This window comes from Caretta caretta, chromosome 4 (genome assembly GCF_965140235.1).
Source record: "Caretta caretta isolate rCarCar2 chromosome 4, rCarCar1.hap1, whole genome shotgun sequence".
Classification (NCBI taxonomy): Eukaryota; Metazoa; Chordata; order Testudines; family Cheloniidae; genus Caretta; species Caretta caretta.
The window spans coordinates 117,928,977-118,073,155 of record NC_134209.1 but is presented as its reverse complement, the minus strand read 5'-3'; the positions used below and the strand labels follow the sequence as shown (position 1 = coordinate 118,073,155).

The 144,179-nt window shown below is 43.4% G+C and overlaps 2 protein-coding genes across 3 annotated transcripts; one reads left to right on the top strand and one right to left on the bottom strand.

Annotated features, from left to right (window-relative positions):
• The first annotated feature begins 43,069 nt into the window (after positions 1 to 43,069).
• SOD3 (superoxide dismutase 3) lies at positions 43,070 to 44,637 on the top strand. The gene is made up of 2 exons (XM_048848705.1): positions 43,070 to 43,219; positions 43,693 to 44,637. Exon 2 carries the CDS (start codon positions 43,709 to 43,711, stop codon positions 44,444 to 44,446), a length of 738 nt encoding a protein of 245 aa, XP_048704662.1. The 5' UTR covers positions 43,070 to 43,219; positions 43,693 to 43,708; the 3' UTR covers positions 44,447 to 44,637.
• A 2,792-nt stretch (positions 44,638 to 47,429) lies between these two features.
• CCDC149 (coiled-coil domain containing 149) lies at positions 47,430 to 110,097 on the bottom strand. 2 transcript variants are annotated; one of them, XM_048848702.2, is made up of 13 exons: positions 109,870 to 110,097; positions 99,440 to 99,601; positions 98,198 to 98,236; positions 86,751 to 86,858; positions 77,400 to 77,516; positions 75,440 to 75,612; positions 72,795 to 72,867; positions 71,348 to 71,432; positions 69,926 to 70,070; positions 58,439 to 58,515; positions 56,441 to 56,473; positions 51,979 to 52,095; positions 47,430 to 49,872 (listed from the first exon to the last, which is right to left on the bottom strand). In XM_048848702.2, exons 1-13 carry the CDS (start codon positions 109,915 to 109,917, stop codon positions 49,175 to 49,177), a joined length of 1,875 nt encoding a protein of 624 aa, XP_048704659.1. In that variant the 5' UTR covers positions 109,918 to 110,097; the 3' UTR covers positions 47,430 to 49,174. The 2 variants fall into 2 exon arrangements, with proteins under 2 accessions (XP_048704659.1, XP_048704660.1); XM_048848703.2 differs by lacking the exon at positions 56,441 to 56,473.
• Positions 110,098 to 144,179: the final 34,082 nt, after the last annotated feature.

The window sequence follows — 144,179 nt, the reverse complement described above, 5'->3', positions numbered from 1 at the left end:
TTCCAGAGGAAACTTCAACCTCTTCTAGCTCTGTGTGTGGAAAAATGTATTAACATACAAAAAACGCTTCTGGGCTGAAGCCAAATACAAACCATTGACCACCCCAATGTACAATTTTAGAAAGGCCTTATTGATATTTTTGTGGAGCCTGAAACCTGAGGCTTCTAAGTGGCTGAGATCAAGTTTTTCTCCCAACTTGCCCTGTCCCTTGGAGCAGCAGTAAGCTTTTAACTTTGCACATACCCTCCACATTATTCAAAAGCTCTGCGGATTCCATAGCTGTATACATCCTTTAATTAAAATCAGTTCCATCACATCCTCTGTGTACATTTCACATGGACCCAGCCCACAAGAGCTCCATTGACCTGGGGGTGTTGATTAGTTGGCTATGAAGCAACAGCAGCCCCACCCAAAAGATCCCAATAGCTTTGCCAGATGAAAACAGCCAAATTTGCTCTCCAGACCCATTTCTTGGCATCTTTTTGATATCATCTCTCTCTGATTTGAATATTGCCAGCTGCCTTCTGTTCAATGGCCATTGCCATTGACCAATTCCTCCTCCCCAAACCCAGCAAGGTAACCCAAATTAAGATGGACATCACAGCAGCCAAGATTTTGATAAAGACTATTGATCATCTGTTGGGGCATTCAGTAATATGTAATTCCATCCAGAGACATTGGCTATTTTGATGACACCTATCGAATAAGGGCCAAGACAGATTTGGGCCTTACAGCAAGGTCAGGCCCTCATTGCTCACTTTTGCAGCAATGTTTTATTTCACACAGTTTAGTTGCATTTCTAAATATTGCTTCTCCATAACGCTTTGCTTCAATCCGATCCCCCGTCCTATTCAATTTACATGGTATGCTCCTTCAGAGATCGAGACACAACAGACCTTAATGTCAGCACTACATAAAGGCATCCAACTCCACACTTCCTTCTCATCAAAGAAAATCAGTGGCATCATCCAATTTTCCCATTATCCAAAGGAAATTAGCCCCTGGATGTTTTGAAGAACTAACCAAAACCATAAACTGACTGTCAGTTTTGGGACATCTGCCCTCCGTCTATCAAGGTCTATCAAGTCTCAGTTGTCTTCACTGGTGTCTGTATACCCAAATAACTTCAGTAACCAGAAATACCCTGTATTGTCCTGGCTGGCTAGGAATCTGTGCCTCTGTGGTGAGCATAGACCTGACAGTCACATTCCTGTTGTTCTACTGATATAACCTAGAGTGGGGGTCAGCAGCAGGAACTCCGCACAGTGTGAAGCTGCAGGGACTCAAGATGCACATGGCTGGGGGCTGGCTGGTACAGCCTCGAAAAGTGGATAAGTCTAGAGGGGGCGGGGTAGAGCTAGCTTTGTGAATCATTCAGAAACCATTACTGTGTGAAGAATGCCAAATCTCTCTTCCATTGGTGGGGCTCCTATGGAAATTAATGTTGCCTCCACTAGTGGAAGATGGCAGTCGTGCGGCAGTCCTGCCCTCTCCTAGGGATGGATGATACCAGAAGTGCAGAAGAATGCAAACTGTAACTCCCAGTGCAGGATGAATCAAGACCAATGTCTTTCTTAAAGATGGCATCTCTCTCCCTCCCATCCCCGACTGTGCACGCTTTCTCAGCATATTTTGGGGCAGATTGATTGCTTTTGTATTTTGGTTGTGTTCAGATGCCAAGATGATGGTGGATACTTTCTACACAGACAGAATGTGATGTATATACCATCAGCCAGAAGCACATCCAGCCCTAGGTTCAGCCATGAATCAGTAATCTCCTTTTTAGTTAGCTCACCCTTTAATTTTTTTCTGTCTCCAAATTCACTTTCATGTAGTTTACTGTGACCCGAACCAGTTAATGCCAACTGACAAGGGAGTGCAGAGAGGTACAAGTATCTCCTGATTCTGGTATGAACATTCTTGTTCACTGACAAATGTCACATGATGTCTCAGAGGAAAGCCAGTGTCACACTGGCCATCAGTATCATTATGAAATGAATATAAGGAGCTACATGTCTGGAACAGAAAATTACATTCCTGGGCATGTACGTTAAAAGCAGGTCACCAAAAGGAGACATGGCTTAGACTGCTTCCTCCAGCCAGGAGGCAAGGAACTTCTCTCTCTGTGGGGGTGGAAATTAAGCATTGTAAGGTGACACAATGGATGCCTCTTTAAATATGAAGTTAAATGTTAACAAAGAGATGTTAAATGTTAACAAATGTGACATCTATGTGAAAGGAGCACAATGGAAAAAAACAAGCCATAGGGGGTTATCTGTCTATGAATAAAGACAATGAACTTTCGGGTTTTTTTCTAAAAGGCAAAGATGACACCCTTTTATCCTGCACATAAGAAGTAAAAGGATGGCACGTTTGCATTCATGAAATTGGGGTATCAGCCGTCCTTGGCTGAAAATGCTGAAGAGGACTGTGGATAGGATGCGATAAACTTTTTTAGACAGGAGGTTAACCTGATAGTTAAGTCTAGGCTCTAGAACACGTTATGAGTTTGTTTTCTATGTAACCATTTGTTTCCAATATCCTCATTGTCTTCTCCTGCTTCTCTAGTCTTTGATAATACACTTACTCTGGTTTTCACTATAATTATATCAACGTGCTGGTCCTGAGTTAAATTTTACAAGCTGGTGTGTATTGTCCCATTGGGGCTAGCAGGCCTGGTAATTCTGAGTGTTCAGCGGATAAGGGGCAGGAGACTGCAGGGAAAGCTCCAAGTATTTGGGGGCTGGTGTGTGCCTGTTGCTACCCATACAGAGGGAGTGCATGGCCTGTGGAGGCCTGGAAGGCAGGGCTTTGCTGCCAAAGGCTGATGGTTTCAGGGAGCTGATCCACAGACAAGGCTCCTTCATGCTCAGGGCCGGTGGTGGTTTTTGGGATGGTGCCAAATTATTGTGAATTACTGTGGCTGATATAAATGAATGTGGTAAGCATGAGTTTGGTATGGCATGGTACGTCTGAATTTGCTAGAGGATTCTGGGAGCAGGATTCTCTTAGCATTAAATAAACAGTGTGGAAATATACTGGAAGTGCTGAAATTGCACTTGAATGGTTAATAATGGCTCAATTTGCATGTATGTTTCAACATCGAACTTTGGACTATACCAGCTTACAAAATAAAGAAAACATAAAAACATGCGATCAGTGGGCTTGGTGCAAGCTGACCCGGGTCAAAATGACCCCTCTGGGTGGCATCATGCTAAGAGCTCAAGTGAATGATTGATTAGAGGGTAAAAGTTGATTGAGCTTTGGTCTGTGCCTGTTTTGCAGCCCCTTCCAAAATATTAATTAGAGAAAACCAGTAATGCAATGTCCACAGAGCATATTTCTGGGACATGTGACTCCTTTGAGAACAAAAGATATAAATGCTAAGCAAAGTAAATTAGTTAGTTAGTTCCCCAATTAACATCTGAAGAAGACTATGATGCTGTAAGACAGAAGGCCTCTGGCTAACCAAGACCCTGCTTTGGGGGAGATTTGACAGACCAAGTACATGAGAGGGGAGAAGAAGAGAAGAAAAGAAGTCTCCATCTGAACTGGTAGATATACCTGCTTTGTTGGCCAATCAGGATACTGTGTAAGACCAACATAGTTACTGAGGGTTTATGCTTGGGGAATTGAGGCTTATTAGGGAGATGTGTAATATATAATCTTTACTGCTTGTGTGACTCTGTCTCAAATAAATTACTAAGCATTAAGCATATTGTTTCTGAATTTTCATTCGTGCAGGTAACAATCGGCCCAGCTGTGGGCCATTAAAGATCCGTTTCAGTGGTGTGGTGCCTCACAATCATGTGTACCCCTGGGGAGTGTCACATTTACACATATCCAGACAGCTAATGACTTTGTTGGCATCTGTTAGATTTCAAACTGAGTAAAACGCTCTAAATTTTATGTTGATTGTCACGGGTGTCAGGAGCTGTGCGCCAAACCTAATTTTCATTCAATGGAAAAGATTGCGCCTGACCTCATCCTTCGGACAAGAGTGCGGCCTCAAGAGACTACAGGTCTGAGTATCTAATGCTCCCATCTTAATCTAAGTGATCTTCATGGAATTCTAAAATGCAGCGTGCACTTGGATAAAGACAGTACCGTAAGATACTAAGGTCAGCAGTCCCTCTGTGTTCAGCCTTAATAAGAAAGAAGAGTCTATTTCCAGAAAGCTTTAAAGATTCATATATACACACACACCCCATATGCTACATGCTGATAACATACTGACCAGTTTTGCTTTAGGTTTTCAGTTATTTGTGTTGGCAAATTGTGGAGGCATTAGGATATTACTGTCTTCTGAGAGTAGTCTTTAAAGACCTCACATATTACCCTATGCAAAGTGCCACACCCAATATCTCATTAAAAGAAACTATTAATACTGCAGGAAGTTCCCAAAGCTCTGATTACGCAGCAGAGAGACCAGAATCTGCATAGATGATTGTGCCTATATCAGAATTACAGGGCATGAGCAGAGCTGAATGACCTAATAAGCCCTGAGCGAGGAACTCTATTGTATTCATTTAAATTCTAATACTGTACCTTCCACTGTTAAGAATCAATAAGGAGACTAACATCTGTTGTGTGAGGGTCCCTCTCTGTTCCTCCCACACCAGGAAATGCTACAAGCATGTTTTTTCCTGGTGTGTTTCTTTTATTATGTAAGCTAACAGTATCTACTACTTAGGGAGGGAAGAGAGGCTGAAGAAGAGGGTTTGACATTTGGCCCAGACAGTTGGAAGGTTTGTTATTGTTCCAAGTTCCTGTCTCTTGCCCACTTAAGTTTTACCCTTGGTATGGACAGTGCCTCTGCTCCTGACAAGAGAAAGGTGGGCAAAGGAGGTTGAGGTGGTTCCTTCAGTATCCAGAGCCCAGACTATGAGGACTCTTGGAAATGCAGATCAAAGCCTTGTCCACTTGGGTTAATAGCCACCTGGTGTAGCAAAGGCTTAGGCCTGGTCTACAAAAGTTAGGCTGACATAGTTACAATACTCAGGGTGTGAAAAAAATACACTCCTGAGCACCACAGCTATGCTGACCTAGCCCCCAGCATAACTGCAGCTGTCAATGGAAGAATGCTTCCATCAATATATCCACCTTCACTCGGTGAGGTAGTGTTCCCATAGCAACAGAAAAACTTTTGCTGTCAGTGTAGGTTCCATATACTCTGGAGGGTTATGCTGGCATAGCTACAGCGACCTTGCTACACTCATATAGTCTCCATAGTGAAGACATATTCCTAATGTAGGATATGCTGCACCAGGTGTAAGTTCACTTTTTACAGCAGTGCAGTACACCTTTACTAGAGGGTATACATTGGTGCAGCTGTAGCCACACAGATTGGAAGGCATGAGATGCACTGTCCTAGGGTTGGGGGTTCCACGACCACCACTCCCGAGAGAAGGAGGCAGGTGGTGGTGGTCAGGGACTCTCTCCTCGGGGGCACTGAGTCATCTATCTGCCGCCCCGACCGGGAAAACCGAGAAGTCTGCTGCTTGCCAGGAGCTAGGATTCATGATGTGACGGAGAGACTGCCGAGACTCATCAAGCCCTCGGATCGCTACCCCTTCCTGCTTCTCCACGTGGCCACCAGTGATACTGCCAAGAATGACCTTCAGCAGATCACTGCAGACTACGTGGCTCTGGGAAAAAGGATAAAGGAGTTTGAGGCGCAAGTGGTGTTCTCATCCATCCTACCCGTGGAAGGAAAAGACCCGGGTAGAGACCGTCGAATCGTGGAAGTCAACAAATGGCTACACAGGTGGTGTTGGAGAGAAGGCTTTGGATTCTTTGACCATGGAATGGTGTTCCAAGAAGGAGGAGTGCTGGGCAGAGACGGGCTCCACCTAACGAAGAGAGGGAAGAGCATCTTCGCAAGCAGGCTGGCTAACCTAGTGAGGAGGTCTTTAAACTAAGTTCACCGGGGGAAGAAGACCAAAGCCCTGAGGTAAGTGGGAAGTGGGATACCGGGAGGAAGCACGAGCAGGAGCGCGTGAGAGGGGAGGGCTCCTGTCTCATACTAAGAAAGCAGGACAACAGTGAGTTATCTCAAGTGCCTATACACAAATGCAAGAAGCCTGGGAAACAAGCAGGGAGAACTCAAAGTCCTGGCACAGTCAAGGAATTGTGATGTGATTGGAATAACAGAGACTTGGTGGGACAACTCACATGACTGGAGCACTGTCATGGATGGATATAAACTGTTCAGGAAGGAGTTGCACTGTATGTAAGGGAGCAGTATGACTGCTCAGAGCTCAAGTATGAAACTGCAGAAAAACCTGAGAGTCTCTGGATTAAGTTTAGAAATGTGAGCAACAAGGGTGATGTTGTGGTGGGAGTCTGCTATAGACCACCAGACCAGGGGGATGAGGTGGATGAGGCTTTCTTCCGGCAACTCACAGAAGTTACTAGATCGCAGGCCCTGGTTCTCATGGGAGACTTCAGTCACCCTGATATCTGCTGGGAGAGCAATACGGCAGTGCACAGACAATCCAGGAAGTTTTTGGAAAGTGTAGGGGACAATTTCCTGGTGCAAGTGCTGGAGGAACCAACTAGGGGCAGAGCTCTTCTTGACCTGCTGCTCACAAACTGGGAAGAATTAGTAGGGGAAGCAAAAGTGGATGGGAACCTCGGAGGCAGTGACCATGAGATGGTCGAGTTCAGGATCCTGACACAGGGAAGAAAGGAGAGCAGCAGAATACAGACCCTGGACTTCAGAAAAGCGGACTTTGACTCCCTCAGGGAACTAATGGGCAGGATCCCCTGGGAGAATAACATGACGGGGAAAGGAGTCCAGGAGAGCTGGCTGTATTTTAAAGAATCCTTATTGAGGTTACAGGGACAAACCATCCTGATGTGTAGAAAGAATAGTAAATATGGCAGATGACCAGCTTGGCTTAACAGTGAAATCCTTGCTGATCTTAAACACAAAAAAGAAGCTTACAAGAAGTGGAAGATTGGACAAATGACCAGGGAAGAGTATAAAAATATTGCTCGGGCATGCAGGAGTGAAATCTGGAAGGCCAAATCTCACCTGGAGTTGCAGCTAGCAAGAGATGTAACAAGAAGTAACAAGAAGGGTTTCTTCAGGTATGTTAGCAACAAGAAGAAAGTCAAGGAAAGTGTGGGTCCCTTACTGAATGAGTGAGGCAACCTAGTGACAGAGGATGTGGAAAAAGCTAATGTACTCAATGCTTTTTTTGCCTCTGTCTTCACAAACAAGGTCAGCTCCCAGACTGCTGCACTGGGCAGCACAGCATGCGGAGGAGGTGACCAGCCCTCTGTGGAGAAAGAAGTGATTCGGGACTATTTAGAAAAGCTGGACGAGCACAAGTCCATGGGGCTGGATGCGCTGCATTCGAGAGTGCTAAAGGAGTTGGCGGATGTGATTGCAGAGCCATTGGCCATTATCTTTGAAAACTCATGGCGATCAAGGGAAGTCCCGGATGACTGGAAAAAGGCTAATGTAGTACCCATCTTTTAAAAAGGGAAGAAGGAGGATCCTGGGAACTACAGGCCAGTCAGCCTCAGCTCAGTCCCTGGAAAAATCATGGAGCAGTTCCTCAAAGAATCCATTCTGAAGCACTTAGAGGAGAGGAAAGTGATCAGGAACAGTCAGCATGGATTCACCAAGGGCAAGTCATGCCTGACTAATCTAATTGCCTTCTATGATGAGATAACTGGCTCTGTGGAGAGAGGAAAGCAGTGGACGTGTTGTTCCTTGACTTTAGCAAAGCTTTTGACATGGTCTCCCATCGTATTCTTGCCAGCAAGTTAGAGTATGGGCTGGACGAATGGACTATAAGGTGCATAGAAAGCTGGCTAGAATGTTGGGCTTAACGGGTAGTGATCAATGGCTCCATGTCTAGTTGGCAGCCGGTATCAAGTGGAGTGCCCCAAGGATCAGTCCTTGGGCCGGTTTTGTTCAGTAACTTCATAAATGATCTGGAGGATGGTGTGGATTGTACCCTCAGCAAGTTTGCAGATGACACTAAACTGGGAGGAGAGGTAGATACACTGGACGGTAGGGATAGGATACAGAGGGACTTAGACAAATTCGAGGATTGGACCAAAAGAAATCTGATGAGCTTCAACAAGAAAAAGTGCAGAGTCCTGCACTTAGGAAGGAAGAATCCCATGCACCGCTACAGACTAGGGACCGAATGGCTAGGCAGCAGTTCTGCAGAAAAGGACCTAGGGGTTACAGTGGACGAGAAGCTGGATATGAGTCAACAGTGTGCCATTGTTGCCAAGAAGGCCAATGGCATTTTGGGCTGTATATGTAGGGGCATTGCCAGCAGATTGAGGGACGTGATCGTTCCCCTTTATTCCACATTGGTTAGGCCTCATCTGGAGTACTGTGTCCAATTTTGGGCCCCACACTACAAGAAGGATGCGGAAAAATTGGAAAGCATCCAGTGGAGGGCAATAAAAATGATTAGGGGACTGTAACACATGACTTATGAGGAGAGGCTGAGGGAACTGGGATTGTTTAGTTTGCGGAAGAGAAGAACGACGGGGGATTTTATAGCTGCTTTCAACTACCTGAAAGGGGGTTCCAAAGAGGATGGATCTAGACTGTTCTCAGTGGTAGCTGATGACAGAACAAGGAATAATGGTCTCAAGTTGCAGTGGGGGAGGTTTAGGTTGGATATTAGGAAAAACTTTTTCACTAAGAGGGTGGTGAAACACTGGAATGCGTTACCTAGGGAGGTGGTGGAATCTCCTTCCTTAGAAGTTTTCAAGGTCAGGCTTGACAAAGCCCTGGCTGGGATGATTTAGTTGGTGTTGGTCCTGCTTTGAGCAGGGGGTTGGACTAGATGACCTCCTGAGGTCCCTTCCAACCCTGATATTCTATGATTCTATGATTCAAAAAACCCCAGTGTAGACATGGGCTAAGACTTGAAGCCTGCTGCACTATTGTACAGGGAGCCAGTGACTGTTCCTTGTGTATTATGCAGAAGAATAAAAATTGCCTTTTTCTTTTTTAACCTGTGAAGTCTGCCACCTCCAAATATTTACAATGCTGAACCTGTACGGGGAGACTTTGGCAAACCAATAAAGTGCCTGAAACCACTATGGCTTATTGCTAAAAGCAGCCAAGTCAGCAGGCTTAGCTTAACCAAGGCTGGAGGGGAGGGGGTTTTTTGGGTGCCACAGAGAGGGCAGCTTGACCCCGCATCCTTCCTGATATGAATTGTGTTGAAGTTGCTGATAATTGCATCTTAGAAGAGCAGGATGTGCCCCAGGAATGTCTATTGGCACCTCAAGGCTGCAAACTCTGGAAAAACCCACTCCTGGTTAACCGATAATCAGAAGGAGCCTCTTGCTTGCCCATTGGAACTGCTTGCTTAACAAGTTTTCTTTAAGGGACATGTCATTCCATTACTAATGTATAAATAAGGGGGAAAAGTTTGAGGTCGGGGGACTCTTCAGTTCTGGACTCTCTCCCTCTGGATGCATCTTGTGTTTCCCAGCGGCAGACTGCTGCGCCACTCGAGAGCCACACTCAGCTTTGGTAATTATCAAGGGTTGGGGTGTTTTACTAACCTCTTGCAGATGTGTGTATAAGTGCTTGAGACTAAGTCAAGTTTAGCTTTAAGTGAAAGAACTCTTGTGTTGTCCTGTTTGTGCCAGCCATCCAGACGGCCATGTCTCCCCTGATTTATTTCCTGATACCACCTTGCACAGAGTAAAAGTTACCAAGAGCTTTGGGTTGATTTACCCTTTGATCTTGTTTGCCAAGGGTTTGGTATCCTTGCCTGCATGGTGACGTATATAATAGGTCAGGGAAGGCAAAGCCTTCCCTGGCGCAGGCACCCACAAGAGACACCTGGGCCATGGTGGCCCCGCCTCTTCCCCGAGGCCCCTCCAGCCACTGTCTGGACTATCTGGCCTGCCTATCTGCACTCCACCTCCCGCCCCCCAGGTCCCTGCTGCTCGCCATGTCGTTTCTCCTCAGGGTGGGGAAGTGAGGAGGGACGCTGCAAGCAAGCGGTGGGCACGGGGGTTTGGCAGGGAAGTGTGGTGGATTGGCCGGGCACTGGGGCCACCGGCTCAGATGAGGGGAGGGCACCAGCTCTGCCCGTCACTCAAGCAGGGGGGAGTAGCTTGGCTTGGCACTCAGGCAGCTCGACTCAGCCCAGCACTGGGGCTGGCCTGGTCTGCTGGTTGCGGGGGGTTGGGGGAAGGGGAGAGACAAGTAGCTGCCTGGCCTGGTGCTGGGAGTGGCCTGGCATGGAGCTCGGCCTGGTCCTGGCGGGGATTGGCCTGGGGTGGCTGGGATGAGCGAGTCGAGGCTCCTCTGATTGCAAGGGGGGCCTCAGGGCTCCTGCTGTCATGGGGGGGCGTGTTTCGGGGCTCCAGCATGCAGGGGCAGGGCCTTGGGCAGAAGGGGCGGGGTCAGTTGGCTAGCCTCCCCAAAGTGGAGGTCCACCTGTCACCCATGCGTGCCTGGTTACAGGATGACCAAAAAGAAGCCTGGAACTGTGGTTCATAGAATCATAGCATTAGAAGGGACTGCAAGGGTCATCTAGTCTAACCCTGTCAGGGTTCCCTCCCCACTCTGAGGCACAGATGTGGGGGACCCGTATGAAAGACCCCCTAAGCTTATTTCTACCAGCTTAGGTTAAAAATTTCACCAAGACACAAATCCTTTCCTTGTCCTTGGACAGTATTGCTGCCACCACCGAGTGATTTAGACAAAAATTCAGGAAAAGGGCCACTTGGAGTCCCTGTTTCCCCAAAATATTCCCCCAAAGCCCTTCACCCCCTTTCCTGGGGAGGCTTGAGAATACTTTCCTAACCAATTAGTTGCAATGTGAGCACAGACCAAACCCCTTGGTTTTTAGGACACTGAAAATCAATCAGGTTCTTAAAAGAAGAATTTTATTTAAAAAAAGGTAAAAGAATCACACCTGCAAAAATCAGGATGGAAGGTACTTTTTACAGGGTAATAAAAAGATTTAAAACACAGAGGATTCCCCTCTAGGCTCAGCTTCAAAGTTACAAACAAACAAAAAACCCAGGAATAAAACTCACTCTTAGCATAGGGAAAATTCACAAGCTAAAACAAAAGATAATCTAATGCATTTCCTTGCCATTACTTACAGTTTTTGTAATCTTAGATTCTCATTTCAGGTATGTTTTCAGGAGATTTTTTCCAGCCTGGTCTCTCTCTCTCTCTCTCTCTCTGTCCAGAGAGGGAACAAACAAAGAGAGCACAAACAAAACTCCCCTCCCCAGATTTGAAAGTATCTTCTTTTCTCATTGGCCCTTTTGATCAGGTGCCAACTAGGTTATTTGAGCTTCTTACCCCTTACAGGTAAAGATTCAGTACAGCTACCCAGGAGGGATTTTATGCTACCCTTAGCTATATGTTTAAGACAAACCCCCAAGAGTTCTCTGTTTTATTCCCAGCTCTTTTTAAATTTTGAAATCAAGATCGGGTGTTTTCCTAAAACAGGGGTGGACAAACTTTTTGGCCAGAGGGCCACATCAGGGTTGCGAAACTGTATGGAGGGCTGGTTTGGGAAGGCCGTGCCTCCCCAAACAGCCTGGCCCCTGCCCCCTATCTGTCCCCTCCTACTTCCCGCCCCCTGACTACTCCCCTCAGAACTCCTGACCCATCCAACTCTCCCACTCCCTGCCCCTGACTGCCCCCCAGACCCTTATCCACACCCCCTATCCAACCCCCCCTTTTCCCCATCCCCTCACTTTCTCAACCCCTATCCACACCTCAGCCACCTGACAGGCCCCTCAGGACTCCCACATCCAATCCAACCATTCCTGCTCCCTGTCCCCTGACTGTCCCCACAGAACCTCCACCCCATCCAACCTCTCCCTGTCCCCTGACTGCCCCTGGGACCCTCTGCCCCTTATCCAACACCCCCCACCCCCTTACCATGCAGCTGAGAGCAGCAGGAGCTTGCAGCTCCACCATCTGGCTGGAGCCAGACGCACTGCTCACATGGTGGCGTGACTGCAGGGGAGGGGGAACAGCAGGGGAGGAGCCAGGGGCTAGCTTCCCCGGCTGGGAGCTCAAGGGCCAGGCAGGATGGTCCTGCGGGCTGTAGTTTTCCCACCTCTGTCCTAAAAGATATGCTCTAGGTCAAACTGGAATTACTTGAGGGGGAAGTCCTATGGGCTGTGCTATCCTGGTGGTCAGACCAGATGATCATAGTGGTCCCTTCTGGCCTTAGAATCTATAAACCTGTACTGCAGCTTTGCTCTGTGACTTTGCAGAAGTCCTATAACCTGTTGGTGCCTCATGGTACAGCCTGGATAACAATCACTCCTACTTCAAAGGAACATTATGAGATTTAGGCCTGATGAACACTTAAAAGTTAGCCCTGACTGAGCAGAGAGGTGGATTAACTACAGCGATGGAAAAAGCCCTTCTGTCGACACAGGAAGTGTCTACACTACTGCATTATGGTGGCGTTAGCTGCAGCTGGGCTGGTGTAGTGTAGACATAGCTGTAAATAATTCTTGCAGACTGATTTTTGCAATGCTTAGATGAAAGGTCACAGGAACAAAGTATTCGTGTCAATATAATTATTTGAAAAGGTCAGCTGATAATGTACCATAGCCTATATTATTCTTATACTCAGATTTAATTATTCATAATTTATTATGGTGGTACCTGGGGACCAACAAAAAAATGGGTCTCCATTATGCTAGGCCTGGAGCAAATGCATGGTAAAGATGCCCCATCAGCCATTTAGCAAAGAAACAAAAAGTTAGTTACAAAAAGACCACACTGTATATTCAGTTTTCAGGATGCAAACAACTGTTTGGAATAAGACCTTAAATTAGTTCAGTTTGAAGCAGTTAAGGCAAAAGTAAATTATTTCTATTCCTTGTCTGATATGGGAAAGTTTGGGGCAAGAGAGTGATACACAGGAGAGAGCGATGATAAATTATCCTTAGGTCTGTGCTCTCTCTCTGCACGCTGCCAGCCCTCAGGAGCATAAGTTAATGTTCTAGTCAGATGAGAAAGATATAGGTTGCACCAGCTCCCAAACTCTATCTACAGACTGAATATCAATGTCATTTATTTCACCTGACATGCGTACACAAATATGTTAAACTAGAGGAAAATTAGCTTTTCATCTTGCTCTGGGAAGCTGGATTCCAGCTTTGGAAAGAAATCACAGAGCAATTCTTCATTTGTTAGAAAGCAGTTAACAAAATAAAGTGCTTCTGAGAACAGATCCATTGATCAAAGCTGTTTTGATTCTGAGGCTGAGGGTTTTTTGGTTTGGTTTGTGTTTTGGTTTGTGTTTTGCTTGCTTCCCCTCACCCCCCCCCCCCTTTTCTTTAGGGCTGAAGAAAGGTCCCAGACTGATAATCCTGCAGAGCCTTGACATCCTCTCATTATCCAGCAAATATGAACTGAACAATCCCCCAAATACTTCCCCAAAACTGGAAAAACCACCAGGAGTTGCGTTTTCAAAGTCTATTCCGTCTTTTTGCTGATATAACCAATGAAGTTCTTAATTCCAGTGATGGACTTTGCGATGTCGCTACTTTAGCCCTGATCCTTAGTTATTCACTGCAATGGGAGCAGACTCAGACCCTTGGTTTTTTTGGAGCTGTACTGTCACTCCCAATCTTATATTATATAGCCCACAAACCTGTATGATGGTAAAAACTTTGCATCATTAGCAACCTAGGCAAGATTTGAACTGGTGACCTAAAGGGAAAGGTGCAGTAACCCCACCACCAGTCCCCTTCTAGTTGGTGTTTTTAAATTTAATCAATTCTGATCTCAGAAGCAGGTGAGATGCAAGATTAAATAATCATTGTACAACCACCTTTCAAATAACTGCCAGAGATTTCTTCAATTAACTTAATCCTCCTCTCTCTCTCACACAGAAACACTTTGTATGAAAGTAAATACTGTAATTAGTTGCCTAAATCCTCTAATCCCACCTGTCGTGCTTTGAATCCTGGCAGATGGCTCAAGACATACAGTATGGGCACATATCTCTATCATCTCATGTCCTTCCAATTGATGCTGGTTCTGGATAGCAGAATTCTGAAACAGGCCTTCAGAACTTCAGGAACCAGGCTGAATCCAATTCCTTGGCCGCTGCTACAGTACAGTTCACCTCAAGGCAGGTTTCCATAGAGGCACAGAATATACTGGAAAGCTGCCAGCTGGCTTTGCAAATACTGGTAAGGTTCTTTCCCACCCCCAACTTCTACACAAGAAGTTGTGCGAGCCTTTGAGAAAAATGCAGTTTGTTTCCTAGATTTAAATTCTGTCCAAAGAGGACTTCTCTGGTGTCAGACATAGAACGAAATGCCATCACTTGCAAAAGTCATTCATTACGTGCAGTTAGGCACAGTCCATGGGTCAGCTGGAACATGAAATGTCATGCAGAAAATTAAAATGGTTCTTGCCCTGGACATGCTGCAAGTATGTTAGCTGGATGTCTCTAGTCAGCCATGAAGTGGTTAACACATAAGTGTTCATAATGAGGCTTCATATTAACTTCCAATTAAGGTGAATAGGGAATGTTCATACCTCTCAATGCTATTATTTCAGTCATGCTGGCTGACAGACTCAACCAGACAGCAATGCATCCTTGTCATAGGTGCCAGCTGTCCCTGTTTAGGTGGAACAGTCCCTTTTTTGTCATTCTGGCCCATTAAAATAATCCATCAAATCCAGTATATTTCAGTAGGGGCTAATGGCACAACCCTGTCTTCCCTTCAAATGTCCCTATTAATTTCTTCTATATGTTGTCATCTGTGTTACATTGTGAAGTATCTTTGCAACTTTATTGATTTTTTTTTCCTTTTCTTTTTTAAGCCTTACAGACTGCCTTGCGGTACTCAGCTGAAAAAATAAACATCCCTGGACTCTGGGAGATAAGAACTTGCTGCAGGTCAGAGTTCAGGAGAATACTATCGTGGCGTAACAGCCAACCCTTTAGATTACTTTGCTTTTGTAAATTCCTGTAACAAATTGCTCTGCCCTCTTCTGGATAGAATCAGAACAGTTCAGTTCTGTATCATAGACCCTATACTACTAACCACACAAATGAATTAGTAATATACTAATAGTATATCATAGCGCCCTGAAGTAGCAGGGCCCTACGTTTTGGAGAAGGAATAGCCAAGTTCTGCATCCTTTTTCTTTTTCCCCCTTCTGTCCTCTGTGATGTCAGAAACGACTGTGAATATTTAGGTGACCACAGATTTGTTAAATATTTTCAGTGGAATCAAAAAGCCTTTAACATATTAAAAATATTCTCATCTTCCACCAAAGACACTAAAATGATCAGTGAAAGGCTATATTATGACAATAAACCACATCATATGAAAGATGTACATGAGCTGCAGGTCACTAATCCTACATAGACAAAGCTTTTAAAAGGACAGTAGCAGGCTAAAAATCGTGGCCTAGATTCTCCATTCTGTCCAAGGGTACATCCACATAGCTAATGAAGGTGTGATTGTAGCTCAGGTAAACATACGGGTGCTAGCTTTAATCTAACAAGCACAGGTAACCACAGTAGTGAAGTAGCCACCTCATACCCGTGGGAACACTGGGTATGTACTCTGGTTGCTAGCTTGCGCTGAAGTCTGTGTAGCAACCAGTACAACGGGTATTCTCCTGTGGCTATCTCACAGGGCTCACCCCAGCCCCTTCTTTAAGATACAAAACACCACTCTAGTGGAGAAGATGCAGAAGAAAACAGACATTGCAGAGTTTCCAGCTGACTTCTTCTCATCCTGTGTGTTTCTCTGCAGGAGGGAGCAATTGATCCCCTATTCAAAAACTGAATGATGCCCAGGTTCAATTAGTTCAAAATCATCATGAAAGGCCCTATGTTGCTTCTTGTCCCAAAGCGGCTCAATTCTGGCATGATTCTTCCACTGCTCACCCTCATACATGTTAAAGGATTTGTTTTCTCTCTTTTTGTTATTTTAAACTTAAGAAACAAGCAACTTCAGTCGAATAGCCACAAGATAATAGACTTACAACTGCAAGAGGAGTCAAAAGTTTACGTTTCACACAACCTGTTGTGCCGCAGTATTGCAAGAGTCTTGCATCAGTGTCTCATGCTAAGTAAATGCATATGGGTTTGACTCAAAATGAAGACTAACTGGAATCTCTCTCGTTGTTAAATCTCTTACATGATACTGAATTTATTGTCAGGGTTACACTAGATAAATTAAACTTGGGTAGGTATCTGTTTAGTCCTTTTTGTTAAACAAATCAAACCTCTTTATACCATGACTGTACATCCTTCGCTTCATATTAAAAATATATTTTCCATTTAACTCTGAACTCTTCTGCTGCTTTCAGTACCTGTTGCAAATATATATAGATTTGCTCTTCTCTCCCATGTTGTATTCTAATACTTACTTTGTTATTTCTGAAAAGAACTAAATACAGTAAAAGCTGTTTTACCCGGCCTGTTGGGGGAATGGGAGGTGCTGGTAAATGAAAAATGCTGTTTAACTAAGAGGGAGGGAGTTTGGGTGTGGTGGGGGGGAAGGGGAGCCCTCTGGGAGAGAGTTTGGGTGCCAGAGGGAACTCAGGGCAGCAGCTTGGAGTGTGGGGTGCCGGATCTGGGGGCTGCTCACCTCGAGCAGCTCCCCACAAATGGTGACCTGTCATGGCTGCTCCTAAGCAGAAGCGTGGCAGGAGGCTCTGTGCGCTGCCTCCACCTGCAGGCGCTGCTCCCGCAGCTCCCATTGGCTGCAGTTCCCAGCCAATGAGAGCAGCCGGGACATCACTTGCCCCTGGATCCAGCACCCCACACCCATCCCGCGCCCCCTCTTACACCCAAATTCTCTCCCAGATCCCACGCTCCACACCCCCTCCTGTACCTCCCCCTAACCCCCTGCCAGCCTTGTGCCAACTGGACTAGAAACCAGAATTTCAATTAAGATCAGAAATGTCAATTTATAGATAGAGCTTTCTGGTTGGTGAAGTGCCGGATAAAACAGCTTCTGCTGTAAAACTCTTTTTATGCATGCATGCGCACACATGAAACCGTGACCAAGCACTGCATGAAAAATTAAGTTTACAAGCTTGATTTTCGATCTGCTGAGCACTCAACTCCAAATGAAATCAATGGGAACGGCTGGGGCTTCTCTGAAAATCAGGCTACACTGAGTTGATACAGGTCAACCAGTGTACATAACTGGTGTGCACAGCATGCAAATCGTGTGCAGATCAGTACTGAGTGCCTCATTGGATAGGGCCTGATTGTGCAATCCTCTCTTACTGAAGTAGTCAATGAGTCTACCTGCAGGCATGAGGGTTGCACAACTGGGCTTTTACTCAAAACCAAGAGTCAGCTTCCAGTGCATAAAATGTAATCATCTGAATGTAAATTAATATAAGAAATTCTAATTTACACAACACTTCACTTACTGAGAAAGTGATTTTTCTCTCTTTGAAAAAATACAGAAGATCTGTATGTAAACCATGTATTCCATAATATTCCCATTTACATTCATGTACACACATATACATTCCATTTTTCATTCAATGAAGAGCCCTCATAACATAAAGCAACTTCTACATGCAGTTTAGTATAGTTTGATGGGAAACAGAGAAACTGAATGGAACTACATTGCATACTGTACATTGTACACTGTACCTATTACATTCCTGGGATCCCAAAGCACCTTCCAAGACAGAAACTGTTAGTATAGGGCCCTATCATGTTCCCACTGAAGTCAACAGGAGTTTTGCTATTGATTTCTATGGTAGCAGGACTAGGCCCATCATTCTTTTGTATAGGCCAAGTAGCAGCTATTTGGCACTTACCAAATGGTATTTAGTCCATGCACAGCTTTGGCTGTTCCCATCTGTTTTATCAAGAAAGGAAACATTGCCAGGACACTGGAGATTTTCCATACTCTGTAAAATACCCTGAAGTCATTAACTTCTACCTGGACCGCCACCAGAGACAAACAGAAAGGACCTTGGCTTTAATGTCTCATCCAAAGGATATTAGAATGCGCAGGCCTCATTATTCACAGCAGAGAAGGCCTCTGTCATGGTCAGATGCCTTTAATGTGTTTTGTATACTACATAAATTCAAACTTGATGGCTCATTTATTTGTGGGATTGCAGCTTTATTCAATCTAAATGAAGCCTTGGTATTTACTAATAACTTATGCTTTACCTTGTTTGTTTAAGAAAGCCACAAGTCAGGGCTATCCAGTCCACTGTGTCCTCTGTTTTCTGTATTAATGTTGGGCTCTGATATTTCAAGGACTGTTATCAAGGGGACAAGAAGAGAACAACATTTAGTGTGTGGATTTTTTTTTTATTTTTTTTTTTAATTCCAAGCCAGGAAAGCTCAGTCCTGAGATCTCACAAAGATTCTCTGCATTCAACAACTCCCGTTTCCAAGTCACAAAGAACTTCATAAACATTAAGGAAGCATCATAACATCCCCATAACACACCGTTCTACAGAAGGGAGAAACTGGAAGTACATGTAGTTTGTGTGACTTGCTCAAGGTCACAAGGAGATTGACTAAGCTGTGACCAGAACCCAGATCTTCAGTCTTGTGTTTAATCACAAGACCATCCTTCATCCCATTTCATGCTAATATTCTTTACTGAAACCACAAAAGGCAGCTATTAAACTACAGCAACATACCTACCGAACAATGAGCATTCAAAACAGACGTTTTGTTTGTCTGAAAGATAATATATTCCTATAAAAAGTGTAATAACTTGTCTAAAGTATAGAATAGCTATCTAATAGAAAATTGTGGGACATATAACAGACTAGAAAGCCCCTGTCAAATGTCCCCCAAAGTACTTCAAAAATTGCTTAAGATAGAGCAACCCTTCAATCCAAAAATTATCTGCTAAGTCAAAACAAAATTAAGAAGCATACTGCCTCAGTTGCTATCCAGCTGGAAGCATGAATAACCAGCCACAACCAAACCAGACTTCGATGGGGTATCCATCCGTCTGGTCAGGCTCAACTGGACCCTGACCGAACCGGTCAGCTTTAGGCATGGAGTGTGTCAGGGGTGTCCGGTGTCAGGCCAGCTGTATGCTCTGGTGATCAAGCCCTTCCTCTGTCTCCTCCGTCAGAGGTTGACAGGGTTGGCGCTCCGTGAGCCAGAGTTGTGGCTGGTCCTGTTGGTGTACGCTGATGTTGTGGTCCAGAACCTGGGCGACCTGGTATGGGTGGAGGCTTGCCAGGCCATCTATTCGGCGGCCTCCTCTGCCCGGGTCAACTGGGTCAAGAGCTCTGGCGGCGACAGGCGAGCTCCCTCCCACCTGCGCTTCAAGCCATCCAGTGGAGCGCGGGTCTGCTGCTCTATCTTGGCATTTACCTTTCTTTCATGCATCCCTCTGTGCTGTAGAACTGGCTGGGGTTGGAAGGCAGGGTGTCTGAGCGGAGGTGGACAGGACTACTCCGGTGCCTCTCCCTGCTGGGGAGGGCATTGGTGCTCAACCAACTAGTCCAGTCCATGCTCTGGCACTGGCTCAGCACCCTGGTCCCAGCCCCGGGTTTCCTGGCTGATATCCAGAACCTGGTTCTGGAATTCTTCTGGCCAGGACTGCCCTGGGTCTCTGCAGGGGTTCTCCAGCTCCCCCTGGAGGAGGGAGGACAGGGCCTGACATGCTTGCGCACTCAGGACCAGGTCTTCCGTCTCCGGGCCCTGCAGAGACTCCTCTATGGTGCAGGTAGTCCGGCATGGAGTGCACTGGCACATGCCTTCCTGCGCCACTTCCGAGGGCTCTGATACGACCGGCAGCTCCTTTATCTTCATCCGAGAGGTTTTCCGAGAGACCTCTCTGGGCTGCCGGTCTTCTGCCAGGACCTCCTCCGGACCTGGAAGCTGGTTTCGGTGACCAGGCCCATGGTGGCTACTGAGGGGGTAGATCTCCTTGCGGAGCCCCTGCTACACAATCCCCAACTTCGTGTGCAGGTGGCAGAGTCCCCGTCGGTACATCAAAGATTGGTCCTGCAGACGTCACCAGAGTCGGAGACCTCCTGGACTAAGACTGGAGAGACTGGCTGGATTCCCTGACACTGGCTCAGTGCAATGGGCTCTCCACCCTTCGTACTCCCTGGCGCGAACTTCAGAAGATGAGGGCAGCCTTACTGCCCACTGTTTGGATTTACCTCAAACGGGTCCTGCGGGAGGGTAATTCTCGCCCACCCTGCACCCTGGACCCTTTAGACTTTTTCATCAGGCCCCTGCCCCATGAGCGCCGCAACCATCCCACCCGTACACTGTGAGCCGGCTGTACGATTTGCAGCCAGTTCACTTCTGGACCACACCAAGGAAACATCTGTACATGCTCATGTTTCACATCCTTCATTTCCTCACCCTCATGTCCCGCCCCGATACAAAGTGGTGGGACCTATTGCCACCTGTTGACTGAGAGAAACCCCGGTGGGCCAGCCTATAGTCTACCCTAGTCCCAAGGTCTGCTGGGAATATTAGTTGGTGGCTCCTCCATGGAGCTGTGGGCATGGGTGTGTACTTGGCACGGGTCACCCCTGTCCCTGACTCCAGTTCTTGATGCCTGCCCCTTTTGCAGAGCGAGGGAGACCCTGGTGCACATATACCTGGAGTGCGCCAGGTTGCAGCCCCTGTTCCGGCTCCTCCTGACCATCCTTTTATGTTTCTGGCTGCACTTTTCCCCTCACCTTTTCATGTACTCACACCCTACCCATGGCCTCCCAAAGTTGTGGGACCTCCTAGTGCTGGCCAAAGTAGCCATCTATAAGACCAAGGAGAGGAGGTTGGGTGAGGGGGTTTCCTGCGACTGTGGGGCCTATTTCTGATCCTGCCTTTGCTCATGCATCCCGGCAGAGTTTGTCTGGGCAGCGACCCCTGGCTCCCTTGACACCTTCGAGGAGCAGTGTCCAGGGGTCTCTGCTCGGTGTCCTCTTCAGGTTCTCTTTGTTTGACCCTTTGACCTTCCCACCTGCCCCTGTTCCATTTTTGGTTGTAATTATTTGAGTTCCTGGACCTTGTGGATCCTCCCCTAAGGCTGGGGGAGAGTCCTTTAGCAATGGGTGGGCTTGCGTCCGCCCACTTCCCGGAACCCAAAAGGACAGGACTGGAAGGGGTTAAGATGCTCAGGTGGGCCTGTTAACTCCACAAGCTGCACCTGGAGGAAAAGCCAGGGAGCAGAGAATTGATTGCAAGGAGGTTCAGCTGTCCAAGAGTAGGCAGTGCCTATAAAGTCAGGAAGCTGGCAACAGACAGGAGCTGCTGCTGGGAAGGGGCAGTCACTCCCTGGGAAGTGGGAGAAGTGTTTGGAAGCTGCAGAGGCATGCAGGCTGCATTCAGTCCCTAAGAAGAAAGAAGGTTTGGAGCTGGTACAGCCAGAGAAAAAGGGGGAACCAGGAGTTGTAGGAAGCAGTCAAGGGAAGGAGCTCCCTTGGGAGAGTGTTCCATCACATCATCCAGTGGCAATGAGTTCCAAATGATGACAGTGCATTGTGTGAAGAAGTATTTCCTTATGTTGCCTATTAATTTCATTGGGTGACCCCTGGTTCTTGCGTTACGTGACAGGGATATTTCTGTTGTGTATATTTAAAGTGGGCTGTGTCATTCTACGTGAAGTATGGGTCAGTCTGTGTCATGGGGTGCTCCACTCACTGCTTGTCCGGTGCCCCCTCCTGGTCACTCAGGGGATTTAGCTCTCAAGGTTGACTCCCCCTGCGGCGGTTGGCATGCAGTTGCTCCGACTTTCTCTCTGGTCTGTAGCTTCTCTCTTGCCCCAGGAACCACAGCGTCCTCTTTGTGATTCATCCCACTGGTCCAGTCACTAAGCATTCCTCCCTTCTGGGGTATATCAAAGTCTTTCCTTCACCAGTCCCAGACAGTCTTCCCATTCACTGCCTCAGGTGCCACTCCTTCAACAGCTGGTAGGGGAACCTGGGCCTGCCCTCTACTCCAGTTTCCCATTCAAGGACTCTCAACCTGGCAGTTCTCTGGGCTTTCCTCTCTCTTCCCTCATTGCTCCTTCCCTGGACTGCTTCCTACAACTCCTGGTTCCCCTACTCTTTCTGGGTGTACCAGCTCCAACCCTCACCCCCTTTCCCAAGGAGCGACTGCCCTTTCCCAGCAACTGCTCCTGTCTGTTGGCACCTTCCTGCTTTAAAGGCCCTGCCTGTTCCTAAGCCTGAATAAGACTGTTAACCCTGCAAGTTGTTCTAGTTTATTGGAATTGGCTCTGGCCCACATGAGTATTAACATGTGGGCTAAATGAATGTGTTCATTGCTTGGGAGTGTGTATATAGGTCCTACTACTTTCCTGTTCCTGTCAGTACAAATGGTGGACACAGCTTAAAAAGTAGAAAATCATGATTCTGGCACTGAACATTGAATCACACAGTCAGTGCTCCCAATCTACTAATTTGGTTTCTTCTGTGAAACAGGGTAGGGATTCTGAAGTGAACAGGAAGACTAGGAAGGATCCTCAGTCTTTTTGTACTAGGTGACAATTTCTTCCTGGCATAATCAACAAACTTTTCCCATTTAAACCGTAAGAGACTATAGGGGTTGGCAGAGATCCAACTTTACACATCAAACATGTCCTTTCAATAGCACAGTGAGAGAATTGTACCTTCCTAAGGTGCAGTTTTATATCCTCAAGATCAAACATTTCATAACTTCTACAGTAAAGCTTCCAGTGGAATTAATTCAGACTCGCTTCTGTTGACAAAAATTTGGTAATCCTCTAATAAAAACATTCAATCTGTATCTGGCTTTTTCAAAGCACTTTATAACCTTATAATCCTCAGTTTTAATAAAATCTGCCGGCTTTGGGAATAAGTCTTGCAAGTGACAAATAGATGACAACTCATGGGAGGGAATTCTGGAACTTGAAGATGGAATGTCAATTTGTCCTTTCCTCATTTTGTTACAATTTCAAAGATGACAGATTTTTCATTATTTTTTCCAAAACTGTTTTATTATTTTTGATACATTCTAATGTGAGGCCTTCCCTTCTGAAAAACCACTATTGTATATTCTTGTATTTCTAGTCCTCTTTTCCCCCTGACATTCTCATTGCTGGCATCCAAATACCAAGCTTTGAGCCACAGGTGGTGCAAGGCTTTCCCCACATACCTGTAAGAACAGTTGTTTTGTCTTATTTAACTAGAATGCAAAGCCTCGCCTCATAGAACACCCCAGTAGGAGCCCAATTTTGTATAAATGTGTACACCCTCCGAGAAATGTTGCTCCTAGAAACGTTACTATATTTAATGGGATACTAATCAAGTCTCCATGTACTGAGGGTTTAAGGCTTTTCTGTAAGCAGGTGGCATTCCCACTCCTGCTGTTAAAAGTATAGACTGATCAGATCCAATTTAACCCCTTCTTGGGGTTGCCCTTATTGTTAACATAAACAAAACAAACCTCAGAAGAAGTTTTCTCCTCAGCTTGACTGTTCTTAATGGTCTATCTTTCCCAGTAGGACCCCTCTTTTTCTGTCCCTAATTCCCCCTTCCTCAGAGATACTCAAACTCTTCTTACTCCAAAGTTGGAGCTAGTGGGACTCACCTGATCTGACATCAGAGTGAGTCAGTAAAAGAACTCTGCATCTCTATGCAGTGTCCTAAAGCTTGACATTTTATTATGCACCTTCATAAATCCAAAATGAATCTTTTTTCAGAAAAAAAAATCAGAATATATGCAATGCAGAAAAATTCTTCAGATTGGAGTTTTCCTATTCCATTTTTGGTCATATAGTATAATTTCCTTAGATGGAAACTTTATCCATGATGTGATTTCACAGGAAAATACACGCCTCTAGGAGATTACTGTTGTTCACAGGGGCTTAAGAGTTGGCATACAACATTTAAAAAGTTAAAATCCTTTAAGGATTCGCTTAGAAATGAAAATATTTTTACTATCAATTTCCCCATCGAAGTCTTGGCCCCTTTGATGGTACAAGAAAAAAAGGCCTTAACTATTCACACTTCAATGTCAAAAACTAGTTAAATTGGGGTAAGAAAATTCTTTTCTTTATAACCCCTGTTCATCTGATCTTTAAAAAAAACATTCTCCATAGGGGAATTTAAATAAGTGTATATGCTTGCGAAAGCTGCATGTAACCAGGAGATGATGTTATGGTCAAGTAAGAGGCTTGGAACCTCTGGAATTTCAGATCATAACTAGGATCTAGGATATTGTATTTTAACTGAGAAAACAACAATGATCATTAACACATTGTTAAATGTCAGTCTCCCAGGCTTTAAATTATGCTTACAAAATCAATACATTAGTCTGAATACTGTTAAGAGGTGGGGACCCATTTTGTAATGAAAACTATTTTTCTTCTGCTGAGAAATAGATCTGTTTCTTTACATCTTTCTCCAGAATATACCCAGAAAGTAACATACCATTATTTAAGCTCTCCAAAGCTTCTACAGACAAATGTAGGGCCAGACACATCTTTACTCTTACTGAGTCTGTGTCCGTCTGAGTGATCCCACTGAAGTCAATGAGGCTATTTACTGCTCAGTACAAGTAAAGGGATCAGAATCTGACCCTTGGGAAATAGGCTTACTTTACTTGGCATTAATAATTCCGGCCTTTGTTTCAGTAACTGCCCAAAAGAATAAAAAAACAGTGGGCCAGATTATCAGCTGTAGCAGAGGAGTGCTCAGCATATCTGTGGGAGTGTGTAACACTGTCTTAAAGGCTTTTTACATTCCCCTGTTCTGTGCACAGGGTCTGGCTCTCCAGTTCAAATTAGAACAGCCTTTTATCTAGCTCTAGATGCCTATGGTATCAGGGGCCATTACAGCAACTGTGGATCACCAGGGTGCATGAAAGCCGCAGCCACACCCACTAGAAGAGTGGTGGTGTAGACACAGCTGTGGAGGCTCTATATACTTGAGGCTCCCTTAACATGGGAAGAATCTTTCAGTGGCTGGGTAAGCTGGTTTTGACTAGTAATAGTACAAAGCTATCGTAACACAGCCCAGGATCTAGCCCATCATGCTGATCAACAGTCTCATTGTTCCCTTAGTCTCATTGTACCCCATCAACCTGTCTGCATCCATCTGTTCTCTCTTGCCTTATACTTGACTTGTAAGCTCTTTGGAGGCAGGGACAATCTTTTTGTTCTGTTTGTACAGCACCTAGCACAATGGAGTCCTCGTCCATCACCAGGGCTCCTAGGTGCTAGGTAATACCAGTGACAAAGCTATACAAGTAATAGAGATGTACCTGTGCCCTGAGAGTTCCTACATGATTGATACTAATCAAGGGAGCATCCTCCATTGGCTCCAAACCCAGCTGAATTACCCTGCAGTAATGGTACCTATGCCACACCCTTTGTGAGCAGAGGGAATCCTGCTGACCTGAACCTACTGAACAGAAGTTTGCAGTAGAGTCTTGCAACCCAATGGCATCCAACGACAAGTGCTGAGTTAGCATCAGGTCAGGTCTGAAAACAACCTGACCCCCTCGGGCTCAGGTTATCTCTGATCACCTCCTCCTGCCTGTGGGGTCAGCCTGGGGATGGCTGCATGCCTTACTCCCACTGGCCATGTCCACCTTGCTGCAACGTGTGCGCTGAGGAGTGCGCGTGCTGACTAGTTGCAGTGCCTCTCACGCCACAGCAAGGCGGTGCTGGCTGGCAGGAGTGGGACACACAGCCACGGCGGCGCCAACTGACAGGCGGGAGGTGGCACATGGGGAATGGGAAGCCCCCGCCCCAAACTGAGCCCTAAACACAAGGCAATGGTGGTAACAGTGCCGACGCAGGTTCCTGAGGAAGTGCTGGGTTCAGGTTGTTTCTGTGTAACAGGATCCACTCACCACTGCAGCCGCTGCTGCTGGCAGTCACAGGGATTAGCTCTGCTAGCCGATGTGCTCGCTCCTGGTGGTGCCTCACCCATTGTCGTCACCACCTGCAGCCCTGCCTCAGTCCAAGTACTGCAGCGTCCGCCTCCTGACTTGGCCCTCGGGCTGTGTCACTGTTTGTGTTTTCCCCTTTCTGGTGACAGGGATATCTCAGTTCTAGAGTCCAGCCTCTTCCTCAGTGGTGGGGCCGGGTGGGGCCCGGCTCACCCACTACTCAGGGTCCAGCCCAGGGACCCTGTAGCTAGTAGCCTCCTGCTGCCACTCCTTAACTTCTCACCAGTGCTGCTTCAAATTCCCTGGGCCACTTCTCCGCATCACCAGCACCTTCTTCGCCCTCTTCCCAGAGCCTCCAGCTTGCAAGTCCGAGCAGTCACCCAAAAGCTAGCAGCTTCCCTGTCTGGGGTGCTACCCTCCTGCAGCCTTCTAGGGGTCCAGTCCTCTCCCTTGGGCTCCCTGCAGCAACTGACTGTCTCTGGCCCTGCAGCTCTTTTTATATGGACCTGCAGGGCCCTGATAGGCTGCTCCCTGCTCAGCCACCCTAGGCTGCTTTTAACCCCTTCTCTTTCACTGTGGGGTGGATGTTCCATCACAGTCTGGTCTGTGGACAATTCAATGCTCTTAGACTGGGCTTTAAAAGTAGGGCTGAGCAGGCCTCTAGTCTACAGCTTTGGGATTTGAAAATCCAGAGTGAATTAACTAAACTTAATCTTCACCCATGAGAGAACAATGCATATGAGAGAAAAGGATTAACTGAACTTCAGTTCTGTCCTAAGCTCTTCTCTGAAGGACATCGGCATTAAGTGTAAAAAAAAACAACCAACAAAAAACACCCTCTCTTACAAGAACAGGGAAGATCCAACAGGCCACCTGTGCTCCACACTTTCCTTTCCAAGACCTATCACAAGCACAGAACAAACTGCCACAGGTGGGCAGGACAATTCAATTGGTGCCTTTCCTTGAGACAATGTGTACTTCTTGGGGAGTCTTGTACTGAATGAAAGAGCAGTGACAGTTCTTAACCTTTATAAATAAGCTTTAAAAAAAAGATGGTCAGGTTAGAATGTTTTGTTAAAAACAAATGTCTCTATCTATATAAAACACAAACTAAAACAGAAAGAATTCCAGCATCTTCACTATGAGTACTATTTACTATGGACATTTTATTCAGTCCCCAAATGAAATTGGCTACTCTTTCATATTATAATGTTCCATCGGTTATCATTGGGATTACCATGAATACCACTAGACCAGAGGTTCCCAAGCTTTTCTTATTGTGTGCCCCCTTCCAGTTCTACCAGCTGCCCATGTGTTTCGACCCATCTCATCACTGAGACTTTGTATGTTCTTAACACTACCTGTCTTTAGCCATCTCTCCACATTTCACTGTTATGTACAGATATAATGTGATGTAGACAACCGAAAATTTTTTCCCTAAGTACTGAGCTCAGACTGGACAGTTGCTGGGCAACTGAACCCACACTGTACAGAGATTGGAAGTGAGGGCTCCGTATGTTAGAGTCTCTGCGTATCTGTGTTCTCACTGGTACATCTTGAAGTAAACTAACTACAGTATTTTATATAACAGATTCCCACAGAGTTTTAAAGCTTCATCTGAGTAGCCTATTATGAAAATGCAATAAATAAATAAATAAATAAATAAAATCCACCATTACACAATTTCTCCCACATACTCCTCAGAGATGTCTCACGTACCCCCAAGGGTACACGTACCATAATTTGGGAATCCCTGCACTAGACTATAGAGTGATCATAAATCTCAATCCGAAGGCAGTAAAATGTAACAACCCACTTTGCGTTACCAAATATTTAAAAAACAAAACGATAAATCTCAGCTGATTTATGGCAGGAGGAGGGAAGAAGGAAAACCGAAAAAGGGAAAAAGAAAACCAAAGGATACTTCTGTATACAAAAGTTTGTATGATCTTAAACTTTGTAGAAAGGGTTCAGAGAAGAGCCACGCAAATGAGTAAAGGATTAGAAAACACATCTAGTAATGGTGGACTCAAGAAGCTCAATCTGTTTAGTTTGTCACACTTTAACCTTCTCTTTGATTATCAGTCTATAAGTATCTACCTGGGGAATAGAAATTTGCAATAGAGGGATTTTTAATCTAGCAAACAAAGCTATAACATGCTCCAAAGGCTGGAAGCTGAAGCTAGACACATTACTTTGAGAAATAAGGCAATCTTTTTTTTTAGGGTAATTAACGATTTGAACAGTTTACCAAGGGTTATGGTGGATTCTCCATCACTAGACATTTTAAAATCAGAATTGGATGCTTTTCTAAGAGAGATGCTCTTGTTTAACCATACCTGTTGGACTTGAAGAAGAAATGAATACAGGAAAGTTTCTATGGCCTGAGTTACACAGCAGATCAGACAAAATAATCACAATGGTCCCTTCTGGTTTTTTTTTTTTTAAATGTATGGAGATAAAGCTTAAATCAAGATGACAACATATACACTGTCTGTCAATTTGCATAATGCCTTCTAGACCAAGGGAGAGAAACGATCAAGGCTTAAAGGATCATAAGCACTTTTAAGATGAGCTCTTTGGGGTCGGATTGGGATTGTTATGTTATGTCAAATCTGATTGGGACGTTTGGGCACAACTGATGTACCATTTATATGAGTATAACAACCAACCATCCAACTGGGGAGAGAAAAAAGGGAAGATGAGGCAAGCAGCAATAAAATCTTGCTTTTGCAGTGCGTGCATGTACTGCATGCCTCAGGGAGCTGGTTTCCATATTAATTTTTGTGCATGGACTCAGAGAGCCTCTAATAAGCACACTAAGTATTGAAGAAATGTAGCAAACTTCAAAAGAAGCAGAATGACTAGGTATGTGATGAAAGTAAGATAACAGAGTGAATTAGTTAGAGAAGCGCTCAGGAGCATCACAATCTGTTCACAGCCACCAATGAATCAACATGCTTGTGCAGTGACTATGTGTATAGTTAGACCTATACACAAGTGCAGGGGCGACTCCTCACAGAGAATAGCTATGCCAGAGACCTGGCTGTTAAGTAGTATGGTGAGCGCTCCCCCTGAATTCCTTAGGAATACACCTGGGTTCTGACAACACCAGTAACCAGACTTGAAGCCAAGACCACAGCCGAGAAGAAAGAGAGAATGATCCCACAGCTCAGCTGGATCCCTCAGTGTCTGGTGACCACAACTACCAAGTGACCAGCTTTTGAGACAGTACATATCGGAACACACACTCACCTCATTTAAGCAGGGTAAAGCGATGGGCTAATGAACTTAATGCCAGCTAAGAACAAAGAAGGGTAATACAATTCACTGAGAGAAGCTGAAACTAAGATCCCATCTACTCTGTACGCTATTACAGAGGGGAGAGAAATAACTCTAGATCAAACATGAAGTGAATACCGGGTTGGTGAGGTGAAATCGATATTAAATTCCAAGTATCTTCTTTGTCTAACTGTGCCCGTTTGAATGGTAAATGCCTGTAACAGAGGTCAAAAGTCCTATTCTCTTAGCCGTGTGACATAACTCATGGGAAAAGGCATTTGGGATTTGCAATGCACTCAGTGTTTGTTGGGATACTGAATCAATTCTGACAGATTTATCTTTTAAATATTTGTTGCCTGGTTACGCCTCATATTACTGAACTACTGGCCCAAATCTCCAGTGGCTCTTGGGTTTGGACCCATTGACAATAGTGCTGAGGTCCTTCCACTACAGCGGTCGACTACGAGGTGACCTTCAAGGCTGATATATTTCTTTGCTTTCCCTCACCATTAGAAAAATAATCAGTGTCTAACCCTCCAGTTTAATTTGATGCACGCATGATTTACAAGAGGCCATCAATATATTATCTAATAGTGAACGGACCCAAACACTATGTAATTGTATACAATAACTGTCCTCGTAATTGGGTTAATTCTCTATCTTGTACACACACACACAAAATTAAATTCTACTGACAGATCTGGTTCTAATTTTTAGATGGATTGTTTCCAGACTAGCTTATTGAAGGCCTCTCTCTCCCTCTTCCCACTTACAAAGTGATTTTATCCCAAGCTCTTAAAGTGCAGGAATTTCAAGAATTTGTTTTTGAACTGGCTGGCTGGCCTGCCAGCCAAGTCAGATGCTGATCAGTAAGACCAGCTTGGAAGGCATGTGAACCTCTCCTCTGTTTTAGCAGAAATTAGTTTCCTTTCAGAGCAGTATTTTTATTTAACTTCAGCTCTCACTGTGCTGCATTCCCTGGGAAGCTGGAAATGTGCACAGCTTCCTTCCAGTTGTATGTATTTATTTAAAAGTTTTAAAAGAAGGCTATTCCAGGCTCTCAGTGCCCCTTAATATTTATTGTATAAGCACAAATTGTAACAAAGACAAAATCAACAGCAAACTCCACTATACATCAGCAACGGCCAACTAACCTCCTTGATGCAAAAAGATTGCAGAATACCCCACTGTAACCTTTTGAGGATGCCTCAGACCAGATCTGGCACTGCCTTCTTGTAACTTTGGGTGCCTTAATACTGTTAGGGACACTGGGGCATGGCCACGAGGTAACTCGAGGGGATGGAAGCCCACGAGTGTCGATGAAGCCCCCTTGCACTAGGCTCAGGTGTCCTTGCCCCTCCCCCGCCTAGAGGCACTCACAGCAGTTATGCTGAGGATCTGCAACAATATGTTGCAGAGTCAGACTGCCTGAAACTAAACAAGGCCAAACAGGGCAGATATGGAAGAACAATGCTGAATAAAGCAGCTTTATGTATGGTTTAACAGATGGTACAGAGAACAAGAGAACTAGCTGGTAAGTGGATTGGCTGGCTATATGGATACTTAGGGCAGCTTGCTATTGGATAAGTATGCTGAAGAAAGGATGTATAAAAGCCTGTGTAACTTCCTGCTCTGTGTGCAGGATTTGAGATTCTATTCTCCCTGTACCTTGTTTGCAGCTGCAAATAAACTTTTCTGCTTCTCCACCCCATTGTGATTATTGGGTGACGCACACCGGGCAACGAACCTTGCTGTTGTTCGCCTCTGGCACTGGGTGCCGGCAACAGCTTTCAGCGTCCCTGGGTGGGCAACGAGGCTGCTATTTAGCCTTGCCCGGACCCCTCCTGGAGGTCGAGGATTGCGGCGAGAACCGACGCCCAGCGTGCACCGGTGAGTTCATCGGGGGCCTCGGAGCAGACGTGATTTGATCGAGCCCAGAGGGCACAACGGTGCAACACACTCATATAGTGAAGCAGCGTGGGCGATGGTGAGGAACCGGTCCCTTGGACATGGGGGAGGAGCAGCTGTGGGCGACGGTGGGGAACCGGTCCCTGGGGTAAGGTAGGAACCTTTTGAAATCCGGATTGTATACTCTGTTGGAACCTGGGGACGCCTAGAGTTACCCTGTAGGTATGGGACTGGGACAGAGCTTGGGGGTTAGGGCACAGTGTACGCCCCTAGAATGCATTCTAGCAAACTGGAAAGTGTTTGGATCAGATCCAATGACAAAAAGCAAATTGAAAAAGTTTTGTACAATAGAATGGCCTCAATATCGGCTAGAGGACCAGGAACGGTGACCACAGGGAGGGTCAATTAATTATAATACGATCCTTCAATTAGTTTTGTTTTGTCAGTGAATGGGTAAATGGAATGAACATCTGTATGCACAAGTGTTTATGGCTTTAAGAGATAGAACAGAGCTGTAATTTGACTCCAACTGGCTCGGTAGCAGCTAATGTTAGTCCCCAGAACCGCCGCCCCCCCCCCACTGTTGTAATGGCAGATTCGGTGTCCCCTTCAGCCCCCACACCCCCACCTTATAAGGGTAGAATGTCTCGGGTTACAGATGTAACCCTTCTGCCCGTCAGAGTTGGCAGCAACAAGGGCCGGGTTCAATATCTAGGGGATCCATTCCAATAACACAATGCAAACCGGCTCGAGCCCCCACCCAGTGACCTGGGACAAATATATACCACCCCCGCTGGGCGCCTCCAAGAGGCAATACTTCCCCTCTCGCAAGCACATAGTCTGAGTGTAGCAAAAGCCTTTTAATAACAGAGAGAAACAATGTGACATTATGTTTGGGAAACACCACCAACAGGATTCATAACAAAACCCATGAGCAAAAACCCACCCCAAGCAAATTGGGGCATGCCCTTTTCCCTTTGGTTCTTGAGTCCAGCAACCCCAAATCACCCAAAGTCCCAAAAGTCCAATGCCCCAAAAGTCTCTGTCCCTGGTCAGGGCAGCCCCAGAGTTCGAAAGTTTATCTGCGGAGCTTTACCTCCCAACCTGGGTGGAAATGGGACGGGGGTAAGAGGCACCTTACGTGATCTGAAGCTGACCGCCCCATAGCTCCATAGCGGCGCTCCGCTCCGCCAGCCGCCCCACAAACTCCTTCGCTCAGCTGCACTCCGCTCCGCCAGCCGCCCCACAAACTCCTTCGCTCAGCTGCGCTCCGCTCCGCCAGCCGCCCCACGAACTCCTTCGCTCAGCTCCACGGCCCACAAGCCGCTCCTGCCATCCACACACTGCTCCGCGTCGAAATGCTTCACCAGCCGTCCCGCAAACTGCTCCACAATATATCTTCAGGCTCCCCCACTACCTCTTAGGTGAATTCAGCTTGTAGTAGGGGAGCCCCAGTGCTGGTGCACTGTCAGCCCAAAATGAGCTCAGCAGCCTATAACTAGACTTCTAATGAAATCAAAATTAGCTCTGATATTCCACAGTGGAGAGAGGAGGAAGTGCAATTAGCATGTAAAGCCCTCACCAAGGGGCCCATGCCACCAAGTATTAGTACTTGTCCCCAGCCTCTCTCCATTCACACAGTTTTGGAACCCATGACCCTTGCCTAGCGAGTGCTACTTAGTTGATGGTGAATCCCTCCATCATAACAAAAGGCCACGTACAGTTCCAAGCACAGTTCCCATAATCAGGATAATAATTTATTCTTCCTGCCCCAATAACAGACACTGGGGATCCCACAGCAGCCAAAGTGACCATTTGGGCAGCTATGGTCTCATTCTAGGTGTGGTGGGTGTGCCTATGCAAATGAGATCGGCCCCTGAAGTTCTTTTCCACAACTTGCCACACCTCACCACCAGATGTCAGGGTGGAGCTCATCCTGACACTGCTTACACAGAGATTGTCCCCTCAGTGGGACTCTATCCTTTGATTACTGAGACTGTTGTGGCTCGCCCAGCAGCAGACGGATGTCAGGCTATCGCTATGCAAGTTTACACCCATGTGTCATTCAATCCCATAGACCTAGCAGCTTGTAAAACACTGGGAAATTCTCCATGAACCCAAGCTGGTTTATTTCAGTCTTTGAGGGGTGCCTCAGTTGTCACAAGCCGGATTGGGACAACTGTAATATCCTCCTGAGAACTCTGTTGTCTGAGGTGGAGCGGAATCAGGTTACAGCTAAGGCAAGGGAAGCGTTAGCTTCCTTTGTTTTGCTTGAAAGCTATCTGTCAAGTTCCTACCCCAAGTAATCGTAAGCGGCTCAGGGCATTTCTGGGTATGGCAGGCTTTTGCAAGATCTGGATCTCAGAGTTTGGACTATGGGCTAAACCCCTGTACGACTGTGTCAAGGGAGCGGATCACGACCCCTTCTATTGGACCCCAGAGGCTGTCAGGGCATTTAAAATCTTGAAAAGGAAGTTGATGGAAGCCCCAGCTCTGGGCCTGCTGGATCTCTCTAAGCTGTTTCAGTTGTATGTACATGAACGAAAGGGGGTGGCCCTAGGAGTGCTCACACAGCTGTTAGGAGCATGGAGACGTCCTGTGGCTTATTTTTCTAAGCAACTGGATCAGGTTGCAAAGGGTTGGCCGGCATGTTTATGGGAGGCCGCAGCTACTGCCCTAGTGCTTGAGAAAGCCGAGAAGCTAACATTGGGAGGGGATATGCAAATCTATACTCCCCATATGGTCCGAGCCCTGCTAGACCCCAAGGGCTCTGGCTCACCCAGGCTCGGGCTCCTCGGTATCAGGCTAAGCTGTTAGAGAACTCTGAAGTCACCTTACAGCCTTGCCCCTCCCTTAACCCAGCCACCCTCTTGCCAGAAACAGAGGAACAAGAATATGACTGTTTAGAGATCATAGATACCCAGTACTCCAGCCATCCAGATTTAAAGGATGTACTCCTCCCAAATGCAGATTATGAGTGGTACACTGATGGTAGCAGTACCATAATAGGTGGGCAAAGGAGGGCGGGTTATGCTGTTGTGACCCTCCATGACACTGTGGAAGCTGAAGGTTTGCCTGCTGGGACCTCTGCCCAGCTTGCCGAACTAATAGCCCTAACCCGTGCACTTGAACTGTCAAAAGGAAAGCGGGTCAACATTTTTACTGATTCAAAGTATGCTTTTGGTGCGCCGCATGCTCATGCTGGCCTATGGAAGCAAAGGGGAATGCTGACAGCCCAAGGCTCCCCAGTCAAGTATGGGCCCCAAATCCTCTGGCTTTTAGAAGCAGTACAACTTCCCACAGAAGTGGCGGTGATACACTGTACAGCCCATCACAGGGAAGATCAAGATCGTGGCCAGAGGTAACGCCCGGGCAGATAGAGAGGTTAAGCATGCTGCCACGCTGCCATCCCCTCAGACTGAGAACGCCCATATGCATGCCCTTATCCCATCAGTAGGGGAGCTTCCAACCCCTCAGTAGTCTGGGGAGGAGCTAACGGACAAACTCGGTCTCCGGGAAAAGGAGGGATGGCTAAATTCCCCGGAAAGGAAGGTCCTCCTACCAAAGGGCCTGATCCGGCCGGTGCTGCAGAAACTACATCAAACCACTCATGCTGGCAGGGAAGCACTTATCCAACTAATGGGAAAATACTTTATCACTTCCGGACTCCGACCCCTGGCTGCCCAGGTACAAGCGGACTGCTTAGTCTGCTAAAAGAATAACCCCCGACCGGGACATCCTGTGCCACCTGGAACTCACCAGGCCCTGGACAAGTGTGGCAAATAGACTTTACTGAGTTTCCCCAGACCCAAGGGTTCAAATATCTCCTCGTCCTAGTGGATCGGTTCAGCGGATGGCCAGAAGCCTTTCCATGCCGTAATTGCACTGCCAGAACAGTGGCCTTCAAGTTTCTTAAGGAGATCATTCCTCACTTTGGACTCCCCCAGTGGATGGAATCTGACAACGGGACACACTTCACATCAAAAATCATTCAAAGCATCTCACATGCCTTACAGATCCCCTGGAAACTCCATACGCCCTGGAGACCGCAAGCCAGTGGTGTAGTGGAGCATACCAATCAGACCCTTAAACGACATGTCTCAAAAGTGTGCCAAGAAGCCTCACTGCGATGGCCTGATCTTTGCCCCTCATCCTACTCTGTATCCGCGTTCTCCCAAAAGGTAGATTAGGGCTTAGTCCCTTTGAAATTATGTTTGGAAGGGCATAGCCTATGAATGGCACCCCAGTTCTGTCAAGGGAATGGGAGTTGGGTAATGTTTTTTTGTCTCAGTATATGTGTTCCCTGTCTGCTGTTCTCTTGTCTCTTCACAGGTATACCAAGGATTCCCAGCCTCTCCCCTTGGACTCTCCCGTCCACTCCTTACAGCCCGGTGACTCTGTGCTTGTTCGTACCTGGAAAGACGAGCCTCTCCAGGAAAAGTGGAGAGGACCCTACACCGTCCTGCTGATCTCCCATACAGCGCCAAAGATTGCGGGACACAAGAACTGGATCCATCACTCTCGTCTGAAGGCAGTACCCGCCCCCTCGTCAGCAGGACAGTGGGCCGTCCAACCTGCTGACTCCTCATCTAGTGACGATCTCGGGCTAAAGCTACTGTTTAAGAGACACAAATAGTGGGCACCTTAACGCCAAAATGGGCCCACCCAGGTGCTGGAGACCCTGGGTTGGGAAGACTCTGGTGATAATTAATTGGGTAACGTTGTTATTCTCTGTATTGTTATTTCCAAACTGTGCATATCGGGAGCATAACTCCTTTGTTTCGCTTGCGCACCATGCTGCTTCTTTAACAAACCAGACTGATTGCTGGGTATGTGCTCCAACTCCACTGTCCCCCAAAACGGGAATGCCCCTTGACATGCTGCCCCGACCCTAGCAGAATTAACCGCCACCAAAGAGCAGGAAAGAATGGACTTGCCGTTCTGGAACAAGACCTCTTTACAGCAAGCCACCTATCAGGACCAGGAGTATTCAGTTGCAGTACTCACTGAGGGAGTGTTATGTTTCACCCAAACTAATCTGATCACTATGGGCATCCTGTGGGAAAGAGCTCCTGTGTTATTACACAGGGGGCTGATGGGTATCGGATAAAGACCAAGAGGGGAGGCCAGCAGTGTGGGTGTAATGGTTCCTCCCCTTTTAGGGAAACTCTTACAAATAATCTTACCACAAAAGAAGGGTTTGGAAATATAACTTGCCGTCTGGTTAATATCTCCAATGTAGCAAGCCAATGGTGGGTTTGTACTGTCCCTATGGCGAGTGTAATTTGAACAGCACAATTAGAAACACTCCCACTTGTACCCAATCAGGAGGATGGGATGCCCCCTTAGGAGCATATGAACTGTTTGGAAAAGCAGCCAAAGCAGCCTTAAATATCCCAGGAATCCCCTTAAGAAACAGTCCTTACTGGGCCCTACGGGGTCACTATTTTGTATGTGGCCGAAAGGCTTACAAGGTGCTGCCAGCCAACTGGACAGGTAGCTGTTATATAGCTCATGGAGTTCCTCATCTGTCAATAACTGCCACACTGCCCAAAGTAAAGATACCTCTGCTGAGTCACGAAAAAAGACACTGCGGCAACTGACTACAGCATTGGAGGGCAATATAAAGAATCCCCTCACAACTGAGAAGCTTGTAGGGTGCTCTGTACTGGGAATAGAACCACTGTTTACCGGGCCAGCCATGGCGTGCATAGGCTGCCATACTGTAAGGCTTGAGAAAGTACTTGAGAAAGTTGCCTTAGAGTTAGAGGACTCGGTTAGTGATTTAGGGTCAGCAGTAAAAACATTAAATAAAGAGGTACAGCAGCTCAGGACCTTTTCCCTCCAAAACAGGCTGGCTTTGGATTATCTCTTGGCATCCCAAGGAGGGGTTTGTGCCCTCGTTGGGCCCCGATGTTGTGTATATGTAAATGATAGCAGTTATGAGATCTATGAAAAGGTGGTACAGACTGAGGCCCATGCCCGAGCACAGGTTGCCTATACTGCCCCGAGAGCGATTGGTTGCAAACCTTGTTTTCAGGCTGGGGTTTGTCGTTTTGGCTTGATGGTTTATTTAGCCTGTTATTGAAACTTCTGTTTCCTGTATTGCTTATATTAATGGTATTATGCTGTGCAGTCTCATGTGTCAGGACCCTTTTGCAAAAGTTAATAAGTCATTCTCTTCAGGGCTATCACAAAGTGCTTATGCAAAGTCCTATTGTAAAGAAATAAGTAGCCCAAGTGAGAAAACTCAGAGCCAAGGCTGTTGAGTGTTCTCAAAGGAGGGAGTTGTTGGGGACACTGGGGCATGGCCACTAGGTAACTCGAGGGGATGGAAGACCACGAGTGTCGATGAACCCCCCTCGCACTAGGCCCAAGTGTCCTTGGCCCCTCCTCCACCTGGAGGCACTCGCAGCAGTTATGCTGAGGGATCTGCAACAATATGTTGCAGAGTCAGACTGCCTGAAATTAAACAAGGCCAAACAGGGCAGATATGGAAGAACAATGCTGAATAAAGCAGCTTTATGTATGGTTTAACAGATGGTACAGAGAACCAGGGAACTAGCTGGTGCCTGGATTGGCTGGTTATATGGATACTTAAGGCAGCTTGCTATTGGATAAGTATGCTGAAGAAAGGATGTATAAAAGCCTGTGTAACTTCCTGCTCTGTGTGCAGGATTTGAGATTCTATTCTCCCTGTACCTTGTTTGCAGCTGCAAATAAACTTTTCTACTTCTCCACGCCGTTGTGATTATTGGGTGACGCACACCGGGCAACGAACCTTGCTGTTGTTCGCCTCTGGCACTGCGTGCCGGCAACAATACTATGCTGCTATGGCTCAGAGCTCTGACACCAGGAGCTAGCCCACAAGCATAAAGGTCTCACCCTGGCTTCCACCTGCCTAGTTACCCTCTGCAGGGTGACTCCAACAGCTCTTCTGGTCTCAAGTCTCCCTAAATCCATCCTCCACCCCCCTTCCCCCCGCAAGTTCTTAATTACCAGACAGAGCAGGGGAAACTCCCTCCTTCCTTAGTTTTCCAAGACTGGGGTTTTTCTTTTCAGTTTCAATGTCTTTCCATTAACTGTAATGATCCACTACTGGAGGTGTCCTTCCTGATTGCTTCCTGCACTGCTGAGAGGTGATGCTGTAGTTGCACCCTTGGTTACAATGACAATGTTCTACATGCATCCATTCATACCCATAGCTGTATACAGATCGCCTAAGAATCATCAGGTTTAGAACATTCCACGATTTCATAAAAGACCTTACTTGACACATTTACATATAACACTGTATACAACTAGTTGATTCAATGCTACTATCCAACAGTAACTTTGGATCTAACCAGATTCCCAAAGTGGGAACATAAGTAACAAAAGGCAGATACATGCCCTTAGACCAAAGGACCAGATTAAGCTTCAAAAGATCTTCAGTTTGCTTTCCTCACACAACTTCTATTGTAGCTGGATCGAAGCTCAACCCCTTGCTCTCATAATTGCTCCATTCTCAGCTAGAAACAGAGTAAAGCAGTCAGCTGCTGTATCCGGGGCAGAGAAGACAGAAGTAGACCTGGTGCTATCTGCTAATGCGAGCTCAGTAGCACTGTGGCCACATCTAGAGACATATTATAAAAAGCAAAATAAATAAATCATCCAATGCCATTTACACACTGCATCACGACCAGTGGCATTTACTCTCAGGGCACCACTCAGCATTTCTTACTCAGGCTAAATCCTACACTGACTTCAAGGGTCTCTTCACTGAATCAGGCTTTGCCCAAGTAAGAGTTAGGTCCTGGTTTTTGTTTGTTTGTTTGTTTTTTTAAATGGCAAGGATCATGGCAGAGCAGTGCAAGGTTAGGTCCTTCTGGTATTCCCTCCCATGCCTTGTTGACTAACCTAACTAAAGGTCATTAACAAGTTATATTACCTCAGCCCCTCTATTTAATAAAGAATATATCAGTCACCAGGTGAGCCAGCTCATCTGAGTAACTTATGACAATTTAATTATTGTGTTCTTCAGTGTCTCTCTTTAAAAATATATCTGATGGTAGCCCGGGGTAGGTATTTCTACTATATTCTCTGAAGTGAAGAACACTGGAAATACATCATTTAGAGTGCAGTGAAACAGTCTCTTTGATTTCCCCCCTTATGCCCTGCTGGCCTCCTGCATGCTTCCCATTTGTAAGGTACATCAAGAAAACTTCTTCCTCTTACTATTAGCTCTTTGAATTTCCTTTTACGGCCAGACCCTTAGCTGGTAGAAATCCATGTAGAAACAGTGAAGTCAAAGGAGCCATCCTGATTTACAGCGGCTAAGGATCTGACCCTAATTTCTTAACATTCACCTTAAAATGGTTTATAACTTACTCACCTCAAGTAAAGTGTCAGAACACGAAGTCTTGGATTAGGACTCCCTCTGCAAGGACATCAAACTTAATTATCACCACGGTTATTTAGCAGCTCAACCAACTCATGTGCATTCCTGAGTACACATGCCAAAAAACAGCCTCGGCCTCCTGTGTGTTCTAGAGCAAGCTTCCCCCAAAAGAAAATTATTTCTGATGTGGAGAAATACTTTCTTCAAACCCTATCTTGATGAGTGCGATGAGACGCACACAGAACTGGATGGGTAGTTAGGTCTATTAATGCCACAGGCTGCACCTGGAGGAAGGGCCAGGGAAACAGGGAATTAATTGCAAGCAGGTTTAATAGTGCAGGAACAGGCAGGGCCTATAAAGTCAGAAAGCTGGCAACAGACAGAGCTGTTGGGAAACAGCAGTCACTCTGGGCTGGTCTACACTACACCGTTAGTAAGGCAGCTTAAAAGTCGACCCAGTTATGTCAGTGTCTACACTACAGCCTTCCTCCTGGTGATTAAGTGCCCTTCTACACCATCGTAATAACTCCACCTCCACGAGAGGTGTAAGAAAGACTTATGTCTGTGTAGACACTGTTTCTTACATGGCTGTTGGCTGACTTACCAATTTCATGAAAGTCGGGCAACTAGAGCCCAGCTGCCTCCCATACCCAAAGTGGAAACCCAAGTTGCCAGACCCCACTCCCAGCTGGGAGCCAGGGAGAGAACGGGGGACAGTGTGCTGGGAGCCCTTGAGCACCCAGGCTCCTGGCAGGGAGCTGCCAGCGAAGCTGAGACACAGATGTTTGCTCCCCACACTGCCTCTTTGAGATCAGTGGAAGCACTCCTGGTGAGGATGCGCACCACCGGAAAGAGGGTAGTGTGGACATGCACTACTGCAGTAATTAGTGTAGTGGCTGTAAGTTGACCTAATACAGGTTGACTTATGTTTCTAGTGTAGACAAACCCTCCCTGGGAAGGAGGAGGAAGGTTTGGAGCTGGTACACCCAGCTAGAGGAGGGAAACCAGGAGATGTAGGAAGCAGTCCAGAGAAGGAGCAATGAGGGCTGGGAGAGGAAAGCCCAGAACTGCTGGGTGTAGGGTCCCTGAAGTTGAGGGCGGGCCCAGGTTCCCTACCACTAGCCACCAAGGGCATGACCTACACCAGAGGGGCAGTGAACAGGAAGACTACCTGTGTCACTGCTGGAGTGAGAGAATTTGGAGGACTATACCCTGGAAGAGGAGAAATGCTGAGTGACCTAGCCAGAGGGCTGAGTCATGAAGAGGACACTGGCCTCTGGGACAAGAGAGGAGCTGCAGACCTGAGAGAGACAGTGTGATGGCATGCGACCACAGAATGGGGATTAGCTCTTGAGGTCGACACCCCAGAGTGACCAGGAGGAGGTGCCAGACAAGCAGTGAGTGGCGCACCCCATCACAATGGGATGCTCAGTAACTTTATATATCTAAGTATCAGAGGGGTAGCCGTGTTTGCTGCTTTTACAGATCCAGACTAAGAGTCCTGTGGCACCTTATAGACTAACAGACATATTGGAGCATAAGTTTTCTGCATGTACATGCATCCGATGAAGTGGGTATTCACCCACGAAAGCTTATCCTCCAATATATCTGTTAGTCTATAAGGTGCCACAAAACTCTTTGCCGCTTTTATATATATCTAAGAAGTTGAAAATGCCCATTTTACAACATTACAACTGACCTCCCTCAACCTTTTGGATTTTTTGTCTTAAACAACTTGACTTTTCAGTGGAGCATTTCATCTCTTCAAAACATCTTAGAAACTATCTTCAGTTAGTTTCACTCCATCACTGTGCTGTAATTATATATTAATTCTTTGTTACAGATAGGAAACCATTGGATTAAGTGACTTGGACAAGGCTACTGAAGGAGGACGTGTCAGAACTAGGATCACAACTCAGGTATTCCTGTCTCAGTCCTGAGCTTGGACTGTGCCTACCTAAGATTATGAACCAATCATAACTTCCACCTAAGGCCACTGTGTAGCTCCCATCCCTGTATTACCCACGTACCTCACAACCTTTAATGTATTTATCCTCTCATCACTCCTGTGAGGCAGACAAGTTTTATTTTCCCCCAGTTCACAGATGGGAAACGAAGGCACAGGGAAATGAAATGACTTGCCCACAGTCATGCAGGGAGACTGTGGAAGAACAAAGATTTGAACCCAGACCTCGTAGCCCTAACTGATGGACCATCCCTCCTCTCTGATCTCCTTCCCCAGACAAAAATCAGCTCTCCAGTAAGCAGGTATGACTGTAAACTGCATCTAGAGTATGTTCCATGAGAATTAACTAACAGTGCTAACAATTCCAGAAGCTGGCAGTGCCATGCACACTCCAATTACCACCACTACTGAACTGGTAGGAGCTTTTTCCTCAACAATTTTCTAGCGTAGAGAAGGCAGAAGAGTTTTCCTTGCGTATCAGGAGCCACTCTATCTCTGCAGCAATTCCAGTTAGTTAGGCTCAGAGACTGGGATTCCTAATCCAAACCAACTCTCCTGTATGGCACTTCAAAATGCTACCAGTAACGCTACAGTCCTGCCAACAGCGGCACATTTCTTAATTCAAAAGCCAACTAAATGTGTGTGCATTATAGATTGATCTAGGCTCTTCAGTCAGCTTCTGGGCAACAATCGCACTCCGTGCTTACGTCTGACACCCCACTGCTGCAGAAATACTTACCCAAAACACACACTGTGGAAAGAATTAACCACTTCCACAATAACCCACTGCAACAGAACAAACAGCCTGGCAAGAATGGGTTTGCAGGGAGGGGATCCTCTTTGATAATTTTTATAGAGACGCAAAGTTGTTCTTAAAAGTTTTTCATAAGGCTTTAGAGCAGGGGTTCTCAACTCCCTCCACTCCCCCATGCTATAACAATTCCATGGCCCAACTGTGCCACAACAACTGTTTTTATACATACTCAGTAGATTAAAAGCCAGGGCCGGCATCAGGGGGTAGCAAGCAGGGCAATTGCTCAGGGCCGCACACGACAGGAGGTCCCCATGAAGCTAAGTTTCTCAGGCTTCAGCTTTCAGCTCCAGTCAGTGGGGCTCGGGCTTCAGTTTTCTGCCCTGGGCCCCAGCAAGTCTAACACGGGCCCTGCTCTCTGGTTTGTTTTGGCAGACCCCCCGGCAACCTGCTCTCGTCCTCCCACCCCCAGCCCGCCGGACCCCTGGTTGAGAACCGCTGCTTTAGAGCTCTTATTGTGCCTTTCAGATTCTGTAATCCCAGCAGCTCCATATGTGCTCATGTAAATCATGTCCTGATATTAAAGCAGCTGCTATCATTATTTCTAATGAAATAAACTGCAGCACCTAGCAAAATCTGTGAAACGATAGATTTAAGTGGAAGAACTGTCTAAACAAAGATGACTGTACCCTGATAAAATTCTCCTTCCCTCTGCCACTCATATGCCTTAAACACACAAATGAAATCATGAAAGGGAAGATGAATTTAAAAGCTTGGTAATCATTTGGGGGGGCGGGAGGGGGAGTCAGGGAGGTCTCAGAGCCAGTTTGCTGTATGGACTCAGGAAAAGGAGACAAACTGTTTATCCTTTCTAAAAAGTTCCTAGTTAAACTTTTTCCTCCTCTCTTCCCAGAGTTCTATTGGCCACTCCCATGAGTAGTGTTACCCAACTTTTACATAAACAGGCAGCTCTCATAAGTCTCAGCTGCAGAGAGGTCTGAAATTTGGGCTGATCACTGCTCCAAGTTCACAAAAGCAGAAACTGCAACCCACTGTGAAGAGCTTTTGGAAAAATCTTTGAAAAGGTAGGCAACATCAGGATTGTTTTTCATAATCAGTTGGCTGCAAATGTGTAGCCCACAATAAAGTCTCCTGGCAGATTTTCCTAGAGGGGTTTGATTTAGGGAAAAAATTCTTAATACTAATTCAAAAATTGAATAAAGTTTTAGATTTGATTTCTGCAAGAAGGAAGATATTGCAGACCTGCTCTGCGCTCTAGATTGCTGATATTTTTACATTCATAGTTGGTAGTTTATGTAGGTTTAAAAACTGCATGTGAAGAGAGCGTTCTAGGTTAGTCAGGTGATTAATCATTGTAGAGAGATTTAGAAATAAGCAGAGTGTGTCGTGACCACACAGTTCAGCTGTTTTGCTTGGTAATATTAAAAGCTAATGATGTGCCTGTCCCTTTCGCCATAATGGGTTACTCTTCCTTCCACACAATAAAAAATCATGGCACTTTTTCCCTTGCCTCTTTGTAGCCTTTTGTATTTTGCAGGTTGGGAATTGCAGACATGTTTCTGTTCCTTTACCTGGCCATCAGCCAGGGCCTCTCTGCATCTGGTGTTGTGAGGGGAGAAGGTGAGGTTGATTCCAATGGAGACAGCCCACTTCAAGACATACAGAAAAAAGTGAATGACCTGTGGCAGAATTTACTCTACCCACAGTTCATCAATGAGGAGACTGACCGGGCAGGTTATGCCACCTGTGAAGTGAAGCCCAGCTCCAACCTAGATGCTGACAAGCCACAGGTGACAGGCCAAGTCTTGTTCAGACAGTCCTACCCAAATGGAAAACTAGAGGCTCTCTTTGACTTGAATGGGTTTCCATCAGGAAGCAATCAGTCTGGCAGAGCTATTCACATCCATAAGCTCGGAGACCTCAGCAACAGCTGTGACTCTGCTGGGGGGCACTATAACCCTTTCAACGTGAACCACCCTCGCCATCCAGGGGATTTTGGCAACTTCTACTCTAAAGAAGGCAAAATTAGAAAATACAAGTCAAATCTGCTCGCCACTCTGTTTGGCCCCTACTCCATCATGGGGAGATCCATTGTGATCCATGAACAGGAAGATGACATGGGCAAGGGTAACAATAAAGCCAGTTTGGAGAATGGGAATGCTGGCAAACGTCTAGCTTGCTGTGTCATTGGGATATGCAACAAGAACTTATGGGAGAAAAAGCTTCCTGACATTACAGACAGGAGGAAGAAGAGGATCACAAATGAGCACAAAACAACCAGGCCTAACTAAAGGCCACCATACCATCCATTGCCTAGGCAGCACAGAATAGATATAGTCCATGTAGTTGATCAATGAGAGACATGCGAAAGGTTTCCGGTTTCCATTGGATCTCTGTCCTACTGCTCTCTGAGAAATGCATATTACTCTTTAGAGGTTTTTCCCTTCTGTAAGCAGATTAATAAAAAACAGCATCAACTCAACTTTGCAATGTAATTTTTTTTTAAACTTTAAACTCCCATTTATTCAGCTCAAAAGTTTAGTGCAACATGGTAAGACTAGCAAAATATTTAGTTTATGAAATCTGGAAAGAGCTTGTCCATTCTAACGGATCTCTTGAGCGATCACAAGCTGAGGTACAAAGAAAAAGACAAATTAATGAAAAACTGCTTTTGGCTAAGATGCTCTGCAGTATTTTTCTACATATCTGAAAAGTATAAAGATTTCTATAACTTCAACAGCTTTGTGTGGTATCCTAGTAAAGCTAGATAATAGCCTTCTCCTCAGATTCAGGAAGAGTATAGACATTATTTCTATTTTTAACTTCTGATCCATTATACTATTCTACTTATATTTGCTGGTTTTATTCTCCAACATGTGTAATCTTAACTGGTTTGAGTTATCCATTCGCCTGTACCCGAATCACATTGTTTACATTTGAAAGTAGACTTACAAGAACTGTTCTGGCTTTTTTTTTTTTTAAATAAGTAGCTTGGAAATGTTTGGAGAGCTTACTACTAGATAACACAGCTGGTAAAATTGTGTAATGCTGTTAACACAATGTAGATACATTAATTTAAAAAATATATATAATATTTTGAAGGCAAGGGTACATAGTGTGATCTTCCATACCCACACAAATATAGCAAATTAGTCTGTTCAGATTGCAAGGAATAAGTGACAGTAGAAGAGACTTTCAATTTAGATTTTTTTTATACAAACTGAAGAAAGTTATTGAATAAAATTTTACATTCCTTGTTTTATAAAAAGAAAGTATGACCACAATTTAATACATGACCCACTGATAAAACACTAAGGCATAATTAACGTCCCTCCCATATTAATAAGGGAGAAGATAAAGGACAAAACAAATCTGGAAATTTGTCTTTATTCCAGGAGCCAAAATATATATACTTATATATAGTTGTCATGTTACATGGTGACTGTAGATTGCAACAAAGGAAAGGCTTGCAAATAAATAAAAGGTATATCTTTCTTTAAATAAAACAGCAACTGGTAAAAAAAATCCCAATCTTTTAAAAATTAATCTCAGTTAAGATTCTAAAATACATTCTTGGGCTCATGTGGATGAAAGAAATTCTAATTTCTTTATTATACAAGTTGCCCTATGCATAAAAATAGTCTCACTTAGAAAGGAAGCAGTGCTTTAAAAGATCATCCTTAATCTGTCATTTTCACAAATTTACGTTTTAAAGATTCAGTGAACACCTTTTCTGTAATAGGTTTAATTTAAAGGGTCTGGGTCTTTTTTCCCCCTCTTTTCTCCCAGTTAAAACATGTATTTGCTGCTGGGCTCCAGCACAAGTTCACTGTCTTTCAAAAGGGTATAGAATAAGGGAAGTCATCTGGTCTGATTATGAAACAGCATGCTTAAAAATCAGTTTTTGAAATGTTGGATTTGAAGCTGCCACTCTGTCTCCCGCCCTCCCCCATCAGTGAGGAGGGTGGTTTATGGTTGGGTGTACCTGTCAGAGCATGGTTTAAAGTCCTACGGAGACAGCATGTAGGTCTCAACAGAGAAGGCCCGATTCTTCTCCTGGCTGGTGTAAATCAGAAGTAATTCCAGTAAAGACAACAGTTATACTAGTGTAACAGCAGCACCAGTAAAAGGAAAATAACCCTCCCTTCCCCCCCAACATTCAGCGTCAACTGTAATTTTATTGCAGCAAACAAATCTTACTTTAAGAGTGATTTGGTGCTGTATTGAAGCTTCATGTCTCAGTCTGTAAAGGCTCAAGTCCCAAGGATGAAGGCTGAAAACACAGCTGGGAGGATGCACAGTCCCCTGTGTGGAAAAGGGCACAAAATGCATTGCACCGGACTCCCTGTAGACAGGGAAATTATGTGGTACTGAAGTGAGGTCTGCAGGGAGCCTCCTAGCCAGAGTCTGTGCCAGCAAGTGGTTGCAAGGGTACAGAAGAGGAATTTAGGTGGGGAGGAATGGGGAGAGATTAATCCATAGAAGGATCTAATTTACTGGAGGTTTTTCAAAGAGCAGCCTGCCAGCCATATCAGAACAAAAACAACAGTTTTGTGTGTTAAAGATGCCTGTCAGCCTGAGTCTGCTCTGACTTGCGCCAGGTTTACACCATTACCATAATGATTTCAGTGGGATTACTCCTATTTTAATGACTGATCCAAAGCCTACAGTAGTCAAGGGAAAGACTCCCATTGACTTCAATGAGCTTTGCCTCAGGCCTCTACGCCAACGTATGGGAGAGGAGAATCAAGCATGCACATACCTTCAACATTTCAGAGTTAAGCTGTATAAACAAACACTGACATTTAGGGATTAAAAAAAGAAAAATCAAAGCCAGCCTCAATTCTGGCTGCATTTTTATTAAAACTTCTCTAGCATTTAACTTCAGACTGCCTCAGGCTGTGATGAAAGGTGGAAAGGAATACACTCCTTGGAACAAACATTACGGGGAGGGTTATATTTTAAACATTACAAAACCCTGTAAAAATCTCTTCAATTATTTCAGTGCATGTCTATTTTTCTTCATGCTTGCCAGTGGTGTCATATAAATAACTGAGTCAATAATGTAATCAGTTATTTTACCTTTAATAGCAACAGCCCCTCTTGGTCTTTGGGTTTTGAGGAACATAAATATAACTGGGGCCAGGGAAGAAAGCTTAAACTTTTCAGTGTAGCATGTTCCCAAGGCATCTGAATTTGGAACAAACTGGTTCAAAGGGGGCTGTTGATACCAGTGTGATGCAATGCCACAGTACTTTAAGTAGAAAGGAAGCATTTTAGAGGAGTGATACAAGTATTCCTTTATTGCCTGCACACAGCAAGAAAAGAGCAGACAGACAGCAGAGAAAGGGTTACATGCATGCCCCTCTTAGGGGAATGCACAAAAACAAGAGGCAGGTCACATTTTTCAGCCTCCCATCCATCGTTCATTATATTCAGATGTAACCATTACATATATTCTTTCTTCTGACAAGCCCAAACTGTTCATGGAATCAAAACACCTTTGATTATGGCAGCACCTGCTAGTTCAGTATCCATATAGAGACGAGTTTGTCAGTGCTGCTAATACAAACCTTGTTTTTCAGTAGCTGACAAGTGGGCTGTAAAAATCTGCAGCTGGCACATATTTGTCAAACAAAGGCTCAATCTGGGAGGGATTCTCCTTTTTATTAGTAGTAGTTTATTAAATTTGGTTTAATTCTCTCTGATTGGTTTCAAGTTCTAGGAGTGAGAAATGAACATTTACAGACAATTAGGTCCCAAACCAGCAGAAAAATTGCCTCCACGGCTGCTGGCCCATAGAAGCTCCACAGCTGCAGAGACTGTTCCCCATTCTAGAAAGAGGAGCGGAAGTGCCTCCCCAGCTCTCACAGCTGTGAACTCCAACATTAAGTATTCCCTTGCTGCTGCCTTCCTGGGGGCAGCGTGGCACAACTCCATCACTCGAGAGATGGGGACTTTCTCTGCACGCCCCCCACTCTAACACCAGAAGATTTTTCTTGCAGACTACGTGTCAGGTTAGGAAGAATTTTGAAGGGGCAACTGGGGCCCAAAGAATAACCCCACCACTATCCAAAAGACTGGTGAGCCGGGGGAGGAAAGGAAGAGTTTCACATTCACATTTTTGTTTTATACCTAACAAAAGTAGAGATAGGCTTAGATACACTCAATCTCCCACCAGGGGCCACACAGGCGACTCCAGGCCAAGGTGGAGGAACATAGTCCCATGAATTGGTACTAGCAGCACACAATAGGAAGCTGGCCTATATATATATATATACACACACACGTTTTCTTCCCCTAGGCAGTTCTGCTATGTCCCCTAGGATAATTTTTTACTTCCCTGGGGAACTTTCCCTCTACTAGAGCAGCTTTAAGAGCTTCAGTTGGAATGGGGCCTTAACACTTTGAGACATAAGTCCCCCCTGTTTTCTCGGGGAAAGGAAGGAAAACTTCAGAGGAATGTAGAGGAGATATGGAGGTTTAAGAGATGGAAACTTCATGCACAGGGGCTACTTTTCAAAACCACTTTGCTTTTCAGTAGGGACCAAATGCTGCTATTCTAAATATGCATTCTCAGCAAATATACACAGAGAGAATGCAAGTTTAGAAAAATAAACAAAAGCCTGTTACCTTTAGATCCTTTTTAGTTTATCATTTCAAGTTTTTCATCTGCTGAAAATAGCCATTTGAAACCCTTAAAATACATACCAGTAGGCATTGTGCACTGGACAAGAACATACATGCTATGAAGACCCAGCTAGGACTTGACAGGATAAAGGATAATGGTGAGTCTCCTGGCCCCATTTTTCTCAATTATGTCAGTCTCTCTAGAAACTTCAATCACTGTAAACACCAGAGCCATCATTAACCCTGCCCCTCATCATTTTCAAGTTCTATCCATTTTATATATTTACATTATTTTGGTTAAGCACAGTCAATGTTAATAGAAAAACATCTTTTTAATGGACAAATGCTGACAGACCAATGTAAAAAAAACAATTCTATAGCAGATTAATTCAGTGACTATCCGTATTCACGGCAGCACAGCTTCCACTGCAAGAGGATGACAGGGAGAAGCTTGAGATCTTGGATTTCATACCACAAGCCATGCTGTTATCCAAATATTCAGAGCATTCAGCAGGATCAAATGATTTGTCACACTCAGGTTCAAGGGGATTACTGGAGATGTTGTTTAAGTCAGATGTTGAAACAGTTACTTCTCCACATCCTTCTGTGTCTTTAGTGTCCAGTGTGTTGCCATTTCCACCCTCTCTCTTATTTACATTTTCATAATCATTCTCTGAGGTTTCCTCATGGTCTTTCAGGACCCAATTTTCAGCTGCATGCTCATTCTTGGAGTTTGATGTCTCCGCAGGGTCAAATAGGTCAGGGCTGGACAAGAGGCACTCTTCCTTGGATGAGCTGCTAAGGTCAGATTGGTCCATTGTACTCTGGCCCTCCAGTAGACTTTCTCTTCTGCTCCCTTCCAGTTCTGCAGCTGCCTGTTCTTCTGTCAATTTAATTATTTCACTTCCAAGACTGTTTATTTCTTCCTCCTCAGAAGGAAACTGGGCTAATGAGGGATGAAAAGGCTTATTTTGGTTACTGTTATTTATGTTTGCTTGGGAATTGTTGTAGACCTTAGCAGCTTCCTCTGGAACTGTCAACTCTGTTGAAACGGCATAAATTTCATCTGGTTTTCCCTTCTGTTTTGCTAAGAGAGAAATGGGACAGTGTCACACTAGTGTACGTTATATGAATTTATATGCATGGGGCAAAGACCAAGAAAGCCATGCAGAAGATGATCTAGCTAGTGAAATACCAGTGGCTCACCATCATGGTAAAAGACTGATCAGAGCACAACTTAACTATAGTATGTTGAATTCTACCCTGGCTCTTTACCCCATTCTGGACTCACTTCAAAGAACAGAACCAATCAGAACATTGGGAAGTTCATCGGGAAGTGAGCTGTAGCTCACAAAAGCTTATGCTCAAATAAACTGGTTAGTCTCTAAGGTGCCACAAGTACTCCTTTCCTTTTTGCGAATACAGACTAACACGGCTGTTACTCTGAAACCCATCCAATAATGAAGTTATATAATTAACCCTTCAACATTTCATCTGAATAACATGCTTTGATAGCAGCATAAGATAAGGCAGGGACAGAAAAAAAACAGCTTTTTTCCTTTTCTCTCTCCATATATTAAACATTTTAAGTGTATCATTACAACAAAATCCAAGCACTGGATACAACTATACAAAAAACAATTCAGAAAGAAGGGATTATGCAATTAAAGACAGCATCATAGTGCATCTGCACAAGGGGGCCAAACTAGGTTGTACCACATTGGCCTCTGTTACTTGAGCTAGCAGAGTAACTGACAGCAGTAGTAGATTGCCATCCTCACTGTGGACTACTAGAGGGGGATGTGTTTTGCAAGTGTTTGCCCACAGCAGAGGAGTGGTAATCTTTGTTCTCAGAAACAGCTCAACTGTTTTGGCTTAAATTTAAAAAACAAAACCAAAAAAACACCCCAAAAAACAATTCAGGCTGAGACAGTCACCCAGCATGGAAAATTTCAACTCAAATGGCTGGAGTTCAGCAAAATTACATGCAAGTGAACGCAAGGTCTTATAATGGGAAGTGTTGCGCAACCTTAATAGTAGGTAGTGCTACCAGCCCGGCACACAATGACAAATAAGGCAAAATCAATATAACAATATCAACTAAACACTTTCAGTGAGTGAAGATTTAATTAGAACCCAATGATTATTTAAAATGAAAATTAATATTTGTGAGTTATTCAATGAAGGAGTGATTAAATAGGTTTTCTATTTTTAGCACAGAAAAAATTAGCTGATCAAGACTAAAAGTGATCAATCCACTGCATGCATCCAATGAAGCGAGCTGTAGCTCACGAAAGCTCATGCTCAAATAAATGTGTTAGTCTCTAAGGTGCCACAAGTCCTCCTGTTCTTTTTGCGGATACAGACTAACACGGCTGCTACTCTGAAACCTGTCAATCATCTGATAACATGGATAATAAAGTCAAAATGAGGCCATGATCTATTTAATTTGAGAAATTAATATCAAAGCATTTACAGTGCTTCATGGTTGACTGAATAAGATCTGGGCATGTCAAAAATTTTATAGCCATTAAATAGCTTATCCAAATGTTGATAGGCAAGTCTCAAAATTTATTCCCTGTCCACCAACTAAAGAAAAGTAGTGCTTTCATTAAAATATTAGCCTGCTGTTTAGTATCAAATAGAGCTGAGCTGGACTTTTAAGGGAAGATCTTAGTGCTTGTGATTGGGAAAGGATTTTAACAAAATGCATGCATGACTATAAAAGAAGAATCAATTGCTCAACAGCAGGGGTTTATTTCAATTTGCCAGGCACAATCACGAAGCCTTTCATCTGTAGATCAGGTCTAATGCAGGAGAGTGCTAAGATAGTTCCATAGTCTACTTTCCTATCATGCGCTGTAAAGGGGGGGAGGAGAGGAGAACAGGAGGGAACCAGCTGTACAAGGTACAATGTGTTGCTTTCCTATGGCATACAGCTATGTTGCAAATTTCCTTTGAGCTGCTAAAACCTGACCTCTAGCATGGTCCAAGTCACTATACAGTCATTTATCAGTCCCTCCAGGACTGTTCAAACTGGGATGATCCCCCACTTTGGTCGTGATTGATTTAGTTAATCTCTGTGACCACTGAATCTTTACCTTCTGCTATACTGGCATGAAACCTTGGCTTTTACTTTTACTGTATTTGATAAGATGTGTAGTGTCGACCCATCTCTGTCCTAGATGCTCACCTTCATGCCTCTGTGCTTGATTCTGTTGTGGCTTGTCAGCAAATGTTAGCAATGGCGATCTTGACCTCTGTAGAACAGGCAGGGTTGGGTCACTGAATGTTATGGTATCTTTTCCACCTGAAATGAAGAAAGCATTGGAAAGATTCAGTAACAGATTGTAATGAATGATCACCAAAGAGTTTGGTTTTGCTTAAAAACATCTTGCAGTTTAATTACTTTTTTCTGCCATTACAAAAAAAAAAGTAGAGTGATATGTAAAGTAGCTTAAAATGATTTTTTCTGCAGAACAAAGTACCAATGTACAGCAGCTGAAGTGCACTAGCCAAATACAAAAAGCACACACTAATTTCTACCAACACTACTGGTTAAAGGGCAGTTCTCAAATTTGCTGAAAGACGACCAGCTGCTGCTGTATTCTGCTGTAATCAGATCATATTAGAAGTGATGCAGAAAGTATTATTTTTAGATTAAAGCGTTACACTAATGCGGAGATCATTTACATCCAGACTCTAGGAGCACACCACGCCAAACATTTCACTCTGTCCTTTCACCCTCTACATCCTGCTTTCATTGTTGTACCCTCGATATTACAAACGCAATTTTGTACCCCATTTTTAATATAAATTGCACCCCCCAAAGGCTTATAGTATTCGTATGAATTATGAGATAAGCAGTAAACACAAACAGTAATATTGCAAGAAAAAGGAGGGCTTGGGGATTTTAATCCATAGACCCAAATCCATTTTTAAGGGGTCTGATTCCATGTCAGACCAGAAGGGGGATTCCACTGTGGATATAATTTTGCAAGTTTCTGTGAGGCCTATAGAACACTGCCAGCTAATAGATAAGGTCTGGACAGATGTTCTGCTCAGACTATTGCTCTGCTTATCTTCATTAAACAAATAAGATGACACATTTGTATTACCATTACTCCGTTTCTACAAATTTGTTTGGGCATACTCTGCATGTTATCTTACATCAGTGTCAAAAGCTATGATTTTAAAGAGGGACTTTGGGGTCCTCAATTTTTGGGTGTCCAGTCTGTAAACACCTTAAGGAGCCTGCTGTTCCGGAAGTTCTGAGCACCCTCCCTTTACCTCAGGTCCCTTACTTCAGATGTCAAGTGGGCTCCCAAAATCTCTTAGTCACTTTTGAAAAACTTGGCTGTAACCGTGCTTCCACATGTCTGTTCAGTGTCTAACACAACAGAGAGCTGACCTTGCTGGGGTCTACATGTTACAGTAATACAAATAAAATAACAACGCTGGAGAAGTTTTGACTGGATCAATATCAGAATTCCAACTTAAACATAATTTGCATTTGAACTCTGCATCCTCTACAGCAAATAATAAAATTATGGAGTTAGACAGCCGAGTGAGAGAAACTATGATATAAGGGAAAAGGGACAAGTTTTCAGCTGAAAATTGAAGGTGGGCAGCTGATGAGGCAGAACAAACCTGAGGGCTGTTCCAAATGGCACAAGCTGAAGTGGGAAAGGCTTTTCTCTACGACAGTGGTAAGACTGCATGGAGAGATGGGCAGGGCTAGATGAACAGAGGTGGTTGGAAGGGGGGTAGTGACATGAAAGGTTTATGACACAGGATGGAGCAAGTCTGTGGAGATATTTTTAAAAAAAACAGAACTGGCTCTTCCCAGACAGAATGGGAGCCAGCGGAGTTGTTTATTCTGAGCACCTTGCACAGCATGTCAGATTCAGGAAAGTAAAGCCTGAGCTGGGACGCTTGTGGCTTCCAGTATAAACACCAAACTAGTTTGACTTCCAACCAGCTGTTACCCAGTAAACACATTCACTTCTATAACTTTCACCATCCCCTTTGAAGCCAACTGGTTCCACAAAATAATCAGATCATCATCATCTAGCCATCTAAGCAATACTGTTTCACCTGCTTAAAGAGTCTTATTCATACATAAGGCTACCTTTTAGTCACGGGTATTTTTAGTAAAAGTCATGGACGGGTCATGGGCCGTAAACAAAAATTCACAGGCCCATGATCTATCTATGATTTTTACTAAAAATACCTGCCCTAAGTAAAACTTGGGTGGGGTTGCTGGGGGGGGGGGAAGGGGAAGGGTGCTTAGGGGGTGCCACGGATGCTGGGGGAGGTGACCTGGATCCCCCACTTGTACTTGGGAAGGTGGGGCTGGTGGAGGCTTCCTACCCAGCTCTGTGTCCCTGCAGCTCCTAGGCAGCGGAGACAGGGGCCAGGGCAGGAGCTCCTCTGCTGCTCCCGCCACAAGCACCAGCTGCTGCAGCTCCCATTGGCCGGAAACCACAGCCAATGGGAGCTGCAGGGGCATGGCCTGCAGGCACCAGCAGTGTGCAGCATGCAGACCCCTCGCCCCTCTACTGCCGAGCTGCAGGGGGGGCCCCCCACAACAGGTAATCCCCCGCCCCCCCGCCCCCTCCAAACCCCTGCCCCTAGCCCTGAGCCCCCTCCCTCCTATCCTAACTGCTGCTGCTGGCCCAGGGCTGCCCAGCCGCTGCGGGAGTCACGGAGGTCACAGAAGTCAAGGAATCCGTGACAGACTCTCAAGCCTTATTCATACATCAGAACAGTGATTCACGTCCTTGTAAGTGGGAGGTTTGACTACTGCTGCACCATATTCTGTGAAGCATGGTACGAGTGGGGCTATCAAATGTAATTTTGATTGAGTGCTTGGAGCTAGCTCACTTCTGTACATTATTCTTCTCCACCTATAGCTGCTGGAAGGCACATCCTCAATTTAGGGAGCTTTCAGGGGGGATTTCTGGTTAAAAATGTACAGGGCTGAAAATAAGCAGGTAAACGAGAGAGCTATTCATGGAAAGGTAAGTTTGTTTTCTCCTTTCTTTAGAGGAATACGTGGAGTCTTGTAAATTCCGTCAAGTTTTCACCTCTCTGTAAATATCTGCTCATAGAAGGTCAAACATAACTGCCTCAGAGCTAAATACATCACTCCCTCTGGAGATAGGCCAGTTGAGGAGCTGCATGTTTTAAGTGGGTGGTTGCTGAGTAACAAAAGCCATCTGCAGCATTTCCTGTGGTCATACAAAGAAAAGCAAGAGAACTGTTCTTGGACTCAACCTAATCCTTTTGAGCTGGGAATTGGTTTTTGAGAGCAGAATAGCTTATAAACCAATTGCTGATGTAAAGTGACCAATTACACCAAAGTCTAAGAAGCGGGGTGACACTCACTGTACATACACATTTCTAATGCATCAATCACCTATTGATGATATTGATGATGCATCAATCACCTATTGGTATCTAGGCAATCAATAAAAGACTGAAATGCTATCAGGATTTCAGGATACCCACTGTTGCTCCACCCTCAGCAGTGACAAGCTTATGTAAACGAGATCAGAGCAAATCCATGCCCAAGACCTCTCCCAACACAACCATGCTCTCTCATGACAGGTTGAGTTTCACTGAACAATGAAACCATCAGCCAATAAGGGAGAATCCTAAATGTGAAAGAAATTTTGCAGGATAGAGACCCGCTCTATGGAACTCACCCCTGACAAAAGATGACAACTGCGGACCTTTCACCACTTTCAAACACAAAATTCATTTATTTGATTTCGCTTACCCAGTTGTTTCCCCCCTACATGCATGCCAACAAACAAAAATCAACTAACTAAAGAACCTATAAACTATCAAACCATTTCTTCTACAGGCTGGCAAAGAGAGTGAATGTTAAGGCTATTTCTATTTGTAAATAGGTGGCATGGTGCTGGGCTAAGTAAACAGATAGTCTATTGATGGCAATGTTTAGGTAGCAATACTTATTCTGCTTTTAGGAACCTGAAATTTATTAAACTAGACTGACGTGTCTGTTTCACAAATATGATTGAAAGTCAGCTCTCACTGGCAAGTCTTTCCAATGACAAAAAGTTCAACTCACTGTAAATCAAGTGATGTTTTCTTCTGAAAAATCTTTCTTCTAGCATCAATCAGAGCAGGTGCTCTCACCCTTCACTCAAGCCAACATTCTTATGATAGTTCTCACAGTATTGATATGAGATGGTATTTTACAGAGCAGAAGCCAGCTGGTAACCATCCGAAAAAGTGTTCCTGACTCCACTGGGTGTCTCAAGATTCATACTGAGTATCTCTGAGCTCAATCACACTTGGAAACAAAAGTGCATTCTTAATTTACTGCTTCTCTGGTTAAACAAACAAATAAACCTCACTGTTTGATGCAAGTCGCAATCTACTGCAAAATTCAGTTACAACTATTGAGTATCAGCCTTTATCATCATTTTTCCCCAATTTAAAAGAATAGTCTTGTGCAGCAGTCTCCATTTCCCTTGCGGACATCTAACTCACTCACTTGAACATCTTAATCTGACAAATATAAAAATGTTCAGATAACATTTTCATTTATTTACATGCTGTGACAATATTTAACGTACTGCTAAAATTAGTTACTAAAAATATACATGTCAAGTAGAACCTACTCCCAAATCCCACTGAGACATTGTAGCTCAGGCCTTCAGGCAGCAAAAGAAAGGAAGAAAAGAGACAGTTATTGTATTAATATTAATTGGATGTCTTACCTAAATAGACTAACAATGGAGCAAGCTCTCAGCATTCCATTTATTCTATTTTTTATGTATTTTTATACATTTCTGCAAAGACCAAACATTGCATTTATTAACTATGAATTTCACTGAACAACATTTTTTAAACAAAGTAGAATGCCAATCTGTTAAATACCCAGGCAACATTAAATTTCAATTAGAATGTAAACCTATATTAGTGTGACTCAAGATAATTATTTTATCTGCATCTTGCATCAAGAGGATTTGAGTTAAAACTAACATCAGGAGTGGAACTGGGGAGGTTTGTCACAAAGACTCTTCAGATACATTGCTGAATATTAGCTTTTTTTGGTGAGGTTAGACCTTAATGATATAGGTTAGAACACCTGGAACCTTGTCTACACTAGTGTAGGTACCTCTAATGGTGGCAGCAGTGGGAAACCGTTACCACAAACATAACCTAGTGGTGTGAACATCAAGGAGAAAGATGTTTAAAGGAGAAGCAATTAGGTGTAATGAGAGAAAAATAACCAAAAATGAATGTAACCCGAACAATGCACATTTAACTAAAATTAATAAATAAAATGTTGAAAAAAAAACCTGTCTCTAATATCTTAAGTTGCATGATTTTATACTAACATTTAAATCAGATAGTTAATATTTTTCAGCTACAAACCATGGTGATAGTTCGATTGTTACTTGCATTCTCCAAAGGGTATTTTTTCTGCTATCTACTGTATTCTGATTTAAAATGTGTGTAAAGCCAGCATTTTCACAAGTGACTAGTGATTTTGGGTTTCCAACTTGATACACCTTAAGCTGGATTTTCCCAAAAACTGGTAAACATCCATCTTTTCAAAACCACTAGCCACTGAAACTTGGCTGTATTTTTAACAAGTTTCTCACAAAGTGTACATTCAAATCCTCATATGGAAACAGACACCCAAACACTTAATAATGCAAGGGATCTCACAAAACTGGGAGATGGACCAATAAAATGGCAGATAAAATTCAACGCTGATAAATGCAAAGTAATGCACATTGGAAAACATAATCCCAACTATACATACAAAATGATGGGGTCTAAATTGGCTGATATCACTCAAAAAAAAAAAAAGATCTTGAGTCATCGTGCACAGTTCTCTGAAAACACCTGTTCAATGTTCAGTGGCAGTCAAAAAAAGAAAAGGGTCACCAAATGTTTAGAACCATTAGAAGAGGGATACATAAGACAGAAAATATTGATGCATCTATATAAATCCATGGTACACACACACCTTGAATACTGCATATAGTTCTGGTTGACCCAGCTCTAAAGAGACAGATTAGAACTGAAAAAAGTACAGAGAAAGGCAATAAATATGACTAGGGGGATGGAACAGCTTTCCATATGAAAGATTAAAAAGACTGGGATTGTTCAGCTTAGAAAAGAAACTACAATGACGTTTATAAAATCACAAAAGGCATAGAGAAAGTAAGAAAGAAAGTTATTTACCCCTTCACATAACACAAGAAGCAAGGGTAACTCAATGAAATCAATAGGTGGCAGGTTTAAAACCAACAAAAGGAAGTACTTCTTCACACAACACATAGTCAACTTGCAGAACTCATTGACAGGGCATGGGTTCAAAAAAAGAACTAGATAAGTTCATGGAGGTTAGGTCCATCAATGGCTATTAGTCAAGATTGTCAGAGATGCAACCCCATGCTCTGGGTATCCCTAGCCCTCTGACTGCCAGGAGCTGGGACTGGACAACCGGGGATGGATCACTCAATAATTGCCGATTTCCGTTCATTCCCTCTGAAGAATCTGGCATTGACCGCTGAAGGAAGACAGGATACTGGACTAGACCGACCATTGGTCTGACCCACAATGGCCATTCTTATGTTATGTTTTTCTAAATTTCTACTAACCTGGAAGACTCCACAAACCAGAAATTTCTAAAGTTCTCAACTTCTTCTCCAATTCTGCCACCCGATTACCTAGAATTCTGAAAAAAGAACATGATATATCAGCTGAGAAAGAGAAGACTCATTGTCACAGGGATTTATTCCACCCACAGATGTTTGCATGGTTGTGGATACATTCTCCACAGTCACAGCACATACATATTAACTTGTTTATCTTTTGTTTCAATGACAGTGATGGGCAAACCCCCAAAAGTTCAGATTAAATAATATTTGGATGCTTACCTGAGCCTCTCCCAAAACAAAAGTCCCAAATAAATTTCCAGTATATCTTAGATTTACTATGAAAGAAATACTGTGAGAATAGCCCCTATGGTATTTCTATTCCCTTCCTTGGCTGAAACCAGGAGGCAGAGCAGTAGGCAAACATCTTTGAGCCTCAAAATAAGATTTGAATTTTGCAAGGTATTAGCCTTAGCTTTGGGCCAGTTACTTTATCCAATCTGGTTTGCCCATCAAGCTTTAATATTCCTTTGTAGCACATTTAATGCTGTTTGATTCCACTGAACAGGGTCTCACTTCAGTACTGAGCAGTCTCAAGTTCTTTATAGACCGTATCAACTGCTCTCAGTTTTGACTGCATTTCCTGGGTCACCAAGGCTTTTGTTTCTGATCCCTATGTAAATACAATCCTCAGCTCTCCAGCAAGATTTACCTTTTAGCCATAATTTTTTTCCCCAAAAAATCAGATATGTATCTAACAAGAAAGGTTCCATTTTGTTGTAAGTTTTGAATGTGTTTCACTTCTAGAACAAGTCTCTAAAAAACAGAAGGCCTTAACTAAATCCCAAACAATATTCAATGGAAGGGAGATACCTAAGGCAAGTCTAAAATTGGAGGTGGGGGGGAGTAATTCCCAGCTCGAGGAGACACTCTTACACTAGCTCTTATTGAGCTAGCAAGCTAAATATAGAGCACAACTGTGGTGGTGCAAGCTGCGGGAGGGGCTAGCTGCCCTGCATACATGCCAGTCAGATACCCTAGGCAGGTTGTCGGAGCAGCTAGCCCCTCCCACTGCTCGTGCCACACACTACTTTTAGCACACTAGTTAATTAGAGCTAGCACATGTATGTTTCCTCAAGCTGGAAATCACACCCCAGCTCCAAGTGTAGATACACCCCAGAAGACACAGCAATGCTAAAAGTGATCCAGCAGTGATAATGAACAGCAAATTATATACGACTTTACATGAAGATATAGCAACAGGAAAAGACAATGAAGTCTGAATATTCAGACAGCACATTACAAACCAGTGAAGCAACAGTCTCTGTACACAGCTCTGGTGGGGATGGAATACTGTGCTCAGTCTACCTCACCAGGTTTTTATGCCTCTCCCATTTGAGCGCACCTGGTTACCAGAAAAAAACTAGAAACCAGAAAGAATATGAAACACAGCAACACAAATTAAGGGGCAAGAGAGACTGATGAAAGAAAGATTAAAAGGGGCTAAAAATCTGTAGCCTAGCAAAGCATCTACCATGAGGTGTGTACAAGGCACAGGATAAAAGTCTACCAGTATTTCAGTAGTGTAAATACTAAGGTGGGAGAGGAGGGTAATACAAGAGAAAGGGGATGAAAATGAAGAGAAAAAAAAGGAAAATTTATGATAAATATCAAGGACAGGAATGAAGTGAATGGGGACGGGGAATAGCCTATGGATAGTAATACAAGCCCATCAGCTGGAATACTTAGCCCCAAAGGGTGTCTATACTAGAATAAAACACTCACATCTGGCCTCGGTCAGCTGACTTGGGCTCATTGGGCTCTGGCTGAAATGCTATAGAATTGCAGTGTAAACATCTGGGCTTGGGCTGTCTATACTGCAATTTTATAGGCCTGCAGCCTAAGTCAGCTGACAGGGGCCAGCCACATGTATTTTATTGCAGTGTAGTGCGCACGTGTATTTTATTGCAGCGTAGTGCAAGAGTGACAAAACATTAGGTCATGTGCCAGTGGGAGCAATCATGCTCTGGCATAGGCACACACTCAGTGACCAAACAGCTGTTTTCTCATCTCTAACTTCAATGAAATCTGAGCCAATCTGCATTTTTATTTTATATATTTCCTTTCAAGTTAACTTTGAGACTCACTCTTAATGTCCTTGGCTTTACTTCTCCCTGGGTGCCCAGTGATTACGTCTGCAAGGCAGACAGCAGCTTCCAACAAGCTCTCAGTTTCCACACAAGGAGACTGGTATACCAGGATTCAAGGACCCAAATGAGGAGGACTGCTCAGGAGGGAGGGAAAGAGCCTTCATATACAGTATGTGCAAGTTCAGCACAGGAGCAAGTGCTGCAGAGGCGGTATGCAAAGTGGGGTGTACTGATAAAGGCAAGGAGTCACAGTTTGATCTCTGTGCCATTGTTAACAGCAGAAGAGACTCCTTGGCATGATTGTCTCCCCTCCTCTCCTGGCAGTTTGGGTAGGGAAGGGGAGGGAGGTGCTCCTCATAGCAGGGATGGGGGCTGCTAGAGATATCACCAACATATCAAAGAGCCACTGTGACCTAGGTTTGCACCACTGCCCGTTAGTGCAGGAGTAGCAAGGCCAACTTCCTTTAACCCCTTTTGAACTTTGTCATTCACATGCTGCACTCTCCCAAGCTATTGGGACATGGTGTCTAACCCCAACCCCATTGATAGATCCTGTAATCAGGGGCTGGGGAATTCTCTCTCCTCTATGACAGGTTCCCAAGCTCTCAAAGGACTGTTATGTGGCTGCTCCCAGGAGACAAAGCATATTGCTATTTTACTTTGTCCTCAACCATGGTCATTTTTCCATACCCCTTTTCAAACATAAGTTAAGTTCGCTGAATAATATATCGAGCCAGTGAACACTTGTCAGAATACTTTACTTGAACAATCACTGAGTCAATTTTGACTACTACTTAGTTTGATTTTTGTTTTTTAAATAAAATGCATTGTCTCTGCTGTGCTATGGAAAATGTAATCCTACACTTGTATCAATCCACTGTCCTTGCCCCCAGAATGATGAGTATTTTTGAAGAGTCTGTGGAGACTTCCCTTTGCGTGCACAGCTGCAATCTCTTGCCTAGATCTAGACATACCAGGCCAGGTGCTCAGATGATGTAAACTACCATGGCCTCATTGACAAAAGTGCGCCTGGTAGTAGAGAGAAGCACAATCTCCACTCCCTGCTAGTAATGTGCCTGGCACCTCATGAGAGTTAACCCAACCCTCTTTGTTTAGGATCAGGTTTTCCTGCACTTCCACTGCCCATGTTCAAACTGCTGTGGCAATGCCAGCTCGCTCCTCAGCCCCGTCCTGTGTTTAGCAGCTCACATGCTAGCTTGCCCACGCTCCCCAGTGATGCATAGACATAACCTCAACAGAGCTACACCAATTTACAGTAGCTGAGGATCTGTCCTACCCTTATAAGATCTCTCTGCTGTCTATAAATAAGTCCACTGTCACATCCACTGTGTATCACCTAGAATCCTTTATTTATCCTCAGACTGACACATTTTCTCTCTCAGTCCATCTTATATTGGAGTTAAACCAGCAAAGGTCCAGGCTTCTAAGCGTTTTTAAACCCAGCACAAGCTAATGACATGGTCTACAGCAGTTCCTAATCTCACTTGACCCCTATCCAGAATGGCCACCTAATTCATGAGTAAACAAGTTACCATGAACAAGATATAAACTAACTGTTTCAAGCTAAGACGATTTTAGACCATCTCTAGACAGGGCCTAATTTTCTCTAATTTACATAATTCCATTCTGTGGTGCATTTCAAAATCACACACAGCCAACTTTATAAATTTTAAGTTGATATGCTTGTGAGAAGAAATGTAGGTGAACTGCCTACAACCCAAGGGTGAGAAGTACGTATCATGTACAGGAACCAACCTTTATTTTTCTTAACTACTGGGCCATAGAAAATCAGAGGCTGGATTTAGCTCAATCATACCTTAGGCTACTTCCTTGATTCTGTTTAGCATGTGATTCTGCTTACATACATTTCTTTAAAGAAACAAGAAGAATAAAAATGCTTGAACAGAAGAATGGGCCTACAAGGTCAGATCAATGGTCCATCCAGCCCAGTATCCTGTCTTCTGACAGTAGCCAGTGTCAAATGCTTCAGAGAGAATGACCAGAACAGGGCAATTATCGAATGATCCATTCTGTTGTCCAGTCCCATCATCTGGCAGTCAGAGGCTTAAGGACACCCAAAGCATGGGGTTGCATCCCTGACCATTATGATGGACCTATCCTCCATTAATTTCTCTTAATTCTTTTTTGAGCCCAGTTATAGTTTTGGCCTTCACAGCATCCCATGGCAACGAGTTTCACAGGTTGATTGTGCATTGTGTGAAGTACTCACTTTTGTCTTAAACCAGCTGCCTATTAATTTAATTGGAGACCCCTATTCCTTGTGTTAAGTGAAGATATACGTAACACTTCCTTATTCACTTTCTCTACACCATTCATGATTTCTAACATATCCCCCCATAACTGTCTCTTTTCTAAGATGAACACTATCAACCTTTTTAATTTCACCTCATAATTTTTGTTGCTCTTCTCTGTACCTTTTGATTTCCTAATATATCTTTTTTGAGATGGGGCTACCAAAACTGCTGTATACAAGATGTGGGTGTACCATGGATTTATATAGTGGCATTATGATATTTACCATCTTATTATCTATCCCCTTCCTAATGGTTGCTAATATTGTTAGGTTTTTTGCCAATGCACACTGAGCAGATGTTTTCACAGAACTGTCCACGGTGATTCCAAGATCTTTTTCTTGAGTGGGAACATCTAATTTAGACCCCATCATTTTGTATGTATACTTGGGATCGTTTTCCAATGTGCGCTACTTTGCATTTATCAACATTTAATTTCATCTGCCGTTTTGTTGCCCAGTTTCATGAGGCTCCTTTGTAACTCTTCACTGTCTGCCTTGGACTTAACTATCAAGTAATTTTGTACATTCTGCAAATTTTGCCATCTCACTGTTTACTCCTTTTTCCAGATCGTTTATGCACATGTTTAACAAGTCCCATACAGATCCCTGGGGACACTGCTATTTACTTCTCTCTACTCTGAAAACTGACCATTTATTCCTAACCTTAGTTTCCTTCCTTTTAATCAATTACTGAGCCCGGAGAGGACCTTCCCTCTTATCCCATGGCTGCTTACTTTGCTTAAGAGCCTCTGGTGAGGGACCTCTCAAAGGCTTTCTGAAAGTCCAAGTATATCCACTGGATCACCCTTGTCCACATACTTGTTGACTCTCTCAAATAATTCTAATAGATTGGTGAGGCATGATTTCCCTTTACATAAAGCCATGCTGACTCTTCCCCAACAAATTGTGTTCATATATGTGTCTGATAATTCTGTTTACTTTATTTTCAACCAGTTTGCCTGGTACTGAAGTTAGGCTTACTAGCCTGTAATTGTTAGGATTGCCTCTGGAGACTTTTTAAAAAACTGGTGTCTCATTAGCTATCCTCCAGTCATCTATCATAGAAGAGGATTTAAGTGATAGGTTACATACCATAGTAAATAGCTCTCTAATTTTATATTTGAATTCCATTAGAACTTTTGGGTGCATATCATCTGGCCCTGGTGACTTATTACTGTTTAATTTATCAATTTGCTCCAAAACATGCTGTACTGACACCTCAGTCTAGGACAGTTCCTCAGGTTTGTCACTTAAAGAATGGCTCAGGTGTGGGAATCTCCCTCACATCCTGTGCAATGAAGACTGATGCAAAGAATTCATTTAGCTTCTTCGCAATGGCCTTGTCTTCCTTGAGTGCTCCTTTAATTGTCCAGTGGACCCACTGATAGTTTAGCAGGCTTCCTATTTGATATACTTTTTTTTTTTTTTGCTAGCTACTCTTCATATTCTTTCTTGGCCTGCCTCATAATATGACTTGCCAGATTTTATGCTCCTTTCCGTTTTCCTCAGTTGAACTGGGACTTCCAATTTTTAAAGGATGTCTTTTTGTCTCTAACCACTTTTATTCTGTGTAGCCATCGTGGCATTTTTTGGGGTCTCAATTCTTTTTAATTTGGGGTATACATTTGATTTGACCCTCTATTATGGTGTTTTTAAAACGTTTCCCAGCAGCTTGCAGGCATTTCACTCTTGTGACTATTCCTTTTAGTTTTTGTTTAACTAGCTTCCTCATTTTTTGTGTCGTTCCCCTTTTAGAAGTTAAACTCTTTTGTGGTGGGCTTGGTTTTCCCCCCTAAAAAGGATGTTAAACTTAATTACATTATGGTTGCTATTACTGAGCAGTTCAGCTACATCCATCTCTTGGACCACATCTTGTGCTCCCTTTGTCAGTTCCAGGATCAGCTACTCCAAGAAGCAGTCACTAAAAGTGTCTGTCTGCATCCTGTCCTGAGGTGACATGTACCCAGTCAATAGGAGGATAGTTGAAATCCCCCATTATTATTAATTTTTCCAGTTCTATAGACTTTCTATCCTCCTTGAGCATTTCACAATCACTATCACCATCCTTGGTCAGCTGGTCAATAGTCTATCCCTACTGCTATATTCTTATTATTCAAACCTGGAGTTTCAATCCCCAGAGATTCTATGGTAGAGTTTGATTCAATTAAGATTTTTGTTATTTTTGACTCTGTTTTGCCACTAGTACAACCTACTCTGACATTCCTATATATTTTGTACCTTGGTATTATAGCGTCCCACTGATTATCGTTCCACCAAGTTTCTCTGATGCCTCTTAGCTCAATAACCTCAATTAATACCAGGTACTCAAGTTCACTCATCTTAGTATTTAGACTTTAGCATTTGTACACAAGCACTTATAACATTTGTCAATATTTAGTTGTCTGCCTTCATGTGATGTAATTGAATGGGACTCTTTCATTTGACTGTTTCTCTTCAGTTCCTCTCTGTACTTTATTAACTTCTATCCTCTCCTCCTTACTAAGCTACAGTGAATCCCTGTTAATAGAGCCTCTGCTAAGGGATGTCTCTGTCTGAACTGTGTGTTCCTCCGCACCTACTGGCTTTCCCCAGCCCTTAGTTTAAAAACTCCTCTACCACCTTTTTAATTTTACATGCCAGCAATCTGGTTCCATTTGGTTTAGGTGGAGCCCATCCTTCCTGTATAGGCTCCTCCTTTCCCAAAAGGTTCCCTAATTCCTAATAAACCTAAATCCCTTCTCTCTACACCATTGTCTCATCCACACATTGAGATCCTGCAGTTCTGCTTTACTGGTCTTGTGCATTTCAAAGAATGTTACCATTGGACTTTAACCTCTTACCTAGCATCTTAAATTTGGCCTCCAGAATCTCTCTCCTACCTTTCTCTATGTCATTGGTACCTTATCTAATTGAAAGCTATTAACCCCCCCGTGTTGCTGCTGCTGTTAAACAAAAGTACACCATCACTGGTAAATTGAAAAATAATTGTGTCCTAGCCGTCAAACAGTGAAGATGGGTTTGGACTTTGGGAATGGGTTAATTCATTGATGAGAGACAAATGAGTTGACACCCATTCAGGATAGTCTTTCCTACTCTATTTTTATTTATAATATGCGCATAAGAGTTGATCTTGTTGCCTTTGACAAAAAATGGATTAACCGCAGTGTCAAGGTTCCTTCCTCACTCTGAACTCTAGGGTACAGATGTGGGGGGGGACCTGTATGAAAGACCCCCTAAGCTTATTCTTACCAACTTAGGTTAAATGCCACCGCCACCGAAGTGTTACACAAAGCACAGGGGAAGTGCCCACTTGGAAATGTCTCCCCCCCAAAATATCCCCCCAAGCTCTACACTCCCTTTCCTGGGGAAGGCTTGATAAAAATCCTCACCAATTTGCGTAGGTGAACACAGACCCAAACCCTTGGATCTTAAGAACAATGAAAAAAAACAATCAGGTTCTTAAAAGAGAATTTTAATTAAAGAAAAAGTGTAAGAATCACCTCTGTAAAATCAGGATGGTAAAAACCTTACAGGGTAATCAGATTCAAAACAGAGAATCCCTCTAGGCAAAACCTTAAGTTACAAAAAGGCACAAAAACAGGAATATACATTCCATTCAGCACAACTTATTTTATCAGCCATTTAAACAAAACAGAATCCAACGCATATCTAACTAGATTGCTTACTAACTCTTTACAGGAGTTCTGACCTGCATTCCTGCTCTGGTCCCAGCAAAAGCATCACACAGACAGAGAGAGCCTTTGTTTCCCCCCCTCCAGCTTTGAAAGTATCTTGCTTCTTCATTGGTCATTTTGGTCAGGTGCCAGCGAGGTTATCTTAGCTTCTTAACCGTTTACAGGTGAAAGGGTTTTTCCTCTGGCCAGGAGAGATTTAAATGTGTTTACCCTTCCCTTTATATTTATGACAAGCAGAAACAGCAGCAAAGCTCACAGCCCTGTTCAGAGTGCAGTAAAAGACAACTCTGTGTTCCAAATGATGCTTTCGTGTGCTGCTTCCAACTGTTGTGTGTATATCCCACTGCAAACACTTTAAATCCCTATTGTACCAACATGTGTTTGGCCAGTCACTTAAAAAACACTGACTCCACCTGGCTGGAGTGTGGAGAAGTGGGTCTGTTACCACATCCCCATCTCTGTACTAATAATCACTAATCCATCTCCGCTTTCCTTCCTAACAAAGATAGAGCCATTTTAATCCACAATATTTTAAAAGAACGCCTTCTAGTGAGACAGGTTAGCAACTGATGTCTCCAATTCTTATTCATGAGCACTCAGTATAGTTGCAAAGACTGATTAGTGAAGGCAATATTAAATAGTCTATTTTCATTTATTTCCCATTTGGTGGTAATAATAAGATCCACCATTTCTGTAGGTTCAAATTGTTCTCCCTGCGTTGTGCTCCCTCTGCTGGTCTGCTGCAAGTTAATGAAACACATTCTGGGAACCATTCTCAAGGGACGTTGTCTAAGTAGATGGAGCACAAAGTAGTAAATAAATTCAGGGGTTAACAAGCATCATATGTTAAAGAGTCATCACTGTTTGGTTAAAAAGAAAGGAGAAAACTGATAGGAAAATAAATTGCATCTCTGAACTTCTAAGAGGGTTCTGCAAACAAACAGGCAGTTAAAAACACCTAATGTGATTTCACAGATTCTTCTGTGCAGCAAGGTCTCTGCATAAGGGAGGCCAAGGGGAAGAAGAAAGGAACAGAAGCATGAAGAAAGGAGATCCTTCTACCTTTTTGAGCCAGGTCATCTTTCCTCCCATTACAGTCCCTTCTCTCTCCAGCTTCCCCTCCCAGCCTGCTCTCTAAGTCACCCTCCTTACATCGCCAACCTTGAGTAGGGAGGAATTTTGCACGAGACCCCTGTCAATTTCACCTCTGCAGCTCCAGTCTCAAATTTAAAAAAACAAACAAAAAAAAAAAAAAACGAACCTCCCATTCCCTGTGCATCCTTTCCCACCCTATCAAAACCCCATGGTGAGTCCACATCTCATCACCAGTTTGGTTTGCCTCCCTATTTTCGGATATCTTCTGCCTTTACCGCTAGTAGTTCACACCCTCAACATTTTATATGGGTTTTTAAAATTTTGTTTTAGATGTCTGAAGCAACAAGGCTTCCTTCACTTCCCTTGGGAGTCTAGTCCATAGCTTAATACGTCTCACTGTCAGGATGTTTTTCTGGTAAGCTTTCCTCTTTGTTTCATCCTGTTGCTTCATGCAGTATCCAAAATAAATTCCTATCCCTCCTTGCTGTATGTGGCTTCCAAATATCCATAGGTTGCTCTGACTAATTGTGCTTACCGTAGCTATGCTAGATATTTAAATCTTGTTTGGTTGTAAAAGTTTCTTTGCCTGGCCAACTGTCCTTGCTGCTCTGCTATGAACTCACTCCAGTTTATCAGTTGGTCTTTCATGGAGGCACCCAGAACTGAATGCAATATTTTACGTACAGGTGTGGTCACAACAGAGCTGGAGAGAGAGAGGGATATGCCTGTGTGCATATATGTAGCCCAAAGTTGCAATGGCCTTTTTTGTGTCACACTGCAGCGCAAAAATCACATGCAATCCACCATCCAATGCCATCACTAAATATCTTTCAACTTTACTGCTTTTCAGGTTTGTGCCTCATTCAGTATCTGTGCATCCAGATTATTTTCCACCGAAAGTATTCTTTGTTTCCACATGTTACTTTTCAGGCTACATTTCTAATTTCTATTGATCCCTTCTCTGGCCCTCATTAATATCTGTAACTCTTTCCACTTACCAACTTTGGGAGGGTTATTTAAATTAGGATCTGGGGAAAACAGACGAATAGTGAGGGACAATCACGTCTAACTAAGAGTTAAACAAAGGCAACTATCTGGTAGTGAAAAACTACACCTGGTGCTGCCATGTCCATGCTGCTATTTTTAGTATAATTAGTTAGAGCAGACCTAGCACGAGTCTGTCTACCCAGACTGGGAGACATGCTCTGAGCTCTAGGGAGACACACTCTTAATGCCTAGATAGAATGCAAAGTTTACAGACAAGAACAGGTCAACTATAATGCAGTTGAATGACAAAGAACCATGACATAATAGGTCTAGACTGAAGCATGGTGGAATGATGGAAGTCATTGAGACAGCTAGGTTGGAAGGTGTCTGGATTTCGCCTCAGATTCCCTGGCACTAATGTGATGTTAGCCTCTCTTCAGCTCAACAGACCCTTACTTCATCCAAAGCTTTTAAGTATGCCTACAGACTGTTCCTCCGTTTTTGTTGCCACTTCCAAGAATTATACTATGGATTCTGCTTAAGTATTAGAGTTATCAATTTTCAAAATGAATCATCTATCCTAGTGCAATCCAGTTTCCTTTAGTATTTCGTCTTCCTTTCATGAAAGATATCTGCCTGTTTGTGACATCTGGTCCTGATGTGCCTTTGAGAAGCCTGAATTACCTCTGATTACCACTAGTGAGTCAGTGCTGCTAAAAGACTAAACACAATCAAGAAATGCTTCCTTTCTAGTTCCCACTTTCTCGTGTTGCATAAGGACACACTCCAATGTCTTAAACTGTGTCAAAAGACAGTTATATATTCTCAAGCTGGCTGCTATAGAAAATCCTGAAGTATGTGAGATAGCAAGATTAGACTAGACGAGGTAGGATAGGTAAGATTACTGTCCAACATAAATAATTTATTAAATCACAAAACAGAATAGGAATCATACAGTAGTGTTACAATCCAACAGTTTATGCCTCAAAAAAACCAATGTTCAAGTTGCTATATTAGGAATTGTCATGGCTGTGGCTAAGCAACTGCTATTCCAAACCTATGACAATGACATTTCACAGAAGAGGAGTACAAGATACCTGACCTTCTTTCCCTTTCCTGTTTTTAAGTTCCCATTTTCTATACAAGAGCTCAAACATCAAATGCTAGTTTAAAAAGTGTTTTGAACACCTGTGCTGGTTTCCCCCAAATTCCAAGTCATACTACTTACTTGTTGGTTTGCCTTTGGTGTTGTATGACCATGTTTTTCTCATGGATAGTCTCCAGCAAGGCAGTAGCCAAAGATTTGAGATCTGAAATGGACTGCGGCGTGGCTGGTAGGCTACAACCATGGTCCTCCGATAACAACTCTTGGACTAAAATGTTAAAACAAAAATGAATCTTACCTTTATGTGGACAGAAATGTGACACAAGTAGGTAGTCAGACTTACAAAGCAAATCCCCCTTTGTTTAATTACTTAGCTGAATGTAGATTCATTCCAACCAACGAGCAAAACAAACCCAGACATATAATACTCAGTCATAAAAAATGGTGGCTGTTTAAGCTGATCATTGTTCTGCAGCAATTGCCAGCACAAACATAGGTAGACCCATTTTCTGCTTAGCTAATATTTCTTTTGGAAAGAACAGATTTCCATTCAGTTGGAAAGAGCCTCATTTTTCTAACCTATGATCTCCTGCCACTGGCAGAACAGGAATATTTTTCTTCAGTCCAACTGAAAAACCAAGCCCACAAAGAAGGCTTCATGTTTAGAACTATTGATTCCCTAAGGTTGTTCGAGATTGATGTGACGGAGCTGTCACACATCAGCCAAGAAGAACCTTCTTCTGCAGTAAGGAAGCCTGCGAACTCATTAACCTTGCTCAGCAAGTCCATTTGCATCATCACATTTGGTCATCTGCTGTGGCTAGAAACTATACAAATGTATGGAGAAGAGGACATAAACGGAGCAGTCAGTGCTGGCGAACTTCTTGAGTTTCAACCTGTCATGACAAGTACTGCTGGTTTGGTATGTGCCTGTGTGCATGGAGAGAGGGCGAGGATCACGGTGCAGGAGACAAGATTTGCCAGGGGAAAAAAAAAGGTTACTTTTTCTTATCCTATTCTCATCTTTTCTGATCCTTAGCCTTTGTTCAGGGTTTGTGTGGGGGAAAACATGTGGGATGAGGCGATTGCTCTGTTGGTCTCTTCCTGAAGGAAACCTCAGAACTCCTCCCACAAGGGAGGAGCAAGCCACAGTAGCTCCCAAGTGCAGGAGTGGAACTTGGACTTAAACTGCCCCCACCTTCCTTAACATGCCTTCTCTGTACTACTGCTAAAACAGAGCATCAAGGTTGGCATTGTTAGCAGAGAAAAGAGGTGACACAAGAAGAGACTCATCTGGGTCAGAGTTATATTGGGCCTTGAAGGCAAGGCGAAGAAGTTCAAGCTTGACGTAGTGAACAGGTGGAAGCAAAGGAGGGGAATTTACGCGGTCAGACTGACAGGAAAAGGAAGGTAGGTTTAGCAGCTTTATTCTAGATTGGCTGGCAGGTTGAGAGATAATTAGGAAGAAAGTGATGTGAGAAAAACTTCAGTTCATACTGAAGAAAGAATGAGGTACTGTACTACCACGTTCCATCTATGCAGTACCTTGCTTTGCAGAAAGGACTCCAGTCAGTGCACTGCTGCCCGATCTACTGTGAATCTTTGAATTTTTCCGTCTCTCTAGAGCATTCTAAGGAAACAAAAAAATTTATTTTTCAGACACATTAGCCTAAGTAAGCATTTTCATTAGAGTAAGGGATCTGAGGGTGGGGATATTAATCCTGGAGTTTCTCTTCTAGGGCATGAGTCTATACCTACACTGTTGGTTGGATGAGTGGGTCTCCTTCTGAAGTATTGGATATACTAGCCAAGAGAGCCTTTGGGACCCTAAAGAATCTATGCACCTCATCACCATCCCCCTTTACTCTTCTTTCTATCCCGCCCCACCCCCCCCCACCACTTGGGTTTTTAAAACTTTCCTATTTCTGGAAAAAGTTGAATACATTTGTAAATGCAGAAACACTCCATGGGGAATAGCAGCCTGGGATAAAATTCTGACCTTCCAGAAAGTTTCTCTTAGACATGCTTAAAGAGGGAAAAGAAAAGAGCACTAAAACTCTCTTTAAGGTCCTTTCAGCAGAAAATGCTGGCTTTTAGGAAGAGTTCAAAGCAAAATCATGATTCTCACTAAAGCTGAGCCCTAGTTATTCCCAAAGAACTGTCCTTCAGAAATCAGATACACACACACCTGCTTTGTGACCTCAGTTTCTCATACCTGTGCCTGGGATGGGGATGGCAGTGCTTTGGAAGAATTTTGCTCTTCACTAGAATGGCAGGGAATGCTGTGACTGCTTAACAGTGATTAAGGAATTAAGAAGCATCACCTATAGGCTTAACGTCTCATGCAGAAAAATGGAGGATGTGTTTTTTGATTGAAGTTGGAGCAGAGGGTTAGAGGAAGAATACTCAGATAACTAGATTTAGTCCAGAAGATATATTCTGCAAAAGAACACATACAGCCTATCCCAAAAGTGGAGGTATAAGGAAGATATATCAATCATTAAAATTTGCCAATCAACAGTACTGGTGTTGGGAAACATGGAGATAAAAGAACAGCTGCATGATAATAAATGTCCTAACACTTTGTAGAAACACAAGAGCATTAATTTTCTACGACCACCAATCTTCCATTTACTGACAAGCTGGAACAATGTCACATTCTAACCCCAACTAGGAGCAATTTTTCCTAGATCTTGAGAGAACACATTCACTTTCTAGATATTTCTAGCAGGTATTTCTTTATGCTATAAAACAGCTGAGAAGTCTATAGGGAAGACTGGGGATGTAAACAAAATACATAAAGGTACTAAAATTATCTAGTTGTCTTAAACTACAAGTAAGAGGAAGTGGTAATTGCACCTGGAATTTTAACTCCTAAGGTGCTACAGATCCAAACAATTTTACACTTTTTAAAATGCGTATAAACAAATGAAAAAAAGTAAACTCTATAAATAGAGGAGCACTGCATAACGATATGCTGGGAGAACTCTACCTTGTACTTAGCAATATTAGATTTAAGAAGGTTGACCTCCTCTTGAAGTTGCTTTAATCTCTCTTGAAGGTATCTGGAAAATACATAATATATATCATTAGACTCCTGTATATTGTGTTTCTTTTGTATTAAACACTGGCAATGTATTAGTCATTGCATAGCACAAGGCACAAACGGAGCCACTGCCAAGACGTTTCACAAGAGGGGGCTTCTACAGTTATGTCTTCACTGGAGAATTCACCTAGCACTGGTGGAGCATCCCCAATGCAAAGCCCTACCCATGCATTCACATATGATGCTGTATTAGCCCACGTGCTGGTTCTTTGTGGTACATTATACTGGTCTGCTCTACACATTCATTCACAGGATGCTCACACTCTCTCACTTGGCATGAAGTTGTCATCTGTGGCAGTGCCATGAGAACAATACTTTTATGTTCTGAACTTCCAAGTGGAGACATCTGTTGAAATGCTGTGCAAGTGAAGCAGACATGGAGCAGGCAAATATGGGGTTAAAATGCTGAGACAGTGTAGATGACTTCCAATGCAGAAGGAAAGATTAAACAAAGTACAGCCCAGGTGCAGTCGTGGAACAGCATCAGAAGACTAACAGCAGCCAGGCTGGATTACCCTGCATTCTCACTTCAAAGTAGACAGGTTGCCAGCCCAGGCTGAAGCTACACCAAAGTTCAAGACTATACCCTCAACTGTGTCTACTAGCCTGGGTTTAAAGCACCCTCAATCACAGATTAGAGATCAGGGCAACATCTGGGCTAAAGCCTGAGTTAATTCTTCAGGGAAGACATACTTGACTTCAGAAGTCATTTCCCCACCTTTGGCCCCTTAAGTCTGGATGTGTATACTGAAAAACCTCAGAGTTATGAACACCAGAGTTATGACCTGACAAGTCAACCACACACCTCATTTGAACCGGAAGTATGTAATCAGGCAGCAGCAGAGAAAAAGGAAAAAAAAAGCAAATATAGTGCAGTACTGTGTTAAACGTAACCTACTAAAAAATAAAGGGAAAGCAACATTTTTGTTCTGCATAGTAAAGCATCAAAGCTGTATTAAGTCAATGTTCAGTTGTAAACTTTTGAAAGAACCACCATAACATTTTGTTCAGAATTATGAACATTTCAGAACAACTCAAACAACAGTGTCTGTAACTCTGAAATTCTAGGTAATTAAATGTTATAGACATACTGCAAAGCCTCTTCAGAGCCCTCTCTTCTAGTGTCCTAGCAGAGAGCCCAAATCATATAGTAACTGCAATTCCCCTTTCCAAAGCAGTGACAGAGAATTAATGGACTTGCCTACAAGGGCAAATTTACCAGCATAACTATATTGGCAAATTTTCCCATAAAAAGACAAGCCCTTTCTGTGGTCAAAGCTGGATGCAGAACCATGTATCCATGTGCTCAGGCCCCTCATTTACAAGCTCAAGACTCTGTTTGGTCTCAGTATTCAGTGCAGGATGTCTGAAGGGTAAAAATATGGCTACTTCTGAAATTGTCTTTGATTCTGTGCCATAAACCGATTGAAAGAATATGAACCATTCCCTCCTTCCTCATCCCCACACACTGCAAAGCATCACTACCACCATTTCAGCTGAGCAAAATCCAAATAAGCTGCTTGCCATTGTGAATTCTGACTGCTTGTTCATGATATAGATGGAATGAAAACAAATGTGAAACTGAACAAGTACAAAGCACAACACTTAAGAGTCCAAATCCGTCAGTTTACATTCTTTGAAATATTTTCTTTAAAGCTGTGATGTGGCTGAGCTCCCGATGCAAGCACCAATTTCAGCAATTTGCTGCCTGTGTCACAGAGGCTAACTGGTGCTAATGGGCAAAGGGTTCATTTTTCTTTACAAGCAACTCCTTTCTCCAACCTGACAAACTCACTACACCTAACACACCACTTGCATGGTATTTATTCATGAAGTGTAGCATGTGATATAGTGATTCCATATATCACATGGTGGACAAAAACACTCTGCACTGAGCCGACAGCCTGTGGAACGGGGGTATTTCATGTAAGATTGGATCCTGGTTCCTAGGAAACCAGCCAGCTTTACAACAGAACTCTGGCAGGAGGGGAGAAACCTACTTTATTAGATAGGAAAGGTAACTATTAATAAGCATAGGCTCCCAAGCTCAAGTTTTATGATTTTGTTTTGTATTGAGACCATTTGCTTCCATCACTCTTGTTTCTAGTGAAATCTCTGTTCTTTCTTAAATAAACCTTTTGTTTTACTATAAGTGCTCACAAGTGCTGTGTGTTACACATGAGCAGCAATTTAAGAAAAAACCGAAACTGAGTACACTACTCGCTGGGGAATGGATGATCTCGGATTTCTGTGAGTAGCCAGTGTCAGGGCTGGATATCACAAGGGAATGCTTCAAGGGGTCTGGGGTGCCCCTCTTGTTAATCTGCAAGGCAAAGCCACAACTGGCACAGCTCAAGGAGAGTGCTTGAGTGGCTGACAGGCTGGGGGTGTTAAGGCACTAACACCCAACTACCTCAGACAAAGCTACCTCACACTGGAGGTGGGGGTAACAAGGTGACTCAGTCCTTGAACCATGTGAACCATCACACTGTACATACTGAAGAAGCACTGCAGACTTCCTATACACTCACCTGTTTTCCATACACAGGGCATCTACATCAATGATGCGATTTTCATGTCCTCCCAGAATGTGATTAAGCTCTTGGTTGAGTCGGTCTGCTTTATCTTGATAAGAAGAGCGTTCTTCCTTTACATCCTGTAGCTCATCCAATGCGGCTTGAAGATCATGTTCCAGAGTCTCAATCTGAGAAGAAATCAAAGCTATTGTTATTCTGCAGAATTTACTGAAGAAGGAATCATATCCAGACACAGAATAGTAGCAAGTACTTCGCTTCTGAAGGTGGTCAGATTTAGAAGGCCAATTAGTAGATTTTTGATAATCCATAAAAGTAAAACAAAAAGTAGCCATAAGCATACTAAAAGGCAGCATATGAAGACTGAATCAAACCCCCAGATTCAAACATCCTTAAAACTTTGGAGAAGTTTAGTTTCAATCTTTGTGGATCACTACATCTCTACTCAAGCTACCTGAATATATTGGGAAAGAAATTAGAATTCACCCTGACCAAGCAATATTTTAATTTATGATGCTCCCTATAATTGTTGTCAGTAATATCACTGAAGACACCACTGTAAGAAAAGTTGAGATGCATAACCTTTCTGCAAAATTTCTTTAGCTTCTGACTCAAATTCATATAGCTACAGTTTTTTCTGCACCGCTATTTCCTCCCTTTTAAAATGAGAGCCAAAAAAAGGAAATAAAGATTGCATTTGTTGTTCTCCTCTTTTGACCATGCATACACAATTTTGTTTTAAAAGTATCGTTTACTCTGTTTTTCTCTATTTCATTAAAACTAATGTTAAAACAAAGTTCAGCAATTAAAACTGAACTAGCTTGCAAAATATTTAAAAACCATTTGGAATACAAAAGCAAAGGAAGACCTTATTCACACTAAGGTCGGAATTAGGTCAGCAACAAGTGGTTCCTAGCATGGTTATAACTTGGTATCAAGGGACTAAAGGGCTAGCATTTGGGTATAGAGTAGGTCTGGGCTAGCGTAGGGTGTGAGGCAAAAACTAGATAAGGCTCTCTTGTGAGATCAGTTGTTCTTAGAAATTACAGTTCCATCTGAAGGGGGGGGGGGTGTCGGGGCTTGGTGGTTTTGGATTGGACTGGATCCAAGATTGTAATGACAGGTTTAGCTCCTGGGATTAGAATTTAAAACCCAGCAGCCTTCACAATTAAAAGGGTTTCATATTCAAGGTTCAAGTTTTGACCCATTTCTAATTATAAGAAAACAACCAGTCTACATAGGGTAGAAAAACTGTTCTAACACCTGTCCTTAAAATTCAGTTGTTTCTACTGAAATGTGTTCAGGGCTTTGAAGTTCTGCCTTCAGTACACGAAGCAGGAGTAAACCAGATGAGTACTGGGATGAGAGATACCAACTGCCAGTGGACATCTAGGTGAAGACACCATGAAGTCTTGGTGATTCAGTACACAGTGAGTACTAAGTGCAGTGTTAAAGAGCACTTTCCTGATGAAAGGCACAAGGGATTTTGGAAAAGACATCAATCAGAAGTCTTACCCAATTGTGGAAATTAAAGAACGCACTTTAACATGTTAATCTGTCCCCTGGCTAAATTTCAGTTTGGGCATCTCGTATCATGTCAACATATGTGCCTCTGACATTTCTGGTTAAATACGGGATTCTTCACTGACAATCCTAAACTATTGCTATGTGCTATTCAACAGCTGTCACATTCCACCTCTTGAGGTGGATGAATTTCTGAGATGAAGCAACTTCATCTCCAGTGGTGCATACCTTGTAAATGCATAAAGTGCTCTGCATGCTCTTTACACATACGTTCAATAAATACTACCAGAGTATAAACTTCCTTGCCACCACCACCACTATCTGCATTGCAAACCAGGTAACAACAATTACAGCACAGCAGAGGCATTATAATTTACTTGTTCTTTTGCCAGCAGTGAAAACAATCTCTCACTGAATGCCCATTAGTTATTACTTGTTCTCGTGCTTTCTCCAGCTGCTGAACAAGGTCTTCACGCTCGTGTGCTGCAAAGTGGCGTGCCCCAACTTCTTCATCTCCAAGTCTTTGTTTTGCTATTGTCATTCTAAGGAGCTGCAAGAAATGCCAAGACTTCATAAACCACAGAACACAGATTGAACACCTGAGAGAATATTAGCAGAGTATATTGTATCACTAGATATGGAATGTTATCAGAGAGCCTTTCCAGACTCTCACAAATCTGAACCAGAGATATTTTACGAGAGATCACTTTTGTGCCTATGAGCCCTATCCCATTCTCATTCAAATTGATTGGTGTTTGGCCAGTGACTTCAAAGAGCCAGATTAGGCCCTCTAGCAGTAATTTAAGAATTTTACATATGGGCATATGTTTAAAGTGAGCATGGACATACGATCCATCCTCATTCTCCAGAAAAGACAAGGTTTTGAATTTTAAAAATTATTTACTACCAGAAATAATATCTTGCTTTTATATCAGGCTTTTCACCCCTATATCTGAAAGCTGTTTGCAAAGGACAATAACTATTATCCTAATTTTACAGATTAGGAAACATGGCACAGAGAAGTCAAGTGACTTGCCCAGCACCACACATGCACCTCCTAAACTAAATCCAGTTGCAACCTTTGTGCAGAATTAGCATGAAGATTAAAAGAACGGGGCTATTTTTACATGAACATGAAAACAAATGTTTCTGAAATATCTATTAACATATAATGATAGTGGAAGATGTTAAAAATATTTAGTTAAAATGCAAAACAAAATCTTCAGCATCTTTCATGGCTAGTAAACATTTTTTAAACAAAGCCTGACCTGAATTAACAAAACCATTTTCAATACTACTGTTAAACAGAGGCTACTCTGAGGATTAGGTTTCAAGGATTAAAAGGGGTAAAATAAACAGCCTACAGAGTGCATAGGCTAAAGAACATGCATCATTTAGAATTGTTTATACTTTGCACAGTTCAGAAAAAGTGCTACATCCCAGTAGCCCAATTTGTGGGATTTCCATAGAGGCTTGAGAAATCTGCAGTGAGAATTCCCATGACTTCCCTCCCATTTTTCAGTGCCACAAAGGAATTAATGTGCACCATTATATTTCAGAGTTAGCAAATCAATCTTCTGAAACAGAAGACTGTATATTCCATTTATTTTAGGTATTTAGAGGATGCCAGTCACCACAGTTCCTATGTGCTAGTTAAAATCCTACTGATGCAAAGCAGACCATCAAAAACAGGTTCTTCTCCACTTCAGCCCGTTTCGTCCACACAAGTGCTGCTACTATAGCTTCTTCTGATAAGCTCTAAAGGGAGACTTACAGCTCCTGAGTGAAGTAATGGTCCACAGGCTGCCTTATTTTTGACAAACTGCATTTCCCCCTTCCCACAGAAAGTGTGGATTATATTGTAAGGAGCACACACTGAATTGTTCCTGGAAAATATACCAGTGGCTAATTAAAAAAAAAAAAAAATTTTTAAACCAAGCAGGTTTAGGAATGGGGCCAGAGCTTTCGTCTGATCATACAGACGTGAAAGGGGAAAAACACATAGTGCTAATAGCCAAACTGTATTACAGCATCTCACTTTGCGACTGGTTAGAAAAGTAAATTGAAATAAGGATCAGAAGGCTCAGAAAATGGGAGCAGGGAACCATCTCCCCCCTCAATGCAAGTAACAGCTTAGGATCTCTCCAAAGCGCACACAGCTCTAGATAGGGAGAGCTTGGTTAATGCCATTCAACCATGCTCATTCCATACCCCAAGAAGGGGCTGGGGTATAATATGCAACAGCCTGTGATGCTGGGACAATTTGTACAGTGGGGGTTCTGAGAGCCATTGAAGCAAACTGTAAATGCTGTATATGATGGAAACCACTTCAAACCAAGGGGTACTGTCACATCCCCAGCACCCTTGATTACAGCCTTGAGTAAATACTACTTGCAGGAATAAGGGTTGCAAGGCCCAAAGTTTGTTCCAGTCAAATCACAGTTCTTTATTTACTAATGAAGTGTGTGGGGGTGGGGGGAATCCTAAACACAAATCCAACATCTTATTCCTAAATGACAGATCACTTCAGACATTCAGCGACTCAGACAGCAGGTGCGGCTGAGCAGGTCTAGCCCTCCAGGTCTGCACCCTGCACATCTGCTGATGATGCACCACCTCCTGTAAAGATTTCTCCCTTTGTAACTCTTGGAATGTCAGCATTTTCATGTTATGCTAGGGGGAAAGCGAAGGAGCGGGGGGGAGAAAGAAGGGCTTATTCTATATTTTAGCCTTTTATTATAAAGTTTGTACTCCGTCCCTCTGGGCACTGTATTTTTATTGAACTATCATTCAGAATTCATCCAGGACAGAACCACTCAGCTTCATTTTGTTGCCCTATTCCTCAGAAGAGATTAATACAAATAGAGGACCCCTCAGGACTCCAAAAATATTTCCAGCACAGTAGATTTTGAAGTGAAGTGCACTTTAAACAGAGGCAGCGGTTCCTGAGAGGCTCAGCATACACTAAACAAACAGGCTTTCACCAAACAAAGCAGGGTGCAGCATGCCATTATTTAGCATCACTCTCTACTGTGCTAGGCGCAGGCAAAAATGATAAAATCAAAATTTATTTTAACCCAACCATTTTGGTTAAAATAAACAGAGTGAGATACCTCCATCGGACCTCGCTGTTCGAGGTGCTGAACAGACACGAGGGGAAAAGCGAGTTCTGCACAGCAGGCAGTAGTCGCAGTTAACACAAGCATGTTAATCTGGCAGAGCCTTCTAGGCATCGTGGCTAAGGCTGTGAGTCTTTCATGGAGGTCACAGATTCCGTGGCTTTCTAGGACCTCTGTGACTTCTTCAGCTGCAGCAGCTGACCCCAGGGCTGCCCGAGCAGCTGGGTTGGCCCTGGGGCAGGCCTGCTCCAGAGGCCACAGGCACTGGTCTTGGACACTGCCCCAGAGCAGTGGTCCAGGAGCAGTGGTGGCAGGGCCCCAGGCCAGGCCCCTCAACCCCAGGAGCAGCAGTGGGGCCAAGGGCAGCCCCCTGGGGAGGAGGAGTGGCAGGACCCCAGGCCGGCCCATCCCGCCACCCCTGCAGTACCTAAGATTTAGTTAGGGGTACATTTTGTAAAAGTCACGGAGAGGTCACTGCCCGCGACTTTTTGGTTATTGCCTGTGACCTCTCCGTACCTTTTACTAAAAATACCTATGACTAAATCATAGCCTTAATCATGGCATAAGTGAGTCTTTAGAGGGGATTTGGACCTACTGCAAGAGACATATGCATGTGTTTAACTTTATGCACTGTGAGTAATCCCATCGATCTGGCTGACACATGGAGTAGACTCATTAGCCACCAATGGAACAAATAAAAAAGTGTAATATTAAGCATATTATGTAAATATTTGCAGGGTCGGAGCCACAGCAATGCCATTGTCACCCCTAAATAAGTTTCAACTTTGAATCTGTTACCTCTGTGGTATTTTATTTACTAAATGTACTGCACCCTGGCTAAAACTATTCCCTTCGCCCTCTCCCTCCCCCCCCCAGATTCATAGGTCCTGCTAGGAGCACAATGTACACAGGGAGCAATTGCCATGGAAAATGAAGAGTACAGTGATACTTCTTTCACAGCATGTATATATGCATTTTGGGAGCATTATTTTGGATCCTCTTTTGGTTCATTAGGGATGGGAGACACTAGTGACATATTAAATTTTGTTAACTTAAACACTCTTTTAGGTTCCAAAGGTAGGCTGAAGTTGTGAACTGAATACAGGGATACTGTACTGCACTATCGTTTTATCTGATCATACAGAATTTATCTCAAAATACTAACCAGAAAGTTAAATATATAACTAGATTACTCGTGGCCACACACATATATACAATATGAAGGTACAGTAATTCTTTTTAACTCACCTTCTCCATGAAGAGCACCAACCTTAACCCATAGCAGTGAAATGCTGTCTCCAGCCCATTACATTGATGAAATGTTACACTGGCACTTCTGGGTATCCCAGTGCACTTTTGTGTACTTTGCATAACCATAAAACAACTTGAGACAGGGACCTTGAGTGCCTATGTTGCTTATAGAGGACCAAGTGCACTGTTAGTGCCAAATAATAACACGATTTCTTAGTATAATAATTACACTTATCACATAGCTAGTTTCTACAGCAATTCGATTCACACATTTGATACATGCTACAGGTGTCCACCCCCACCTAGCAGGCTTTAGCTGTCACGCTTCTGGTTCAGCTGGTTAGGCAAAGTTGCCAGACCGACTAGCTTACCACTATACTCCACAGCAGTAACTGAATAGCTTGTGGCTCACAGTCACAGTCGGAGGTATATCAAGTCACCACCAAGTCTAAACAGTCAATGACTGATTACAAGTTGAAGGACTCATCCCTGAAAAGGGCATCAAAACAATATCTATGCTGCTTTATGAACAGACCCTTCAATTGTCCGAGATGTGTCTCACCTTTTTTTTAATTCAAACTTCACACCATTGCCAGCACTAGGGCAGCTGCACCAGCTGGTGCAGATAAGCTGCTGCTGGCATTTTTCTCCAGTACCACCACCTAACCCTGATGAAAACAACTCTAGATAACACTGAGGCAACCACCAGCACTCTACACCAGAGTTCATAACACTGCTACTGCCAGATAGCCTGTGACCTAGGCTGGAAATGAGGACCAATTCTGCACAGGCTTGAATTGTGGTAAAGGTCTCATACTGAGCAAGTAGTTTGAGTAAGGGAATTCTGGTAATTGGTAAGCTGATGTATAGGACTTCCAAGCCACAGCAGGCTGCTTGGCCCAGGGATGGGACCTCTGACACAGTGGGTTTTCACATGAGACACTTAGTTTGACAATGACTGTGTCTCATGTATGGGCAGTAATACTGTAGCAATTATTTTGGACACAACATGTTGTCCTATCACTGAACTATACCCTTAGCAGCTCAGCAAATCATTTCTCTGTCAGTGACTTGTGTGAGTGGGAATTAAAGTGGAGATGAGAGTCACCTCATCTCCTAGAAGCATCTAGCCTCCCCTCCCCTTCTATGTCTCCATTTAAGGCACGAGCGTGATCTCTTCAGGCCCTCTAAGTTTAAGGGTTTATTCTCCAAGTATCACTGTCCCGACGCTGGGTAGAAAAGGGGTTTAAAAATCAAGTACCCGGTAAACACAGTAGTTTTCATGTGTCAGAGTTGATAAGAGATTGTGATCAACCATAAGAGTAAATACCCTTAGAACTCAGTTGCTTGAATGCTACAGTGTAGCTGTAGCTGTATTTCTTTAGCTGCAGCAACAAATCTTTCAAGAGACTTTTTGGAAATGTTTTACTGTTTGTGCCATTTGAGTTCTAGCTGAATAAATGGGAAAATTAGTCCAGTTAAAAAAGTCAAATACAAGCAATTTGCTCTTGTCTAACTGATTATGTACTTAATATCTAGAATCCACAATTCCCATAACAAGTACAAAGGTCATCAGTTAAAATCCCATTGCTAACCCAATTAACCGTTGTATCTCACTACTGGTGAGCACTAATGCAATTTGAAGGAAAAAAAATCAGGCCATCAACACACTTCTCCTTAAATATCACACAACGGCTCTGTTGAGGGTTTTTTTTTAATTCTACAAAACCCATGTCATTGAGGGACAGGCTTTATGAGTCATGCATGTTCAAGCACAGGCAGAATTGTTCATCCAGCAGCAGCTTCACTGGCTGCAAAAGCAGCTGCTTGCTCATCTCTTGCCAGAAATAAAGTTGACGTTGACCCGGGGCCCTCCCTTGCTTTGGAAAAAATGGAGAGAGAAAAATGGCAGTATAAAAACTTAAGAAATTATTGTAATTTGTTGTTTTTGTATACTGTATTTTATCAGTTCTGCAATGCTGAGTTAACTCTTCTGCCAGCTCAGAAGAACCATCCCAGAACTTTTCCTACCAAAGCTAGGAGAGAGTAAAATATGGCAACAAGCAGTGGTTTTCAATCAGGGGTCTGAGGCCCCCTTGGAGGCTGCGAGCACATTTCAGGGGGGCTGCCAAAGCAGTAAAGCAGCCTCCCCCACCCCACCCCCGGGTCTGGGAGGCAGGAGCTATGGTCCGGGTGATTAGCAGGGGGCTGGGAGCAGCCCACTTCGCTTCCCTCACCCCAACCCTAGCCGTGTCGCTTGGGGGAGGGGGCTTGGGGGAAGGGATTCCCCCCCCCCCCGCACTCACTAGTGGCAGCGGAGCTGCCCAGCGCTAGCCCGCTCCACTCCGCTGGCTCCCAGCCGTGGCGCTCCGCTTCCCACCACTGGTGAATGCGGGGAACGTCCCTTCCCCAACCTCCCCGCACTCACCGGCGTCGGGAAACGGAGCGCTGCCGCTGGGAGTTGGCGGAGTGGAGCAGGTTGTGGCCACATGGCTCTGCTTCCCGCCGCTGCCAGTGACTGCCTGTCAGGGGGTGTGGATAGGGGTTGGGGCAGACAGAAGACAGCGGGCTGTGTAAGGGATGGAGTTCTGGGGGTGATTAGGGATGGGGGGGGTCTCTGGAGGGGGCGGCAGGGGCCAAAGAGCAGGGGGGCCAAAGCAAGTTCGATATAATGCAGTTTCACATATAATGCGGTAAGATTTTTTGGCTCCCACGGATCACATTATATCGGGGTAGAGGTGTATATCAAAGATTGTGATGTTCTTTGAGATCTACTGATAAAAAGCTCTATATAAGAAATAGGCATTATTCATAATTATTTTCCTCCTCTACAGATCACCTTGAATGCCACAATGTAGCCCTTCGTGGGGCAGTCAGATCATGAGCCATTTCTGGCAAGAACTCTGGGTTTTGATCTTTTGTATCTTCATGTTATGAACAGAAGGAGTGGAATAAAGTGGAGAGACTTTGTGAAACTTTTTTTCCTGAGGCACGGTCTTTCAAAAGCCATGTGAGCCAACATATGTATTTTTAGTTGACATCTTACTGTTCCTTGACTGGACTCAGAATTTGCATTAGTACATCCTGTAGGCATTTTCTGAACAGCACCTTTGACAAAGATGGGAAAGGGGTGCAGGGGAACATGAAAAAAGAGGCGGGGAGAGAGGAACACACAGATAAAAGGCAAGTCTGACAATCTAAGGTACTTATATAGACACTGTCACCATAGTATCAGAGTAGCTCTATCTATAAACCAACACCAGTGTGAGGTACAGCAGTAATATCCCCATTTTACAGAAGAGGAACTGAAGGCACAGAGCAGCTAAGTGATTTGCCTGAAATCAAAGGAAATCTTGTTGAAGGAAGGAATTGAACCTGGGTTTCCCATGTCCTAGGCTTGTGCCCTAACCACTGGACCATCCTTCCTCTGCAAAGGAGAGAGCTGGAGACAGGATGCTCTTACAAAATAAAAGTAAGTTTCCAACGATATATGGGGAGACATCATGAAAGAAAACAGAACACAAAAGGAAGCAAAGAAAATGGAGACAAGGGATGGAGCACAAGAGTGAAAGGAAACAAAGCAAAAACATTTACATAGATTTACTGGAATAAGCTACAGCAGCTGTTATAAGCACCTTATATCAATATAACTGCATCCAAATAAGAGTTTTACCATTTTATCAGTTTCTAAACAGATACAGTTATAATTGTATAAAAAGTGTGTTTAAGCCAGCTCTTAGGCCCCAGTCCTGCAAGCTACTCGAGTGGTGCTCCACTGATCATAGAGATACGCCAGTACGGGATTGAGGCCTTGTGTAATTTTTATTCTGCTCCCTATAAGCCTTGCTAGTTTTTAGTCCTTACTTGGTGTCCCCACCACCTGTTACAAGTCCTACCTTTCACTAGTTTGATTTGTGTGCACACTTTTGTAGACAGCTCCAGCTGCGAGTGGTACACACATTTAGCTTCAGCTTATATATTTCAGTTAACAGAAAACAGGAGTTTGATTAATACTGAACAGCAGTTTTCGAGCAATGTTCCATATACATTGCTAAACTTGGTAATAAAATTAATTGGTTATGTAAAGATAATTAGCAGAATGATTACTTAAAATTCATAACGAAATATGTACTTCAAGACCACTTGGGTCTATGTTTTTTTGAGAGAAAAATATAAAACACCTTTTTTAATCATATACTGAAATTCTACATTATTGCATTAGATACCATGACAAAGTTCCTCCTCTGCCTTTGTGGGTCCTGCACTTATTGGAGGATTTGCTTGCCTCAGAGATTCACAGCAGCCCTCAGTTTGGCCACTTTTGCTATTGGCTCAAACCTGCCGTTCACTCAGCTAACCTCATCACTGGCCAGCCTGAGAAAAAGGAAAGAAAAATCCCCACAGTCTCTGCTGATCCACCATGTGGGTCGGCGAACAGCCCAGAGACCTTCCCCTCTGGTGGAACCCACAGTCCAGGTAAACTCCCCCTGTGTCTGATCAGGAGTTGAGAGGTTTGGGGGGAACCCAGGCCTGCCCTCTCTACTCTGGGTTCCAGCCCAGGGCACTGTGGACTGCAGCTGTCTAGAGTGCCTCCTGGAACAGCTGTGCGACAGCTACAACTCCCTGGGCTACTTCCCCATGGCCTCCTCCCAACACCTTCTTTATCCTCTCCGCAGGCTCCTTGTCCTGGTGTCTGATAAAGCTTGTACTCAATCCTCCAACAGTACGCCTTCTCACTCTCAGTTCCTACTACCTCTTGCTCCCAGCTCCTTGCACACATGCCACAAACTGAAGTGAGGTTCTTTTTAAACTCAGGTGCCCTGATTAGCCAGCCTGCCCTAATTGATTCTAGCAGCTTCTTAATTGGCTCCAGGTGTCCTAATTAGCCTGCCTGCCTGAATTTGTTCCAGCAAGTTCCTGCTTGTTCTGGAACTGCCCATTACCTTACCCAGGGAAAATGGACCTGCTTAATCTGGGCCTAATATATCTTCCTTCTAACACTCTCCTGTAGCCATCTGACCTGACCCTGTCAAAATACTTTAAAATATCACATAACCAAGAAAAGATTAAAAGCTTGTCCAAATATATTTACAAATGGAAACACCAGGAACAGCATATAAAAGAGCAGAAGCTAATGGTGATTAACCCAAAACAGGATCCACAATAAATATTCAAAGAAAACAGAACAAATGTAGCATGCACAAAAAATATCATATCCAAGGAACCTAGGTTACTAGCATCCTGTGTAGGCTGTTTTTGTTTTCCTGTTTTGAGTATTTTTTGTAACCTCAATATTCTAGAAACTTATGAATAAAACAAAATATTTCTTCATTCAGTTTTTCTGAGGAGCTTGTCTCTAGTCCAGTTTACACATTACATGTAGTCTTCCTAGTAAAGAAAAAAGTTTGCAGTACCTTGTTGTCTCCTTGTACTTCTCCCAGTCTTTGCTGCAGTTCTTTAATTTCTTCTCCCAGATGCTTATTTCGATCCCGAGAATCACTCAATAGTTGGGCAAGATTAGCCTAGGAAAGTTACAAAGTTATATTAGACAGAAGTGTGCTAGGTGGTGGTTGAGTGTAGGTGGTGGTTGAGAAGGAACCAGGGCTTTATGCACTACCTTTCAATTGTGTCTAGTTTTGTCAATGTTGTTATCTAGCCCCAACGTTTCACTAGAAACAGCATCAGGATTCTAGCACCTAAATTACTGCAAAATAATTAATAAAGTATGTGTATTACAAAGCTCCAGAACAGTACATAACAATAAAAAAAAGGTGGGAATACCCACACTATCTCAGATACCTCTGAAAATAAAAAAAGCTTAATAGACAAAATCTGATATGAGATAGCTAAACTAACTGTTTTAAACATGGGTATAATTAGGCAAAAGGAATAACTGAGAAAGAGAGCTTTGAAGTGGGTGGGGTGTTCTCTCTGCTTAAATTCTATGTGCTATTACGCAAATGAACTTCAGAAAATTTCTCCACATCTCCCCCAACAAGTCCCTACCCCCATTCATAGCTACTCTGGAAATGTCTTGTACATCAAAGTGGTGCAACATTTAGAAGATGTTGAGCATGATCTAACATTATTTGTTATTGCACGTTTACTGAAAAATATCAGATTAACTGAAAAATAATATTCTTCCACTCACATCCTCAAGATGTACACTCCTGAAAAAAACAAATGGTGTGTGTCTCAGAAGTTATCATTACTGACATCCTAAATATTTTGTAGAGTTAGCTACTCTTTTCTCCCCCTCATTCCTGTCTGCCTCTCTGTTCTGCCCCGGCCCCTCTCTCCAGGGACCGGCCCTTGCTGTGCCCCAACTGCCCCTCGCTACGGGAACTGGCCCCTCTCTTCCCCAGCCCCTTGCTCCAGGGACAGACCCCTACTGTTCCCCGATTGGCCCAGCCCTGACCCCTTGCTTCAGGGACCAACCCCTACCATGTCTCAATTGCCCCAGCCCCTCGTTCCAGGGACCAATCCACCCCACGCCCTGCTGTTCCCTGGATGTGCAGGCGAGTCCTAGGAGAGGGAAGAGTGAGTGAGGGGAGTGGAGAGAGAACAGATGGAGGGGGAAGGAGTGAGTGAGGGGTGGGGCCTCGGTGAGTGGGTAGGGCAAGGATGTTTGGTATTCAGCAATTAAAGCTAGCAATCCTATTTATTTCTCAGAAGACAACTTGAGTATGACCCAATGAAGCACTGTTTGGATCTGTGTGGAAAGAGCTTAGAAAGTAATGTCTAGAATTTGAGGCTATCCGCTGATTGGTATTTGCTCTGACCTCCATCCACCCCTCTCCCTCACTCTCACTGCTTTCCAGGATGTCCCCTTTTCCTTCCTCCTCAGCATTCCTCATCCTTCCTTTCTCTTTCCCTTAATCCTCCCCTCAGCTACTTAATACTTTTTTCTTTTTAAATAAAAAATGCAAAAGCTCAACGTGCGCACATGCACACACCACGGAACTAACACAATGTTTGACAACTATCACTGCGACTACTCTGCTTGTATGTTGCATCCCTTTCCCACACCCTTTGTCTTCTCTATTTCAACTGATCTACTCACCTAAATAAAGTTACTTCAGTGTTTACAGGATTAGGCTATTAGACTACAAGCAATTTGGCAAGGCACAGGTGCTTTTGAAAACTTTATCCTATGTGACTTTGGAACCTAAATCCAATTTTCACTTAGGTACATTTGAAATTTTAGTCGTAGTCTCATGCTATCTGGCCTTAGTCTGGCAAACCCGGTCCATATAGGCATAATGGTTTGCGTACAGAGATCTGATTGCAAGATCAGGACCTACGTATATGTAGTATCCAGTGCCATGGACCTGACCTGATTAGCGTCCAAAAATCCCAATGTAATAGAAATAGAACAAGAAAAACTCATTTGTGATTGTTGTTACAATAGTCAAGTTTGCTAGATCAGGTGGCCTATATCACGGCCAACTTCAAACTTTCAAGGAGAAACAAGAAGCCAAATACATTGGTCCTCTGTACTAGACAGACCATTGGTGAGATCCACTATGGCAATTCATGTGGTTTCTACTTTTGAGGTTAGAGGCTCAGAAGATCACAGTAAAGTTCCTTGCGTTTTTGGAAAAGATCAAAGTATTTTTAACTAGGGCTGTCAATTAAAAAAATTAATTGTGATTAACTGCACTGTTAAGCAATAATAGAATACTATTTATTTAAAATACTTTTGGATATTTTCTACATTTTCAAATATATTGATTTCAATTACAACACAAAATACGAAGTGTACAGTGCTCATTTTATATTTATTTTTTATTACAAATATTTGCACTGTAAAAAAAAGGAATAGTATTTTTCAATTTACCTAATACAAGTATTGTAGGGCAATCTCTTTATCATGAAAATTGAATTTACAAATGTAGAATTATGTACAAAAAAAACCTGCATTTAAAAATAAAACAATGTAAAACTTTAGAGCCTACAAGTCTACTCACTCCTGTTTCTTGTTCAGCCGATTGCTCAGACAAACAAGTTTGTTTACATTTATGGGAGATAATGTTGCCCGCTTCTTATTTACAATGTCACCTGAAAATGAGAACAGGCATTCGCATGGCACTGTTGTAGCTGGCATCGCAAGATATTTACGTGCCAGACTGTGCTAAAGATTCATATGTCCCTTCATGCTTCAACCACCATTCCAGAGGACGTGTCCATGCTAATGACAGGTTCTGCTCGATCACGATCCAAAGCAGTACAAACCTACACATGTTCATTTTCATCATTTGTGTCAGATGCCACCAGCAGAAGGTTGATTTTCTTTGTTGTTCATTTGGGTTCTGAAGTTTCCACATTTGAGTGTTGCTTTTTTAAGACTTCTGAAAGCATGCTCCCTCTTACATTTTGGAAGGCACTTCAGATTCTTAAACCTTGGGTCGAGTGCTGTAACTACCTTTAAAAATGTCACATTGGTACCTTCTTTGCGTTTTGTCAGATCTGCAATGAAAGTGTTCTTGAAACGAACAACATGTGCTGGGTCATCATCCGAGATTGCTAAAACATGAAATATATGGGAGAATGCAAGTAAAACAGAACAGGAGACATGCAATACTCCCCCAAGGAGTTCAGTCATAAATTTAACACACACGTTATTTTGTTAACAAGTATCATCAACATGGAAGCATGTCCTCTGGAATGGTAGCAGAAGCATGAAGGGACATACGAATGTTTAGTATATCTGGCAAATAAATACTTTGCAATGCTGGCTACAAAAGTGCTATGTGAACACCTGTTCTCTCTTTCAGATGACATTGTAAAGAAGAGGGCAGCATTATCTCTCGTAAATGTAAACAAACTTGTTTGTCTTAGCAATTGGCTGAACAAGAAGTAAGACTGAGAGGACTTGTTGGCTCTACTTACATTGTTTTGTTTTTGAGTGCAGTTATGTAACAAAAAACCCTACATTTGTAAACTGCACTTTCACAATAAAGAGATTATACTACAGTACTTGTATGAAGTGAATTCAAAAATACTATTTCTTTTATAATTTTTACAGTGCAAATATTTGTAATAAAAAATAATATAAAGTGAAGAGTGTATACTTTGTATTCCGTGTTGTAACTGAAATGAATATATTTGAAAATGTAGAAAAATATCCAAAAATATTTAATACATTTCAATTGGTATTCTATTGTTTAAGTGTGATGAAAACTGCAATTAATCACAATTAATTTTTTTGAGTTAATCACGTAAGTTAACTGTGATTAATCTACAGCCCTATTTTTAGCTGCTGATATGGCTGAAAACTGGGAATGGCTCAGATCTGTCTGTTTCAGAGGTTACATATTTCCTAAACAACATAACTATCCAACTTTAGGGCAAGAATTAACTAGTTTCTGATTTTAGTTTTCAGACAGCAACCTTTCAGCCAACACAACTCTTTTTCAAGGTCTTCTTCAGTAGAATGATTTTTTTCTGCATGCTAACAAATGAGTCATCAGTATACTGAATGGATCAAGCAGCTTTAAGATGCATTCTGTCAGTGGTTCAGAGATTACTGTCTAAGGGGCATTAAAAATATTTCAGGTCGTTTTCAGGACTTTTTCATCTAAACCAAAGTAGCTGAGGCTGAAGTTCTTCTAGAATCAATTGACTTGCAATGCTCTGATGCAAATGTTGCAAAAAGTGACTGAATTTCAATAAAGACGAGATAAGAGAGAGATTGAGTTACTTAAGAGGAATGCTATTTGTATAAATCTCTTAGAAATATTTCCATTTGTGAAATTCATTTCTGTTATGAACGTGAAGACATCTGCACACTCCAATACCATACGTAATTTGAACCCCTTAGAAGAACTGAATGTCACTAATCAGTGTTGACAACTATGACACTGGAGTTGTACTAGCTCCGAGCCAAATCCAGCTCCACTGACTAACGGGTGTATGATCACACCCATTTATTTCCTACTAAAACATTTTTCTGGGATTGCAATCTGCTGCATTTTACTGCTTAATCAGATGAATGATTTAAGACAATGTAATTAATCTTTATATACACAACTGAGATTTTGGGAGAAATTTTTAAACAAAGGATTTAGACGCCAAAATAAAACAGCACTTTAACATGCTAAGAGCATCTCAATAAGCTAAGCACAGACTTGCCCCTTACTGCAAAGCTTCTGTTTTACTTCTGTTAAACTGAAACAAATAAGCCACACCACCAATGAGTAATTGCTGGAGAATTCATTCCCCCAGCTTAGAGGTTCTGCACTACACACATTTTGAATTGTCCCAGATTCCGAAGGTTTTGGCAAGACATCATCAAGGCTCTCAGTTAAACATGCACGGGGAAAGAATTTTGGAGCCTCAGATGCTCTATAACAGTGTTTCGTCAACCTGATGCTGCCTTCCTAAACTGCATCAGGAGATCTCAGGGACTGGGGCCAGTCCACGGCCCAGTTGTTGAGAAACACTGCTCATTTCTAGTTAAGTACTCAAAACATTTTGGGGGCAGGAGGAGGAGCATGAGGGTGAATAAGGGCTTTATTTTAAGTTAACTTAATCAACTGAAGTCACCGCTAAAAAACCACCAGCTAATGAGATACTGGCGAGTGAATGGCTGCCAGGGAACAATGATTTTCATTCATTTAAATTTATTACTGACATGAACAGTATTTGAACCACTAATCAAGAGATAAGAAAAAAAAATCCTTATTCAAATACATTCTGGAACCATGCACTGTCCTTGTATAAGACTCCTTTAACAGTTTCTCAAGTCTAGCCATATGACTAAGTGTTATGCTCCTTCACACTACTGTATAAAAATGGATAGGAACACCCCTTTAACATACCTCAATTCTCTGGCACATAACTCTTATATGGCACTTAAAAAATTCTCCTCGGTATCCTTTAGATACTGCCGGAAAAGAGTGTTTTGTTTTGTTTTTTTAAAGCGGTGGTGGGGGAATGGAAGGTAAACATCTGGAAAAAATATTCCTTTAAATATTTAGATACAAATGTGTAAAAATAATTCATCTTTATCTTAATGTCTTAGAATATTCCCATTTCTCACACCCACACCTTCAACAAGGGAGAACAGGATAAAAGTCTCTTGAAACATCAGGTACACTTTAGGGCTGTGACTGATAGCAAGTTTAACTGCAATTTGTCCTCCTGGGCTTTCATATGATGTTGATGGGTGAGTTAACACAGAAATTTGCTTTTGCTTAGCAAGGGCCCCTGTTCACTTCAAGCTACAAAATTTGATGACCTCTGTTAGCACTACAATCTTATTAGAAACTAAACTTAAACCTCCTACCATCAGTCTTCCCCCAAAATCGTTTTGAAGCTATGATGACCTGGATGTAGCAAACAAAATGCACCGTCTACAAGTCACACATTCCCTTGGACAGAAAAAAGACCTCCACAGTGATGACCTAATAAAATAAATAAATACAGAACCCCTGGAGGAGGATCCAGGCTCTCTGAGATCAGTCATAGGGATGCTAGCACAGAAATACATCACCCAGGGCCTGACAATGTTTTGTTAAGACTTACCCCACATTTCTGAATTCCAGTCTTGAAAGTTATTAGGGTTAAGTAAAAGTGAGTATGTGTTTTTGTAAATACAGGGCTGATTAAAAAAATATGAAGCATGGATTTTTTCCCCCCATGCAAAGCTCTTTATAGAAATAAATATACCATCAAGGAGCTGTACCTAGGTTTATCAATTTAGAAACTACAGATATATAACCATTGTGGGTTTGTGTGTCAACCAAGAAATCCTTTGCATGTCAGCTCTGGTCCTCTGTAGCAGAGCACCTATTAACAGTTACCCAGATCTGTCCCAGTTGGGAAGGGCTGCAGAACAAGAGTACAGGTAGGTAACAACTGTAGCCTCCTTTAAGATGTCACTTGTTCCCGGTGCTCACTCCCACTCCTTCACCAATAACAGAGGACCTTAAGATTGCAAGTAGCTTTTATAACCAAGTTTCTAGAAGCACTGCTCAGTGGGAGTGTTCATTAAGGGCGTTTTTGTCCTCACATCCCAAACACATGCTGCTAGTGCGTCAAATATTTGTCAGATCTAGCCAAACAGGAAAATTTTCTGCTTAAATAAAGGCCTCCATATTGCCCAACAAGAAAATCCTCTCATGTGATGTTTTATGGGAGTCATTTCAGTTGCTTTTAGAATCTGAGATGAACAACTTTACCTCAAGCAGAAAGTAAAACAGAAAAACAAAATCTTTGTAGCCTTTTGAGAGTGTTATGATTAATGAACACTGGGCTGTTTTTCAAGGATATTAAAGTTTATCCATGGGCAAGGGTTCTCTATTCCAGAAAAGTAAGAAACTGAGAAAGGAGAGGAGCACAGGGAGCATGAGGGGTTGGGCCTGAAAAGATCCCAACATTATGAAAATGGGTACCATAATGACTGTTAGATTCAACTTTTAAGGGCACCTTTTCTTTTTAAACTACATTATGAGGAAAACAAAAACACTGTCACCCTATAGAACAAAGCTTACAACATTGCTAAAAATCCTAGTTTTCGACCTACATGTTCACAACACACAGAATGCCCTGTTTCTATAAGACTAAAGATATGTAGAAACCAGGGTACCTCCACTCTGCAGGTAGGATTCTTCTGAGCAGATGAAGTTTGAAATATACAAGAATACTGTTCTCTGAAGCATTACAAGGACAAAACCTTGCAGTTTTCCATCTGCCTCTTCGCAGTCAGGGAGTCACTCACCCACAAACCACAACAAAGCTGGTAGGTCTCATTTAATTACTAGTACTTGGCACATGAGTAGTGCTTTTCATCTTCAGACCCCCTTAACAAAAGGGAAATCACATTAATCAATCTTCACAACATCCATGGGGTAGATAAGGGATGATTGCTTACCTCCAAACGCTGCTTTTCTGAAGATAACAGTACTTGTGGCACTTTGGAGACTAACAAATTTATTTGAGCATAAGCTTTCGTGAGCTACAGTTCACTTCATCGGATGCAACCGATGAAGTGAGCTGTAGCTCACGAAAGCTTATGCTCAAATAAATTTGTTCGTCTCTAAAGTGCCACAAGTACTCCTTTTCTTTTTGCGGATACAGACTAATATGGCTGCTACTCTGAAACTTTTCTGAAGATGTTATCTTTCAGGATTTTCACTCATGGCTCTTAGCACTTTAGTGAAAGGCTAGCAGTACTTCCTGCACAAATCTGATGACAAGGGGCTGTAGTCACACTGCTCAGCTTTTTGACTAATTTCTGATAGTCAGAAACAGCCACCAAGCGTAACTGAATGGAGTTAGCTTTTAAACTGGATTCTGACAGGTGAAGGGGACATGCAAGCAGTTTAGAATCATTAAATCACAGATTAGGGTTGGAAGAGACCTCAGGAGGTCATCTAGTCCAACCCCCTGCTCAAAGCAGGGCCAACCCAAACTAAATCATCCCAGCCAGGGCTTTGTCAAGACAGGCCTTAAAAATCTCTAAGAATGGAGATTCTACCACCTCCCTAGGGAACCCATTCCAGTGCTTCACCACCCTCCTAGTAAAATAGTTTTTTCTGATATCCAACTTAGACCTCCCCCACTGCAACTTGAGACCATTACTCCTTGTTCCGCCATCTGTCACCACTGAGACCAGTTCCACCCCTCTTTGGAACCCCACTTCAGGTAGTTGAAGGCTGCTATCAAATGCCCCTTTACTATTCTCTTCTGCAGACAAAATAAGCCCAGTTTCCTCAGCCTATCCTTGTAAGTTATGCGCCCCACCCCCTAACCTTTCTCACTGCACTCCGCTGAACTCTCTCCAATTCGTCCACATCCTTTCTGTAGTGGGGACAGATGTGGCCTCACCAGTGGCAAATAGAGGGGAATAATCACTTCCCTCGATCTGCTGGCAATGCTCCCACTAAAGCAGCCCGGTAAGCTGTTAGCCTTCTTGGCAACAAGGGCACACTGTTGACTCATACCCAGCTTCTTGTCCACTTTAATCCCCAGGTCCTTTTCTGCAGAACTGCCGCTTAGCCAGTCGGTCCCCTGTCTGTAGCAGTGCATGGGACTCTTCCATCCTAAGGTCTCTGAACTTGTCCTTGTTGAACCTCATCAGATTTTTTGGTCCAATCCTCCACTCTGTCTAGGTCACTCTGGCCCCATCTCTCCCCCCAGCTTAGTGTCATCCACAAAATTATTGAGGGTGCAATCCATCCCATCATCCAGATCATTAATGAACATGTTGAACAAAACCAGCCCCAGGACCGACCACTGAGGAAATCCGCTTGATACCGGCTGCCAACTAGACATTGAGCCATTGATCACTACCTGTTGAGCTCAATGATCTAGCCAGCTTTCTATCCACCTTATAGTCCACTCATCCAATCCATACTACTTTAACTTGCTGGCAAGAATACCGGGGGAGACTGTATCAAAAACTTTGCTAAAGTCAAGGTATATCACACCCACCGCTTTCCCCATATCCACAGAGCCAGTTTAGCCTTTAATATGAAGATATACCTATCTCTCAGAACTGGAAGGGACCTTGAAAGGCCATTGAGTCCAGTCCCCTGCCTTCACAGCAGGACCAAGTACCGTCCCTTATTTTTGCCCCAGATCCCTAAATGGCCCCCTCAAGGATTGAATTCACAGCCCTGGGGTTAGCAGGCCAATGCTCAAACCACTGAGCTATCCCTCCCCCTACTTGTCTCAACTTAGAAGGGAATCAGGTTGGTCAGGCATGACTTGTCCTTGGTGAATCCATGTTGGCTGTTTCCTGATCACCTTCCTCTCCTCCAAGTGGTTCAACAGTCAGAGTCCCTTAGTCCCAAAAGAGGGCATCTCCTGTCCCCTGCACTTATCACTCACGTTTGGGTGTGGTGTGAGCTCCAAGTTGTGAATCTTGGATGCTGCTATATTGTAGTGTCCAGCCCAGTGGTCTCCATGCTTGTCAGGGCTTCCTCAGCTGGGTTTCATCTACTCCTCCACCCTGGCTATGGGAGTGCCTTAGCCTGCTCTGTGGGCCAATATCCGAGCCCTGGGTGCAGGCTGTGTTTAGACCTATTCCCAACAGCAGCAGCTGTTTGCTGCCCAAAGCCAGCCTTATCCCAGCAACGCCCCTCTGCCACCCAAGTAGCCTATAGCCAACCAATCCTGTCCCCAGTGAGAGAGAGCTAAGCTCCATTTGCGGAGTAGCACTTTCCTCCTCCAGTGGGAAGCAGCCTGATAATGGGAAGGCAGGAGTGGGATTCTGACCCAGTCCTCTGGCCAACCAGATTTGAGACAGAGGAGCCAGTTCTCCTCTCTGCCCTCTACTCTGAAGTTAAAGGAGTAGGTAAACATGGAGGGATGGCCCTTCCACACCGCTGACATGCATATGTGGAATGGCAGCTCCACAGGTGTCACGAGCACAATAGAGCCAGTAAACTCAGAATAAAAGTTGACATGTGGTTTTAATTTCACTCCAGTGCACATAGGCAGTATTTATAGTACATGTAAATCTTCAGCCCTTCAAGTGTACTTCCTTCTAAGCGCTGTTTTCTAACCTTTCTACCTACATTATTATTTTCAGCACTCTTCTGACTTTTCTATAGATCGTTTTGAAGGGAAGTATTAGGCAGTGTTGCCGAAACTTATGAGTTCATCACAAGTCTCACCATATTTGGTGTTTTTTCCTAAAACGGCAGCTCCTGGAGTCAAGTGGTTCTATGAACATCTGAGTTACCATTTTAAAATTTAAATTTTTGAAAGGAAGTTTTAAGCTCTCTAGGTTTCAGAAAAAAAAAAAAGAAAATGTGACCTGAGTGAAGCCCAGAGACTCAAAACAAAAAGGAACCCATAATTTGTTATTTTTAAAACTCATGATTTTTTGAGGCCTGAGGTAATTTTTGAACATTTGGGGATATGGATTGGGATTTCACCTCTCTGGAGTTTAAAGGGAATATGAATTTAGGTTTTTAAATGCTAAATTAGATACTGAGAAGAAAAAACTGTTAATATGAATGTTAGGCAACAGGAGAGACTGATGACTGACTAAAATGGGGAGTCTCAAATTCTCAATAATGTGGGCTACATCTTAGAGAGACTGTTTCATGGACACCTTTCCTTTGGGCTCACCCAGACCACCACCTTCCCTCCTATCTGTGCTCAAATACTATCCCAGTGGCAAAAAAAAAAAAAAAAAAAGCTAGCCCCTCCGTTCAAAGACAACAACAGGAAAATATTCATATATTTTTGCCTGGCATTAGTGCAACAGATGTTTTGCCCGTTTTGAGAAGTTACAATGGTTATTTCTGTTCTTCATTTCATCACACCCTCTCATTTCTTATATTTCTCAGTAGAAACCAAGATCCATCCTCATGCAACTGCCAGCTCTCTACAGACCAACAAGTACTCTGTTGAGCACAGTCGCTGAACCTCTAGCCTAAAATAAGTATAAGTAATTAATATAGCTCCACACTGAAACCCCCCCCACAAAACCAGGAAACCATGCAATTGGAAAGAGCACCTAAACACGGTGTAAGTAACTGGTATACATGCAAAAGATTTCTAAGCCCCCTTTGACACCATGATGCCCCTAATTGTTCACTTGTTTTAGGATACAAGAAATACAAATGAAGAGGTAATCTCAACTCTCTTACCTTTGTTGATTTCAGTTTAGGTAAAATGATAGGCATAACCATTTGCTCTATTAATGATAGCTCAGATATTTCAGGAGTTAGCATATTTAAAAGAAAGCACAAGTCACTGAAGACTTCATGGTCTTCCAATGTGAATTGGAATGTCCACTTGAATATCAGATTTTTTTTATTGACATCAATATAGTTTTAAGAGTTTGAATTCTCACAAAATAGTTTATGTATGATGCCAACTAAAAACAGAAAAAGCCTACCTGTTTTCTTTTTTCAGGAGGAAGACAGGGATCCCCATCCTACAAATAAAGAGATACATTTTATTGGCAGCTTATTTCTAAAATCGGTAACCATATAAGCTTTGCGGCTCTAAGACTTTAAAACACCAGAATATATCTGAACCAATAGTTTTCAAAAAGTTGCAGTTTGATTAAAGACACTTCATGTTAACTTCAGAAGATTCTTGGAAATGGAGAGTTAAGATTTATGTACATTGCTAAAAACAGCATATCATACATTTGTGTTGCATTGTTCTCCATAACAGTGCATGATGTTACCGTGGCATAACACTGCAGTCAGTTTTTAAATGGTAGCCTGACTTTTAGATTAACCTCCTTGGGATTGGAATGGTCTTTGTTTGTGCCTTATACACAGTCTTGGCAGAATTTAATTTTTATTTTTTTCCATTAATTAATTTCCTGCAACTGTAAAAATAGTTAATTGAAGAAAATTAAGGGGAGCAGGTTAGGGCAGCACTGACAGCAAGGCTCCAGGGGGGTTAACGTACTGACTGCAGAGCTGCAGGATGCGCTCTATGCTGTCGAGGGGCCCAAGACAGCAGGTGCAAGGTGCGGAGGAGGCTGCAGTCCTGGCTTGGCAGAGCACAGATCCCTGGCCAGGGCTGCCAGGAGGTCAACTCGCCACTCAATGTGGAGGAGGAGGAAGAGCACCCCACGCTGACTGGCTCTGTCCCTGGGCAAGAGCCATTCAGCGGTGAGGTGGCTTCTCCCATGGCCAGAGGCTTGTCCTTCTCCTTACAGGTCTAGCCAGAGGTCTTTGCTCCACTGGCCAGGACCAGTGTCTTCCTTGCATCTGCAGAGGTCCAGTGTTATTGGCCCATTGTCACAGCTCCACCCACTCCTTTGACAGCAGGGCTGCAGAGGGCTCTGTGCTGCCACAGGGCCAGCGACACCAATCTCTGCAGGCACAAGGTGCAGAGGGGAGGCTGAACTTACAGCGACTGTTACCTTAATCGGATTCAGAGTGGCAGCTGAAACATTTACAAACATCTGTCGATTTAAATTGAATCCTGCCAAGCCAACTTTTATAGAGCCAACTACATCAGCGCTTAACAAATAAATAATGGTGGAATCGGGATCATACCATCTGGAAGTAGTATAGCAAACAATTTTTACAGCATACACTGCACTCATAAAAGGAAAACACTTTAAATTCAGGTTCATTCTTGCCCAAATCACTACAATGTTCATAAAGTAACATACAATCAGCTCCCGGTATTTCTTTTTCAGTGACTGGTGTCGTTCCCGCAGCTGATTGGCCATAAGCTTGTACTGGTCTCTTTCCTGTTGACATGTGTCCAGTTCCTTGGAAAGTATCAGCAATGCTTCCTTTTTACTTTCTAGCTTTCTTTTACATACCAGATACTGCAAAAGAGAAAAGGGAAAGTAATTGGACAAAGCATTAATTCACAAGACTATGCTGAACTGAGAAGACTAAGTTTGCATTAAGAAAATATTTTAAAAGCAATTTATCTGTAAGTTTTAGAGGTGTACATTTGTGTCTTTCTAGGTTAAAACTGAAGACTTTAATATACTAGAATCACTGGGAAAGTATTTGCTGGACAAGAGAATCCTAAAATCAACTCTTAGGGCCAAATTATTCCAACAGTTTCAAGTCACAGAGTTTCCTGGCCATTTTCCCCCTAGACACCATCCACAGAAGCAGCCAGAGAATTCCACAGCTTAACCTGGATTGTGGCTTTTTGAGCATCTAGTAAAATGTTCCTAAACAATTCCCAATCATAATTACCTAAAATTACCATTAATTTTTAGTTCTGTAATCAGTTCCTCTATCTGTTAAGTCTAGGTCTAATATAGAATTCCCTGGCATCGGTTGCAACACTTTTTGAGTTAGGAAATTGTCATCCATAATATTTAGAAATTCCAAGCATGTTTTAGTACCGGCACTATGAGACCTCAAGCATGTATCACCTAAATTGAAGTCCTCCATAATCACACAGCTCTTTTCCCCCCCTGCACACAATAGATACATGCATAAGGAGCTGGTCATTCTGCTCCCTAATGTGATTTGGACATCTGTAGCAGACACCAAGTAATACCCCATCTTATGCTTTATCTGTTTGCACCTGTAAGCATGCAGGATCATTTTCTTTTGAGTTATTAGGAACTTAGGAACAGGTAATGCCATTTTTGGCAGAGTGCCACTCCCCCTCCCCTATCCCCCACTCGATCCTTCCTAAATAGACTTTAGCAATTGATTTTAATATTCCTATCATGGGATTCAAACCAGGTTTCTGTAACACTAGCTAGATCAAATTTATGTTCATAAATGAGCAATTCCAATTCCTCTTGTTTGTTACTACCCAAGCTCCTAGCACTGGTGTACAAGCCATTAAAGTTATCTACTAGTCTACCCCACGCCGCCACTTTCCCTTGAGCCCTTGATTTTGAGGGAGAAAGTGGGAGAAATTATGTATGTATTATATATGCATATATCATGCTTTTCTGTCATATCTGAATTTTAATTCTCAAAAAAAGTGTTTATACAACTTGCTTCAGTTTTTACAACGTGCAGTCAGACTTTCTCACCGCACACGAGAGTGTGTCTGTGAAGAGTGCTATATTTCTACTGTACATACTGTACAACTTGATGTTATTCACATATATGAGATGTGGTACTAAATACATTTTGAATTTGCCCTGTAAGAGACCAAACATCACAGCATTCATGAAAACAATTTATAGTTTCATTATATACTCTGACAAGAATATTTTGTCATTATGGGCTCTTATACAAAGCAACAGCATCAGCACTTCCATACTGTTCAAGTCAGTGTAGTTCTTCAGGACAAAAATCATTACTCATATATACTACTTGCCTGGAATTGACTTACTTAACTTCAATTTAAAATGAGTAAGGAAAAGGTTGGGGGAGTGTTTGATACATTAGCTGTACTAATGTCTTCCAAAAATGGCAAATGCTTAGTTGCAAAACCAAAAGGGAAATGAAAAGCAATTCCAAGAAGGATTTGAGCTCCTGGAGAGGACATTTCCACCTTGGATTAATTTTATTCCTGGCAGCAAAGAAATTGAAACACTGCCATAAATGTTCTGGATTATGATGCCTTGGCATAAGCCTCACGAAGGCAACTATACCTCTGTACTTGTGTCCTGACACCTTGAAAGTGGCAAATCCATGGTAAAAACCAAAAAAGCCATCCAGAATCTAAAATGTAATGCTGTCAGTTACTCTAATGACAGCGTAAACAATTCTAAACTTCAATGAACAATTGTGTTCATCCATTTCTAGTTTCTTTCTCTCCCTACTTTAAGACCAACCAAAAGTAAGGGATTTCTGTACAAGATTATGAATTGCTACTTGGAAGTAAAATCACAAGCCAAGAGTTATGACTTCAGGTGAATAAAGCTGTTGGAACAGAAAACCATCCTAATATACCATATGTATGAAAACATTTCTAACATATTCCTAATAAAGGAAAAAGATAAATAGAAGGAATTAAAATACTAACTCTGAGACCTGAGAATTAACTTTGACAGGCCCTTTATAGATATCTATAAAAGTCTGCCTCCAACAGTTTTGCTGATAAATCACTTGAATTTCAAATTTTTTCCTTTATGAAGGATTCTTCTTTGAAGAGCTCCCTTTCCTTTATTCAGATGTTCTCATATACGTAAGCCCAACAAATTCCTTCCCCAAATAATTACTCGCTACCAGAAATGGCAATTGGACAGGTTAATTAATACATATAAAAGTGAAAGTAAACATAAAATTCCTTGTAAAAAAAGTCCCCATACTCATTTATTGACCAGCAACAAGGGGACTGGCACATGCAGTCAGCCTGATGTGGATCATAGAACTGATTAGGCAATGTGTATAATGAGAGGGGAGCAGCAATTGAGCACCTCATATCAGAAGATGTTCACAATGAGCAACTACTTCCAAGCACCACTATTACTGGCTGGGTAGAGCCAGTCTTAAGATTCAGGCCTTCAGACCATAAAATGGAATTACGAATGAAGATCTGTTAGTTACAAGAGCTACATGGTAGCCTGTAACTATACTGCAGTACAAATGCAGGCTTTCAACCAGTAAATATAGATCAAATGCTAAACAAAAATAGATCCTGCCATCCATGTCAGGCCTCCATTAGAAGTACATTCAGAGCATGAAAGAACATGTCACCTTTTATGGGGAGACGGTAATTTACCCTTATCAATTAGGCTGACAGTGACTGAACCGTGAACAGATGGTGACAACTGTGTTCAGGGTCCAAATGAAAAGGGATCACAATGTCCTCCGCACATTGAGTCAATTGTGCTCTGACTTAGTGAATTATATACTGATGAAGAGCCATACATAAGAAGGTGGCTTGATATTTCTATGTAGGCATTTTTACCTTCTAAATGGATTTAAAAAAATAATATGGAGTTTGCTTCTGTGGACTTATGTCAAAAGTAAAAAAAATCTACAGTAACAGCCTATTCTCCTAAGCTTGATGATTCTCCAAAACTATGATTCTCCAGAACTACGTTCCCAATTCTAATCTATTTGTTTTTCACGTAATAAATTATATCAAGACAATTCAAAGCAGGCAAGCGAGACACTATGCAATGCATATGCTTTTTACCAATTAAAAAAGGAATAAGGGCCATAAAGTGAATGAGACCAACTGAACAACAAGAGAGGAAGGTATTTAAGGAAATAACAGGGCCCTGTTGAAAACTGCATATCTGAACAAATGAGACCAGCAGAACCAGTATGGTGCCGATTAAAACAGAAAACACAGACTTGAATATTCTGGTTTGAACAAAGCAAGAAATGGAAAAAGCAAAGCAAAGAGATTTTTAAGCGTAGGTCTTTAGAAAAAATATCCAATAGCTGCTTCTGTTTACATGAATGCCAAAGGTTTCCTTTTCTCAAGTGGAAGAAAAAAGGTTACGTACAGTAGGCCACACAATCAGTGAGATATGAACAAAATGAATTCTGTAATGTATTCTAGGTACAGTGAAATATTTATACCACACCAAAAAAAAAAATCTCTTCTGCATGGTTATATTAAATTTTAAAATCCAAGAAAGCTTCCTTTTCAATGTCAGCTTAAAAACAACAAAACAAGAAGTTACCCATGAACCTGCTTGCGTCCCTTCAATCTAAAAAGCTGAAGTGTACGGGTTTCCTTATTTGCCTAGTGACTCTTATCTACCAATTAACTGTTATCTGCAATAAAACAAATGATAATTGCTACCAGGCAGATCATAATAATTAAAAGGAATATATATATGACAAACTATTTATTGCCTGAAATGCTTTACGACCTGGTAACTTCTTTAGTGAAACCGAGTAAGAGACTGATATTACAGGAGAATGGAATTGTGCCAAGGTGACCCTCTCTACCCCAAACACTAATTATTTGTCCACAGCTATTTTTAGTGACAAATCTGGTTAGATCTCATCAGCTACTATGCAGACATGGTCTAATAATCCAATGAAGCTGGGACACTGTCAAGGTCTTAGAATTTACAATAATGCATGACAAGTTCATATCACAAAATAGTTTAGAAATTTGTCTATATTACATTTGTATAAATGACTGGCTTATAGCTTCGTATTTCCCTTCTTGCCATTATTTCCACATCAAATCACCAACTGGCTGAGAGCAAGAGTAATGAAAACATCTCTAACCTCTGCTTATGAATCACTGTGGACTGCATTCTATGTATTCTCAGCATTCTGGAATCAGTACAACTCCTAAATTTTGGTAGGAACTCAATGGTAATATACAAAGATGTTGAAACTTATCTTCTTCCATTGCTATTTCCGTTCTTGAGAGCTGAAACTATACACTCAAATCTTTTGGACAAGAAGTCCGAATCACTAATGTTTCACGCCCTCAACTATTAAAGCCTTTATCTTCACAACGCCCTCGCCCCTATGAGGTATTGCAGAAATGGGGAACTGAGGGACTGAAAGATTAATGCCAAAATTTCCAAAAATATCCATTGACTTTGGGTGTCTTAATGATGGAGTAACCTTCAAGTTGTCATGGGGCTGACTTTTCACAGGTCAGCACTGGCTTCTCCCACTGACTTCAGTTGCAATGTTGAGTACTCAGTACACCTGAAAATTAGGCTTTAGGTGTCTAGTTAGGTCTGAGGAAATGAGGAACACAATTAGTGGCCACCTGTTACAATTCTGGTTTAAATGACTTTCCCAGCATCACATCCGAAGTCTGTGACAAAGCCAAAGATAAAAAACAGTTCTTCTGGGTTTCAGTCAATTGCTGTACCCATTAGACAATCCTTTTTCTTCCTGAGTAACAGCCGTGTTAGTCTGTATTCGCAAAAAGAAAAGGAGTACTTGTGGCACCTTAGAGACTAACCAATTTATCTGAGCATAAGCTTTCGTGAGCTACAGCTCACTTCATCGGATGCATACTGTGGAAAGTGTAGAAGATCTTTTAATACACACAAAGCATGAAAAAATACCTCCTCCCACCCCACTCTCCTGCTGGTAATAGCTTATCTAAAGTGATCACTCTCCTTACAATGTGTATGATAATCAAGTTGGGCCATTTCCAGCACAAATCCAGGTTTTGTGCTGGAAATGGCCCAACTTGATTATCATACACATTGTAAGGAGAGTGATCACTTTAGATAAGCTATTACCAGCAGGAGAGTGGGGTGGGAGGAGGTATTTTTTCATGCTTTGTGTGTATAAAAAGATCTTCTACACTTTCCACAGTATGCATCCGATGAAGTGAGCTGTAGCTCACGAAAGCTTATGCTCAAATAAATTGGTTAGTCTTTAAAGTGCCACAAGTACTCCTTTTCTTTTTCTTCCTGCAGTCCCTGCTTACTTCACTATACAATTCCCAGATGATAAAGTACATGAGGCAGAGATCCTATAGACAACAGTCTCACTGTGGATCAGAGTTCAGCGATTCAAGTAACTGTGACTAAACACTATTTGTCCTGGTCTACACTGACTTAAGTAGAGGTCAGCATGATGTAATTTGATTTCATTTTTCAAAGTCATGTTCAAAAAGCATATTTTGTAATGTAGACAAGCCCTTAAGGGATTTACGGTCTTTGGTTCAGATCTTATTACCCGTGTTCAGCCTTCAACATTTCTTGGGGTACCCATTGGATACCTTTTTCCCGTTCTTGACCACAGTGGGCAGAGACACAGTATTCACCTCTTTCACCCCTCTTGCTTCCCCAGTATCCAACTGTCTGTACTGCCCAAGAAATGTGGAAGCCAGTACGATAACCAACCTGACAGTAATGAAGTTTTTCCTAATGTCCAACCTAAACCACCCTTGGTGCAATCTAAGCCCATTGCTTCTTGTCCCATCCTCAGAGGTTAAGGAAAATAATTTTTCTCCCTTCTCGTAACATTTTATGTACTTGAAAACTTATGTCCCCTCTCAGTCTTCTCTTCTCCAGACTAAAGAAACACAATTTCTTCAATCTTCCCTTATAGGCCATGTTCTCTAGACCTTTAATCATTTTTGCTGCTCTTCTCTGGACTTTCTCCAATTTGTCCACATCTTTCCTAAAATGTGGCACTTAGAAATGGACACAATACTCCAGTTAGGTCTAATCAGCGCAGAGTAGAGCAGAATAATTACTTCTCGTATTTTGCTTACAACACTCCTGCTAATACATCCGAGAATGATGTTTGCTTTTTTTGTGCTATATAGTTCACTCATATTTAGCTTGTGATCCACAATGACCCCCAGACTCCATTCTGCAGTACTCCTTCCTAGGCAGTCATTTTCCATTTTGTATGTATGCAACTGATTGTTCCTTCCCAAGTGGAGTACTTTGCATTTGTCCTCATTGAATTTCATCCTATTTACTTCAGAGCATTTCTCCAGATCATTTTGAATTTTAATCCTATCCTGCAAAGAACTTGAAACCCCACCCAGCTTGGTATCATCCGCAAACTTTATAAGTCTATTCTCTATGCCATTATTTAAATAATTCATGAAGAAATTGAACAGAACTGGACCCAGAACTGATCCTTGTGGGACCCCACACATTATGCCCTTGCAGCTTGACTGTGAACCACTGATAACTACTCTCTGGGAACAGTTTTTGAACCAGTTATGCACTCTCCTTATAGTAGTTCCATTTAGATTGTATTTTTGTATTTTATTTATGAGCGGTCATGCAAGACAGTATCAAAAGCCTTATTAAAGACACGATATACTACACACTGTATATTGCTTCCCCACCATCCACCAGACTTGCTACCCTGTCAAAGAAAGCTGACTGTTACTTATCACTTTATTATCTTCTAGGTGTTCGCAAACTGATTGCTTAATTATTTGCTCCATTATCTTTCCGAGCTGACTTGTCCATAATTCCCCGGGGTTGTCCTTATTCCCTTTTTTATTGGAACGATATTTGCCCTCTTCCAGTCCTCTGGAATGTCTTCCATTACTTTTCAAAGATAATTGCTAATGGCTCAGATATCTCGTCAGTCAGCTCCTTGAGTATTCTAGGATGTATTTCATCAGAACCTGGTGACCTGAAGACATCTAACTTGTCTAAGTAACTTTTAATTTGTTCTTTCCCTATTTTAGCCTCTGATCCTACCTCATTTTCAGTGGCATTCACTATGTTAGCCTTCCTATTGCTACTAGCCCACTAACCTTTTTGGTGAAAACTGAAACAAACAAACAACAATTTAACACTTCTGCCGTTTTCACATTTTCTGTTATTGTTCCCCCCCACTGAGTAGTGGCCCTACCCTGTGCTTGGTCTTCCTCTTGTTTCTAATGTATTTGTAGAAGGTTTCCTTGTTACCCTTTATGTCTCTAGCTATTTTATTCTCATTTTGTGCCTTGGCTTTTTTTAATTTTGTCCCTACATACTGGTTATTTGTTTATATTCATCCTTTGCAATTTGACCTAATATAGGCCAAGTTTACATCATTTTACGACAGTACACACATGGTTTTGCACTGATTTAACTAAACTGATTTTTAAAATTCGTTCCAGTTAAACCAGAGCAACTTGTGAACACAAGGCGACTTGCCTAAGTTCACAGGAAATCTGTGATAGAACTGCAAACTGAATCTTGATCTTCCAAGTCTGAAGGCAGCGCCACTGCCAGCAGCAATGCAGAAGTAAGGATGGCATGGCATGGCAGTGCCACCCTTACTTTGTGCTGCTGCCTGCAGAGCTGGGCCCTTGCCAGCAGCTGCCACTCTCCAGGTTCCCAGCTCTGAAGGCAGTGCAGAATAAGGGTGGCAGTACCATGACCCCTCTACAATCACCTTGTGCCTGCCTCCCTCCAGCACGACTCCCTTTTGGGAGTCTCAAACCCTGAGTTTGAGAAACGCTGGCTTCTCCTATGAAATCTGAATAGTATAGGTTAAAAATACACAAGAGACCAGATATCATGGTCCATGATGCATTTTTCACAGCAGTGAATTTGGTAGGACCCTAACCATAGCCTAAACTTGGTATGATCAATGAGGCTCTGCAGGAGCACAAGGGCTCATCCACATGGGTTTAATTTCAGGATCAGAGCCCAGACTTGGAGTCTGTAGGCTAAAATATTTTGGAAGTCTGATGAACAAAATAAAGTCATGAGTGTTTTTAAGAAGTCCGGGGACACTTCCCTCCACCATAATTTAAAAAACCCTTTTCTTTCCCCATCCCCCATGTTCCCTCAAGACTGATGAGAAAAATTCTGTCCTGACATTTCATATTGTGTAAAAACCAGAAGAATAGAGAAAATGCATATTTCAGTCTTCCAGCTTATTGTGTATTTGATACAGCATTTTGTGTGTTGACAGTTAGACCCCAATCCTGGAAGTAGCTGAATTAGCTGAGATCCCCATGCTCACACAAATTCCCACTGATGTCACTGGAAGTTGTCACAGTTTAATGGCTCTGTGTTGGAGTATTGTTTGCAAGATTAGGGCCCTATGCCACAATCTTGCAATGTGTTACCAATTGTTATGCATGCACAGCCGCAGTGAAATCAGTGGGTTCACCCACATGAATCATATTGTAAGTTTGGGAACTTTCAAACAGCAGCAGAAGAGAGACGAGTTTTTTGTTTTTGTAAACAGGAAAATGTACTTGTAAAACAGCAAAGGTTGTGGGCATGGTACAGTGGCAGTATACTACCAGATACTAATTTTAACTCACTTGCTGGAAACTAAATAAATTTCAAGTTGATGCCTCTTTACGTGGTTGCCTGCTACTTTGGGTTTGTGCATGTGTTACCAATTGTTAACAGTCTGTTACTATATATTTTTTTAAGTGTAGATAGTTCAGAGGTTTGTATAAGGCATGTAAAACAGAAATAATATTTCCAATATTGAATTGTTACTTCTACCTATTGAGGTTACAGGCCCAAATCTTTGTCTACCATAAAGACTGTTTTGCATAGCTTAAGTACCCAATGCTTCTAAAGTAGATGTCTAAAGCCTTGCATTTGCAACAAGATTAGAACAAAAGCTGAACTCTATTTTGTCTCAAACATGAACAAAGCTGTGTATACATACTATTGGCTACCACAGCATACCTACGTTCAAGTGCAGTCCGCTCTCAACCTTTGTTTTCTGTTGACACTATCTAAAAGCTTAAAACAATTTAAGGCCTAGGGCCGCAATGCTGCAATTTGATCTGTGCACAGGTGAACCCCCTGTGACTCTGGCACTGGCAATTGTAGGATCAGTACCTAAGTAAGAACTGCCTTCTGGTAGTAATCAGGAAGTTGGTACATGCAAGCAAAAACAAATTTAAAGTTTGGGCCCAAAGCAACTTGTGACAATGTCATTTACAACTGTGCTATCTGGTGCCAATATTTAATTTCCACAGCATCAGATGTGATACACACCAGATAGCAGTGCACCATGAAGTTTCACATTGTATAAAATTTCTGAAGGATGCCTAACAATTATACATGAAAAGTGAGGGGGCAAGGAACATCCACAAGCCAGCCAAAGGACTTAAACATTATGGAGCTTTCCTTCCCGTGCCTGTAGAGCGCCCACCTTGAGAAGTCATCACAGACCAAGTCGTCACAAACTTTTAAAAGACGTATCATTGAAAGGCACACATTCCTTATTCTCCAGGACGGGCTCCAAGCCCGACAGCTCACACAAGGTCACTGCAGTGTTTTGGGTCCGCACCGAACTGTGTTTCTAGCTCTGAAGTGCTTTGGGAAGGAAGGTGCAAACCAAGGGCCAAGGATCAGCGGTCCAGGGGCTGGCTAGCGGGCTGTCACAGCCCTCCATTAGGAGTAGGAACACCCAGGCTCCGCTCCACCCGCTGTTACTGCAGCACCTGCGGCGATGCCTCCACCTGCGGCACCCCAGGCTGTTCACGAGCAACCGGCTCGGCGCGGGAACAGCCCAGCAGAGGGGGCAGCCGGAACCATTCGGCTCACCGGGGGCGGGAGCCAGCATCGCCGGCCCACGTCCAGGCCTACTCCGAGCTCCGCCCCCTGTAGCGCTCCCGGGCGGGCTCCCCGGCCTGCCCCAGCGCTGGTCAGGACCCCGCGCCCGCGGAGCACAGCGCTGAGGCCAAGCGCCGGCAGCCGCCCCCTCTGGGCCCCCGGGCCACGCCGCCCCGCTAGAGCCTCGGCCGCTCCCCCAGCCCGGCCCCCCGCCGAGGCCGCCTCACCTCGCCCACCAGCCCCTGCCAGTCGCTCTCCGTGCGATTGAAGCTCATGGCTGCGCGGCAAGTGGAGCGCTCCGGCACCGCCTCACCGCCTCCAGGGCCGGGCAGCGCCAGCGCTACGTGGGCTCAGCGGAGCCGCCTGCGCAGCGGCCGGAGCGCCCCCCCCCCACCACCTGGCGGGGCGGTGTCGCCTCCGGCATCCTGGTCCGAGGCTGCCCCGCCCCCTGCATCCCGGTACGAGCCTGCCCAGCCCCGCCCCGCCCCCTCCGGCGTGGTCCGCCCCGCTCCGCCCCCGGGCGCCGCCTGACTAGCCTCGCCCCTCCGGCCCGGCCTGCCCCGCCCCCTACCAGCGGCCCGGCCCCGCCCCTCCTGCCCAGGCCGGGGTGGGGGGCGCTGCCCCCGCTGCGGCCCGGCCCGAGCGGCCGTTGGAGCCCAGTGCAACAAGGCCCCTGCTCTCTGCCCCCGGCTCAGGAGCCCCGCCCTCGCCAGCCAGGCCGGCAGGCTCCAGGGCGCGCGGACTCCAACGGCAGCGCCCCCAGCAGGGGCGAGTGTTACCCGCCGCAGCCCTGCGGCTGGCCCCGCACCTGCACGCTCTTGCCACGCCAGAAGAGCCTTGGGCTGTTCCAGTTTAGCTGAAACCCGGAGCAGAGCGACATAAGCTAAACTGCAGCAAACAGCTTCTTCTCAGCAGTAGCTCTCCACCTCTCCAAGATCTTTAAGGTATTTAGCCTCGCAGTGCCCTGCTGTAAGGAAGTATTAGTCCCATTTTCCAGACAGGGAGCTGAGGCACACAGAGGCTAAGTGACTTGCCCAAGGTTATGCAGGAATTTTGTGGCAGAGCAGGGAATTGAACCTGTGTCTCCCACAAAAACAGCAAGGAGTCTGGTGGCACCTTAAAGACTTAACAGATTTATTTGGGCATAAGCTTTCGTGGGTAAAACACCCACTTCTTCAGGTGCATGCCAGGCATCTGAAGAAGTGGTGTTTTACCCAAATAAATCTGTTAGTCTTTAAGGTGCCACCAGACTCCTTGTTGTTTTTGTGGATACAGACTAACATGGCTACCCCTTGATACTTGTGTCTCCCACAGTTTAAGCAAAAGCCATAACCACCAGCCCATACTTCTTCTCATATAAGGTGGGGAAAAGGCACTTTCTTATATTGGCTTAAATGTGTTCACATGGAAGTAATAACAATATACTATTTTAAATTCACACCTTAGCTTAAACTGGTGTACAACCTTTGCCTGACCCCTCAGACTGGATGGGCCAATTCAACTGCCATTGTAAATTAGAGCAACAGACTCCTCGCAGCTATGACTAGTCACAGTGCAGAGTGGTCCAGCCACTGCCTCTCGATCTCCTACACCAGGGTATACGAGGCAGCGCCATTAGGTAATTTTGGCTGCTTTATGTCACTCACAGAACCCATAGTGCAGTGAGTGTTCCCCTCCCATGTATGCTGGAGGAGCAACATACGGGCGGCAGGAAGACTAGAGAACAGACTCCAATCTCTCAGAATCTGGCTCTTAAATTGTAAGCTCCATAGGGCATGGACTCGTGTTATTTGTCTGTTTAAAGTTATACAGATGAATACATAGTAATAATGATCTTGGATATGAACCTGGCTGGACTCTGCTTCTCTGCCTCCGTTTACTCCAGCATCAGGTTTCAAGTTGTAACCATCAGCATCCTGCATCCTGGCTACTGAAGCCATGAAGTTCAATCACACAGAGCGCAACTGGCAGGGACGGGTAAGCAAGGTGACGCAGAATCCCAGCCTTGGGGACTGTATTGCCAGCTCTTGTGATTTTATCACAAATCTTGTGACTATGGTGTGTTTTTTAAAGACCCATCTTCTGGAGTTATGTGATTATGTCAGACTCCCAACTTTAATTTGAAAAAATAAGTGAGTTTCTAGTCCTCATGGTTGCAGAGAGAGAGCCTGAAATGTGACATGAGTGCACTGTAAAGGCTCAGAAACAAAAAGGCAAATAACAAGGCCACAAAGTTTACTTTTTAAAACCTAAGATTTAAAGTCACTTGTTATTTTTAGGGCCTGACTCATGATTTTTGATCGCTTGCGATTGGCAATAGTGAATCCCACAGTATTTTAAGTTTCCTGAATGATTTTTTTTTTGTGTCACTCATTTTAGGTCTTTGTTACACACTGTGGCCCAAAGTTGTGGCCTTGACAATCAGAAAGGTATCATGAAAAATAGTTGGGGCAAGGGGGTTGTTGTTGTTCTGCAGCTATGAAATATTTAGTTACTCGAATACGAACCCGTGTAAGCTCCCTGAGAATGAAATAAACAAATAGCCCAGCACTGTGTATATCCACTTCCTTTTTGTAGCGCCTTTTAACGATGGGGATAGGAGTCATCTTGACAGTCACAGAGATGAAGTGTTTATCTATCCCTCCTGCCCCCTCTCCAACCTCCTCTCACTCTTTAATATCCTCCTGCAATCTTCTTCTAACTCTTGAACCTCATCTTCTCCTGCTTCCTCCTCCTTCTTGCCTTCTCTCACTTTTTCTCATCCCTTTCCTCTTTAGCTTTAACAACTCTCCCCTGGATCCTGGGAATTAAATGCTGATCTCCTGAGTCCCAGCCCACTGCTTTAGCCACAAAACCAGCCTTCCTGTTCTCTAACAGGTGAGCTCTCCTGGTTCTCCTACCTCAGTTACTGTGCCTTCACCATCACTTCACCAATAACCTACTCTTGTAATTCGTAATCTGGAAAAAAAATTCATAGCCCTACCTCCCTCTCCAACTTCAATCCGGTCTTCTTGTCTCTAGACTCCTTGTCTCCCCTCTCTATTGATGTTGTTCAGGGTTCTGTCCTCCGTCTCTTCTTTCATACTCTTTCCAGACAATCTTGTCTGCTTCTGGGGTTTTTTCTTACCTCTCCGCAGATAACTTGCAACTGTCTGTGTAACTCCAAACTCTACATAAGAACATAAGAATGGCCATACTGGGTCAGACCAAAGGTCCATGTTACCAGATGTGCCTGTTACCTTGGGGTATGCTCATTTATTAGGGTTACTCCTCTGGGGGAGGAGGGGTTCTGTAATTCTATTAATATACTGTTTGTGTCACTTCTGTGTTCATATGGAGCTCTACTCCTTCCTTCTGCAAGTCCCCTCCCAATGGAGCTATCCTGCAGTACCTAGGTTCCCCAGGACTGGGTTTCTCCAGCCCTAAAACTAGATGAACACACACACTGCAGCCTCCTGCTGTGAGCTGCTCTGGGCAGGGGACTGGGAGCACCTCCACAACCCTAGCCCACACCCCCAGGCCTCTGCCCTGACCCCTGCACCACCCGCACACCCCAGCCTCCTGCCCTGACCCCTACACCCCCACACATACCCAGCCCCCCACACCCCATGCCCTGACTCTTGCACCCCCACATTCCCACCCCCACCCTGAGCACCAAACGGGAGCTCCTGCACCCCCCCGCCACCCACACACATTCCCACCTGCACCCTCGCACCAAATGGGAGCTGCCCAGGTAAGCGATCTTTGGGGATCCACACCCAAACCTTCTGCCCCAACCCTGAGCCCCCTCCCTCATTATAGCTCCTGGCCAGACCCTACACCCCAACCCCCAGCCTGCTCCTTCGCCCCCAGTGCACTCCCACCCTCAGCTCAGTGCAGAGAGAGAGGAAGAGAATGGGCTAGAACCAGGGAGAAGGTAGGTACCTACTCTATGTGGCCAGGGCCGAGATCCCAGACCGGCAGTGGGCTGAGCGGGGCCGGCAGCCAGGAACCTGGCTGGCAGGAGTCGGCAGACGGAACCCCAGACTGGCAGCGGGCTGAGTGGCAGTGGGCTGAGCTGTTCAGCCCACTGCTGGTCTGGGGCCCCGGCTGCCGGCCCCTCTCAGCCCGCTGTCAGCGTGGGGTCCCGGCCGCAGGCCCTGCTCAACCTGCTGCTGACCTAGGTGAATGGATCCCCGGGCTGGCAGCGGGCTGAGCGGTCCAGCAGCGTAAGATCAACATTTTAATTTAATTTTAAATGAAGCTTCTTAAACATTTTGAAAACCTTGTTTACTTCACATACAACAATAGTTTAGTTATATGATGTATAGACTTATAGAGAGAGACCTTCTAAAAAACGTTAACATGTATTACTGGCATGCAAAACCTTAAATTAAAGTGAATAAATGAAGACTCGGCACACCACTTCTAAAAGGTTGCCAACCCCTGGGCTAGACAATAGGAGCTGATCACTCTCGGCTATTGGTAGTGTTTTCTTCCAGGGAGCTCACAATGCAACTAGGCTGCTTCAGTATTTTGGATATCAATCAAGGATTTATTACTAGAATTGGTCTGATAATTGCTGAGCTGGGTGTGTGCTGGCATAGGTTCATTACCATCTGGAGCAGAGATTCCCATGATACAGTGCATCCCTGCTTTTCTGATCCCAGAGTTCAGTGCGGTTCTCTGTTCTCCATTCTGTATGCTAATGGAGATGTCTTAATCTTGTCACCCTTGTCAGGAGGGGTCGAGGTATGTCTCCCAACACCCTTCACTGCTTTCTGCAAGCCTTTTCTCTGATTCAGTGCGGTTCTCTGTTCTCCATTCTGTATGCTAATGGAGATGTCTTAATCTTGTCACCCTTGTCAGGAGGGGTCGAGGTATGTCTCCCAACACCCTTCACTGCTTTCTGCAAGCCTTTTCTCTGATCGGTTTTGGTTCAAGAAGAGACTGGTGGTGGTGGGGTGTCTTTCATGAGTTAGACAGGCTAGATACTGCACCCTGGTTCCCCAAAAACTGGTATCAGTATCCTGACTGGTATCAGTATCCTGTTTACAGACAGTGGCCAATGCCAGGTGCCCAGAGGGAGTGAACCTATTAGGTAATGATCAAGTGATCTCTCTCCTGCCATCCATCTCCACCCTCTGACAAAACAGAGGCTAGGGACACCATTCCTTACCCATCTTGGCTAATAACCATTAATGGACCTAACCTCCATGAATTTATCCAGTTCTCTTTTAAACCCTGTTACAGTCCTAGCCTTCACAACCTCCTCAGGCAGGGAGTTCCACAGGTTGACTGTGAGCTGTGTGAAGAAGTACTTCCTTTTATTTGTTTTAAACTTGCTGCCCATTAATTTCATTTGGTGGCCCCTAGTTCTTATATCATGGGAACAAGTAAATAACTTTTCCTTATTCGCTTTCTCCACATCACTCATGATTTTATATACCTCTATCATATCCCCTCTTAGTCTCCTCTTTTCCAAGCTGAAAAGTCCTAGCCTCTTTAATCTCTCCTCATATGGGGCCCGTTCCAAACCCCTAATCATTTTAGTTTCCCTTCTCTGAACCTTTTCTAATGCCAGTATATCTTTTTTGAGATGAGGAGACCACATCTGTACGCAGTATTCAAGATTTGGGTGTACCATGGATTTATATAAGGGCAACAAGATATTCTCTGTCTTATTCTCTATCCCTTTTTAAATGATTCCTAACATCCTGTTTGCTTTTTTGACTGCCGCTGCACACTGCGTGGACGTCTTCAGAGAACTCTCCACGATGACTCCGAGATCTCTTTCCTCATTAGTTGTAGCTAAATTAGCCCCCATTATATTGTATGTATAGTTGGGGTTATTTTTTACAATGTGCATTACTTTACATTTATCCACATTAAATTTCATTTGCCATTTTGTTGCCCAGTCACTTAGTTTTGTGAGATCTTTTTGAAGTTCTTCACAGTCTGCTTTGGTCTTTACTATCTTGAGCAGTTTAATATCATCTGCAAACTTTGCCACCTCACTGTCTATCCCTTTTCCACCCCTGTTTACCACTCTGTCTACTCTCACATTTCTGACTCTGTTTCTCAAATCTTCTCCTGGGGTATCTTGCTTTTCACATGATCCCTTTATCAATTTATCCTCCATGTATGTGTTGATCACCAGTGCAATACCATTACCAATCCCTGAGCCTCTTAGTTCCCTAGGTAATCCTTTTTACTGGACTAACTAAAAACACAGGGCCAGATCCACAGCTAGTGTAAATAGGCATAGCTCCATTGACTTCAGTGAAACTACACCAATTTACACCAGCTGAAGATTTAGCCCACAGTTTTAAAACTTAGCTTTCAGAAATCAGTCTCCTGTCAGTCAGTCAGCGTCATTCTAGAAAGCTTGCCCTTTTGTTTTATTTATAGCTAGGCCAGTAAATGGGATCGTCTACAACTTTGTTATTTATTTTTGTTGTGTTCTTTGTTTATCTACTGCACTAACATGATCATCACTTCCATCTTCTGCTTTGAAGACATATATGGTAAAAAGACAAACACAGGATACATTCTGGCAGGATAAGTCATTGAAGCTTAATGAAAGTATGTAATGGTTGTCCGAAGAAGAATAATTTGGTCCTGCTCTCTACAGATGTTCCAACTATTTAATCAAGGTTTAAATACCTCTGAATGAAGATATCACCTATTATGAATAGCACAGGCATTTAGGACCTGTGGTAATTTATATCAGCAATAGTCTCATTTTATACTTCTGTTAGTCTGCTAATACATAAATACATCCTGCAACCTTGTGCACCCATTCTGTTGGAGGCACTCCACATTTGTGGCAATATTATTAATTTTAACATTTGCCCTCTCCCCTAGGTATCCACTCTACTTCTGTTGTGCCTTCTTGTCTCTGGTATCTAGTTTGAGGCTGTTTTTTGTCCATTTATATTCCTGCTGTGCCTCTTCAATTTTCTCAGGTTCAATGCTGGTTCCACTATTATCTGTCAACTCCTCTAGTTCACATGCATGGTCTGTCAGCAAGACAATATGAACTGAGATCAGATGCAGTTTAGCTGCTATTCATTTATTTTGAATCCTTTCATGCCCAATCAGTCATGTCCATGAAAGACACTTCTTAGACAAACACTGGAGAGTTTTGAAGTGATGGTGTTTCCTTTTTACTCCTCTGTGATTTTGGACTTTTAATATATTATACTCATTTGGATACTGGATACTGGCCGTACCCTTAGAATCAGATACACCAAAACTGATAACAGGGAGCCTGTCACTCTAGTGCTCTCTATGTCCTTTCTGCTGAGTCCGTGCAAAATGGAGGAGGAAGCCATCTGATTCGAATACAGAGGGGACAATAGCCCAACATGGGGTGGGGGAGAGAGGGAAAGGAGTAGACTGGGGCAGGGAGTCAGATAAGACTGGGATTGGAGGTGGATAGAAACACTGTGACTGGGAGGCATGGGTAGAGGTAGGATGGGAGTTGGGTTAATGTGTCAGGCATGGCTGGAAAGGGCGCAAAGAGGCCTGGACTATGAACCAGTGTGGGGGAACAGAGCCAGAGGGAAGGGAGTCAGCTCTGACAAGGAGCTGGGATGTGGCTGGAGAACTGGGATGGGATGGGAAAAGACAAGACAAGAACAAGGGTGGGAGGTAAGGTGAAGGGTGAGCCAGATTGGATAAGGAGCCCAAGGAGGGAGACTGGGGACCAGCAGGATCGGGGTAGTGAGGAGATAGAAACATATTGGATGAGGAGCTGAGAGGGGGAAACTGAGACTGGCTAGGCAAGGAGACAGAGACTGGGCGTGGGAAAAGGGAGAGATTGTATGTGGAAAAAAAAAGAATGTGGTCATGTAATTAAAAACTGTATCATAACATAGTGCCAAGGGGCCCAAAATTAAATATGTACAGGCAGCCTTGCTTCTGGCATTTCCTCACTTCTGAATGTTTGAGTTTGCAGCCTTAGGAAAGTTATTTTAATGTAGTCTTTTTGTGTGTAATATTTTATATATAAGAACACTTAGAATAAATTTTTCAAAAGCACCAAAGTGACTTAGGAGCCCAAGTCCCGTTTTCAAAAGAGACGTAGACACTTAGGACCCTAGTTCCATTTGAAAATGGGATTTGGGCTCCTGAGTGACTGGTGCCTTTGAAACTTTTACCCGTATTCTCTGAGAAGTACTCTGACAGTTCAAATAGCTGCATTTATCTAAACACAGCAACACAAACAGATTCCAAAATACAAGAGACAAGGTGATTCAAGAGTTCTTCCAGAGCAGTGGATTTGAACTCAAGTTCTATTAGCCCTGGTCTACACTAGGACTTTAGGTCGAATTTAGCAGCGTTAAATCGATTTAAACCTGCACTCGTCCACACAATGAAGCCCTTTATTTCGACTTAAAGGGCTCTTAAAATCGATTTCCTTACTCCACCTCTGACAAGTGGATTAGCGCTTAAATCGACGTTGCCGGCTCGAATTTGGGGTACTGTGGACACAATTCGATGGTATTGGCCTCCGGGAGCTATCCCAGAGTGCTCCATTCTGACCGCTCTGGACAGCGCTCTCAACTCAGATGCACTGGCCAGGTAGACAGGAAAAGAACCGCGAACTTTTGAATCTCATTTCCTGTTTGGCCAGCGTGGCAAGCTGCAGGTGACCATGCAGAGCTCATCAGCACAGGTGACCATGATGGAGTCCCAGAATCTCAAAAGAGCTCCAGCATGGACCGAACGGGAGATACGGGATCTGATCGCTGTTTGGGGAGAGGAATCCGTGCTATCAGAACTCCGTTCCAGTTTTCGAAATGCCAAAACCTTTGTGAAAATCTCCCAGGGCATGAAGGACAGAGGCCATAACAGGGACCCGAAGCAGTGCCGCATGAAACTGAAGGAGCTGAGGCAAGCCTACCAGAAAACCAGAGAGGCGAACAGCCGCTCTGGGTCAGAGCCCCAAACATGCCGCTTCTATGATGAGCTGCATGCCATTTTAGGGGGTTCAGCCACCACTACCCCAGCCGTGTTGTTTGACTCCTTCATGGAGATGGAGGCAATACGGAAGTAGGTTTTGGGGACGAAGAAGATGATGATGAGGAGGAGGTTGTAGATAGCTCACAGCAAGCAAGTGGAGAAACCGGTTTTCCCGACAGCCAGGAACTGTTTCTCACCCTAGACCTGGAGCCAGTACGCCCCGAACCCACCCAAGGCTGCCTCCTGGACCTAGCAGGCGGAGAAGGGACCTCTGGTGAGTGTACCTTTTAAAATGCTATACATGGTTTAAAAGCAAGCATGTGAAAGGATTACTTTGCCCTGGCATTTGCGGTTCTCCTAGATGTAGTCCTAAAGCCTTTGCAAAAGGTTTCTGGGGAGGGCAGCCTTATTTCGTCCTTCATGGTAGGACACTTTACCACTCCAAGCCAGTAACACGTACTCGGGAATCACTGTAGAACAAAGCATTGCAGTGTATGTTTGCTGGCATTCAACCAAAATCCGTTCTTTATCTCTCTGTGTTATCCTCAGGAGAGTGAGATATAATTCATGGTCACCTGAAATAGAGTGCTTTTCTTCAGGGGACACTCAGAGGAGCCCATTCCTGCTGGGCTGTTTGCCTGTGGCTAAACAGAAATGTTCCCCGCTGTTAGCCACAGGGAGGGGAGAAGGTTGAGGGGGTAGTCACACGGTGGGAGGAGGCAAAATGCGACCTTGTAACGAAAGCACATGTGCTATGTATGTAATGTTAACAGCAAGGTTTACCCTGAAAGAGTGTAGCGACTGTTTTATAAAATGTGTCTTTTTAAATACCGCTGTCCCTTTTTTTTTCTCCACCAGCTGCATGTGTTTCAATGATCACAGGATCTTCTCCTTCCCAGAGGCTAGTGAAGCTTAGAAAGAAAAAAAAACGCACTTGCGATGAAATGTTCTCCGAGCTCATGCTGTCCTCCCACACTGACAGAGCACAGACGAATGTGTGGAGGCAAATAATGTCAGAGTGCAGGAAAGCACAAAATGACCGGGAGGAAAGGTGGCGGGCTGAAGAGAGTAAGTGGCGGGCTGAAGAGAGTAAGTGGCGGGCTGAAGACAGGGCTGAAGCTCTAATGTGGCGGCAGCGTGATGAGAGGAGGCAGGATTCAATGCTGAGGCTGCTGCAGGACCAAACCAGTATGCTCCAGTGTATGGTTGAGCTGCAGCAAAGGCAGCTGGAGCACAGACTGCCACTACTGCCCCTCTGTAACCAACCGCCCTCCTCCCCAAGTTCCATAGTCTCCACACCCAGACGCCCAAGAACGCGGTGGGGGGGCCTCCGGCCAACCAGCCACTCCACCACAGAGGATTGCCCAAAAAAAAGAAGGCTGTCATTCAATAAATTTTAAAGTTGTAAACTTTTAAAGTGCTGTGCTTAAAGTGCTGTGTGGCATTTTCCTTCCCTCCTCCACCACCCCTCCTGGGATACCTCGGTAGTCATCCCCCTATTTGTGTGATGAATGAATAACGAATGCATGACTGTGAAGCAGAAATGACTTTATTGCCTCTGCAAGCAATGATTAAAGGGAGGAGGGGAGGGTGGTTAGCTTACAGGGAAGTAGAGTGAACCAAGGGGCGGGGGGTTTCATCAAGGAGAAACAAACAGAACTTTCACACCGTAGCCTGGCCAGTCATGAAACTGGTTTTCAAAGCTTCTCTGATGCGTACCACGCCCTCCTGTGCTCTTCTAACAGCCCTGGTGTCTGGCTGCGCGTAACCAGCAGCTAGGCGATTTGCCTCAACCTCCCACCCCGCCATAAACGTCTCCCCCTTACTCTCACAGATATTGTGGAGCACACAGCAAGCAGTAATAACAGTGGGAATATTGGTTTCGCTGAGGTCTAAGCGAGTCAGTAAACTGCGCCAGCGCGCCTTTAAACGTCCAAATGCACATTCTACCACTATTCTGCACTTGCTCAGCCTGTAGTTGAACAGCTCCTGACTACTGTCCAGGCTGCCTGTGTACGGCTTCATGACCCATGGCATTAAGGGGTAGGCTGGGTCCCCAAGGATACATATAGGCATTTCAACATCCCCAACAGTTATTTTCTGGTCTGGGAATAAAGTCCCTTCCTGCAGCTTTTGAAACAAACCAGAGTTCCTGAAGATGCGAGCATCATGCACCTTTCCCGGCCATCCCACGTTGATGTTGGTGAAACGTCCCTTGTGATCCACCAGAGCTTGCAGCACTATCGAAAAGTACCCCTTGCGGTTTATGTACTCGGCGGCTTGGTGCTCCGGTGCCAAGATAGGGATATGGGTTCCATCTATAGCCCCACCACAGTTAGGGAATCCCATTGCAGCAAAGCCATCCACTATGACCTGCACATTTCCCAGGGTCACTACCCTTGATATCAGCAGATCTTTGATTGCATGGGCTACTTGCATCACAGCAGCCCCCACAGTAGATTTGCCCACTCCAAATTGATTCCCAACTGACCGGTAGCTGTCTGGCGTTGCAAGCTTCCACAGGGCTATCGCCACTCGCTTCTCAACTGTGAGGGCTGCTCTCATCTTGGTATTCATGCGCTTCAGGGCAGGGGAAAGCAAGTCACAAAGTTCCATGAAAGTGCCCTTACGCATGCGAAAGTTTCGTAGCCACTGGGAATCGTCCCAGACCTGCAACACTATGCGGTCCCACCAGTCTGTGCTTGTTTCCCGAGCCCAGAATCGGCGTTCCACAGCATGAACCTGCCCCATTAGCACCATGATGCATGCATTGTCAGGGCCCATGCTTTCAGAGAAATCTGTGTCCATGTCCTGATCACTCACGGGACCGCGCTGACGTTGCCTCCTCGCCCGGTATCGCGTTGCCATGTTCTGGTGCTGCATATACTGCTGGATAATGCGTGTGGTGGTTAATGTGCTCCTAATTGCCAAAGTGAGCTGAGCGGCCTCCATGCTTGCCTTGGTATGGCGTCCGCACAGAAAAAAGGCGCGGAACGATTGTCTGCCGTTGCTCTGACGGAGGGAGGGGCGACTGACGACACGGCTTACAGGGTTGGCTTCAGGGAGCTAAAATCAACAAAGGGGGTGCCTGTACATCAAGGAGTATTTCAGGCAGGACTGCACGGAGGGTTCCAATAAGAAATGGTGCACCTAAGTTATCGTTGTTATTGGAACAAGGAGGTTAGCCTGGCCTCTGATTGATACATGGCTAGATTTACCTCGCTGCACCTTCTCTGTGAGTGACTGCAGTGTGACCTAGAGGAATGAGTCCCCTAGACAGGGGAGGAGGCAAATGAGTACAAAACAAATCTGGTCTATTTCTTGTTTTGACCCACTCCATCTATCTTTTACATCTTTGGCTGGCAGCAGACGGTGCAGAAGGACTGCATGCCATCCACATCTCATGGCTGCTCGGCAGAAGATGGTACAGTACGACTGCTAGCCATCCCCATCTCTTGCCTGCCTGGCAGAAGATGGTGCAATACGACTGCTAGCAATCCTCATCTCTTGCCTGCCTGGCAGAAGATGGTACAGTACGACTGCTAGCAGTCCGTATCGCCTGCCCGCTCACCATAAGACGGTTCAATAGGACTGACTGCAGGACTAAAGAGAATGACCTGGTCAAGTCACTCCAAATTTAGTCCCTGCGCCCATGTCTGCCCAGGCGCTCCCAGCCGACGTGGCCAGGAGCACCTCGGACACGACGAGGACGACTACCAATCGTATTGCACCGTCTGCTGCCAGAAGGCAATGGGTTGCTGCTACTGTGCAGCAAAGCCGTACCGCGTCTGCCAGCACCCAGGAGACATAGGGTGATGGTTACCTGAGCGGGCTCCATACTTGCTGTGGTATGGCGTCTGCACAGGTAACTCAGGAAAAAAGGCGCGAAATGATTGTCTGCCCTTGCTTTCACGGAGAGAGGGAGGGAACGGGGGCCTGACGATACGTACCCAGAACCACCCGCGACAATGTTTTAGCCCCATCAGAGTGCTCCATTGTGACTGCTCTGGACAGCACTCTCAGATGCCCGATTGTTTGCCATTGCTCTGACGCTGGGAGGGGCGCTTACAGGGTTGGCTTCAGGGAGCTAAAATCAACAAAGGGGGTGGCTTTACATCAAGGAGTATTTCAGGCAGGACTTCACGGAGGGTTCCAATAAGAAATTGTGCACCTAAGTTATTGTCCTTATTGGAACAAGAAGGTTAGCCTGGCCTCTGATTGATACATGGCTAGATTTACCTCGCTGCACCTTCTCTGTAAGTGACTGCCGTGTGATCTAGAAGAATGAGTCCCCTAGACAGGGGAGGGGGGGAAGCAAATGAGTACAAAACAAATCTGGTCTATTTCTTGTTTTGATCCACTCCATCTATCTTTTACATCTTTGGCTGGCAGCAGACGGTGCAGAAGGACTGCATGCCATCCACATCTCATGGCTGCTCGGCAGAAGATGGTACAGTACGACTGCTAGCAGTCCGTATCGCCTGCCCGCTCACCATAAGACGGTTCAATAGGACTGACTGCAGGACTAAAGAGAATGACCTGGTCAAGTCACTCCAAATTTAGTCCCTGTGCCCATGTCTGCCCAGGCGCTCCTGATCGACCTCACAGAGGCGACCAGGAGCACCTCAGACATGACGATGACGGCTACCAGTCGTACTGTACCGTCTGCTGCCACAAGGCAAGGGGTTGCTGCTACTGTGTAGCAATGCCGTACCGCATCTGCCAGCACCCAGGAGACATAGGGTGACGGTTACCTGAGCGGGCTCCATGCTTGCCATGGTATGGCGTCTGCACAGGTAACTCAGGAAAAAAGGCGCGAAATGATTGTCTGCCCTTGCTTTCACGGGGGGAGGGAGGGAACGGGGGGCTGACGATATGTACCCAGAACCACCCGCGACAATGTTTTAGCCCCATCAGGCATTGGGATCTCAACCCAGAATTCCAATGGGCAGCGGTGACTGCGGGAACTGTGGGATAGCTACCCACAGTGCAACGCTCCGGAAGTCGACGCTTGCCTCGGTACTGTGGAAGCGCTCCGCCGAGTTAATGCACTTAATGCACTTAGAGCATTTTCTGTGGGGACACACACACTCGAATATATAAAACCGATTTCTAAAAAACCGACTTCTATAAATTCGACCTAATTTCGTAGTGTAGACATACCCTTAGACATAATGGTCCCAGTTTCAAAGTCCCAACAATTCTGATTATGGAAGGTCCTGAGTCAAGTCCATGAGAGTCTTACCCCTGGGAGCTTTTCTTCCAAAGTACATTTGCCACTACTTTATCTCCCCAAATGTATGCATTTTCTCAGTGTATATGAAATCTTTTAAAATCCCTTTATTTTGCTTTGTGAATCAAGCTCACACCTAAAAGAAAAGGAGTACTTGTGGCACCTTAGAGACTAACCAATTTATTTGAGCATGAGCTTTCGTGAGCTACAGCTCACTTCACGAAAGCTCATGCTCAAATAAATTGGTTAGTCTCTAAGGTGCCACAAGTACTCCTTTTCTTTTTGCGAATACAGACTAACACGGCTGTTACTCTGAAAGCTCACACCTAAAAACCAATTAGGATCTTAGCACCTTTTGAAAACACCTTTCTATTTTTTGACCACCTAGAAAGACTACCTCTCTTGTAGGAATCAGAAAATGTTAGAATCCAGGTTTGCTGTCAGCAGGCATGACCTTGAATGGCTTTTCATTATATTTTTCTGCATAAACTGGATCCTCTTTAGAATCTAGTGACAAAAGTTAAGATGATTTTTTTTAAAGTGGGTTTTTGTGTTTGTGAAAGGTGCCAGATTAACAGGTTGGGAAAGTGAAATTCCCCTTTTAGCTGTAAAAAAAGGTATAGTACGACAAGCAGCAGCAGTATCAGCTACGTGGAGAGGATAGTTCATCCGTTATATCGAGGCAGTTTCTAGGTCTCTTCATTGAGACTGCTAGCAAGGAAGGCAGTGCAAATGTGATGGTGATACCTCTCCACTAGAACCTGGACTGAGACAATCAGTCCATTTCACATGGGCCATTAAGCAGCTCTCATTCACTTCCAAATTGGGTGGGATTTGAACCATTGGACACATTATTGGAATGTGTCCTGAGTCAGCCACTCCCTTCCTGTTGGACTGGAGCCGCCCTTAACTGTAGGTCTGATTGCTTCTGCTGCACTCTGGTTTTCAAACAGAAAGGAAGTGACACTATAATGATTACTAGGTCTTTGTGGATGGATATAGTTATCCTCAATACACTGCACTGTATTGAATATAGTTATCCTCAATACACTGCATTTCAAATGCATCTGAACTCCCCACCAGTACATCCCTTCTCTCTCTTATATCGTTTCCTCCCTCTTCTTCCTCAGTAAGAGTCCTTACCTTAGCCCTTCACTCTGGCCTTTTGAACTACGTTACTCATTAGTACCAGGTGGCCATCTTTACTCTCCTCATCCACTTGGTCAGCAGCTGCCCGTTTCTTCAGCAGTTACACTGGGTTCCATATCTGAAAATTCCCTGGGCAGAGGGAAACAGCTCTCACCGACAGGTTTCAGAGTAACAGCCGTGTTAGTCTGTATTCGCAAAAAGAAAAGGAGTACTTGTGGCACCTTAGAGACTAACCAATTTATTTGAGCATAAGCTTTCGTGAGCTACAGCTCACTTCATCGGATGCATACTGTGGAAAATGCAGAAGAGCTTTCGTGAGCTACAGCTCACTTCATCGGATGCATACTGTGGAAAATGCAGAAGAACTTCTTCTGCATTTTCCACAGTATGCATCCGATGAAGTGAGCTGTAGCTCACGAAAGCTTATGCTCAAATAAATTGGTTAGTCTCTAAGGTGCCACAAGTACTCCTTTTCTTTTAGCTCTCACTGAGTGGACTGGTTAAGGGAGAGAATATGCTTCCCCCTGGTGGAGGCCGAACAGGTGAATACTAACTGCAGGGAGAAGTCCTGAGCCCCCCTCCCTCTGCCCTATAGCAGCAATTCAGTGGTCCTTTGGGTATATCCACCTGGGAAGTGGCTAACTCCCTAAGGATTAAGATTGAGCTATTGTATGTACAATACAACTCTTTCCTGACTCTTTCTCTTGTGACCCTACGAATAAAGATGATATAATAAGAATCAGAACATTTCAGTACAGAACAGAGCACAGGCTCAATAGTTTGCCTTTGCTTGTTTTAAGAAAATGCCATTATAATTTAATTTAGAGTTCTGAAAAAGTGAATGCTGTTTTCCCAGAAGCATCAGACTCCTCTTGTCAAGACAGTTTGCCAGTTTCTCACTGTCCTCCTGCCGCATTATTTTCCCCCAATAATATTTTTATTGATGCAGTTAAAAAATGCAATTACTTATTAGAGAAAGTATTTTGTCTAGCGGCTCAGACAGGCACAATTGAAAGGGGTACTAAGGAAAGGTGTGCTGCATTTAGACTCTAATCAGTACTATAAAAACCCTAAATACACAGGAAATAGTTTTGTCAGGAGAGAAAAATTTGGGCATTCAGTCTACTTTATGATACAATGTAATTTGTCAAGGTTAACTAGGTATTGTCAGCAGATATGATGTATGAATATCTTTTCTGAGGCTACATTCATTTTTCATTGATGGGGTACTCCGGATTCTGAAAGCTGATTGATCATCTCTGAGACATATTAGGTTTTCCGTTCAGCTGCTATGACTATACTGGGGACTAAGCTCTTTGGGGTGGGGACCATGACATCTTGTATGTGGAAACAATGCCTAGCACCTTGTAAGCTCTAATAGAATATAAAGAAGAACAGGAGAAGAACAAGCTAGAGAACACAATGGACAGCAGTCTAGGGGTCAGTTCCTAGTAGAATAAGTTAATTTATAGGGGTTGAGAGAAGCAGCTCTCACAGACAGCATAGAGTCAGCAGCTGGGAACAAGAAACTTACTATGTGACCTCTATATTTGAGGCCCACACAGCAATGGAGGCTGGGGCAGAGAAGAGAAGGTGTTATTGGCTATGAGTTTGACATGGTTGGACCCCCAACCCACACTCTGGATCGCCTGCAAATGGTCAGGACAGACCAATACATGCATCTTTTCCCTCCCCCCCCCCCCACGCATTGTTTGTAGGGAGGTAAGGGAGCGGGGTTCTAGCAGCAGATGGAGATGCAGCCCCATAATTATTCTCTGCAGAGTAGGAGAAAGAACTTCATTTTGTTTCTCAACAAGAGGAACCCAGCGGACCAGAAGCTCCCAGCTTCACAGGAGCTTTCATCCCACAGCTAGCTCTCTCCAAAACTACGTTGGGAAGGGGGAGAAGCTAGTCTCTTCACACAACTACCAGCCACAGGAGAGAGAGAGAGAGAAGAGCCAGCCTGGCCAGCTTACCTCTCTCCCGAGGCTTCAGAGCCCAAGCTCCATCCCAAGCCACAAGATCTGCACAACTATTTTTAGCACCCCATAATGGAAGCCCACGCTAGTGAACCCAGGCTCTGAGACTTGCTGTGTAGCTGTACCCATTGGGTAATACAAACGGATATGTTATTAATCTGCTTGTGAGTTTTGTTCCAAGCTTTTTCAGCACCAGTTAATTTCAAGTAACTTTGCTTTACAGAGCTATACAAATTCATGGCTGGAGAGAGGCTAGATAATAGGGCTGTCAATTAATCGCAGTTAACTCACGCAATTAACTAAAAAAATTACTTGTGATTAAAAAAAGAATAGTGATTAATCACAGTTTTAATCGCTCTGTTAAACAATACAATACCAATTGAAATTAATTAAATATTTTGGATCTTTTTCTACATTTTCATATATATTATATTCTATCTTGTAATTGAAATCAAAGTGTATATTATTTACACTGTAAAAATGATAAACAGAAGAAATAGTAAAAAGAAAAGGAGTACTAGTGGCACCTTAGAGACTAACCAATTTATTTGAGCATAAGCTTTTGTGAGCTACAGCTAGCTCACGAAAGCTTATGATCAAATAAATTGGTTAGTCTCTAAGGTGCCACTATTACTCCTTTTCTTTTTGCGAATACAGACTAACACAGCTGTTACTCTGAAACCTGTCATTATAGAAGAAATAGTATTTTTGAATTCACCTCATACAAGCACTACATACACAAACACCTTATAGTGCAATTTCTTTGTAGTGAAAGTGCAACTTACAAATGTAGATTTTTTTTGTTACATAACTGCTCTCAAAAACAAAACAGTGTAAAACTTCAGAGCCTGCAAGTCCACTCAGTCCTACTTCTTGTTCAGCCAATCACTAAGACAAACAAGTTTGTTTACATTTACAGGAGGTAATGCTGCCCTCGTCTTATTTACAATGTGAGCAGAACGTAAGAACAGACATTTGCATGGCACGTTTGTAGCTGGCATTGCAAGGTATTTACTTGCCAGAAAAGCTAAACATTCGTATGCCCCTTCATGTTTCATGCCCCTTCATTCCAGAGGACATGCTTCCATGCTGATGACGCTCGTTAAAAAAATAATGCATTAATTAAATTTGTGACTGAACTCCTTGGGGGAGAATACTATGTCCCCTGCTCTGTTTTACATACATTCTGCCATATATTTCATGTGATAGCAGTCTTGTATGATAACCCAGCACGTGTTCATTTTCACTGCTGATTTTACAAAACACAGAGAAGATACCAGTGTGAGATTTCCAAAGATAGCTACAGTACTTGACCCAAGGTTTAAGAAACTTAAGTGCCTTCCAAAATCTGATCAGGACTGGGTGTGGAGCATGCTTTCAGAAGTCTTAAAAGAGCAACACTCCAAAGTGGAACAACAGAACCCAAACCAACAACAAAGAAAATCAATCTTCTGCTGGTGGCATCTGATTCAGATGATAAGAATGAACATGCGTTGATCTGCACTGCTTTGGATTGTTATCGAGCAGAACCCGTTATCAGCATGGATGCATGTCAACTTTCATGATAAAGAGACTGCACTACAGTATTATTGTTTAACAGTGCGATTAATCGCGCAATTAATCACGGTCGATTTTTTTAATCACTTGACAGTGCTACTAGATAGTATTAAATCAATGGAGCTATTTGGTTTACACCACTGGAGGATGTGGCCCTTAGGTCAACCTTTCAAAGGTCTTTGCATGCCTGAAGATTCAGATAGGTGCCTAGTGGGCTTTTCAAAAGCCCCTAACATAGGTCCCTAACTGCCATTGGAATTTTAGTAATCTAACTCTTAGCATTTATCCTTTGACCTATGGCAAACTTAATACACATACGATTCAGTTAGTGGTCTTAATAATCTTCCTAACTAGGCCCATAATGTTCTCAAGGTTGGGCAAGATAGCCCATGGCATGTAGCTGTGTGTGCAGAATACCCAAAGCCTATGACTTTGGGTGAAGAAATTCCACCTTCGAGAATCCTTCCATTATCCTGTTGCTCTCAGCTTCCAAGCAGAAAGAAAAGAAACACGGAGAGGAGAAAAGCCAAAAGAGCTGGTTGAGGTGCTTCCTCGTGTAACCATGGGATGGCTCTCCTATGCCCTCTGACCCCCAGATTCCTCACAGCTGATGGATCCATTAATGATAGTGTAAGTTTTTCCAACTTCAATGGATGGGATGATTCCGACACACAATTAAAATGTATTTATTTTAATTTGTTATTTAACAGGGTGCACAGATGGTGTTAAAAGGCAGATAGAAGTGGTTAATCACCTGTGAATTTTAGGCTTTTTTCTATGCCATGGAGAAATTTAATCATACTTTTACTGCATGGATTTCTCTACAATGATTTGCATTTCAATGGTAGTTTTCAATCAGTCACCTTAAAGAGCTTTGCAAATCATTTCATTCCAAAGTCGTGAAGTTCTGCCCATTTCCACATTCCTCGTGGAACAAATACTTTTGGACCTGAATTTTGGTATTCAGCATTCGTATTCATGCATGTCTCAACCTTTCTGCACCCTGAATTGTTTCATTTTACTGGACACCATCTGTTTCTTGTGCCCAAACCAATTTGTATTCCATTTCAAAAGTTGTCCGCTGTCCTCTGCTTCCTGACCTTGCTAACCAATCGCCTGTGCAGTCAGTAACAAATACTTTCCTGAAATCTGGATGAATTATGTCAACAATTTCATCGTTCTCAATTCAGTAATGCACTGAAATAACCCTAGTATGTTTTGTCATACACGATTTTCCTTTCCTACAGATCCATGCAGGCTGCCCCTTACTAAATCACATCTCTAACTGAATTGTAATCTTGTCTTTTATAAATGTTTCCATTATCTTTCTGACTATTAAAGTCAGACTTACAAGTCTGTATTTCCTTGGATCCTCCCAGTGTCTCTTTCTGACAGCTATAGAAGTCACTCACCAGTCAAGTGTGATTCATATGAATATTATTGATGTGCTACCCAAAGGAAAAAAAATAATTAGAAACCTAGGAGAGTGTATTCCAGATGTTCAATAATAGTTGAAAAAATTCATTGTGATGAGTGGGATGGAGGATTCCTTTATTGCTGGCAGTTAGTGGCATTGATGGATCAGGGCTTAGCCATCCTCAGTATGGTCAAATAATTTTACTATATGGGATTTTATATAGCTGCCGCTAAAATTCAATGAACTGATTCAGCGGACTCAGTATAAACTATAGCAATAACTTAAGATACCAAATCAATTTGGGGGCTTAAAAGCATAGGGAGAAGCAAGGTGCTTGCTCATGTCATCTTCCTTCATAGATGTGATTTTAACTGAGACTGTAAATCCAAAGCAATCAGAATGCCGGAGGATAAGGCTTTATAATGTGTGATTTAAGACTATTCTCAAAATCAGTGAGGATTTGAGTACGCCAACTCTAAAACATAATTGTAGTGTGATAAGAATCCCTCTAAAAAGTTAGGAGGATATTTGTGAGAAGAATAAAAAGACATTTGATTTCTTAACTGCTATTTTTGAAGAGTGCTAGGCGAGAAAGCAACTGTAAAAAGAAGAAGCAGACCAAGAGACATATGTGGAGTGAGTAGCAGAGTTTGTGTTTGTCCATGACTTAAGGATGATCTCCTTCAACTATTTCTGAATATAGCTGTATTCAGCTTCCATTATGTTATCAATCTACTTAGGGTGTAAGACATTCAGAGCAGAGATCTGGTTTGTCTTTGTACTTGTCTGTGAAGTGCTGTACACACCAACAGAGGAGGAGGAGACAATGCTCTGGCTGGAGGGGAGAACCTCCTGACTGGAAGTCTTGTTTGAAGATTCCTGTTTTGTGGTAATCTCTGTGAAACCTTCATTCCCATGCATAATACAGAACACTGCTTTTTCACAGAATTAAACAAATTTACACAAATCATGGGCAGTCTTCCCAGTAACTCTGGGGGAGTCACTCCCACACCTACTTACATTAGTGAATGTGGAAGATAAACTGGCTGCCAACTTTTTAGATATGACTCATGGTTTTCAAATCATAAAGTTGTTCATACTGAATAAGTTCCATATTTAAGTTCTGGTTTTTAATATATACTTAAGGTGAAATCCTGGCTCTGTTGAAGTTGATGGGAACTTTGCTATTGATTTCAATGGAGCTAGGATTTCACCCTCTATTATACAGCTTTTATGAGGGTACTGTCATGTTGTGGTGTAGGCAGGAACACGCGTGGTTACTACAGAGGTCAGAGATTTTTAGTGATAACCCAGAGGAGACTCAAGAAACATTACCCAGGTGTCATTCGTGAGACCTACAATAAGCATCCTTTTAGTGCCTTTCAGTACATCTCCCTCTTTTAACTTCATGAGCATTGTTAATATTGAAAAGGCCAAACAAAGTCAAAACATAAATCTGAATTGAGGACAAGGTACAGTGGTTGACCTGAACATCTGAGCCTGCTGGAAGGACTATTCTACCTTATATTCAACTGGCTCTGCATTAATCTATTGTGCTTAACTCTCTTAACTTTTGGTTTACCCTTTTTTTCTTTGACTCTGAACTGGCCCATTTCCTTTACTCTCTCTCTCTGCCTCTGTGTTTTTTTTGAAGATTTATTCTTGGCTTCTGTCTTCCCTTTGGCTTCACACTGACTCTTTTACTATTTGACTTTATTTTGTTTGTCTGTCTTTGAGCTGCTTTCCAGCTCTGGGCTCCCCAGTGGGAGTAATTCACAATTAAAGATCTCTAGACCAGACAGACTTCCCTCTTTTGTATTTTCAGAGTTGTCAATGGCATGTCTGTAGCCTTCATTACAACCTCGTACTACGCTACGCTAGTGTGGGGACCAATGTTTGTGATGGATAATGCCAATTTACATTCAGGCTGTTAATCAACTTTGCTTTCCTTTACCGCAAGTTCAACGCTGGAGATCAGCAGGGGAGGGGAACAACTAGGGATAGCAAAAGTGATCCTCTAGGCAGTAGGTTAGGAGATGGTAAGTGGAGTCCCATTCTGACCAACTGAGGAGAAGCCTGCTTTTCTGTGGGTGCATTTTAAGGTTGAATTTTCAACCTGAAATTATGCGCACACACAAAATGGAGGTCCAAGGCTCCACCCATCTTTTAAAGTTTTAAAAATCAGAAGGCAGGGAAAAAAACAAAAAACCCAACAACAACAAAAACAGACAAACAAACAAAAACCACAAGTAATCTTATGTTTATATAAAATGGCAGGAGTTTTAAACAAATATGATTTTTGAGAGATCCCAGGGTTGGTGATAATATGTAGATTCCATATTTAAATTCTTATCTTAAGAGTCAACTTTTATACACTGTATTTTTTACTGAACTTTACAATAATTATACGGTATTCAAGGCAGTTCATCTAACAAGTCCTGTAGTCTATCCCGGATCTGGTACTATTTAATATTTTCACTGAAGACTTGGATAATGGAGTGGGGACTATGATTATAAAATATGCAGATGACATCAAGCTGGAAGGAGTTGCCAGTACTTTGGAGGACAGGATTAGAATTTAAATGGACTGATAAACTGGAGAATTGATCTTAAATCAACAAGATGAAATTCAGTAAAGACACATACAAAGTACAACATATATGAAGGAAAAATCAAACGCACAAACACAAAATGGGGAATAACTGGGTAAGCAGCAGTATTGCAGAAAAAGATCTGGGGGTTATAACGGATCATAAATTGAATATGAGCCAACAACGTGACACAGTTGCAAAAAAGGCTCATATTCTGGGGTATATTAACAGGAATATCATATCTAAGACTCGGGAGGTAATTGTTATACTGCTCGGCACCGGTAAAGCCTCAGATGGAGTGTTGTGTCCAGTACTAAATATAATAATAAAGATGTGGACAAATAGAATCCAGAAGAGCACTTTTAAAACGATAAAAGGTTTAGAAAACATGACTTATGAGGAAAGGTTAAAAAAATTGGACATGTTTAGTCTTGAGAAACTAAGAGTGACTGAGGACCTGATCAGTCTTCAAATATATTAAGGGATGTTATAAAGAGGTTGTTTATCAGTTATTCTCCATGTCCACTGACAGTAGAGCAAGAAGTAATTGGCTTAATCTTCAGCAAGAGAGATTTAGGTTAGATATTAGGAAAAGCTTTCTAACTATAAGAATAATTAAGTACTGGAATAAGCTTATAAGACAAGTTGTGGAATCCCTCTCACTGGAGGTTTTTAAGAACAAGTTAGGCAAATACCTGGCAGGGACGGTCTAGGTTTACTTTGTCCTGCCTCAGCACAGGGGGTTGGATTTGATGACTTCTCAAGGTCCTGTCCAGCCCTATATTTTTATGATTCGATATCGGCAAACGATGTAGGACAAGTGATTGGTAACACATATAAGAAAAACCAGAAGATATAGCAATCCATAGGAAAGCATTTGACCAACGGTAAACAATTCCCTCTCATAGACAATAACCTTTTTACATTCCTATTACAACTGAAGCGTTTCTCTCCTGTCAGGACAAGCTTTTAGAGAAGGAGCTAAATTCATCTTTAGAGTAACTTCTTTTAAGACAGTGGAGTTTCACCAAGGATGAATTCTCCAGGGAGAAGAAGGCACTAAATAGAAACTAACCATAAATAAAAATTAAAGTGGTTCCACCTCTATAATAAACCATGGATTTCAACCCTCAGGGCTTACTCATAAATGAATCCAATACATACTGTGTCAAATAATAGTAAATAAATAGGGAATAAAAATAGACTCCCTTAAAACCAGAAATGGGCTCAAGCAACAAAATTTGGACTCAGATGTAGATGTCATACTCAGTGATATGTGGGGTGTTCAGACTAGGGTTTTGAGTAAGACCATTTTAAAGATAGAGTCCATTTGCAAAATGGGGATCTGGATCTGGATTTGGGTGAAAATTTCAAACAATCCTGGCCCTCAAAGTCTGGGGATGTTTGGATCAAGGTTTTTGATTCAGGTGCATCTCCATTTAAAATATAAGCTTCCCCAAGTACAATTCTTACAGGGAAGAAACAACATGACTGATTCTAGGCCATTCATTGGTATATCGTCCTGCCAATCAGGCCCTTTTGTGAGGGGGCGGAAGTCCAGTGATTAGCACTTCTAATAAAATGCTGGAATCATTCCCAGATAAATTTTATATTATTTAATTATGTACCTGAAAAACATTTCTAAGTGAACTGGTAGAGAAAATGCACAAAAATAAATTACAACACTGTACAGAGAAAAATACTCTGAAACACTGAAAACATAAAAAATACTGTGCAGTCATATGTCAAAGTGTCAGGAATATCAGAAATAATGATAATAAAACTACTCTATATAAAAGCAGTATTACCAACCCCAAACATTCTAAAATCATGAGATTTTAAAGAATAGCTTGGGCTCTTTTGATTTGCCTTCTGGTTTCTGAGAATTTCACTTTCACTCTTGGCAAAGGTTTCTCTGCTGCCATGAAGGCTAGAAATTATTATTTTTTTCTTTGAAAGCTGAGATTCTAATAAAATTGCTTGACTCCAGGAGCTGGGGCTTTAAGAAAAAATACCACCTATCCTAAGACTCATGATAGAAATCATGAGACTTAGCAACAATGTAAAAGAAGTTCTAGTTCAGGACAAGCGTGCAAGGGGCATTCTTTGTGACATGGGTTTCCTACAGATACAACCCACCCACATCTGCGTTACCCAGACACCTCACTCTGCTTGCTGTCTACAAAGGCATCTGTTTGCTAGAATGAAAGGCATTTTATTTGTTTGTAGATTGTAAATAGTTTGCAAACCTACCCAGACTGTCACTGAAAATATTTGTTTTCTAAGGAGATACACAACATGCTGTTATACTTTACAGCAAGATAACTCATGCTAAGAGATAGCATGCATGCACTGATTTGTTTACTGTGATTCCTTCACAGCAAGTTGAACATGTGCTATTTTTTTACATATTTTAAAGTCAAAATAGATCATTTGACAAAAAAAACCCAAAACAAATATGTGAAAAGAATGCTGAAGGAAAAAACTTCAATATGGGACCAACTGTTTAAATTAAATCAGTTTTTATGCTCCACAATTTTAACAGTGCCTTCTTAAAGCAACTTACTTCATTTTACGAAGTATATCTGGAATTGTAGGACTCTCCCCAGAATGGCCCAAACAACAAGGTTGAGAAGGACATACAGCACACATAACTGATTTAAAATTTATCCTGTTACTCACCCCACTCAACATGTATACAATAATTTGAGCCCACACCCTTATTAACACTGACTGGTGCCTAACTCTGCAAGTAGTCCCGGTTAAGAAGTAAGTTGGGATCACTTTTAGAGTAACATAATATTAAATGAGCAGAAGTGTGGTAGAATCTGTCCTCTTATTTGTTTTTTTGAAACCCATTATATGATAATAAACTAGTGACCCTGCACAGGCATGAAACAGAGAGTCCCAGAAATTTCAGAACACCACTGGAGAACAGTTCTGTATATACTACATGACGTCTCAGCTGGTTATAGATATGCCCAACTGCAGTATTTAATTACCTACAGAGTGTATTACAGCCACTTAATATCCAAAAATGCACGGCCCGATTTATCAAAATCCCCTAATTGTCTCACACCTAAGCTCACCTTTTATCACTGTTGTGGGACTACCCTCCCACAAACTGATTCCCAAAATCGATTGTGATACTGATTTTGATTCACAGTACTGGGGAATCAGATTGATTCACAATATCTGGGACCAAATGCAGAAATTTCATTTGGATATGACCAGAAATTCCATTTTTGAAAACGTGGATGATTAACAATAGGAAAGGTTTAGAAACAATTACTGTCTCTTTATTAATTGCCAAGATGCAATATTGAATTTGTGAATACTAAATGTAAAACAGGTATTGTAAAATTGGAAGCAAAGGTTTATTAGCTACTTGAAAGTAGATGATACATCAGTATATGTACGGAAACAACTAAGTGTTATGATACTTGGCTTCTGTATATGGAATACTGAGATTTGGAATAAAACGTAATTTTTAATTGGAGAAACTATTTACAATAAGGAACCTCAAATTTGTACAACATATTTGTTGCTAACTATATGGACACCATATACTCCATAGGGCCCAATTCTTCTCCCATACAGGTTAATTGGGAATTTGCCATTGGTTTTCATGGGCACAGGATGGGACTCCAAATGAAATGCTCTGCAGTTAATAACTGGACATCTTTCAATAACAAGTACCACTGGATCTCAGATAGACAAGGACTACAATGATCCTGTTGTGCAAACTGCAAGGATTTTCACAAGTCAAAGAAACCCAAATATATCCACTGCCTCATGTATGTTGTGTTGATCCACTGTGCCTCACTCAAGTCCACACTTTATCGTTCTGACCTGTCAATCTGTGTCAGTCCCCATTATGAGTCCCTCCATCACATCATTTACAAGTCTCCTAACCTCACCTTCAAGGTCCTTCTCAACTTAACCCCATCCTACCTCTCCATGCTCATACTTTGTCATGTCACCTCTGCCTCTTTCACTCTGCTAATGTTGTCAGCTTCTCTTCCCCCATTTATCCCAGAAACACCTTCATTCTTACTTTGATGCCACCCATCATGCATGGGACACCGTCCCCAAACCAGTCTGTAAAGCTACTGCCCTGGCCTCTTTCAAATCTCCCCTCAAGGTTATTTTTAGCATGAGGCCTGTGGGAAGCTTCCAACTGATAACAAATGGATGCCAATAGCAGTTTTGATATCTGTTTTTAAAATATTTTGAAACTTATAGTTGAAAATATTGACTTGGCTCCATCTAGGAGTGCACGTAGCTAGTCTAGATAACCACATGATTCACAGTTACAAGAGAGGTTTCAGAGTAACCGCTGTGTTAGTCTGTATTCGCAAAAAGAAAAGGAGTACTTGTGGCACCTTAGAGACTAACCAATTTATTTGAGCATAAGCTTTCGTGAGCTACAGCTCACTTCATCGGATGCATACTGTGGAAAATACATAAGATGTTTTTATACACACAGACCGTGAAAAAATGGGTGTTTATCACTACAAAAGGTTTTCTCTCCCCCCACCCCACTCTCCTGCTGGTAATAGCTTATCTAAAGTGATCACTCTCCTTACAATGTGTATGATAATCAAGGTGGGCCATTTCCAGAACAAATCAGGTTTTCTCCCCCCCCACCCCCACCCAAACCCACTCTCCTGGTGGTAATAGCTTATCTAAAGTGATCACTCTCCTTGCAATGTGTATGATAATCAAGGTGGGCCATTTCCAGCACAAATCCAGGGTTTAACAAGAACGTCTGAGGAAGGGGGGGGGGGGAAGGAATAAACAAGGGGAAATAGGTTACTTTTTATAATGAATCAACCATTCCTAGTCTCTATTCAAGCCTAAGTTAATTGTATCCAATTTGCAAATTAATTCCAATTCAGCAGTCTCTTTGGAGTCTCTTTTCGAAGTTTTTTTGTTGAAGGATAGTCACTTTGAGATCAGAAATAGAGTGACCAGAGAGATTGAAGTGTTCTCCGACTGGTTTATGAATGTTATAATTCTTGACATCTGATTTGTGTCCATTTATTCTTTTACATAGAGACTGTTCAGTTTGACCAATGTACATGGCAGAGGGGCATTGCTGGCACATGATGGCATATATCACATTGGTAGATGCGCAGGTGAACGAGCCTCTGATACTGTGGCTGATGTTATTAGGCCCTGTGATGGTGTCCCCTGAATAGATATGTGGTCATAGTTGGAAACGGGCTTTGTTGCAAGGCAACAGAACCACTAACCCAGGAACCTGTCCTTGCAACGAAACCCGTTGCCAACTGCCAATCAAACTGCTTGCCAATCAAAACTGTAGGCTTTTAGGGCTTGATTTTGCTTCCATTCAACTCTGTGGCAAAATTTACATTGGCTTGAAGCTAGGGTTAGGAACTTAGATTGTAAAACCCCGAGCCTCAGAGGTATTTGAGGATCTGGGCCTAATTTCTTTGGTGCAGGAACTGTGTTCATCCTGCAGCTTGGGCAGCACCAAACACATTGTCAGCACTTACACACAATAATAATGTATTCTACAGTCTGATTAACACTGATGAAGGTGCCCTGAGGAAACAAACATGCACTTCTTTCTTCATACCATTAGCATTGTTTAGTTCACTCTAAAAACAAACAAGGAGGTTATGCCTGCACTTGGAGCTGTGGTGTGTTTCCCAGCTCTAGGAAACAGACTCATGCCAGCTGTCATGGAACTAGTGTACTAATAATAGAGTGTAGTTGCAGCAGCATGAGCAGCAGGTATTGTAGCCACCCTGAGAATACCCATCCAAAACCACAGGCACGTACCCGGGGCAGCTAGCCCATCTCACCATTCTCACTGCCGCAGCTACCATCTATTTTTAGCATGGTAGCTCGGTTAGAGCTAGTGGAAGTATGTCTCTGTGAGCCAATCACAACTCCAGTGCCAAGTGTAGACAGACCCTCAGCTTACTTGTTCTGCTCTTCATGGCATACAGAACTTAATGTTTTTTCACTGATACTGTGCATTGGCTTTCAGATCTGCAAGCGGCCACTGTTCCTGTTTGCTTTGTGCCCTTCATGTAAACTGGGGTGTGAAAAAGCATCATAAATATTTTTTTACGATGTGGACAACCTAGATTTCTCATTATGTTTGGCTCTATGAGGCAAAAGCTTAGGCATCTAGGGAATTTTTACTTTGAAAAACTTAGGTGCCAAGGGAGTTTAAGTGTCTACAGTGCTTGGTGGGAGTTTTGTAGATCACAGTCGGGGACACTTAAAGCTGAGTTTAGGCACCTAAGGAACTTTATGGATATCCTTGCTCCTGCCCAAGGGACTTGCCCAAGGTCACACAAGAAGTATGGGGCAGATTAGGGAATTGAAATCAGATCTCTGGCATCCCCATTGAGTACTTTAACTACTGGACTCAGTGGGCACTTTTACCGAGCTCACATCCACACCACCATTGAAATCCTGTTTTCTATGCCAAAGTTAACTAGCTATTTACCTGGGTTTCACAGTTTTGGTGCAGAAGAATATTCAATTATTCATGTTTCAGAGTAACAGCCGTGTTAGTCTGTATTCGCAAAAAGAAAAGGAGTACTTGTGGCACCTTAGAGACTAACCAATTTATTTGAGCATGAGCTTTCGTGAGCTACAGCTCACTTCATCGGATGCATACCGTGGAAACTGCAGCAGATATTATATACACACAGAGATCATGAAACAATACCTCCTCCCACCCCACTGTCCTGCTGGTAATAGCTTATAATTATTCATGTAACCACCAGAGGGAGCTCAGAGGGTCCTATGAGTGTAAGAGAGACACTGACACTGGCAGAGAGAACCAGATTTAAAGACAGTAATTAACAGAATTGTACTTTTTGCAACTTACCTAAGGCCACCCCTAGTGATAGTCACTATTACTTATTTCTGTCCCTTTCTACGTTTGGGAGTCTATTCTATAGTTTTTGCAGTTAGTAAGTGTGACTTTTGCAGCCGTTTATCTTAGGAATATCTTAAATTTCACAAATTCAAGACTCTGCAAGACTGAAGACAAACTGAGTGTATGAAGCAGTTTGTTATGAAGCCCGTGGGCCTGGTCAATTTATATTGGCATTTTCATTCCATTTGGCCCAAAACAATCACACAATGTACTGATCCTCATTTAACAAGCATTTCCCAGGACCAGACCAACGAAAACAGGCCCTTCGGATGAAGATACATGATTGAGCCCCTGCATGACACAAGAGTCAGGGCCTGATTCTCATTTACAGTAAGACCCTTTTCACCACTCTTCCAGACTGGTGTAAAGGGCCCTCAGTTTAAATGAGACTCAGTACTTCAAAAGTATCACCTCCTCTACCGTGCCTGCCCAAGAGGCCTAGGTCATGCCAGTTAGGGGTGAAGGGCTCACTCCCATGGGTCTGAAGGAGAGCAGGAAACATGCCCAGAACTGCTGCAAGTGTTTCTGGAAGGGAGTTGGGGAACTGCGGAGGGAGGTTTCCTGTTGAACGGAAGGGCATAAGGAACTTGCAGTGTGCTCCAGCCAGGGCCCTAATCAAGGAAAGATGTCTCGATTCCCAGGGGGCTGATGAATATCCTCGCTGAACTCTCAGAAGCAGCTTGTACTCTGCACCACACGGCAAGACAGCATGAGCAATAACCATCTACCCATCACTGGTGGTCAGGATCTCCATGAACATAGTGCTCCCTGTGGTTGCAGGTTGGTCAGCACCAGGTGAATCTGCCCTGAGGTTTTCTAAGGGGTACTGTTAAGCACTGCATTTCACTGGGCACTTGCTACTCATTCGTTTCCTGTCTGAATCGGCTCATTTAATTTTGCTGACAACTTTGTGTTAAGATAAGGCCCTGTGTGTAATGGCAAACTAAAATTAAGCTTCAAACAAATTATCTTTTAGGATTTAGAAGAATCTTATCTCGTTAGGGATTAAGCCATACTGCTTGTTTTAGGGCTTTAGCAGGCAGTAGGGGATTTGCAAAAGGAAACTTCTTCAGGATGGTGCACAGCTATAATGCACAGTAACTGGGGCTATGTGCATAATTCTCTGCCTGCTAAAAAAAAAACAACCCAAAAGGCACTTAAACATCTAAAGTATAGCTTGAACTGATTACAGACCCAATGCAGCTGCTGCATGTCAGCAGCAGCTGCTGTTAAAGCCGCAATCTCATTGTGATTAACCTATTTCTTCTCTGCTTGCTGCATCTTTGCTTATCAGTACAATGCTTAAACTACCTGGTGAGCCTAGTGCTCCTCCTTATGCTAGTGAGAAACTAGCCACTGCACCGATGTGGAGGTTGGGGGTGATGCTTTGTTAAATGTTACTCCACTGCAAAGAGGACTCTACTAGATATTCCTCTTGAGCAAGGTTGTGAGAGAAAAGCAGCAGCAGCATTCCCAGGGGAGTCCCCTTGCTAAATAATGGGAACCTAGCCCAGAGCTGTTAGCATGGGAAGAAACCTCTGAAGAAATGTGTTGACCTAAAAGGGGCTGGCAGCTAATGAGCTAAAGTGTGGCTAGTCTGAAGCACTGACTAAATCCTATGGGCCTGCTTCACTTCTTCCTTTGAATGGTACTTACTCAGGTAAGGTTTCTCGCTGCAGTTAATGGGACTACTTATGTAATTATTACTTAGTGTCAGGAATGGTGGCAAAATAGAGCTCCAAAGCAATACTTTGCATTGGCCAGCAACTAGTGCCTCAATCTGAACATAAGGTCAAGCAAGGAATAAGGAGGGTCCCCCAAACTGTCTTGTTCCCACCCACCTGAACTTTTCGCAGTGGTACCTGAGACTCCACTAACACTACCTGCAAACAGAGATGTTACGGCAGCACATGTTGGCGTAACCACACTAGCTTTGATCTCTCCAGCATGGCTAACGAAAGCTATGAAGCGATGGCAACACGGGCTTCAGTGTAGACTGTACAGGCACTGTGGAGACCCTGGGTACGTCCATGTAGCGCGAGTCTCTGCTGAAGGTGGTGCTGCCACATCTTTACTGCTGTTTAGATGAAAGCTAGGGCAGGTATGCCTACCCGTGCTGCAGTCACACCTCTGACTGCAGTGTAGACACAGCCTAAACGAGTTTACGGATGGAGCTCCTCTTTATCTTTCCCTCCTGTCCATTTCCCTCCTCCCCACTTAACTGGCTGTTCATGCTGGCGGATGAAACGAGTGGGAAGAAAGAACAAGCAGAAACAGCCAGAGAAGCTATAACTCGTAGCAAGGGACAAATATGTGAGTGCCCACCAGTAGTATAAATTAAACTGGTAGCCAGGAGCTCAAGGCCAGAGAGTCACAGGGAAGCACCTCCCAGATTTACTTGATTTTATGACTTTTAAAAATGTTTTTCCTTGCAATTCTTGTTGTGCAGCTAATGCAGGGATCTGTGTAAAAATCTTCTTCACGGTCCTCACCAGACCTATGGAACAAATGAAGCACATAAAGCCTGTAAACACTCCATCTTAGATTTTCCATAAACCCCAGTGATTGGTGGGATAGGGCACTAGTCTTAGTAGGTTATTGACTACCTATGCCAGGGCCACATATTTATCAATAAGCCTGATTATTATGTACTCCAATACTGTCTTGGGAACATATGATCACGTAACCCTTCTGTCAGGTGTTAGCAGCAACAAAAAGGGCCAGATTTAATATTTCTAGGGTCCCTTAACCAGCTTGAGCTCCCACCCAGAAACCTTGGAAAATTAAACATACCCTCTGTGGGCAGCTGGCACTAGGCAGAACCACCCTACTCTCAAGCACTCCGAAATAGTGTAAAAACAAGGCAATCTGTATTAGGAGAAAGGGAATGCAGTCATAAGCTTGGGGAAGCACAGCAACAGAATATAGAAGCAAATAAAGAGTAAAGTACCCACCCCATCTCCTTTCAATAGCTTTGGCAACAGCCCATCTAACTCCCTTTCCACCCACCAGTAAGACTGTCCCACAGGTAATGGCCCCTTGGCTACATGCCTCACCCATCCACCAAACTCTACTCACAGCATGGATCAGCAAGCAGCAATAGTCCGAGCGTCTCTTTGCAGAACTGTGTCTAGTCCCAAGAGAACAACATGCCTGCTCCCTGGGAGGTGCCACAGGCTGGGCCCAATTAGTGATTCAGTGTTATTAAAGTTGCAGTTAGGCAAGGACTCGCCAAAGCCCACTTTGCTCTGCTGATATCCTCTGCATCATCTCTCTCACTGGAAAGGATCCTTGAGCAGAGTTCTAGCTGCTTGAAAATGAGCTCTTTCATAGAATCATAGAATATCAGGGTTGGAAGGGACCCCTGAAGGTCATCTAGTCCAACCCCCTGCTCGAAGCAGGACCAAATCCCAGTTAAATCATCCCAGCCAGGGCTTTGTCAAGCCTGACCTTAAAAACCTCTAAGGAAGGAGATTCTACCACCTCCCTAGGTAACGCATTCCAGTGTTTCACCACCCTCTTAGTGAAAAAGTTTTTCCTAATATCCAATCTAAACCTCCCCCACTGCAACTTGAGACCATTACTCCTCGTTCTGTCATCTGCTACCATTGAGAACAGTCTAGAGCCATCCTCTTTGGAACCCCCTTTCAGGTAGTTGAAAGCAGCTATCAAATCCCCCCTCATTCTTCTCTTCTGCAGGCTAAACAATCCCAGCTCCCTCAGCCTCTCCTCATAAGTCATGTGTTCTAGACCCCTAATCATTTTTGTTGCCCTTCGCTGGACTCTCTCCAATTTATCCACATCCTTCTTGTAGTGTGGGGCCCAAAACTGGACACAGTACTCCAGATGAGGCCTCACCAATGTCGAATAGAGGGGAACGATCACGTCCCTCGATCTGCTCGCTATGCCCCTACTTATACATCCCAAAATGCCATTGGCCTTCTTGGCAACAAGGGCACACTGCTGACTCATATCCAGCTTCTCGTCCACTGTCACCCCTAGGTCCTTTTCCGCAGAACTGCTGCCTAGCCATTCAGCCCCTAGTCTGTAGCGGTGCATTGGATTCTTCCATCCTAAGTGCAGGACCCTGCACTTATCCTTATTGAACCTCATCAGATTTCTTTTGGCCCAATCCTCCAATTTGTCTAGGTCCTTCTGTATCCTATCCCTCCCCTCCAGCGTATCTACCACTCCTCCCAGTTTAATATCATCCGCAAATTTGCTGAGAGTGCAATCCACACCATCCTCCAGATCATTTATGAAGATATTGAACAAAACCGGCCCCAGCACCGACCCTTGGGGCACTCCACTTGATACCGGCTGCCAACTAGACATGGAGCCATTGATCACTACCCGTTAAGCCCGACAATCTAGCCAGCTTTCTACCCACCTTATAGTGCATTCATCCAGCCCATACTTCCTTAACTTGCTGACAAGAATACTGTGGGAGACCGTGTCAAAAGCTTTGCTAAAGTCAAGAAACAATACATCCACAGCTTTCCCTTCATCCACAGAACCAGTAATCTCATCATAAAAGGCGATTAGATTAGTCAGGCATGACCTTCCCTTGGTGAATCCATGCTGGCTGTTCCTGATCACTTTCCTCTCATGCAAGTGCATCAGGATTGATTCTTTGAGGACCTGCTCCATGATTTTTACAGGGACTGAGGTGAGGCTGACTGGCCTGTAGTTCCCAGGATCCTCCTTCTTCCCTTTTTTAAAGATTGGCACTAC

Coding starts and splice junctions, on each gene's coding strand:
- SOD3 (XM_048848705.1), top strand. CDS start 43,709: ATGTTTCTGTTCCTTTACCTGGCCATCAGCCAGGGCCTCTCTGCATCT.
- CCDC149 (XM_048848702.2), bottom strand. CDS start 109,917: ATGAGCTTCAATCGCACGGAGAGCGACTGGCAGGGGCTGGTGGGCGAG. Junction 86,859..98,197: donor CTCCTGAAAAAAGAAAACAG/GTAGGCTTTTTC, acceptor TAACTTTCCTAG/GCTAATCTTGCCCAACTATT. Junction 56,474..58,438: donor TGGTTTGTGGAGTCTTCCAG/GTTAGTAGAAAT, acceptor TGCTGCCTGAAG/GCCTGAGCTACAATGTCTCA.